At 41.8% G+C, this 132,404-nt stretch overlaps 4 protein-coding genes across 5 annotated transcripts; 3 read left to right on the plus strand and 1 right to left on the minus strand.

Moving 5' to 3' along the window:
* The first annotated feature begins 3,731 nt into the window (after window positions 1–3,731).
* On the plus strand, window positions 3,732–24,195 carry Bdh2 (3-hydroxybutyrate dehydrogenase 2). The gene is made up of 9 exons (XM_057794119.1): window positions 3,732–3,848; window positions 6,790–6,868; window positions 8,228–8,324; window positions 9,520–9,628; window positions 15,562–15,622; window positions 16,792–16,905; window positions 19,883–19,941; window positions 20,850–20,942; window positions 24,007–24,195. Exons 1-9 carry the CDS (start codon window positions 3,777–3,779, stop codon window positions 24,058–24,060), a joined length of 738 nt encoding a protein of 245 aa, XP_057650102.1. The 5' UTR covers window positions 3,732–3,776; the 3' UTR covers window positions 24,061–24,195.
* Window positions 24,196–26,232: 2,037 nt separating this feature from the next.
* Window positions 26,233–52,597, plus strand: Slc9b2 (solute carrier family 9 member B2). Of its 2 annotated transcripts, XM_057794118.1 has the most exons (13): window positions 26,233–26,352; window positions 31,363–31,497; window positions 32,402–32,582; window positions 35,603–35,773; window positions 37,875–38,017; window positions 38,698–38,825; window positions 39,944–40,119; window positions 41,722–41,828; window positions 42,738–42,887; window positions 45,352–45,460; window positions 47,343–47,479; window positions 50,654–50,874; window positions 52,382–52,597. In XM_057794118.1, exons 2-13 carry the CDS (start codon window positions 31,408–31,410, stop codon window positions 52,410–52,412), a joined length of 1,644 nt encoding a protein of 547 aa, XP_057650101.1. In that variant the 5' UTR covers window positions 26,233–26,352; window positions 31,363–31,407; the 3' UTR covers window positions 52,413–52,597. The 2 variants fall into 2 exon arrangements, with proteins under 2 accessions (XP_057650101.1, XP_057650099.1); XM_057794116.1 differs by lacking the exon at window positions 52,382–52,597 and having other exon boundaries at window positions 50,654–51,254.
* A 16,059-nt stretch (window positions 52,598–68,656) lies between these two features.
* Slc9b1 (solute carrier family 9 member B1) lies at window positions 68,657–94,278 on the plus strand. Its single transcript, XM_057793001.1, has 10 exons — window positions 68,657–68,732; window positions 72,723–72,893; window positions 73,940–74,082; window positions 75,444–75,571; window positions 78,753–78,928; window positions 84,371–84,477; window positions 85,745–85,894; window positions 87,293–87,401; window positions 88,600–88,736; window positions 94,063–94,278. The coding sequence occupies exons 1-10, from the start codon at window positions 68,657–68,659 to the stop codon at window positions 94,276–94,278; spliced, it is 1,413 nt and encodes a 470-aa protein (XP_057648984.1).
* Window positions 94,279–101,843: 7,565 nt separating this feature from the next.
* On the minus strand, window positions 101,844–118,504 carry Cisd2 (CDGSH iron sulfur domain 2). The gene is made up of 3 exons (XM_057793696.1): window positions 118,321–118,504; window positions 107,099–107,313; window positions 101,844–105,116 (listed from the first exon to the last, which is right to left on the minus strand). Exons 1-3 carry the CDS (start codon window positions 118,421–118,423, stop codon window positions 105,027–105,029), a joined length of 408 nt encoding a protein of 135 aa, XP_057649679.1. The 5' UTR covers window positions 118,424–118,504; the 3' UTR covers window positions 101,844–105,026.
* Window positions 118,505–132,404: the final 13,900 nt, after the last annotated feature.

Consider the following 132,404-nt stretch of genomic DNA (forward strand, 5'->3'; position numbering starts at 1 on the left):
CAGTTCCTCTGCTTGTCCTCTGTAAAGAGCTGACATTTTTCCAGCAGGTGCGGCAAAACACTTGGCTACTGCGCTTGCATGCCACGCCCCCTCCTCTCCACATCCTTGGTATAATTACTGGTTTCTTCTCCTTTCCCATATAAGAACACTGGCGAGTTCGCCACTTTGCAGGTTTGGTTTGCTGAACTACTGAGGGGAGACGCAGGACTTGCCGTAGTCTTTTTATTTTTAAATTGGGCTTTTTATTTTTTTCTGTTTGAGGGAGGTTGGTTCCTGTTTTGAATAAGGATCTTCTGTAGTTCAGGCTGGCATTGAAGTTACTAGGCGACCTTTGTGCTCCTCCTACATGCCTTCCTTGTGCTCAGCTCCCAGGCAGTGTGCCACCCACCACGCTGGGACTTTATGTGGTACTAGAGACCAAAGCCAGGGCCGGTTGCCAAGTGAGACAGACCAGCACTGAACAAGATACTCAGCCCTGGTTTTTGTTTTGGTTTGGTTTGGTTTGGTTTTTCGAGACAGGTTTTCTCTGTAGCTTTGGAGCCTGTCCTGGAACTAGCTCTTGTAGATCAGGCTGGCCTCGAACTCACAGAGATCCCCCTGCCCCTGCCTCCCAAGTGCTGGGATTAAAGGCGTGCGCCACCACCGCCCAGTCTTTTTGTTTGTTTCTTTTCATTATTCCTAACCATGTTGGTCCCCGGTGATATCACAAACAAATAAAAAAAAACCACAAACACGAATAAGCAATGCTGAGAAGTTTCTGCAGCCACAGAGTGCAGAGGAGTCACCCCGAGCCGGCCTTGAAGCACCAGCTCCTTGTCTTGCTCTGCTCTGTCCTGCCCATGTCCTGCCCATGTCCTGCCCGTGTCCGGCTCTCAGACCCACACTGCAGCTGCTGCTCAGAGAGAGGAGCAGAAGCCAGAACCCTCAGAAAGTGCAGCCTGCATCTCCAAGGCCAGATCTGTGTGGCTGGCCAGCCCTGGCAACAAAGGAGGAGAGGAACTTGATAGCTTTGTTTTTGTAGCCTTCACAGTGCAAGAGGCCCTGGTGAAGTGTGCCCAACATGTATCGAGTACCCCGGTTTATGTAGGACATTCACACATGACCTACATAATCACTCTGCCTAATCACACCAATCAGATTAACCCACCAGTCTCTGGCTATGCCAAGAGAGCCCACCAGACCTTGTCTTTCCCTTTCGTAGCTGTCTGTTTCAGCCAGCTTGATTCCCTGCTGTTTCACTCATTCCTTTCAAGACTTCCATTCATGCTGGGTGTTCTCTTCCATACCCAGCCAGGCCCAAGAGCCAGGATGCGGGCGTTCTGCAGCTGAAGGTGTATTTGTGCTAGACCTGACTGCACACGACAGGTTAATGCCAGAACTAGACCTTAGACACAGGTCTAGTTCTCTTTCCCTCCCTCAAAACAGTCTGGATTCAGGGTAAGGACGACTGGAAGGTCCAGGGCCTTGGGTTCCTGGCATGTTGTCCTACCGTCTTCTGCCTGCAATTTCCTGGACATTCAGGCTCTCTGGCTCAGTAAGACGGGCAAACAAAAGACAAGACTTCCTGTTTGGCATTAGTAGTTCTATGGTCTGTCCACTAGATGGCAGCATGGACACATCTAAAGTATGCCGCTGGTTGCAATGCCTCGTCTAAAAGCTCACAAAACTGGAATTCTCAAAGACCTCCAGAGGAGCCTGAACTCCACCTCCCAGCATGCATTTAACCAGCATGTGACTTCTCCTGCACAAAGATCTGAAGTCTGTCTTCTGAAGGAATCTGGAGGACCGTGTGGACCCACTATTCTAAAGTAAGATTTTTCTAATGGTTTATAACAAAACTCTGGGGGAATGACACGTGGATCTTGTGTGGCCTTGTTCTCCATATCGCTTTATAGAATGGGATAACTCTTAAAGGGGTTGGAAACCCTCCTGTATGTGTTTGTATTTGAAAATAGCTCAAGAAAGAGAACTTTTCCAGTATCTGTCCTAAGCAAACTCTGGCTCATGAAAATAATTGAAATTCCTGAAAGTGCTCTGAGCCTCTCCTAGAAATCCAAGGTGTTACTCTGAGAGCGGGCCAGTGGCTGCCTCCTTAAGCCTGGTTAAAGGGAGCGCAGCCCTGAGTCTGTTTCTTAGGACCCTTTTAAGGAGTAAAATCACGAGTACTTGCAAGGCAGGTTTACAGAAGACAACGAAACAGTAAGTACGGAATAATCTCGAAAATCCTGCAGCCATCACCATAGGGTCCCCATGTGGTCACCATAAATATTGGGAGGGTTTGGATATTTCCAAAAAACAAGTCAGGGTCATGGGTTGGGGCAGGTCAGGTTCCAGACAGAAGCTCATTCTTAATAACACAGCATAGTGGTTCCTGCCTTCAGAATGGAGACAGACACCCCATGCCCCGTACAAAAGGAAGGTATGGGCTGTGATTTGATTTTCCAGCCCTTCTAGTCAGTGAATCTTAAGGCTCACTGTGAAATCTTTTCAAGGGACAAGGATAAACCTCAAGGGTCTGCCTCTGTGACTCAGCAGAAGTTTGCAGAGGAACAGGTGACTCAAGACAATGAAAGCTTTTATTTTCTGAGCCCACCCTCTGTGAGGTAGCTGCCGAGATGGAAGAACAGAGAGGAGGTTGAAATGTTTTTCTTTGTGCCTTTGCCAGCAGTGAGCAAATAATAGGGAGATTTGTCAATACTGTCAGGTACTGGATGGATTAGCATCTCCTCTAGCAGCGTTTTGGGGGGGGGGGTGGCTATGGGAGGAAAGGCAACAGGGGAGTCTTAAAAGACAAGGGATTTTCATCCCGGAATGCTGATTACTGAGGCTCCGGGAAACTGCTGGCTGGCACTTTTCAAAGCAGTGTGAGCCAGGTTAACAGTTTTCAAAGGCGAAACTAAAAAACAGTCCCAAATAGCAAGGACAGGCAGAGACAACGACGCCTTAAAACGTGGGCCAGGCTGTGGGGACAGCGAGGGAAAGGGGAGCTCTCTGGTCTCAGCGTTAGAGGATGGGAAGGAGGCAAAAGCTGAACTCCAGCCCGGTGCCCCTCACCACTCATCTCCTCAGTGGGCTGCTCTGTGCGCTTCTGAGCTAGGGACGCATCTAGGGGAAGCCCTCCTGAGCACTGAGTGGTGGGCAGTGTGGACACAGGCCCTTCCTCCACGTTCTTAAAGGAGCAAGTCCATGTGTTCATTGCAGGTGTCACCTACCACCTGCACAGCTGATTTGCACGTGGGTCATTCAAGGCTGTGTCTTTGTTTTAAGCTGCTGGTTCCACTGAAAGATCCTCCCCCCCCTCCCGTGGAAGACTCTCACTCAAGTCTCGCGATAACACGACCCCCACAGGAACTCACGAGACACTGTCCTTCCTGCAATCACACATCACACGAGGTTTATTGACAGGACAGGAACCAGTGCACTGGGGCCGAAACTCATTTCCCAAGCAGGGGTAGAGTAGCTGGGAGAGAGGGTATTTAGGGGAAGAAACCACAACCCAAAGGGGGTAGGGAGGGCGTCATTGGAAAATTACGAAAATACCAGTGATCATTGGAAAATTCCAAAAATTACCAGTGATCATTACAAGGGGGTAACTCCCCGTTTGTCAAGATTATTCTCAAGATTGTAATCTAACTTCGTGGTCAGCTAGTTCCTGGAACAGAGTCACTGAACCGGCTAACCTAGATTTTTGGTTCTTCTCTCCCTGCTAGATTTTTTTTTTTTGGCTCTACTCTTTCTGCTAGAGGGGTCTGGATTTATCCGGGTCTTTCACCACCATGGGCCGACTGGAAGGCAAAGTCATTGTCCTGACTGCTGCTGCTCAAGGGATCGGCTGGGCCTCGGCCTTAGTAAGTTCACGCCTGCGGTGGCTTACTTTCACTGTCTGGAGGTGTGCAGACGGGCGCCAAGGTTATTTCCTTCTCGTTTACTGGTTTCTCTTCCTCTTCCCTGTCTTTCTTCTTCCCTTGCTTTGGTTTTCTCCTTATTTTTCTTTCTTTTTGCAGCTTGGAATTGAACCCAGGACCTCAAGCAGGCTAAGCTCACATGCTAAGAGCACACGCTAAGCGCGCAGGCTAAGCGCACAGGCCTGCCACTGAGCTGTGTTTGCAGCCTCTCACTGTTCTTACCTTTAGTACTCTTGTCTTTTCCTGTTTGTTGGTGTGTGTATGTGTGCTTCTATGTGTGTGATGTATGGTGTGTATGTGTGTGGTGTGTGTGGGGGTGGGTGGGGGTGGTGTATGTGTGTGGTGGGTGTGGTGTATGGTGTGTGTATGTGCAGTGTGTGTGTGTATGTGTGTGGTGGGTGTGGTGTATGGTGTGTGTATGTGCAGTGTGTGTGTGGGGGGTGTGGTGTATGTGTGTGGTGGGTGTGGTGTATGGTGTGTATGTGTATTGTGTGTGTGTGTATGTGTGTGGTGTGGGGGGTGGGGGTGGTGTATGTGTGTGGTGGGTGTGGTGTATGGTGTGTGTATGTGCAGTGTGTGTGTGTATGTGCAGTGTGTGTGTGTATGTGTGTGGTGGGTGTGGTGTATGGTGTGTGTATGTGCAGTGTGTGTGTATGTGCAGTGTGTGTGTATGTGCAGTGTGTGTGTGTGTGTGTGTAGCAGTAGTAGCACGTGCACCAGGATGCAAGTGTGGAGATCAGAAGACAACCCTGGGGGATTGGTTTTACCCTTTCTCTTTGCCATGGATTCCAGGGTTGAACTCGGGTCTCTAGGCTTGTGTGGTGAGCTGAAAAGCTCTAGCAACCCCGGGTTTGGCCAACAGGCACTGGCAGACCTTGCCTCGCCTTTCCCCCTTCCCTCTCCCTTGTAAACTGTAGATTACCTCCCTAAAGCTAGCAACCAATTAATTCCCTTATTAACCCTTGTTTGGCTACTTCCTTCTCCCGAGGCTGGCTGTCAAGGTCCAGCAATGAAAGGCCTCATTTAGTTCACCTAATTAGTGTGCCCAATCAAAACATACACCGCATCCTAGCCCAACCTGACATAGACCTCCCCTATTTTTTCTTCTTAACAATTATACCTGCGCCAGGCGGTGGTGGCGCACACCTTTAATCCCAGCACTCGGGAGGCAGATGCAGGCCGATCTCTGTGAGTTCGAGGCCAGCCTGGTCTACAGAGTTCCAGGACAGGTTCCAAGGCTACAGAGAGAAACCCTGACTTGGAAAAAAGAAAAAAAATTATACCTGCAAGGTCATTTGGTGCTGTTTTTCTACCTGAGTCAGAAAGCAGACAGTTAAACTTTTCTTCCCTGCTTAATAAAGGATCTCTCTGTGAAAACAGGTGTTTGGATGTAGTTTGTGCCTAACCAGGGTCTGTGAGGGAGCCCCCACTGGGAGCCCCCATGGTGCAGGAGTTTCTTCAAGTGTCCCTATCCACTGAGCCCTCTTGCCAGCCCACGTATCCTAAGTTCAAAAGAAAAGTCCCTGACTGAGAAGAAGGAAGGAATTCCTTGTGCTTACTTAGTGTCACGCGACCTTTGACCCTGAATCACACTCCTCTGTCCCAGTTTATCTGCACCGTGAGGAGCTGACTTGACTCTACCGGGCACGTAGCTCTCTGCAACTGCGTCACTCAGTTCAAGGTTAAGACCCGAGAGTTATAAAACTCGGCTCGTTTTTTTGTTTGTTTGTTTGTTTGTTTTTGTTTTTTGCTGAGGTACCTCGATTTCTCCCTCATCACCCTGCTACCTCACACTGCAGTAGGAATACATCGCCGTCAGTGATTGGCATTTATGAAATCACTGCTGGAGTCCTCGGAGGTAAACGTCCTGTTTTCCTCTGGACTCGTTGCTCACAAGTGGCACAAGGAGGCCATGGAGCTGGTTCCGCAGGTAAAGGCACTGTCACCTAGCCCTGAGACCTAACTTTGACTCCTGGAAAGAGGAAGGAGAAAATGATTCTTATATGTATACCGTGGCACATGCCCACACACATACAAACACATACACAATAAACAAATAAATAAAAAAAAATAAAGAAGTAAAAACATAGATAAGGTCTCATCGCAGAATAGCGGCATTATTTTACAAACAGGTATTGCAGGGTTGTTTGTTGAAACAGGGTCTCACTATGCAGTCCTACTGAGTTCTAGGTTGGCCTCAAACTCACAGAGATCCCTGTACCCATGTGCCTCCGCTTCTTAAGTGCTGGGATCAAAGGCATGTGCTAACACACCCAGCTCTGAGTTAGGGTTTGTGAGTTTTTTTAAATATTTATATTTATTTTATGTAGAGTGCCTTGCCTAGATGTATATACATGTATGCCAAGGGCACACCTGGTGTCTGCACAGGTCACAAGAGGTTATCAGATCTCTTAGAGTTGGAAACACAGACAATTGTGAGCCGCTGTATGGGTGCTGGGAACCAAACCCAGGTCCTCTGGAAGAGGAGGCAGCTTTTAACCACCGAACCATCCCTCCAGCCTTGAGTTAGAGTTGTTTTTAAAAAATACTGTATTGGTCTACAAGAGCTAGTTCCGGGACAGGCACCAAAGCTACAGAGAAACCCTGCCTCGAAAAACAAAAACAAACAAACAAAAAATACTGTATTGTTTGATAATAAAAACACAAAGTCAGTTGTAAAATACAATGTATACTGCGCTGCCCTAATGACCGCTAAAAATAATGATGGTGGGATAAGTGGAAACGAGACTAGGTAGATGAAAATTCCACCTATTTTATCGGAAACACAATTAAAAAAAAACACTGCGAAAGGAAAGATATTTTCCATTTTTGAAACAATTTATTCCAGTAAGCAAAGAACTGATTCGTATTTTGTTTCTGGCAGGCTTTTGCAAGAGAAGGAGCCAAGGTCATAGCCACAGATATCAACGAATCCAAACTCCAGGAGCTGGAAAATTACCCAGGTGAGCAACCTGCCTTTGGGGTCGGCATCAGCCGGGTATCAGAAAACAAAGACACCGAGCATTGAAAGGAAACGCTGGGAGCCGCTCCAGATTCCTGTCTCTTAGAGTCTGACTCCTTCGTAAGGAGTCTGTGTTCCGCGATCTGCAGAAAATAGTCCGCTTAGGCAGAAACGGAAGGAGGAAATCTGAAGGGACGAACTTAAGGTTTCCTGTTGCACAACCTGTTGAGGGGTCTTTGCTCCCGATTACAAAGGTCTGTGAGAACTAACAGCTGTCAGGTTAACTATTAATGACGACTTCGCAGCTGCCCCTGGCTGCTCTGGAGCAGCCTTGTGCCAAGAACATAGTATGATCGTCTCATGTTCTTGCAAAAATGTTCGTGGTCCCATTAAAAGCTAAGCGGCAGATGGGAATCCATTGGTCTTCTGTTTGTTGCCTTTAATCATTAGTTTTATATTGCTGGAAGGAAAATAGAGACATTTAGTGAAAAGTAGAACCCACTGTATAATTTTTTTACTAATTTTTAATTTTTGTTTGATGTGTGTGGATGGGGTACTGCCCTAAGTGGTTGCAGTGCCCATGGAGGCCTAAAGAGGGCGATGGAGCTTCCTTTTTTTCTTTAATTTTCTTTTTCCAATATTTATTTATTTATTATGTATACAATATTCTGTCTGTGTGTATGCCTGCAGGCCAGAAGAGGGCACCAGACCCCATTACAGATGGTTGTGAGCCACCATGTGGTTGCTGGGAATTGAACTCAGGACCTTTGGAAGAGCAGGCAATGTTCTTAACCTCTGAGCCATCTCTCCAGCCCCTCCCCCCCAATGGAGCCTCTTGAACTGGAGTCACAGAAGGTTGTTAGCAGGGGTGCTAAGAATCAAATCCAGGTGGTCTGAAAAGCTGACAGTGCTCTTAACTGCTGTGGACTCTAATGGGGATTTACTGAGGGGCGGAAGATGACCTTTTAAAGATTTGTATATCTTTAGGAGAGGTTTCTAAGGATCTACTTTATTTTTTATCTGTGTGTGAGAGCATGTGTATATGTGAGTGCCACAGAGGCCAGAAGGTGAGGTAAGATCCCCCAGAGCTGGAGTTACAGAGCTGTGACTGCTGGGATGTGAGTTCCAGTCCTCTGATAGAGCAGTAAGCGCTTTTAGCCACTAAGCCGAGTCTCTGCCTGAGATCTGCACAAGTTAATGACACTCTTGAGAGGGCTAATGCCTTTAATGGCTTTGCATCATATACCGCCTAAATGGAAAGGCTACGTTATTCACACTCCACGCCGCCAAACAGCCAAATCCTCGAGGTTACATAGTGCATGAGTTCTTTGTAAATTCTGTCTTTTACTTTATTCTTCAGGTATCCAAACTCGGGTCCTTGACGTCACCAAGAAAAAGCAAATTGATCAGTTTGCCTCCGAAGTCGAGAAAATCGATGTGCTCTTCAATGTTGCTGGGTAACTGTAAACTTTTGGTTTCTCTCTGAGAATGTTTTCTATGGGCTTATTAAATGATTGTGGATCGTATGAAAGATAGATTAATTGACAAACCACGGCATGTTCCTCGGGAAGTCAGGCTTGATGTCATACATCACTGAACGATTCAGTAAATGAGACAACTATGTCATTGGACGTGAACTTGGGGCCACAGACAAGTAAAGCTAAGGAAGGGAGTGGGCACTGATGCAAGATACGTAAATTAAGCAAAACATTGGTTTCTGATGTTTCCTTTTGTAAATGATCCACTTGTCCTTCTACAAGGCTATATCTGGAGACATCGTAATTGGGTTTTGAGCATCCATTCAGGCTTCAGCATTGCAGGAGACTGTGTATGGTTCTTGCTAGAGGAAGCTTACTGAGTGACTAACCAGAAATCCTGTAGTACATGGGAACTGCTTCCGAGTACATCTTATATTTGACTACGTAGTCACAGTCCAGAGGACCGAGTCTGTAAGGATGCCATGTTCAGGAAACTCCCTTGAGGAAGAATGGCTTGCAAGGGCGCAAGGTTGATTCAGGATCTGTCTGTTCTTCTCCTTTGTGCACTGTGCCAGATGCGAACAGCTACAATGTTGCTCTGCTGCACTGGTAAGGGGAGACACAGATTGTCTTGCCAGTTTTGATTTCCCTGTAGAACTTTAGCCTATGCCACCTGAGGGCACTGTTGCCCTGGAAACAGGAATCAGATGGAACCACTGTTCTTGTTCCCTTTCTGTTTCTAAGCACTGGAGTTTCCAAAGCCCTTGGTATAGAGATTCTTATATTTAGCAGTTCCTGCCTTGTTTTTTTCGAAAGAATGATTTCTTTTTCTTCTTTTTCTTTTTTTCTTTCTTCCTTTCTTTCTTTTTTAACATTTGTGTGTGTGTGTGTGCCCTCACATGTTTGTGAGAGCTCACGGCATGTATCTTTCAGGGGTCACTTCTCTTCTACTACACAGGTTCTGGGAATTGAACTCTTGCCTTTAGACTTGGCAGCAAGAGCCATGTCCCTAGTCTATCTTCTTTATTTAGACAAGGTCTCACCATGTAGCTCTGTCTGGCCTGGAACTTGCTCTGTAAACCAGGCTAAACTCATACTCATGAAACCTGCCTTCTCCTGCATGATTAAGTCTTTAATCATGTTTTTTTTTCCCTCTGTTTAATTGCTCGTTCAGTTTTGTCCACCATGGGACCATCCTGGACTGTGAGGAAAAAGACTGGGACTTCTCAATGAACCTCAACGTCCGCAGCATGTACCTGATGATCAAGGCATTCCTTCCAAAAGTAAGAGGACGGACAGCATCAGCAGGGCGCCATCTTTCCCACGGGGTCCTCAGACGACAGGCACATATGTAGTTGAGTGCACTCATGGCTAGCACATTGACTAATGTGGACTGAGCATTTATAGCAAGGCAGTTTATGGAGATTAATCTGTTTAACTTTCCAGTTCTTACATTCAGGGAATATTGATTAAGCATTTCAACATGCCAGACCCCATGCTACACTCAGGCGACCCTCCAAGGAACTTAACAAAGTTCTTTTTTGAAGAGAGTCCCTTTATGGAGGGGTGAGAAACTCAACTGGCGTGTGATATAAATTGGATGGTTATGGGTACCACACGGACAAAAGAGCTAGGGTAACAGTGAGGCCCTCGTTGACCTCACTGGCAAATTGGGATTCTCAGAATGAAATAAAGTGATGGACTGGCTTCTTGCAGCAGCAGCAGAATAGTCCCATGAGGTCAGTGAAGTTTATCACAGCAGCTGACTACACAGAGCGCAAACCTGAGATGAGAGGAAAGGAGCCCAGGCTCACGCAACCCTTCCGGGTCTGAGCACACACTGTCAAGGAGCTTATGCCCCAGGGCTTTTTTTTCCCACCACAAAGACTTACGTTTTTTTCTTTTTTTTTAAATTATTTTAATTTAATATTTTATGTGTGTTTTACCTGCATGTATGTCTGTGTATTCCCAGAGGCCGGAAGAAGGCATCAGATCCCCTGGGACTGGAGTTACAGGCATCAAAGCAACCAATACTCTTAATAACTGAGCCATCTCTCCAGCCCCTTTCTTTTGTCTGAGATGCAGTCTCACTATGTGACCCTGGCTGGTGACTAGGAGGCTAGCCTCGAACTCACAGAGATCTGCTTGTCTCTGTCTCCCCAGTGCTGGGATTAAAGATGCGCACCACCGTGTCCAACCTACATTTTCCTTTTCAAACAAATCGTTATGCACCTTTAGAGTGAAGAACTCTTCCGGGTGCTCTGATAGGGTGTAAATGTTGAAGGTGTGTGAGCCTGACCAGGCATGAGTCTTTAAACCAATAGGAGCAGACAGTGAATGGGCCTGACGGAAGACAGAACCCGTTCAGCTCCAAGGAAGGTATACATCCCCCCCCTCCCGCCAAAACCACTATCTTACTGCGTAGCTCTGACTGTCCAGGAACTTACTGTGTGACCAAGCTGGCCTTGAACTCACAGAAATCCGTCCACCTTTCCCTCCCAAGTGCTGGGAATAAAGGCATGCACCACCACGCCCAGCTTGAAGGTCTGCTTTGGAGTACTTAATTAGTGCTTTAAGAGGATCTTTGGTCAGTCCACATAATACTGGACTCACTGTTCCCTCAAAAGTATGTTTCCAGGCAGGAGGATGACGCAGAGGTTAAGAGCACTTTCTGCTTTTCCAGAGGACATGAGTTCGGTTCCCTGTAGTGACTGCAACCTGCAGCATTCGATATCCTCCTCTGGCCTCTGGAGCATCCACATACATGTAGTGTGCCCTCACAGAAACACGTACACTTGAATAAAAATAAAGTAAACCTGTAAAATGAGTAGACACATGTAAGTAAAACTGTTACCCTTTTAAAGTATATAGATGTTGTTTGGGACCTTAATGTATTTGTTGAAGACCAACACTTAGTATAGGATTGGGGGGAAGAACTGAAGGAGAAACCTAGGGCACAGAGAACAGCACACATATCTACTGCAGAATATTTGTTTAACTATGAAAAGAAGAGCTGCATTTGTGTAACTATATAAAGATGTATTACATTTGTTTATGTGCAGAATATTTGTTTGACTATGCAAAAATGTGTTGCTGTTTTACCTTGCCTGCCTAAGGTACCTGATTAGTCTAATAAAAAGCTGAATGACCAGTAGTGAGGAAGGAAGTATAGGCAGGACTTCCAGGCAGGGAGAGTAAGTAGGTGGAGGAATTTAGGCTCAGGAAGGAAAGATAAAGAGATGCCAACGGTCAGCCATCCAGACGCAGAAAAAGCAGGAAAGTAGGACATATGGAATGAAAGAAAGGTAAGAAGCCCCAAGGGAAAAGGTAGATGAATAGAAAAAAAATGTTAAAGTAAATTAAAAGAGCTAGTGGAAAAAGCCTAAGCTAAGGCCAAGCGTTCATAATTAATAATAAGTCTCTTTAATTGGGAGCTGGTTGGTGGGTGAAAGAAAATGGCAGCTACACATAGCCCACTCGTGTGCAACCCCAGCCTGCTGTGGGTCTGAAGCGGAGGCTAAGACAGGGGTGGGCACAAGGCACAGTGCAGGTAGAAATTAAGTTTTTAGCTTTTTAAGACATCCATGCCAGATCATGAGCTCATGATCCTAACAATGACAAAATACATTTTTGTTTTTAGAAAACAGTATCCATGACTGGAAGGTGGAATCAGAAAGACTTGGCACCACTTGTGTAGAGTGGTTTCTACACAGACCCAGAGCAAATACCTGTCATCTCAACAGTTGGGAGCTTTGAGCCCAGATGGGGGCTTCACAGCACAGCCTAGTTTTAGTGGGAAAGATGACTCTGCCCTTGACTCCTAGTCTCGGACACTAGCACTTAAGTCCCTAAACACATGCTGAGCTGCTAGGCTGTATGTCCTAGGAGGTGGCACTTGCTCCTTCTCGTTGTGTGTCTCGTTCCTCTAAGGATGAGGAGGACACACTTCACGTCACTTCCAGACCTGGTTGTCCAGGGTTTTTCTCTATCATTAACAATGACACACATTTACCAGGTTAAAAATTTCCAGAATGTAACACCCATGTAGATCTGAAAGATCATTTGGTCAAAACATAGAAATAACTATAGAAGACTTTTGTTCACAGATAAATGTGCAGCAAACCATTCCTAGCTTGCAAAACCAGTCCAAGAGGCAGAGACCAAGTTGGAAATAGTGTGAGAAGAGTAACCTGCAGAGTGCCAGGCTCTCCAGAAGAGAAGATCCATCCTCGCAAAATCGGGGGGATGTCTTTGGTCTTTGGGTCTGCATTTTATTGACTTTCCCCCTGGCTGTGCCTTCTCGGGGTTGGTCACATAGAAGGATTTAGCAAACACTGACTAAATGAATCAGATTTCTCAGTCCAGAGAGAGGCCACACGTTGGATCTAATGACTCAGATGCCAAGAAATGACAAGCTGAGCTGAGCTCTGGCAATAGGGACAGGAGGGCTGTGCCTGACTTGGACTAACTAGATTCAAACAGAGAGATCCTCCGCTTGAGTTTCCTGGAAGTCAGTTGTTCTAGGCCCATCACCTCACAGTCTTCCCCACCAGAAAAATGCGGCTTCCCAGGGAGCCAGGAGGAGCCCTGATCTGTGACAGTCTGTACTGTGGCAGCCAAGTAGCGCTGTCCCTGGGAGAGAGCCTGGAAACGGACAAGGGGCGGGTTGCAGAGCCGGGGAAGCAGTAGGCGGAACTGAGTGGGTGGTGGGAGTGCCGATTTGCAATGCTGGGGTGACCCAGGCCTGAGTTTTGCCCTGGAAACTCCTTGAATTTCAGAAGACTGGAAACAGCCTGTATCACAGCCAGTCTATATACTAAACTGAGCTGTGTATATTATCTAAGTATTATAAGTAAGTTATGTTAGATAAGAAAAAAATGATAAACGAGATAAGAAAAGAAATTATTTGAAAACTTGGGTTTGTGTTTTGTTGTTGTTGGGTTTTGGTTTGGGGTTTTGTTTTTGTTTTTGTTTTTTTGCATTATTATACATCATGACTATTCCTCATCCTTTAAGCCTATTAATCCCCACCTCACCCCCCTTTTTTTTTTGACATGGGGTCTTACATGTCCCTCACTATATTAGAACTTGCCATGTAGACCAGACTAACTTTGAACTCAGAAAGATCTGTCTTCCTCTGTCTTCTGGGTGCTAGACAGGAGGCAGAAGAGGAGGCATTCTGCCTGACTTTTTGGTCCCCTTTATCATGTACAAAGATACATTGCAGCCCAACGTGGTGGCACACACCTTTAGTCCCAGCACTAAAAGGCAGAGGATCTCTATGAGTTCTAGGCCAGCCTAGTCTACAAAGTAAATTCTGGGACAGCCAGGGCTACTCAGAGAAACAATGTCTCAAAAGAAAGATACATATAAATGAAATGTTGCTTCCGCCTGCTGTGTCCCTGCCATGGTTGGTCACCTCAGCCCCACCTGTGTGCTCTTAGCCTCTACAGCCCAGTGCCTTGCACTTTGTCCTGTACTCTTTGATCTTGGGTATAATTAGCCCAAGTATGAATATGGAGAGTAAGAAAGATACCACAAGGAAGTAGATGATCTTGGCCACCCCAGCTCTGGACCCATCAGTCACAAGACTCCTTTCCTTTCCTAAATTTCTTCTAAACCTAGTAAAGAAACTCACCCAACAGGAGAGATGTTTCTCTCTCTAAGTCCTTTCTTTACATTGCCTGTCAAGATCAGTTTCTGGAAAGAACCACAGTGAACTGATCTCCGTTACGTCACAAACACGCCAGACGTCCTGTTCTCTAGCTTGTGTTCTGTCCCCAGCAGCTGTCTGAACTCTGTGCCACGCTCCCTCTTCATTGCCTTTACTCTTTTCCTTGACCTCCATCTGACAAATGACTTTGCTGAGAAACTGGTACCCGACCCCAGAAGTTCTCTCAACTTCTTATTTCTTCTCCCAAAACATCCATAGATGGCCATACCTTCCTTTATCTGTTACCTGGAAGCATGTATCTGAGTAATGGTCAGTAACAACCAAATTAAAATTCCTAATAGCATTGCTCATTGCACATGACTTCAGGTCTGGGCCAGGGCCCTGCCATCTGCATTTGAAAGTTGTACCAAGTGAGTCACTGGAGTGTCCTTTCTAGGTACCAGAGACCCTCCTCATGATGCTGCCACCTTTTAGTGAGGGGTGGCCCTCCTACAGTGTTGGTGCTCCCTCTCAGTGTGCTGCTGATCCTCCCTGTCGGTGTGGTGACGCTCCAGGATGCTGAGCAAGCAAGCACACTCCACCTGTGTCCCGATCTATCCGCAGCTCTGCTTTTCCCACGCTCTCCCAAGCCACTGCCTCTGCCTCCCCTGCTCCGCTCCTGGCACCAGAGTAAGCTCTGTAATCCCCAAATTGAAGGTTCTACTTCTCTTCCACCTTAGATCCTTCATCGTGACTGCAGTGCCTCCAGGGGTCAAACCCAAGTTCTTCGGGGTGGCCTAGGTTCCACTCTGCACCCTTACTGCTCCCAGGCCTCCATTCCAGCCAGACCCATCCCCTCCTCCTGGTCCCTTGTGGAGACATTACACTTGTAGAACCTCCTCCTTGAAGCACCTTGGTTTTTGTATTCTCCTATGACTGACATTGTTTTAACCCTTTTTCTTCCTCCTCAGTAGCTCCTCTGCAATGCCCCAGCCCCAGAGAGGACCTTCCTACCCCATCCTCTCCTCGGCTCTCTGCAGGTCTCCCCTGTTGCTGGCTTCTTGTTACATCAGCCTCTGCAATCAGACCAGTGTCTCCTGTGGGCAGGGACTATGTCCGGTGTCTTTGAATTCACGTAAAGCGTTGTCTGCCCCCATCAGAACACACTGATGTTTGCCCCTGGCCCTTTAGCTCAGGGTTCATTCTTGGTCTTACTGATAATGTTGTACCCATAGGAGGGCTTTAGGAATGCCAGTGGGTGTTTGGATGTGCCACCGAATCTTAGCAATGCATGGGCAAAGATTATGGGTTCCTCTGTAAGACTGTTTCACGGAGCTTGAAGTTAATAACAAGATAATTAAATTGAGCCCGACCTGGTAGTACACTCCTGCCATGCCAGCCCTTGTGAGGCTGAAGTCAAGGCCAGTCTGGGCTGTAAGAAAAGCCTGTCTCCAGAAGATGAAAAACAAAGAAAGGGGTCTGGTTGTCTAGGAGTCAATACAATGTGTCAGTGAGCTCCTGCTTCTGCCTGCAGAGCAGAGATGTGTTTACTTTGTCTTGCAGATGCTTGCTCAGAAATCTGGCAACATTATCAACATGTCTTCTGTGGCCTCGAGCATCAAAGGTACTAGCGTCTTCCTTGTGGTGAGGGGCGGGGGATTGAGTTCACACACACACACACACACACACACACACACTTTCATGAGCCATGTATTTTAGAACTAAGCATACACAAATTTCCTAAAACTCACATGAGAATTCAGAACAGCTTTTAAAAAAAGTGATCGTCAAGCTTATGTCATCGGGGCTGTTGTACGGATAGATGTGCCGCTCATCAAATTGAATAAAAATATTGCTGTCTTTGCCTTTCCTTTTATTCCTTCTATATGCATGGAAGTGAAAACTGAGTTAGGAGAAGAAAAGATTCATCATTGAAGTGATCCAAAATGATACATTGAGTCCAAACTGAGCTGGTTGCCCCTTGTATCTGCCCCCCCCCCCAAATTCTCAGTATACAAGGGGACAAAGCCTGTCTTGTGCTTCTCATAGATGGCATGTCAGGAACCCTCTGGCCTTGAGTTCACTAGGTCACCGAAGCTGACTTGACCTCCCCTTGATTTTCGCACTTCCGTTTCTGCAGGGCTAGGTTACAGGTGGGCACTGCCAGATTCAGCACCAGATTCCATATTCTTCCATGGAGCCGAGGTTACACAGAGTACCCCATATGTGAGAGATCCCTGTGAGCACAAGTCTGAGACTGCAGCTCAGACAGGGAAGCTGGGCCCTGAAAGGGAAGCCAAGCCAAAGGGCTAGGACTAAATGGAGAGAATGTCACAGTGATGGATTTGAGAGTTTAAGATGAAATTTCTGTGGGGACAGCATTCTGTCCCTTATAAGTGCGTGAAATACACGTGAGCGGAATGCAAGGGAGATGGACGTTTTGTTTCTTCACGCAGAAAGATCTAGAGAGGAACGAGGGTGTCCTGCAGCGGTACTGACTGTGAGCATCAGGTGACTGCGGCAGACTAGGTGCAGCATCTTAACCCCAGAGTCCGAGTTAGGTCCCGCCTATAATGGTAGCATTTTCTGCATTCAGGAACTGTCTCTGTCGCCATTACAGGAGAAGAGAAAGCCCGAGGTCAGTCATTCTTTAAAGGGAAAGCTGATTTCAAATTTTTTTTATTATAAATAAATAATAAAAAGAGCAAATGGGAAGACTGTGAACATGGTGGGTGGGGATGGAGCTGTGTTCCTTTCTAAAGGAAGCTATGTCTCTAATCCCTTCCCATACAGGGGTGGAAAACAGATGTGTGTACAGCGCAACCAAGGCAGCTGTGATCGGTCTCACAAAGTCTGTGGCTGCAGACTTCATCCAGCAGGGCATCAGATGCAACTGTGTGTGCCCAGGTGAGCTGGGCAGGGAGGGCTGCGAACTTGGCCTTTTTTACCTTGCATTAGGCACCATAAGCAACACTTTCACCAGCTTGTTTATCATGTGTTCAATTTCTTTTCATCATTGAGGGACATTTAAATTAAAGGTTTGGCCCAGTGAAGAGAACAGTTCAGCTTTGGATGGACCAAAGTTCCCAGTCACTTGGGAAGAAACCTCAATGAGAAGGATTTAAAATCCAGCATATGAGGGACAGTTTAGACTCAAGAGGCTGAGACACAAAACTTGCCAGAATCTGTTGTTTCAAAGCAAACCATGCTGACCTTATCAGAGAAGAACACACCCATGAGACAGCAGAGAGAGAAAGGGGAGCCTCGTGGAGCACAGGGGTCTGCCAAAGTCCCAAGCAACGCCAGGATGGCTCCTTAATCAAGGATGCTATGGCCTGTTTTATACGTGAAGCTTACTGGAGACACTTCCACCTGGATAGTTCATGCATTTTTCCTGCAAAGGCCGAGTTGAGAGGTTGCAACAGATCACATGACTCTCAAAGCCAAAATATTTGCTCCCATTATGAAAAAATAGTATGGCCACCCTCCTGCAAAGAAGCAAGAACACTGCTCTGCTTTTCCTGTGTTGTTTATCTGGCTTCCTGGCTGCCGGAACTCACTGTGTGAAGCAGGCTGGTCTCTGTCTCACAGGATCAGCCTTCTTGTACCCCGTTGCTACTGGGATTGGAGGTGTGCATCACTACACCCAGCAAAACCACTTTTCTTTTTTTTTTTTAATATTTATTTATTATGTATACAATATTCTGTCTGTGTGTATGCCTACAGGCCAGAAGAGGGCACCAGACCCCATTACAGATGGTTGTGAGCCGCCATGTGGTTGCTGGGAATTGAACTCAGGATCTTTGGAAGAGCAGGCAGTGCTCTTAACCTCTGAGCCATCTCTCCAGCCCCAAAAAACCACTTTTCTTAACAACTGTGGGTGAGGCACTGTTTCTAGGTCGCTGCAGGTGCACTTCCTTCTGGTTCCACCAACCCAAAATGAACACAGGGCACCGAACAGTGCCAGCGGAAACCTAGATATCTCAGGCCACCATTCACGGGTGGTTTCTCAAAGCTTGAAATAAAAGAGATTCCCAGACTCACAGCTGGGGGAGGGGAGAGCAGTTTTGATGAATTGCACACTGACACACCATTCACTAGTGCACCGCACACTGAAAAGCACTGAATAACAAAAGATCTGTCAAAGCAGAAGCTACTGCTTCATATAACCTTGGAGAATCAAAGCCAAGGAATGACGTGGAGATCGTACCATGCAACAGAGCTCATGGAAGAGATTTATGGGGGCCAAGAGAGAACAAAGACGACAGACAGAGCAAGAGAATAGTCTGTGATGGTGGGGACATTTCCAAGGGCACAGGTGTGAAGTTGGTGACTGGTGATAATGTGGCTGCTGGCACTGCGTCACTGCAGGTGGGAGAGCCCCTGGTGTCTGACACAGATAAGGAAACAGGCAAGAAGACGAGGTTATCCAAAAATCAAAGGCAGCAGAGGTCTTTTTGCTACAACTGCCTCCTCCCATCACTGCCATAAGAAAAGTGTTAAAGCCAAGGAATTTTGTATGTCCCGGACTAAGGTTTTCAATAGTTTACAGCCAAAGCCGGGATGGTCCACCTGATGGGCATGCCAGAATGGAGAGCGTGCATTGGTGGGAGATCTGTGTGTCATTTGGGAGGTCCTAGAGGAGATTCTATTCAACTCTTGGGTTGGGAGCTACAGATGTACACAGGAGAGACTATTGAATACCCTTCATGTCTGAGCTGCGGAGATTAAGATTAAGATGGTCTGTGTCGTTTTCGGGGTGTGGAAATGCAGCCACAGAAGTGTCACAGAAAAAGGACACTCTCAACATTCATTCTTGACTACAGCTGATCTGAATGGCTACCAGGGGAAAAATGGCAAAAGATCTCAAAAATGTTTTTGTGTCCACAGCTAGAATTTTCACAGGACTTGGAAAATATGCTATTAAACTCCAGAACAGGGAACTAGCTGTGATTCACGAAGGCCGCCCCAGAAGCAAAGGAGGAGTGAGCGCACCTCGGGTAGTGCCCATGGTTGTGAGTCACCACGCTCCAGCCACACGTGCGGACATGGCATGGCAGACACCAGTGCAGTGGCATTGATCTGAGGACATGGTTTTCATCTCATGTTATCAGTGGTGGCTCCGTATAAAATATGACACCCTCTCAGCACTTACAGCTATAGGATTTTGAGGACTGTTATGGATAACGTGAGGTGAGCATTGGTTGGTAGAAGTTTGGACTTTAAGTAAGCTATTGACAAGCAAAATGAAGAAGATTTTGTAAATTGGTAAATGGAATGTCTCCTCTGCAGTAAAGTGGAGATTCACACTGTTGCGGAAGGGGTGAGTGACCCCACCGAGATGAAAGAGCTGCTGTGTGTAGCAGGATGTGACTGAGACCCTAAGGCCACGGTTCCACACAAGCATGCAGATAGGCGAGGTCTGTGGCAACCATGAAGTTGAGCCCAGGATCCCCGTGGAATGGTTTGAAATTGTTAAGGCAAACTGGCGAAACTCAGATTTGCTGTTTTCTGCTCCTCTTGAGACTCCTGTGGGCACTACCTGAGATGACATGTAAAATCATGCATCTAAAATCAGCAAGTAAATGCAACATGACGGTGTGTCGCCAAAAATGCCTGGTAACTCCTCCAGCTTCCCAGCCTAGTGTCCGAGAGAATCACCGTGTGTGTGTGTGTGTGTGTGTGTGTGTGTGTGTGTGTGTGTGTGTGTGTTTAAAAAGCGTTTTGATGTCATTACAAAAGTTATCACCCCTAGCAGCCAGGCAGGCGTCATTTAAGTGGAAGGGCAAAGATCTCACTGCTTGCTTATCACAAGTAAAAGAAGTTTAAGGTTTAATTCCGTTTTCAACTGATGTAACCACAGTGACTGTCTCCTTTGGTTTAGGAACGGTTGACACTCCATCTTTGCAAGAAAGAATACAAGCCAGAGACGACCCCAAAGAGGTATATATACATCGCGGCTAGAATGTGTTCAAACCTTTTGACCAAAATTTTTTTGAAAAACATAAAATGCCCTGTTCCTTGTCTACAGTAGATAGATCCACAGAGACAGAAAGTACAGAGGTGGCTACCACGCCTGGGAGAGGGGAACATTGCTACTTAGCAGAGGGAGCTGTTTAGTTTGCATGATGAAAAGCGAGATGGAGCCTGGTACTCGTGGCACTGTGTATGTGTGTACTTATAACCCCCGAGCTGTACACTTAAAGTGGCTGAGATGCTCAGTTTGATGTTATGTCTGCTAACGCTTTGCTGTTCTGAGATGAAGAGTCCTGTGCATCCTGGACTGGCTGTCGCTGTGTCCCTCCTTCCTCAGCGCCCCATACTGACCTTGATGGCCATTCCTAGTGGCTTTCTATTTGTGTCTGTTTTGTTGTTGTTGTTTGGGGTTTTTTCTTTTTTGTTTTACTTTTTTGAGACAAGATTTCTCTGTGTAGCCCTTGGCTGTCCTGGAACTCACTCTGTAGACTAGGCTGGCCTCAAACTCACACAGATCCATCTGTCCCTGCCTCCCAAGCAGGGATTAAAGGCATCATGCCACCACGCCCAACTCTAGTTACTTTCTTACTGATCGCAGTATCTGTAGATTCAGTGTATCGTGACTAGTTTGAGTAACATGGGTGGAAAAAGTCACAGTAACCTTAGTTGATGGCCCTTGTCCCTTTATAAATTTCTTGATGGTGTTGCACAAGCCAGCCCACCTAATGGCCCTAGTCCCTCTGTAGATTCCTTGATGGTGTTGCGCAGGCTAGCCCACCTGATGGCCCTAGTCCATCTGTAGATTCCTTGATGGTGTTACAGGGACATACGCAAGCCAGCCCACCTCTTTCATCTGGAACTGTCTCTGACCACAGGCACTGCAAGCTTTCCTAAACAGACAGAAGACGGGAAGGTTTGCGTCTGCAGATGAAGTGGCCCTGCTCTGTGTGTACTTGGCCTCGGATGAGGTAAGCGCTTCTCTTCCTATTTGTTGTTCTACCAGACTGGGTGCTGTTTGCTCATCCTCATCACAACTCCACGAGTCTGTGGTCTATGTCACATGATAGGAATAAGTTCTGATTTCTGTTGGGAGCAGTGAGACTTCAGATCCTGAATTTCTTGTAATCCCCTACAGCTGCTCTGAGCACGAGACCTTCAGGAGTTCCTGATGGCAGGAGAGTGGTTTCTGGTGGGTTTGGCTGGGGCGTGGCTATCTCTAGATAATCTGCCCCTGAACACAATAAAGGGGGCATTCTTGGGGAATTCAAGGATGACCCATGTCGCTGTCTTTCTGTCTGTGTGTGTCTGTGTATTTTAACCTCCAGCCCCCTTGCCCGAAGCTCGCAAACTGGGTGCCAGCGCAGACACGGGGGGTGGGGAGGTGGGGAGGGCAAGGGGGGGCGGTGCGTGGCAGATTTCCTTCCCACAAAGAAAAGCCACCCCTATCGGTGACAGTGGCCCTTCCTCCGTCAGCTGTACATGACTCAGTGTAATGTCATACATGAATAGGGAAAAATTTAAAGTGCATGTTTGAATTATTTGCTTTTTAAAATTACAGCTATTGGCACGCTGATTAAATATAAAAACCTCCTGGGCTAGCAAGATGACTCACGGGTAAAGACCCTCACTGCCCAGCCTGATGACATTAAGCTCAAGCCTGTCACCCACCTGGTGAATGGAGATAACAAACTCCCAAAAGTTGTTTTCTGACCTTCACTGCCATGTCATGCATTCATACACACATACACACACATAACAAATAAAATGTAATTTTATAAAACCCTCTTGCTTGTGAGAGTTGAAGGGGGGATATGAGCAGGCTCACCAGCTTAAATTGTATTTGGGGGTAGAGTTGGTATATGTCATTTTAGTTTACTAGTGACCTGATTGGGAGGGTCCATGACTTTTCCCCTTCCTGTTTGTCATTGTGTGTAGAAATGCCTGATTCTGTCTCTTCAACTTTACGGTTGTTTAATAACGAATTTCTTCCCCAGTGACTAGTGTGTATGACTGATAAAGCAAAAACTCCTACAAGGTACAGAGCCTTAAAACATCCTCTTCTGTTCTGGATGCACGAGAGACAGAATAACAATTGCACCAGTGTTTAACTTGGTGAACCAGTGCATTTTTACTGGGGTCACTAACAGAAGTGTGGGCAAGGGGCTAATATCAGGGGCAGGGATGACTATGTCACTGAAAAGCCTGCCTCCAGCAGTATCTGCCTCTAAAGCAGGAGGGCGGGGCAGAGCCATTGAGAATCCTGCCTGCTGTAACTTCCCCAGGTGTGTGAAGTTTGTGTGCCTCCTGGGTCCCCTGAGCCTCCACCCCCTCTTAGAGGGACTGCTGCATTTCTGGGGGGGTGGGTGAGCGGGGATTGCCTATTAGTTCCTCTTCACAGTAACTTAGTGCCACCCAGATGGTTGAGATGGTTTATGTACCAGTCCTCAAGACTGTTGGCAACAGTTCCTAGAAGCTGGGGAATTGCTAGGAAAATTATTACTGAAGGAAACACTTTACTGTTTTCATGTATTTAAATTTTTTTTAAAAAAATGTATTTTCTTCTGCCTCTTTCAATGATTTCAGCTTCAAATCTCTGTCAAACTAAGGAGACAAACATGATAGTTTATTATCTATTTTAAGTGAATAGATTTTTATTTTTTAATTCTTTGACAATTTCATACATCTATAGAATGTATGTTTACTCCCATTACTCTCTTTCTCCCATCTCCTTTGAGCCCTTTCTTCTCAACAGTCTCCTCTGCTTTCATGTCTTTTTTTTTAATGACCCTCTGAGCATACTTCCTCTAAAGCGTGGGTGTGGGGTTATTTACATGCGAATGGGCTACCAGTGGCTACAGTACTAAGGAAGAATGACTCCTTTCCCCCAGCAGCCGTGAATGGCCAATAGCTCTCTTTTGCTAAGAGAGGGACTTTACCAACCCCTCTCTCCCTCTTAACACGGAGTGGTAGCCTCAGCTGCTGTGGATGCCTGACTTCAAGGGTCTTGTCATGTCCATGTCCAGAAGACAAGGTGGGATTTTTGTTGTTATTGTTTTTGGTTTTCGTTTTTCAAGACAGCGTTTCTTTGTGGCTTTTGAGCCTATCCTGGAACTAGCTCTTGTAGACCAGGCTAGCCTCAAACTCACGGAGATCCACCTGTGTCTGCCTCCTGAGTGCTGGCATTAATGGCGTGCGCCACCACTGCATGGCAAGTTGGGATATTTTTAAACTTCTACTATGACTTCAGCTTTAGTTCTCTGGGAAATGGAATGTTTACAAACAGAAGCCAATAACTATTTTTTTTTTTTTTTGGTTTTTCGAGACAGAGTTTCTCTGTGGTTTTGGAGCCTGTCCTGGAACTAGCTCTGTAGACCAGGCTGGTCTCGAACTCACAGAGATCCGCCTGCCTCTGCCTCCCAAGTGCTGGGATTAAAGGCATGCGCCACCACCGCCCGGTCCAATAACTATTTTTTAAGACCCTTGAGTGTTACACATAATTGGGCATCTGAGTCTAGCATGGAGTATAATTTGACCCGTTAGTGTATTGCAATAATGATTGCCTATTGTAGATTTTAAAAATATATTTAGTGTGCATTCACGAATTTATCAATTAATAAACATTCTCTTTTCCCATTGTTAATAGGACCACTTAATGACTGGCACACATGAAAAACACTCGTTAGTGGTCGGAAAGTTACCCGACTTTGAATGGTTCTGAGCTTCAGAATAAGATGATAGAGCAAGTGCTGTTTCTGCGTGCACTTTTTACCACCTCTCCTTAAGACTGTGATTCTGAAGGCAAACAGACTGTACGTGGGATGTAACCCTCTAATCTGCTCAAGGCCATGTGCTCCAGGTCATGGGATGCTCAGCTGTTCTAAGTCATCCAAACAGTTCAGTTATGGTTTCCTGTTAGCATGAGCATCAAAGGTTTTGTTTATCCCAGTCCTAAGAAATGTTCAAAATACACCCTGGGTCCAGCGTGCCTAACTGTGTGTCCTAACTGTGTATCCCCTGTGCTTGTCCTTGCAGTCTGCCTATGTAACGGGCAACCCTGTCATCATTGATGGAGGCTGGAGCCTGTGACTGCTGGAAACTCCTGCTGACTCAATGATCACCTCTCCTCTGAATGGCGTTCGTGAAAACAGCCCCTTTTTAATGATTGTTCCCAAGAGTGGAGTCTTTCAATAGACTCTGTCTCTTCTGAAACGATGGAAAACAAGCCAAATAAAATGTATAAATCAACACTTGGGAGGCAGAGGCAGGTGGATCTCTGTGAGTTCGAGACCAGCCTGGTCTACAAGAGCTAGTTCCAGGACAGGCTCCAAAACCACAGAGAAACCCTGTCTCGAAAAACAAAACAAAACAAAAAAACAACAAAAAAAATGTATAAATCAAAAGAGTAGTTTTTAAAATCAGCAAAGGTTTGTGAGATCCCACTGGCATAGCAGGTAACTGTTACAAAAGACTATGGCTATAAAATCTGGACATTTGCAGCTTAGTGTGAAGGCCAGCGTTGGGGGGGGGCAAGGCACTTAGATGCATTGTATCTCATGGGGCTCTGATTTCTGGGATTCGGAAAAGCACATTGTTGTGTCCTCTCTTAAGAAAAGAGGAGGAAAAGAAGCCAGATCGTTTAGAAAGGCATCGGTCCTTAACTGGAGAGAACCTTTTGTTACCTAATTGCTTCCCCAAGCCGGACTTCTTACCAGCATCACATTGGGGGTTCAGGTTTTAACATAGGAATTTGGGAAGGATACCTTAGTTTATAGCAATAAGTAAGATGAAACTATGAATACAAAGAAAACACTTTTAAAAGAAAAATATTTATTTCCAGTTTCACTTTATTTTTCAGAACAGAGATGCTTTTTTAAGTTCTGCCTTGCTGTTTGTTGGTACCAGCCTGAGATTTTTACACCACTGTCAATGCATGCCACAGGTAGAAAGGAGCTGACTTTAATGACACAGGAGAGGGATTCTAATTGACAGCTACACTTTTTGTCTTGTTTTGTAAAAGAAAAGTGACCAAGTGTTTACCACATATTAGCGCTATTTTCTTAGTCTAGACATTGCTTATTAAAATCAGCAATTATACCCAATATGAGACTAAGAATATATAATTAGGGTTCAATACAGGCAATTTGAGAGGATTTTTGCAGATTAAATTCAGCAATGTTTTTCAACGATTTCCAGGTAACAAGTTAGAGGCTCATGACTCTGAAAACAGGCTCTGCATCAATATAAGTAAGGCACTAACAGGAGACAAGTGAAAGGAAAGGAAGTAAGTGAACGGAACCCTGGAGTGGAGAATAATGAAGAACTGGGTGCTGAGAGCAGGTTCACGCAGTGCTGGAAACAAATGAATTCATTTAAGCATGGTGAATACTACAGCATAGATCCCAAGAGCAGGAGATCCTCAGCCACTGCTCTCCAAGCCAAGACGTTATAAGCCATGAAAGCAGGAATGAATCTAGCCAAAAAGTTCAATTTTTCCATTCATGCCAATCAAATAAAGAGACATATCAAATGAGCATCATATGACCAATGGGGGAAGAAAGGAAAATATGTCTTGGACCTGCAGATGAGGAAGCTGATGAGAATGGAAATTTTTGCAAGTTTTAGAAATGAGATTATTTTAGGGAAAAAAAATCATTTCATTGCCTCCGAGAAAGGGTCCTGGATGGAGCCTAGGTTCATTCCAAGGATGGGCCAGAAGAGTCACCCATGATTTCTGTCTGGCGTAGAAATTTATTTGATGCACCAAGATTGAACTGAGCATTTGCTCAAGGAGTGAAACCAGGTAAGGGATGGGAACAATTCTCCTTCGAGATGGGCGTGTCTTTCTGACTAAGACCACTCCACCCCCTTAACCCTAGTGTTTAAAAATCTATCTTAAAATATAACAAATTTCAACTCTGCTTTAAAAGAAAAGGAGAAAAGTAGGAAAGGAAGACGCCAAACTGGAAATCAGAAATAAAAAATAAAGGGCCGCTGGGAGGGTTCCAGTGTAAAAACAGCCACAGCAAGAGGCTTCACCCCGCCTTTTGTAACCTGCCTCTCCACAGTCCCTGAGAAGACAGGGAGAGTCCTGGAGGTGGCGTGGGATCACAGAATTTAGGAACAGTGAGTGAGCCAGGCTGCTGGCGCCCAGCCGTGTGAGGAAGAAGGGAGCAGAGGATTCGGGCAAGCAGGCCGGGTTGTCCCTCGGGCTGAGCGCACCGAGCCAGAACCCGTGCGCCCCGCCCTGCGCCGCGCCCCTGGACCTCCCGGTTATCCGCAGCCAACGAGCCTCCCTGCCGCCTCCGCAAACCCAGGCTCGGTACCCAGGCAACAGCAGCGGCAGCTGGGTGGCCCGTGTCAGAGACTGCCGACAATGATGTGAGTAGCACACGCGTAGTGTGTGTGCCTGTGTTTGTGTGTGTGTGTGTGTGCGCGCGCGCGTGTATTTGGTGTCTTTGTGTTACTGCCATTAGGTAATTTGAGCAGGGTTTTCCCTTTTTTTTTTTAGTTTTTGACTGGGTAGTACTTCAGGGATCCAAGGATTATCAAGTCTGGACACGACCGCATTAAGCCCGCTCGAAGCACTTGCCAGGCCTTCAGATTCTTGTCTCATTCTTGCTCCAGACTCGGGTGAAACTGATTTCACCAAAACGTTAATGGCAAGAAGCTTTAGCCTCCCGGCAAGAAACCAACATCAGCGGACAGAATGGAGCTGGTGTCTGACACAGGTCTACTCCCTGTGAAATGCAACCCACCCCACCCCCGCCCAACCCCTTAGCAGTTACTGCTGCTGCCCAGGCATCTCCCTGGATTCTGACTTACTGTTGTTTCCCTCCAAGTCCTGAATGAAGAGTTTCGGTTCAGTAGACACCTACACGTCTTATCTGAGCCAAACAGGCACCGGGACAGGAAATACAACTGTGTTTCCCCCTACAGGAGTTCAGAGTATACCTAAACCAGAAGTTAGGCCCTCAGCATCCACGATACACTGGGGATGTGGGCAAAGAGTCAGTCTTCTATTGCTGTGATAAAACAGCAGGACCAAAAGCAACCTGGGGAGGAAAGGGTTTATTTCATCTCACTGGCTTACAGTCCATCACGAAGGGAGTTTAGCGTAGAAAATCAAGGCAGGGACTGAACTAGAAGCTGTGGAGGAACACTGCTTACTGACTTGTTCCTATGGCTTCCTCGGTGTGCCTTTTTATAGACCCAGGGACCCACAGTGGCCCGGGACGTCCAGTCAATCATTACTAAAGAAAATATCCCACACATTTAGCTACAGGCCAATCTGATGGGGGCTTTTCTCAATTGAGATTCTCTCTTCCCAGATAATCTTAGCTTACAGCAAGGTGACAGAAAGCTGGCCGGCCCAGTGACTAAGGTGTGTTGTGTATTTTCTGGCATAAGAAATCATTAGGGTAAAAACCCCATCTATTATATTCTCAACAACTTTGGAGTGCCCACAGAAAGCATTAAGAATGAGCCGGATGTAGAGGTACATGACAATTAACCCCAGGACTCAGGAGGCAGAGGTAGGTAGATCTCTGTGAGTTCAAGGCCAACATGCTATATTCTATATAATGAGTTTCAGGACAGCCAAAGCTATACAGGTAGGCTATGTCTCAAAAAAAAAAAAAAAAAAAGAATAAGCCAGAGGTGTTGGTGATAGCGACCCAGGCCTGGGAAGTTTATATGCGAATGTGGAAGCTGACACTCATGTGCTTCTTGCACGTATTCTTGTGCAAATGTGTTGGTGATAGTAACAGGGTTTGTTTTTTTGTCAAACTCCCTTGAAAATAACAGAATTCACTTTATCCCACAGAGCATGATGGTCCAGGGTTTATCCAGTAGCCCAGTGATCTCAGGGCTCTAGATTGCTGTCTGTGATTAGCCAAGTTTGATTTTTTTCTCCATGAGAGAAAGCTGACTGTGAAGGTTCCAAAACACATGATCAACCAAAGCTTTCCCCAAACACAAATGAACACTTAAAGACAAAAAGTTAAATTTTTCCTCATTTTTTCCCTAAGGAGAAATATATTAATCTATTGGCATGAATCCTTCATAGAGCTAGACCAACATCTGAAAAAGAGTAATGTTAGAGACTGATTTAGACAAGCCCTGATTCTAACCCTAGGGCCATACAAATAACCCACTGTCTGTAAGCAGACTGCTCTTTCATTTCCCAGCTGCCCAGACCCAAATAATCACACAGAAAATGCATAAATTACAACACTGCTTGGCCAATTAGCTCAGGTTTCTTATTAACTAACTCTTACATCTTAAATTAATCCATTCCTATTAACCATGACGAGGCTGTGGCCTATCAGTAAAGTTCCAGTGTCTGTCTTCTTTGGCAGCTACATGGCGTCTCTCTGACCCTGCCTTCTTTCTCTCTATATCTTTTCCAGCCTCTGGCTATATTCTGCCTGTCATTGGCTGAAGCAACTTCTTTATTAACCAATGGTAATAACACATATTCAGAGCATACAAAGGGGAATACGACATCAACTGTCAAATCTGAACGAGTGGCTTTTAGATATGAAGTAAGCCGTATTTATAACACACAAACCACCCAAATCTAAAAATAAGATGTTAAATTTGCAATTAAAAAATTTTCCCCACAGAGAAACCCTGTCTCGAAAAACCAAAAAAAAAAAAAAAAATTTCCCATTTGAAGGAAGATAGATTAATGAGAAGCAAGAATTGGGTCTCTCCTTATTTTGGTATCATTTTCTTACATTTTCTTACATTTGGTATCATTATAATCTTCCTATTACATCTGAAGAGCCAACAAAATCACTAAGGTAAGAAACCAAATAGGGTAAGCGATGCTTTTTTTTTTTTGTTGTTGTTGGCTTGGCCTCATGTGGTCGACACACCTAGCTCTCTCAGAGAAGGTCATTCTTGCAAAGGTAAACATTCTTAGTCATTTCAGGAATTCTCAAGGAAAGTTTTAACCTCCTCTGTGTCCTGGCCTGGATTCCTCACTGCTGAGTAGGGGACCTTTTGATATGTGAACCTTACATTAAAGTTGATAAGCAGAACCCAGAACTAGAATATTCGTTCTACATAGAAACTTCCTATGGGAGCCTGGAATGATGGCACCCTGTGGAGGGTCAGGCACGTGGTTGCTGAATGCAGTGCTAGCCGGCTTGAACGACAGAAGGGAGAGCTTCCTCAAAATAAACAAGGAAAAACAAACAAAAGATATTATATGAATCTGAGAACCTACTGGTTCAACACTTGAATGGGTGAACACCAAATGTCGGAGACTGTTAATACTGCGATCTTTGTAGAATACTTAATGAACAGCCGTGGTAATGAACTCTAAATGTATACAACACAGAGTATTCCAACAGCCAGTCCCTTCATGCTGCTATAACAAAATGCTACAAGCTGGTTCATGTATTATGTAATAGAAGATACTCATTCCTCACAGTTTTAGAGGCAGGAAGTTCCAAGGTTGTGATTCTTAGGGATTTGGTGTCTGGTAAGAGCTTGTTCTCGGTTTACAAGCCAGTACCTTCTTGCTGCATCCTCATCCTCACTTGGAGGGATAGAGGAGCAATGCCGCCTGACATTGCAGAATGCGAAGAACTGCTCCTTCAGCCTCCTTTTACACACACACACACACACACACACACGAACGCACGCAGGCACGCACGCACGCACACACCTGAGACAGGTCTATATGCCCCTGGATGTCCTGGAACTCTCTATGTAGACTAGGCTGGTATTGAACTCACAGAGCTTTGCTGGGATTAAAGATGTGTTCTAACAGGATGTGGTGGCTCACACCTTTTCTCCCAGTACTGGAGGCAGAGGCAGGAGGACTTCTGAATTCGAAACCAGCCTGGACTACAGAGTGAGTTCTAGGACAGCCATGGCTACACAGAGAAACCCCCTCTGAAAACAAACAAACAAAATAGGTAAATGCCACTATCCCTGGTCCTTCAGCCTCTTTTTAAAGAGCAGTATTCCATTCAAGAGAGTGGATCACTTTGTAAAAGTGACTCAGTCCCTTTCTAGGCATCTACACCATTTACTGATATCCCTTTTGGTTTAAGTTCCAAAATATGAACTTTGGAGAAGTAGATGCATTACAAATGGTATCAATCAATGTATGTAAATTCTCAATAAAATTCCCCATTAAACATTAGTCTAACCATATCACAGGCAGGAAATGCAATGCCTAATCTTGGTTGTCAACCATTGGATTGATAATTACCTAGGAGAGTAGACAATGGGGGTCTAACTGAATGAGCTGATCAATCACTTGATGGGTCATAAAATTACTGCATTATTAGTAGGTAGTTAAAATATGAGATAAAATAAAGTATCTCATATTTAAGGATGTAGATCTTTGGGATGGATCCTTACTGGCTATATCTTACTTTGGCCAATTCCTGTTCTCTCTCTCTCTCTCTCTCTCTCTCTCTCTCTCTCTCTCTCTTTCTCTCTCTCTCTTTCTCTCTCACTTTCTTTCCCTCATGCGCGTGCATGCACACACATGTTTGTGCGTGTGTGTGTGTGTGTGTGTGTGCTGTACTGAAGAATGGAAGGAAGTCTTCTTTAGCAAACACCTGACGTTATGGGAAGGTAAATTTATAGAGACTTTCAGAGTCTGCTTCCCTTGCCTTAGAGAAGGACAAGGATATGGCAGGTCCCCTGTCACCTGCCCCATTTGTTGGATTTAAGGGTTTTCTTTCATTTGAGGTCATATTTCTGTCTCAGAAAGTTCGAAAACTGCTGGAAAAGATCCCTAAGCACTTCCTCACCTGCTCTGAAAACCACGAAAACAGAAAATGATCTCAAATTACAGCGAATAGAATTAAGTTACCCCCCAAAATCTCAGAATATATACATGGAAACTATTGTGACCAAGGCAAACTGTGTAATTGTCTCTTCTCTGAAGCTTTAAAATTGCACAGATTCTCTTCCAAGTGTACTCAAAGCTTCACATGGGGAAATCTCACTGCGCCAGTCATAACAATCCAGACACACAGACAAAGCAGGAATAAGAGACTCTTGTCTCTCAGGAGATGGTGGGATGGGGACTCTTTCCTGCAGCCCACCCTGGAAAGTTACCTGAGCACTCCTGATTGTGGAGTCAGCCCATGGGCTAGGGCAACCTGTGTGTTTCAAAACACAAGCCTCAAGAGATGTTGGGAAAGGAATTAAGATGTGATAGATCAACAACAAAAACTTGATAAGAATGCAGATAAATATGTTGGACTCAAAGAAAGGGCCAACCATAAAGGTGAGAGCATTCTGACTTTGCATGGGTCCACTCTCCGAGTTCCAAGGCAAGAGAGAAGGGAATTTGGTCATCTCCTTCCAATGGTCTTCAATTACTGCTGTGTCCATGCTGTGTCTCCTTCAATCCAGACCTTGTTCCTCATCCCTGAATCATCGTCTTTGAAATTATAAGACATGGAGGATGAAGATAAGACAGTTGGATGTCAGGACTCAAAGCCATGCACTGGGACCAGTCACACAGCTTCTGAGCATCAAGGACCACAGGTAAGATGACCAAGCAAAGGCAGAAACCCCAGCTGTTCCCCTAAGCACACTACTAAGCTGAGAGAGTGGTTTCTCCTCACTCTTTACCAGTCAACAATTTTCCCAGAAGGGCCAGGTGACACACTCCTAGAAAGCCAGCATTCGGAAGAGTTATGCAGAAATACTATGAGTATGCAGTCGCCTGAGTTACCTAGTGAGACCCTGTCTTGAAAGAAAGAAGGTGGGGGAGGGAGGAAGAACGAAAGGGAGAGAGAGAAAGAAAATAGGAAAGAAAGAGAGAGGGAGGGAGGGAGGAGGAAGAGAGAGAAAGGGGGAAGAGAGAGGAAGGAAGGAAGGAAGGAAGGAAGGAAGGAAGGAAGGAAGGAAGGAAGGAAGGAAGGAAAATCTTCCTCATGCTTAATTCCCATGATCACATAGACCAGGGTATATAATGTCTATCAGTTTTCCACCTAAGGTCATTGGTAGCTGTCCCTACCTGAGGTTGACAAAATAGCCTTGTGTGTTCCTGGCCTAAGCCCTAGAAGGATTTTGTGTGCTTGCCTTCCTTGCTCTTCTCCACTCTTCCTCCCTTCCTCCCTCCTCTCCTTTCTTGAATCTCTTTGGGATATTCGCCTGCTATCATCTTGAATTATGTCTTAACTATACCAATTTGGGGGCCTAGTATTGTACAATGTAACTTTATGTTTATGTGACTCAAGCATTTAAAACTCTAAAAATAGGGACGGACCCATTCTTCAGTGGTTCCTGTTCTAAGCACTAGCTGACTTATTGGCAAAAAAGTTGTGTGTTTCTTTGTAAGGTATTAGCCTAGATTTTAATAAGGGCAATTTTATTTGAAATGCGATAAGCTAATAGCTAAAAGATGGATGAAAACACAGCTTTAAAAATTCTGTTTTAAATACAGGAAGAGAGAGTCATGAACCTCAAAGGGGTAGATGGGAATGAGCCAACAGAAGACAGTAACCTGCTGAACAGTGGTGAGAAAAAGCCCCCGGAACTGGCAACAGAATCCGGTCACTTGCAGAATCTGAGAGGAATACTGGCTTGCCCTCCACATGGCTCGCTGGGCAAAGTGATAACAAACGGTGCGTATACGGCAGGGATGAGCTCAGAACATCAAAGATAAAGTCAGAGTGAGAGCTTCCAAAACCACGTGGTTCAAAGGACAAGAAGAAACGTCCTTCTTCCTTAGTTAAAGCTACTGGATGAGACAGCTAATAATGGTTACGACTCCGCTCCACACAGGCACTGGGGGTGGGGGTGGGAAAAACTCCATCATCTCAAAGTGTGGTTTCAAAGGTGACTGTGGGCACTACAGAGTCAAAAGAGCAGGGATTAGAGAACATTTTCTATATCGGCATAATTCACACAATCACGGTAAGGCTCCAAACGTCTGAGTACCAGGGGAAGCATTATGTAACTGTTGATGCCATTACAGCAATAGCGGTGTGACTAATGTTGAACAAACAGTGATCATTTTATGCTTCTAATCAAATCCTGTCATTTTTCAAGTAAGAATCTTGGTTTGCAATTGAACCAGTTCTTTGCAGACTTTGAGGAGTTTGCGGGGAGGAGAAGGATTTATCCAGATTGTTTTGGACATTGTTTCAGTTGAGATATATTGGTCTTTTAGTTTATGAAGGTAACCTGAAATATGTTAGAAATTTGATGAGTGTATACATGTTCATAATCACTGGTACAATTTTTTTTGTTCACAAAGGAAGAAAGAGAGGGAAAGAGTCTGTGTGCATGTACATGCATGCACTTCCACGGTGTGTGTGAACTGTGCAATAATACAAGAAAGAAGGGGTTGAAATTTTCTTTAAAAGCAAATATTAAAACAAATTTGAAAACTGTTGAGAAATGAAAACATGATTTCAGTACATTGTTTCCTGAACACCAAGGCTCGATTCTCAATTTCTAGTTCCCTTGACCTTGTTGTGTGTGTGTGTATGTGTGTGTGTGTATGTGTGTGTGTGTTGCTTTATTTCAACAAATGTTATGTGTATAGCTCAGGACTCATGATCCTCTTGCCTCAGTCATTCCAGTGCTGAGATTGAAGGCCTGCACCACCCACCCAACCTGAGCTAAGATTTTGGAACTGTACTTTAGAAGGGAGCTCTCACAGAGATTTTTATTCTTTTCATGCAGGACAATAGAAACAAATATAATATGTTATGCTTTAGGCGGTGTATGTTTTTACTGGAAAAGTAATATTCTGAACCACTGTGGGAAAACTAGGTCTCAAAATATAACTAGATGAAGATACCTCTTCTCTCTTTTATATGATTTTTTAAACTTTTGGCACTGAAAATATGACAATATCTAGTTTAAAAAATTATAATAAAAACAGATACTATTTGCCTGAGGGATATGTAAAAATGAACAACATGATTTGAGAACTCATTTTTATTTCTATCCTTTTTAGCATTTTGTGACACTATATGCTTCCATATGAGCATGTATATTCCCGTGTGTGGGTGCAAGTGTCTGTGTGTATGCACTTGGTGCATGTGTGTGGAGGCCGGAGGTTGACACTAGGCCTTCCTTCCTCCCTCTCCATTTTACATTGTGAGACTGGTACCTCACTCTTTGTGTGACTTGGCTCCTGGGACCCTGACTAGGGATTGACCTAACTGGGGTGGCAAGGAAATGAAAAGACAGATGCACAGAAAAGCTGGCATCAGGTGGGCTGGGGTCTCTGATGGAGAAGCTGCTGCCACACCTGGGAGGCTCAGCATGTTTATTAAGTCCAGCAAAACACAGAAGAGGGCTTACTGTACACAGATATGCAAGGAGTCGGGGTTATTACGTATAGCTGAACAAGGAGACAGGTTTGGCTAACCTCCGTGGGAGAAGACTGAAGGGGCTTGCTTGGGCCCAGAGCTCACTGATCTCCCTAGTCTAGCTAGGTTGTCATAGCGACATCAGCACTTACCTGCTAGGAATCCGAATGCTCCTCACACTTATGGCGAGCACTTTACTCACTGAGCTCTCTCTCCAGCCTGAGAACTCTTTTTTAAATTTAGAATTGTTCCAGAACCATTCCTGGAAAGTGAGAGTTCCTGGGAGATAAGCGTGTGCAAACTGTTTTCCTGTGTTTCTGCTTCTGAGGTTGATGGCTCTGTTCCGTCTTTGCTCCTGCATCATTTAACACACATAAATTCTTCTTGGGAAGTGATTATTACATCAAAGCTATGTTTTCCCCAAATCATAAATGACAAATAAATTATTAACGGTCTAAGCCTGATTTAGAGATACCTTATAAATATACACATAAGTAACATTTACAAGTGTTTTCTCAGGAACTGGGAATAACAGGAGAGTTAGAAAACAATCTTAGCATGGAGAAATGAAAACTCCTAACTCTGTGAAATTACTGAAAAGTTCAGCTTATTCCTTAGCAAAGTCAGACTTAACATCTGGCAAATCATTCCACCTGTAACATTTTCTGGAATTGTTAGCTTGTATACTCTATTGAAAAATACTGAAAGTACCTTAGATATTTCATGAAATAGTAGCCTACATCTCTGGAAAAAAAAAATTGATGTTTTAGAGAAAGAGGCGTTTGTTTGGTCACTGGGTTAATTTTCTTTTTCGTTTTGTGATAGCATAGCAATGGGCCGTGTTCTTTACTTTTGTAAGTGCGATAATTCTGAGCAAACGTTGACAGTAAAAGAAATAATGGTTAATATTTAATTCCAGGCAGAAGTAAACACTGGAGTATAACTGGAGTGCAAATATTCTCAAGTTCCTACCAAGAGGGCAAAGAGAGTCATTGTTCTCTTTAATATTGGTTGTTCCTGTGTTGCAAGGCGGTGGTTCATTCTGGCATTGTGGAGGAAAGCAGGGCTGAGAACGAATGGGTGTACTGACAGGCGCTGCCAAGCCCCTGGTCCTTAAGCTGGATGGTGATTACCTAGTTGTTTGCATCACCACGTCCTTTATAACTCATGGTTATAAACATTTGCATATGGAGTCAATGTTTATTCAAAAATAACTTCAGAATACAACAAAGTTTGCATCTAACAATTAGTTTTCCTGATGTTTTGGGTTTATTTTTGTGTGTGTGTGTGTGTGTTTTTTAAATTATGTTTTTCTTTAGGTACCATGGTTGTTCTTCTATGGGCTGTGGTTTGGTCAGTTACCGGCCCTGAGTGTCTTCCTGGAGGAAATCTGTTTGGAATCCTAATCCTGTTCTATTGTGCTGTAGCCGGAGGTAAAGTTTTTGGACTCATTAGGTTACCGACATTGCCTCCTCTGCCTCCTCTTCTTGGTGAGTGTGAAATGCTTCCTGATTTCCTCAAAGCAAATGATAGCGTTAAAAACACTCTGGGAGGTTTGGGGAAATAAAAGGATGAAATATTTCAGTATTTGCTGTCCTGGAGACAGCAAATTTTAATTTAAAAAATTGTGTGTGTGTGTGTGTGTGTGTGTGTGTGTAATAGTCCTTTCATCTTTATGTGGGTTCTGGGGACCACACTCATGTCTCCAGTCTTTCGAGGCAGACACATTACTAGACTTCATCTCTCTGGCTCCAATCACTAAAGAAGTTTTTTGGGCCAGTTGTTCAATGTGATGATTTTTTTAACTAATTAATATGAATTTACAATTAAATAGTTCACATGTAAAAAGAAGAGGGATGAATACTCCAAATGCATCTCTTCCTAGCTATTTTTTACTATATTTCCTCTTATCTAAGCTCTTGAGGTTGTGGCTGTGCCATTTAATGGTGTGCCTCTGCACGTTTTCTCAGAACTCCATAAACGGTAACTTCAGGTGCACACACTAAAATCAGCTATGCTAGGCGTGTCTGTGATGCAGAAACCAATAAATGCCGCAAGGCGGGGCTTGTTAAATTTGTTTTGTTTTGTTTTTGGTTTTTTTTGAGACAGGATTTCTCCGTGTAGTGCTGGCTGTCCTGGAACTCAGAGATCTGCCTGCCTCTGCCTCCCAAGTGCTGGGATTTAAGGGATGTGCCACCATGCCTGATTACAAGCATGAATGACCTTTCATTCCTCAGCGATGCATTAGTTTTAGCTTCACATGTGTGTGTGACCTCCTCACATTACCCCTTCTATAAATAGGGTGGCCTAAATAGTTCTGGGTGTGAGCAACACAGGTTGGACTCGGTGGGGATAAAAATAAACATAAATAAACTTAATAACCATAAATAAACAGGTACTAAAGGCCTCTCCATGGTGTTTTTGATAGACCAGGGCAACAAAATTCAGAACTCAGGTTTGTTTGTTTTTTCTCGACTGAATGTCAGTGGTGAGAAATGACAGTTACATGTTAAGCAGTGTCTGTGGCACCTCACAGTTTGTCTCTGTTTCTATACAGTGTCCTTCCTTTAGTAAACGTGTATATCAGTGTGAAGTGTGGCTCTTATGCGAACACAGTGAAGAGGTACAGCAGAGCAGGTGTACCTCAGAGACCTCAAGGTCTTTGATAGAGGGATCTTTCCTTTCATATGTACTTGGGGCCTAAATGTGGGCAGAACTCCCTTACGCGGACTTACAGTTCCCTTACGGAATTCCCTTACAAGGTTCAGTTACACTTAGCTACCCACAGCTCCTGGAATATGAAACTTCTTATGCCTTCGAAATATCCATTCTCTGTCCCATGTGCCAGACCCTTCACCGTCCCCCAACCCCTGCCCTGGGCCTCCTTATTCCCCTGTCTTTTCTCAGTCTCCTATAGTTGGGGTTGTTCTTGTTCCTCTGAGGGCAGAAAGCTTGTTGCTATGTTGAGTTCCTAGCATTCATCTGTAGAAACAGAACTCATAATCATCTACAGCTGGTTCCGTGTTCATCATCTTGTTTGAAATAATGAAGGCACCCAGGAAATGGTAAACAGTAGATAAAGGAGGAGGGACTGTCTGGCACGGCAGGGTGGCGTCCGGTTGCCATAATTGTTTTCCAAACCTTTACAAAGAGTGTCACGTCTCTCTGACAGACTGTCTCCTGTGAAGGAGAAGTAGAATCCGTGTGAGTAGTTATTGATAGCTCAGGTAACCTGACATTGCCAATAATTTTAGGAGCTGTTTGCCCTCAGGGATGACCGAACTGACATTGGATTAAAGCATCTTATTTGGGATTTGATCATTATTCCTTCGAAGTGCTACACTTTGTGCGTCCCTTCTGTACCCAATTATTCTGACAATATTAATTATTCTAATCATCTTTACATATGAAGTACTTCTTTGACCCTTTTATTTATTATATTTTTTAAAATTATGAGTTTAACTTCATTTCATTCAAAGACTAGGCATAGGGAAAACTGGACTGTAGTCCCTGCCGTGTGTAGAGTGGTGATGGAAAAAAGAACTCCTTGTCTGAAAACTTAACTAGCTCTGTTTGACTGATCCATTCAAGGGATGATGCTTGCTGGGTTTCTCTTGAGAAATGTCCCAGTCATCAGTGAAAATGTCCGGATCCAGCACAAGTGGTCCTCTTCTTTGAGAAGCATGGCCCTTTCTGTCATTTTGGTTCGTGCTGGCCTTGGTCTGGACCCAAAGGTATGGAGTGTGAATTTCTAATTATTGAATAGTAAATATGTCCTGCTGACATTCTTTTGCAAGTATTTATAATATTAAAGCTCTGGGAAATGAGTGGATAGTGCACATGACAGTCTCAGAAGAGGCAGGAGCTTTCTCAAGGGAGGGCCATTGTACTCCCACGCTGGCCTCATAGGAGTCCAGATGTTCCAGGACTATGTTGTGAAGGAACTGGTGTTACTGTGGAGGGGAAGACACAGATATAAGTCATAGGAGAGGTAATGATCACGGGGAGACAGTGTGTCATGTCCAGTACATTGCGTAGGGCTAGTTACATTGACTCAAGGAGCTTTCTTGCAAATGGAATGAGTCTTAAGCATGCTTTGACCTTTGAATGTGCAAAGTCAAATGGATAGTCAGATAGTATATGGATTGTAAACACAGACCGTGAAGTCATTTGCGTGACTGTAAACTTGTGCCCTCCTAAAGGATGACATCTATAAAGAGGACCAGCAGTTGCCTATCGCAGGATATCTGTGAGGACTGGGTACCCCGTCTCCCAAACCTGCAGAATGTAGAAATACCTGCTGGATAAAGCGAGCTGGAAAGACGCGATGGCCAACCCTGGCTGAGCAAGCGTTGGCGATGATACTGTCCACATGGTGCAGGAACACATTAGTGTGTCCACTCTTATTTTACAGGCGCTGAAGAAACTGAAGGGGGTGTGCGTGCGCCTGGCCATGGGTCCCTGCATCGTGGAGGCGTGCACTTCTGCCCTTCTTGCATACTTCCTGATGGGTTTGCCTTGGCAGTGGGGCTTCATACTGGGGTAATGATTTTTTTTTCTTTTTCTATGAAAATATTGAGGGGCATTTGGAACTTCCTGGTTCCATTTAAGAGTTTGTAAAATAACATCTCCTGAAGAGAAGCATAACATACATCGTCGACACTCCAGCATAGCACAGTCTGGACAGTCTAGCTGTAAGATAGAGTTTGTGTCACTGTAGTAACGAGCTTGGCAGTGACTGCAGTCAGATGAGCTACTGAAGAAGTTGTTATGGGTTTTGTTTTTGTTTCTCACTATGCCCAATTCCAAGTCTGGGAGTTAGCTGCTGGATCCCACCTCAGAGCCTCCATAAATGGTTTGAAACACTAAGTGTTTTTTCTGCCACCAGACATGGCGACTTGATGGCTTCTCTACACATTCTTTCTAGTGTCCTGTTTTCACATTCAGTGGGTGACAGCCACGAGACGTGTACAAGTGAAGAGGATATAGCGGCAATTTGGTGTTTACATATGGGCAAGAGGAAATTCCTACCTGTCAGAAGTAGGCCTCGGGGGCTATTGCCTAGATTCCAGCCCCAGCTCTGTGATTTCCAGTTAGCCAGTCTCTCTGTGCTTCAATGGCCTTGCGTGTATCTGTTTCTTACTGTTACAGTGAAGAAATAAGTTCATACGTGTGAGGTCCTCACAGTGGCTGTCCAGAGTGTAAAACACTTCCCAGCCTTACACCTGCCCCATCCTCATACCTCATAGCCCCCACCTTCAAATCTGTTGTCTTATTTCACATTTCAAGATCTAACTGAAACCCTGTTGAGATATATATATATATATATATATATATATATATATATATATATATATATATTTAAAGCACCTACTATGGCCTAACTCCATTACTGACTCAATATTTCTCATGATGCATACATTTTAGGCAACCTAGATCATTGTAAACAGATTGCCCATGGATATACATCAAAGAGCAGTGTTTTATAGAGCTTTCTGTGTACCTGTTTCTGGTTTGGTGTTTCTGAACTGTTTGAGAGACTGCAGTCTTCCGAAGTCTAACCTTTAAAGACATAGAAGAAGGAGGCATTGTTACGAATCCTGAGGTTGTCGTCGCGAGCAGTTTCCTTCGGCCATAGCATCTGATGCCTGGCTGCTCAGTTTTGTCGTAGGTGCTGTGTCTCCAGCCGTCGTGGTGCCTTCCATGCTCCTTTTGCAAGAAGGAGGCTACGGGGTTGAAAAAGGCATCCCGACTTTGCTCATGGCCGCTGGCAGCTTTGATGACATTTTGGCCATCACTGGCTTCAACACATGTCTGGGTGTGGCCTTTTCCACAGGTAATCTCACCTGTTAGGAGCAAGGCTGCTCTCCTTCTCTGCAAAGATGGAGTTAAAGTGTTTAAACCAGGGTGTGATTACTTAAGGCAATGCCTGAGAGGTAGGTGCTCGGTCCTTGGCCAGAGCCATCACTAACGGGAAGCTCCCTGTCTTCCCCCTGCTAGATAGAGAGGCACATAACAAGGCTGACAGAGGAGCTGTTTCTTCAAGGAGAGGTCTAGGAAAGTTTAGGTGTAGAAACCACAAAAACATGAGGAGGTTTTGCCATAGGCACACATAAGAGACAGCAGTCTGGGTGGAGCTGGGAGGAACAGTGAGCTTTAAATAGGAGCATTTCCTGTCCTCCTCCTGCCTTCAGCCTTTGTCAGTCCCTTGTAAGTTAGTTTCCATAGGCTTTACAATGTTACCATCTGTTCTGTAACTAATGAATGCTCCCTGCTTCCAGTGGGAAGAATAGCTCATAGGTAATTGTCTTTAGTTTACTATACAAATCAGGCAAACTTAAATTCCCACAATTTCCCTTGTGTGAACCTTTGAAACAGTTCTCAGCCTTAGCTTTGTGGCAGCTTTACCCAGGGAGCTTTCATTTTATTTCCTTCTGTTAACATAGACATTACCTTAGGCCAATTAAAACAGTCACCCTTGGGAATGGAAGACTGTAGCCATGACTAGGAACCATGGCTTCAAGGCAACAGTGTTGCCTTGGGGTCACAGAAGAGGCAAGAAGAATGAACAGGGGACAGCAATCCTTAGAGGAGCTTGCTTTGAGCTTTCCATAGCTTAAGAATCTTCTCTGCTGACTGTGTTGTGTCACCTCCGTTGGCCCCAAGGTCTGCTCACAGCAGTTTTGAATTTGAACCTAGATTTCCTGATAGTATTTTTGGTACCAGCCCAAGAATTTTTTTTTTTTTTGAAACAGTGTTTTACCATATAGGAAACTGAAAGTATTGGTTACATTCTAGATTCTAGAGTACATTCTTTCTTCCTTTTATTTTTGTTTGTTTGTTTGTTTGTTTGTTTGTTTTGAGACAGGGTTTTACTGTGTAGCCCTGGTTGTCCTGAAACTTGCTCTGTAGACCAGGCTGGCCTCGAACTCAGAGATCTGCCTGCTCCTGCCTCCCGAGTGCCGAGGTTAACAGCATGCACCACCACCGCCCAGCAGACAGTACAGTCTTTCTTGAAACAGCTGGAGCATGATACATTTTAAAAGATATAAAAAATCATCTCTATTGAAAATGTGGAGAGTATAGGGCTGGAGAAATGGCTCAACAGTTAAGAGCACTGGCTGCTCTTCTAGAAGACCCAATTTTGATTCCCCCAGCACCACATGGCAGCTCACAACTATCTGAAACTCCAGTGCCAGGAGATATAAGGTCTTCTGGCCTCTTTGGGCTCTGCATGCATGTGATGCACAGATATACATCCTGGCAAAACAGCTGTGCACATAAAATAATAATTTTTAAAAATGTGGAGCCTAGGAACTGTCTGTAAAAACTCCCTTCTGCTTGGTTATGGGATCTCGCTTGACGACGTTAGACTGAAGTTTGTGGATTTGTGGATTTGGAGTCCTGGCTAAACTTTTTCTTTCCATGTGTTTTTCAGGGTCTACAGTTTTTAACATCTTCAGGGGCATTTTGGAGGTCATAATTGGCGTAGCTACTGGATCTTTTCTTGGGTTTTTTATACAATTCTTTCCAAGCAGTGACCAGGTAAAAGAAGCAAACTGAGAGAACCGTGCTGCAAATTATCAATGGAAGAAACTTCTAGAACACACTCCTCAAAACTAGATGTGCAGGACATCGCTGAAAAAAGGGCCCCTTTTTTTCATTGCTGATTGCTCTGTTGGTGCTATGCATGAGGCTGAGGACTACACACATGAGGTCTAATGCTGCTCTGGAACTTCCTATATATAACTATGTATATTTAATAATTAATATAAATATATAGTATATGTGTATATATGATACATAATTTATATTATGTGCATTTCAAATTTCATTGTAAAACAATATTAGTTACAAAATAATAGGATATGTACATTGTCAGTAGGTGTATAGTATTCAACTAAATCAAGATTTATAGTGGATTTTTGTAGCCGGTTAAGTATCAAAATACTTTAAATTCTAATGCTATCAAACAGAAAAAGACATTATACTATGGTAAAACATCTCTCTTCAAGGTCAACTTTCTTAATGAGAAAACTTGCTTCCTTCAGATGTTAAACAAGCATACGAAAATGCTATCTTTATAAAATTTACGTTATTTTAGCCGGGCGGTGGTGGCGCACGCCTTTAATCCCAGCACTCGGGAGGCAGAGGCAGGCGGATCTCTGTGAGTTCGAGGCCAGCCTGGTCTACAAGAGCTAGTTCCAGGACAGGCTCCAAAACCACAGAGAAACCCTGTCTCGAAAAACCAAAAAAAAAAAAAGAAAAAAGAAAAAAAAAATTTACGTTATTTTGAAATTTCAGAACATCCATAGTGGCATTGGAAATTTGACTAAAGCAAGTGTTGTATGTAGAACATTCTTTAGTTTCCATACAAATTCTAGGTATAGAATAATCCATCATTAAAAATTAGTTATTTGAAATAATCAATCTGACCAACTGTTTTTCCTCCAGGACAACCTTGTGTGGAAGCGAGCCTTCTTGGTCCTGGGCTTTGCTGTGTTAGCTGTGTTCAGCAGTGTGTATTTTGGCTTCCCAGGGTCAGGAGGACTATGTACATTGGTCATGGCTTTCCTTGCAGGCATGAGATGGAGTGACAAGAAGGTAAGCTTTATTATAATTCCATTCACTTATGACCCTTTTTTGATAATAATCTTTCTTTTCAGCTCTTTCTTAATGCTATATTAACAAACCTTCTCATCATAAGAGCCATTTTCTATATATACACCAAATGTATACCCACTGTGCATATGCCTTTTGTCCATACATACCTATCAATATTTGACTTAATGTCTTTGCTTAAAGTATACTACAGTCATGATCATGATCCATCCCTATTCCTATATCGATGCAGGGCATTGTACAGACGCTGGACCACATTTAATGTGATCAGTTTCTTTGTTTTCCCTCCCTCCTTCCCTCTCTCCCTCCCTCCCTCCCTCCTCCATTTCTTCTTTCCTTTTTTGGTTTTTCAAGATAGGGTTTCCCTCTGCATTGCCCTGGCTGTCCTGGAACTCACTCTATAGACCAGGCTGGCCTTGAACTCAGAGATCTGCCTGCCTCTGCCTCCCAAGTGCTGGGATTAAAGGCGTGCACCACCACACAGTATGACCATCTTCTTACCAGTACATGCTATATTACTGTATGTCTATGTCACAATTGTCATTACTTCAATAAATGAACCCTTACACATACCATATTTCTTAGGTGCTTAGACGTTATCAATTCTAAAAGTCACTCTTGGATGCAACTAAGAAAAAAGTTGGCAAACTACGATATAAAATCTAAACTTGAAAAGTGTTTTTAAAAATATCTTCAACAGAATACTGTGTGATTTTTAGGATAAATCCCTAAGAATAGGATTGCTCTAGGAAAAGCATGCCTGCATATACGTCATATCAAGTTGCACATGTATGCATTTGGTGGTATCGGCTTGCCCTTTCAGTAAGCTGAGCCAGTTTTCATTTCTAGGAATCTCTTGTGAGAGGATTGGTTTCTGTCTTGGGGTGTTTTACTAACCTGATGGCTGAGATATCTGTCCTGTTCTGATCTAATTTGTTTCTCCATGCATGAATTGGTCACCGTTTCATATGACAACAAGGCAGTACAGAACAGCCTTTTCACACTTAGTGTGTGTGTGTGACACTTTAAGAACCAACTTTCCAGAATACTGACAGTGTTGTGTGTGTGTGCGTGCGTGTGTGTGTGTGTGTGTGTGTGTAAGTGCCCATCCATGGGTGTGGAGGCCAGAGGTTCTCTCATTTGTCTTCCTCTGTCCCTCTCCACCTTGTTTTTGTTTATTTGTTTGGTTGGTTGTTTTTTTGGTTTTTCTAGGCAGGGTTTCTCTGTGTTACAGGCCTAGCTGTCCTGGAACTCGCTCTTGTAGACCAGGCTGGCCTTGAACTCACAGAGCTCCAACTGCCTCTGCCTCTGGGATTGGGTGGCATGTGTTATCACAGCCCAACTCCCCCTTGTTTTTGAGTAGGGTCTTTCACTGACGTTGGAACTCTCTGCTTTAGGAAGACAGTCTGGCCAGAGAGCTCCAGCCGTCTGCCTGTCTCTACTCCCACTTCCTGCACGGAGGTTAGGGATGGCGGCCCTGGCTTTCCCATGGGACACTGGGAACCTGAACTCAGACCTTCATGCTTGCACAGAAGCACTTTACCTGCCGAGCCATCCCCTTAATGTAAACGGTTTAAGGTTTTGACGCATTATCAGACTTGGGTCTGGGATTGTATCCCTTCCTTGTCCTGCAGTGTAATATAGTCTATATAAAATAGAGATATAGATCTCCCGCTCTAATCTCAGCTCCACGCGTTACTAGGTGTGTGACCTTGTGATAGTCAGCTCCTTCCTCTCACCACATGAGTCCCAGGCTGCAAACTCAGGCCTTCAAGCTGGGTGACAAGTGTCCTTACTCTCTGAGCTGTCTCGCCAGTTCTGGCTTTTATCTTAGACAGTTTAAAGATCACAAAATAGGGCCTAGAGAGGTCATTCAACTGTTAGGAGCACTCGTGCCTCTTACAGAGGGCCCGGGTTTCATTCCCAGCTCACAACTCTGAATCTCCAGCTCCAAGGGATCTGACCCCGTTCTGATCTCTACAGGTGCACGTACATATGCAGGCCAAACACTCACACACATAAGACACTAAACCTCAAATTTAATAGAAATAATACCACAGAGAAAACTCATGACCTCTTCCTCTGTCAGCAGTACTATTTGTGTAAATTATATTTGCATACTCTCTTTAACTATGTAACATTGAACAACCTAAAATTACCAGTCTTGATTTTTTTTTTTTTGACACAGAGTAGCATATCACATCCTGGTCACAAATTCACTGTGTAATTAAGGCTAATCTTGAACTCCCGATCTTCCTATCTCACAGAACTTGGAGTTCATCCATTTAACTTGATTTGCTACACTTGCCTAGGTTGGCTGCATGACCACAGAGCTCCAGGGATCTACCGATGCCTCTGATTTCTTACTGATAGATCTCAAATCCCAAATAATCAAATAATTCAATTTTTGGCCTACATAATAACATTTTCTTTGCTTCTCTTTTAGTCAGAGGTAGAAAAGATCATTGCAGTCACCTGGGACATTTTCCAGCCCCTTCTGTTCGGCCTGATTGGAGCCGAGGTATCTATTGCCTCTCTCAGACCAGAAACTGTTGGTAAGACGTTTTCAATGGTTCTTGTGCTAAGTCTTTAAATCCCAGCTTGGGATACCTTCAGTAGGTGTTGTTTACCATGATCACAATTGTAGAAAGAATTAGCTATGATCTTTAGAGAAGTTGAGTAGAGAATAATACCTGTTACTCTGAGTGAAAAATCAGGCCTACTCCTCCCCAATATAACTGGTCTATCTATCCCAGTGACAGCCTTCGAGCCATCCTTGCCTGCTCCATCCTCTTTCTTGGTACTGTCCATAGAGCTTCTACTCCACCACACAGCCAATGGTGCTCATCACGATTACCGAGCTAAACCCAGTCTTGGGTCACCTCTAAACAGTCCAAATCAGCTCGTTTGTATCTTGCACTTCAGGCTGCAGAGGCTTGTGAAAGCCTACTACTAATCAGGGAACTGCTGTCCAACAGTGGGCTGTGCTCCTTCCATCAAGACCCAAACTGCAAGTTTGCAGCACAGCCTCTTATGTGTACACACCCTAATCTTGAGAAAGAACTCTCTCCTTCCTGAGCTGCAGTCTTAGCAGTCTGCTTGGATCCTTCCTCCCATACTAGTTGATAGATATCTTGACTAATATGTCTAGTCTTATATTCCATGGAGAAGTCACAGCTACTTTAATGAAAAGATTGGACTATTTTTCACTCATCTATAGTCGCTTACTGGCTTGTGTGCACTTGGCTTAACCATACCACACGAACAAAGCGGTTTTTGTTTCTGACTTCTTCAAGCTTTGAGGCTGATCAGTCTATACAGACGAGATGGGGCACGTTCAGGATGGTGTGGCCGTAGACAGATCAGTCTATACAGTATTTATTCTGTCTACCCACCACCTTGTTTAAAGCTTGACATGCACTCTATCATCGATTTTTTTTTACATTGTTTTATCTTGTGTGTTTTGCCTACATGGATCCATGTGCTCCACATGTGTGCCTGGGATCCGAAGAGCTCAGAAGGAAGCACTGAATACCCTGAAATTGGAGTTGCAGATAGTTGTGAGCCAACATGTGTGTGCTGGGAACCAAACCTGGGGCTCTGCAAGAGCAGCAGCTGTTCTTAACCACTAAGCTATCTCTCCTACCTCACCTTATATCATTTAATACAGTCATATTAAAGCAGTGGTTCTCAATCTTCCTAATGCTGTGACCCTTTAATTCAGTTCCTCATGCCTTGATGACCCCAACCATAAAATTATTTCCATTGCTACTTCATAATTGTAATTTTGCTACTGTTATGAATTATAATGTAAATATGTGATATGCAGGATATCTAATATTCGACCACTGTGAAAGGGTCATTCAACCCCCAAAGGAGTGGTGACAATCATGTTGACGACCACTGTGTTAAATAAACATGGGGAAGAAAATGTGGCTCTTTCTATAAAGATATTGTGTCCACCCCAGTATTTAATGTACTGACATTAGCTTTATGAATCTCAAAACATGAGGAAGGCAGAAACATCAACATCTAATTTAAATTTCCTTTGTAAGAATTCAAATAGTTGATTAAATCCTGGTTTTGTAAAGAAAAGATTTTAAACAATTATATGATTGATCTTTTTTTTTTTTTTTTTTTTTTTTTTTTTTTTTTTTTTTTTTTTTTTTTTTTTTTTGGTTTTTCGAGACAGGGTTTCTCTGTGGTTTTGGAGCCTGTCCTGGAACTAGCTCTTGTAGACCAGGCTGGTCTTGAACTCACATCAATCCGCCTGCCTCTGCCTCCCGAGTGCTGGGATTAAAGGCGTGCGCCACCACCGCCCGGCTCATATGCAACTATTTTTGTATTTAATATTTTAACATTATTCCTATTAATGGTATTTTGAAAGGTAGTTTTCCCCAACATCTCATTTTTTTCTAAAACTTGAATATCTTTCAGGTCTTTGTGTTGCAACCCTCGGCATTGCCGTATTGATACGAATTTTGACTACATTCCTGATGGTGTGTTTTGCTGGTTTTAACATAAAGGAAAAGATCTTTATTTCTTTTGCATGGCTTCCAAAGGCCACAGTCCAGGTAGGTAATGATTTTAGAAAGGCATATCATTTTAACTGTTACTTCTATATGACACCTTAAAATACTGAATAAGAAGACTTACCTTAGTTGGTGGAAGTAAACAGTTGATAAATGATAAAGATAAGTGAGTGACTGCCTGGTTGAAAAGTTGGGTTTATGAAGATTTTATACTAATCTAGTCTAAAAGTTTCATTTGTGATAGTTCATTTAAATTTCTTTGGGTCACCAGGATGAAGGTTCAAAATCTGGGTCACCAAGGTGAAGGTTAAGAATCCAAAAACTTCATTTAGACTAGAAAGCAGCCTTGGCCAGAGAGGAGGATTTGAGCTTTTATCATTTTAAACCCAGGTCACCTGAAAAGAGCCATTTTAACTCATCTTAACTCAAATCTCCCAAGAAGAAAGAAGAAAGGCAGGGAGGGAGGCAGGCGTAGAAAGGAGGAGGCAAGCATGGCCCATCTTAATGTTTGGAAATCTCTCAATAGCCATAGGATTGATGATAAATTACGTTTGTCCTGATCTTTATACATAATGAAAGAAAGAGTTATTAAAAAGGATTAAGATTTCTTGTTTTGTTTTGTTTTTCTGAGACAGGGTTTCTTTGTGTAGCCCTGGCTGTCCTGGAACTCTCCCTATAGACCAGGCTGGCCTCGAACTCAGAGATCTGTCTGTTTCTGCCTCCCAAGAACTATCCACATTTTCATTGATCTACTGGGGACCTTGTAAATATCACTCTTGCTTAGGGGGAGACTCTCATATTGATTTCCTAAATGAGTAGTTGATGTTAACTATTTTATTCACAGCTAGCTGAGCCTCAGTAGCTCAGTCACTTAAACCAAAATCTGTCCATTCAGATACGCAAGTGATAAAGAGAGCACATACAGGTAATCGTTTAACATTGTTGAGCATTCCTTTATCAGGATATCTGGAAATGCTAATTAAATTAGAGTTGTAGAGACTATAATTTCTTGCAAATATTAAAGCTCTATGATTGCATTCTCTATTATCAAACTAATTGCATTATATAACTCAAGCATCCTATAGACTATTTTGTAGTTACTGGAGTAGCAGACTTTTAATTACTTTTTTTTCATGCAATGAAAGTCAGATATGACTTAGGGGGCTTGTGAGGATGCATACCTGCTATATTTACATTCTAGGCTTTGTATGGCTGTGTAGCCCTGGCTGTCCTGGAACTCCCTTTGGAAAGCAGGTTGGCCTCAGACACACAGAGATCCACTTGCCTCTGCCTCCCAAGTCCTGGGATTAAAGGCGTGTGCCATCACCACTGGACCATGTGTCACCACCACCCAGCCAACAATTTTTAAAATAAAGATAAATTACATATATAGAATGTGCTGGTCACTGTAATTTATCCTCAATATCCTCTGGAAATGAGTTTGGAGACCCTCTATGGATACCAGATCTGCAGACACTCAAGGTATTATAAAAGCTTATTGTCTGCATATAACTTAAGCATATCTTCTACACTCTTTCAATCATCTCTTAATTACTTGTCATAGCTAATACGATATGAGTAGTTTTTGTATATTTTAGACAGTAATGATGAGGAAACATCTGCGCTTGTTCGTACAGATGCAGAGTTCTATGGTATTTCTGAACTGCAGTTAGCTGAATTCACAAAGAAAGAACGTCTATAGAATAAATGTTTTAGCAAGTATGGAATTTTAGTTTTTCTTCTGTTATCATTACATCAAAAACAAGGAGGTTTATATATTATATGTATACAAATATATTTATATACAAATATTTATAAAGTTATTAATAATTTGGCCTATGATCTGTCATAAGAAGTACATTTTATAAGAAGTATATATTTTTAAAATATCATGCATTTTAAGTCACAGTTTAGCATGCACACATACCCTAAAACACACACACACACACACCTATAACAGAACTGGAAGAAAAATGTATATTGCAATGCAACAAGTGATGTTTCTGCCCAAAATTCATAAAATGTTCAACTACTTATTAAACAGGATAAGCCATAATAACAAAGAGCCTAACAAATAACAAAGGAACTTAATGAGCTAGACTTTATTTTCTTTCTTTCCAGTAGCCAAGTATGGACAGGCCAGAGGTGACAGGGTGGCTTTCACTCTCAACATGTACTTCTTACCTGCAGGTTCAACCCGTGCTAATATTTTCTTCCAGTGGGGAGGGGTGGCTACATGTGTTCATTCTGTTTTGGGTAGCAGTCCATGTCCGTGTCTCATCTCCACTCAATGGTCAGAACATAGGATCTGTTTTGTCAGCAATGTGACCCACTGAAACCCAGGCCGTTCCGGGATAGCAGAATGAAGAGCATTCGGGTACCTATGGGCACTTGATTCTGTCCTTGAGTCACTGATGCAGGGCCTCTCTCTTGTTCCGTTATCTTAGATGAAAACATTGCTCTGCTCTTTGGTATAAGGAGTTAGCCAGATGGGTTGGTGCACCTTTTCCTGTGTGAACTAATAATATTGTGTTTTGCCTCTAAGAAACAATGAGAATTTTCATAATAGATTCCAATAGATATATATTAAATAAAATACTTTGCCAACTCCTGGGGCGAAGAATGCACCAAATAACTGATAAATTTAGCATCCTTCCGAAGGATGCCATGTTTCATACAGTTTGAGAATTTGCATCTGCTTCAGAGAAAACATACTGATTTAAAATTTCACCCACCTCTATAAATATAACTACCCCTTTAAGCTTTTTATTTATTAAGGTGATAAGAACAGGTACCTGACTTGATCTTAGCCAAAAGTCTGAGACATGATAAATGTTTTCTTTACTAATACAAATTCTTCAAGTTAAAATATAAAACAAACAGTAACTCCCATTTTTTGTAAGAGAAATTGATCGTGTACAATGAATGGTATTTCTTTAATACTGCAGATCTATTTTCCCCTAATATTTTGATCTGTACAGACCTGATAGTACATGACCCATGTGTACCGACCGCATAAGGAAGTGTTACTCTCCATGGAAGGGCAGGGAGACTTTGTAGATAAATCAAACCAACTTTAGTACACTTTGAACGAAGACTAATTTGAATTAGTAGAGCAAAAGGAAGAGCCACTTGCTTTCTTAAAGGATCAAATGTGTCACTTTTAAAAACGTGTGCTTGGCTTACATTTCTAAGCTTGTGCTAAAACTTTCATAGGCTGCCATTGGGTCTGTGGCCCTGGACACGGCGCGAGTCCATGGAGAGAAGCAGTTAGAAGCCTATGGAATGGATGTGTTGACGGTGGCCTTCTTGGCCATCCTCATCACAGCACCAATTGGAAGCCTACTGATTGGTTTGCTGGGCCCCAGACTTCTTCAGAAGTTTGAACACCAAAATGAAGAGGAAGTTCCAGGAGAGACTTCTGCACACGTTCAGAGGCAAGGAAAGGAAACGGTTGTGTGCAGTGGCTAGAGTAGTTTCCAGAAGCTAACTCTATCAGGATGGAAACCGAAATGCATGATGTTGAGGTTCTAAATGCATTAGGACCAAACACAATTTGCAGTGAAGAAACAAAGGAAAGACCAAGATCCACCTCCCTATTGTTCCCCAGAGCTCGCTCTCAGTTATGTTAGCTATCAGTTCATGACTGGTGCTTACAAGTCTTTCATGCCATGAATCAATGTTGGTTCTTCTTCCTCTCTTACTTCTCTTACACCAAAATGCAACCTTTCAACAGTTTCTGTCCTCACTCCCCTGCCGTTCTGTCCTGTTCCCAGTGTGTTTGCCTTGCTGTCTTTCTATGAAGTGTTGAAACCAATTGGTCCTCCTGACATTTTAAAATAAATGCAAACCTTCATTGAAAATTGACTCTTACCCTTTCAGATTTCAAAAGACAAGATGGACAGATGAGAGGGTTGGGACGGGGGTGGGAGGAAGGAAAGGAGGGAGAATGGAAGGGTGGGGAGGGAGGCCATGTATAATAGCTTGTATCTGTAACCCCAGCACTCTAGAAACTGATTCAGGAAGATTTCTGTGAGTTCAAGACCGACAGGCCAGTCTAGGGATATTCTCAAAAACACAAACACAAAGCAGAAATCTTCATCACCTGGCTGCCTTTCCAGCTATCAATGGCTCGATTTAGTCTTCCTTCCTCTATAAAGCTGTCTTGAGGCAATTCCTTTTGTTTGTTTCTTGTGACTGATGTCTCCTGGCTCTTCTAGGCCACCAGTAGACATCACTTTCAACTCTTTGCCAGCCCCATAATTGTGATAGTAATTGAGGCCAGTGTGGTGGTTTGAAGGAAAATGGTACCCAAAGGAAGTGGCACCATTAGGAGACGTGGCTTCGTTGGAGTAGGTGTGACCTTGTTGGAGGAAGTGTGTCGCTATGTGGGTGGGCTTTGAGGTCTCCTTTGCTCAAGCTTCCCTCAGTTTTACACATAGTTGCTTCTGCTGCCTGAAGATCAAGATGTAGCCAGCCTCTCAGCTCCAACCCCAGCACCATGTCTGCTACCTGCCATGACGGTAATAGACTAAATGGCTAAACTATAAGCCAACCCTAAATAAATGTTTTCCTTTATGAGAGTTGTCATAGTAATGGTGTCTCTGCACAGCAATAGAAACTCTAACTAGCCCAGCAGGTAGGTCAGGAGGTAAAAGTGCTTGCTCTTGAGCTTGGCAACCTGAGTTTGATCCTGGATTCAGTATGGTAGAAGACAAGAACCAATTCCATCAAGTTGTCCTCTGAATTCCAAATACCACATTATGGCATGCAGACGTATGAGCTCATGCACACATAATAAATACACAGATAGATAAGTAAGTGAACTAGAATACAATATTCAGGTGTAAGAGCTGCTTTGTGCCAGCTGAAAGATAAGAAATGCAGTTGCCCATCTAAATAGTTTGCTCTTTTTCCAATAATAGTTCTATTCATCTATTTTAGGAAGCCTGGGGACTCCATTACAGAAGCATGATGGACCACGTTTACCATCCCAACCCAATGGTTTCACCTTCAACCTGGACAACTAGAGTTCCATTTGCTTCAGATGAAAAGTTCTCCATGAGATTTCATAAGCAAAAAATTAAAAACTTTTATACTGTTAACTTAGGTATTTGCTTCCTAAGAGAGAGGGGAGCATGGGCTACTTTAGCAAATGAGAGAAAGTAATCTTAAAAAGGTGAAACAAATTATGATATTGTTAAAACTCTTGATATATTTTTTCTTATAAAATTATAAAGTTTTCATATCACAAACAATGAGTTGTTTTTTAAATTGGAACTCTGTTGTACGTTTATAAACATCCAATGCAGAGATTGTTTTTTTAAGTCTATATAGGATGAAAGTAAAAGTAACACTGTCTAAGGGAACAAGGGGGACCAATGGGAGACGGAGGGGCGAGAGAAGGAGGATAATGGATGTGGAAACAAGGGGGACCAATGGGAGACGGAGGGGCGAGAGAAGGAGGATAATGGATGTGGAAACAAGGGGGACCAATGGGAGACAGGGGGGCGAGAGAAGGAGGATAATGGGTGTAGGAACACAAGGGGGACTGATGGGAAGGGGGGCAAGAGGAGGGAGAATAACCTGTGTGGGGCAGATGCCATTTCTATACATATGTAACAAAAACAGAGAACATGAAAAGAAGAACATGAAAAGAAAATTAGGAGATAGTGGGATTTAAATAAGAGACACACTGTTTCTTAGATGAGAACAGAACATGACTACGGAAATTTTCCCAATTTAAATTTTCAACTTTGTGTAATTCAAATCAGAAGGTAAGGAATATTTCCCCCCCTCTGGTAGAACAAGAACAGTTAATAGAATCTGTCTAAATTGCAGGTGATAAGCAATTCTTACCATATTTCCCAAGGTTTCTCAATTTGTTCTAACTATTTGAAGGCTAGCACTATTTCTTTGCCCAGGTGTGATGTGTCTGGTCCACGGCGTTCTCATTCTACTTCATTCTAAATCAGTTTCTTCCACTACCGATTTCTCTGCAACAGGACGTATTTAGACAGAATATTCATGACTTTTTCTTTCATTACATCATGGTCAAAAATACTTGCACTTTTTTTTTAACTTTTAGAACATATTGAAGTTTTCTTTTTGATATCAGAAGTGGATTAAAGATTTGTTTACATTTTTAAAACATATAGACAACTAGATCAATGGGAAGGAGAAAATAGCCTATCGATGGGCACACTCAAGGGCAGCCTTGTGATGTTTGAGAAAAGGTACTTCGGTGGAGAGAAGATCCATCAACTACGGATGCTCGACACCTGAACACCCACGAAGTGTTTCCTACGTCAGGAGCGACAACACACAGGTGTGGTCCCGGTTGTTGAGAGCTGAGGTGGGAGGATGGCATGCTTTCACTATCCCTGCAAGACCCACATAGCAGGAGTCCATCTTTAAAGACAAAATAAATCATGGATATACACGTAAAACAAATAATGAAGCTAACACAGGAGAAAACACATGTCGCCTTAGGTTAGGCAATGGCTCTTTACATACAAACCAAAGCACAGTTCATAGGATGAAACACAAATAGATCAGACTCTGTTACTGTCCAGAAGTTCTTCTCTCCAAAGACTCTGGTTTATGCTGAATGTGGCTCAGCAGTTACAGAGGACACTGGTTCAATTCCGCTCTTACAGAGACCCTAGTTTAATTCTCAGCACCCACATGGTGTCTCGCAATCATCTGTAACTCCAGTCCCAGGGGACCTAGCATCTTCTTCTCACTGCTATAGGTACCAGGCACATATGTGGAGCACATACAGCAGTGGTTCGCGACCTTCCTAATGGTGTGACCCTTCAACACAGTTCCTCGTGTTGTGGTGACCCAACCATATATTTTCCATATAAGGTCTCTGGTAGGTTTGCCATTTTGTAGGTCTTGCTTACTCAGCTACATGTGATATACCATAGCTGTTTTTAAAAACTGTTCTGGTGGTTGGTTCCTACTGTTTTGCGCAAGGGTTTCATGAAACTCAAGTTGACCTTGAAGTTGCTAAATAGCCAGGGATAAGCTTGCATTTGTGGTCATCCTTCATGTATTTATGTTGGGATTACAGACGTGTACCACCATGTGGGACTTTATGGGGTGTTAGAGACTGAAGCCAGGGCCTGGGGCATGTAAGAAAAACATTCAGGCAACTAAACAACATACCTAGACTGGTGTTTCTTCCTCCTCCTCCTCCTCCTCCTCCTCCTCCTCCTCCTCCTCCTCCTCCTCCTCCTTCTTCCTCTTCCTCTTCCTCTTCCTCCTCTTCTTCTTCCTCCTCCTTTCTCCCTCCCCCTCCTGCTGCTCTTCCTCTCCTTTCTCCTCTGCCACTGCTCTTCTTCCTCCTATTCTTCCTTGTGTCCCCATCCTCTTTCTTCATCCCTAACCAGTATGAGTGTCAAGAATCACTCAGCTCAAGGTAATACCAGCAGCAAACAAACACAAACACGGAGAAGCAATGTCTAGAAGTTTCTGCAGCCACAGGGTGCAGAGGAGTCACCCCGAGCCGGCCTTGAAGGACCAGATCCTTGCCTGGCTTTGCTCTGTCCTGCCCATGTGCATCCCACTCTCAAACCCACATCGCAGCTGCTGCTCAGAGAGAGGAGCAGAAGCCAGAACCTTTTGAGAGACATCACCTCTCCTTCAAGAAAGGAACCCTCAGAAAGTGCATCCTGCATCTCCAAGGCCAGATCTGTGCGGCTGGCCAGCCCTGGCAACAAAGGAGGAGAGGAACTTGATAGCTTTGTTTTTGTAGCCTTCACAGTGCAAGAGGCCATGGCAAAGTGTGCCCAACATGTATCGAGTACCCCGGTTTATGTAGGACATTCACACATGACCTACATAATCACTCTTCCAACCAAGCTGGGTGCTCTCTACCATACCCAGGCCCAGGAGCCAGGATGCGGGCGTTCTGCAGCTGAAGGTGTATTTGTGCTAGACCTGACTGCACACGGCAGGTTAATGTCAGAGCTAGACCTTAGCCACAGGGATGTTCTCTTTCCCTCCCTCAAAACAGTCTGGATTCAGGGTAAGGACGACTGGAAGGTCCAGTGCCTTGGGTTCCTGGCATGTTGTCCTACCATCTTCTGCCTGCAGTTTCCTGGACATTCAACCTCACTAAGTGTCACATGCAAACAAAAGACAGGGGTGTAGATAAACTAAAAAAAAATGATTTCATCATCTTAGTTGAGCTATGAGGAGCGTATATGAAAAGTTCTCCTAAGTCAGTTTTCCCCCAGTTTTGTTTCTCTGAGACAAGATTTAAACTATGTTTAAACACTTTCTTTCATTACATTATGGTCAAAGGTACTATACATGGTGAGAGATAGGATCTATCTTCTTCCATTTGCGAATATCCAGTTTTCCCAGCACCGTTTGTTGAAGAAGTTGTCTTTTTTTGCGGTGTGTATTTTTAGATTCACTGTCAAAAATAAGGAGGCAGTAACTAGATGGGTATTATATTCTATTGGATATTTCTGTTAGTGCCGGCACTATGCTGTTTTTCTTACCGAGGCTGTCTAGTGAAACTTGAAATCATGTATGGTCATATCTCTATCATTGTTCTCTTTGATCAGGTTGCTTTAGCTCTCCACGGCCTCTTATGATTGAATTTTGCATTATTTTCTCCTTCTCTGAAGAATAGCTTTGGGCTATTAATGGGACTGCATTGAGTCTGTAATTTTGCTTTTGGTAATGTAGACATTTTCACAAGGCGAATTCTTCTAATTCATGAACATGGGAGAGCTTTCCACCTCCTTGTATCTTCAATTTGTTTCTTGATTTTTTTTAAAAAAAGAGTCTTTATTGGTTAAGTTTATTCTAAGGGTTTTTTTTTCCACTGAGCAATTATAAATGAGATTTCTTTCTTGTTCCTCAGTATTATATTTATTTGTTAATCTGAAGGTTACTGATCTTTATATGTTAATGTTGCAGTCTGCCTCTGCTGAAAGTATCATATCTAAGAGTTTCTGGTGGAGTCTTCGGGATCTTTTTTGTACACAATAATATTATCTATAAACAAGGATAACTGAACTACTTTGTTTACTGTTTATAACCCCCGTATCTTTAGACTTTTCTTATTGATTCTTTGTGGATTTCACAACATGCATCCTGTGTGTCCTGACCCCATTCATCTCCCTGACCTTTCCTATTTGCCCTCTGCCCTTGCAACCTCCCCCCAATGTAAAATAACACTTAAAAGAAACACATACACACACACACGTCTCAGTGTGACACAGAGTCACCCAGTAGTCCCTTGAGTCCCTACATCACTACTTGTAAGTGTTCAGTACAATGAGCATTGGTCTGTTTTGAGTCCTCTGGCTTCTGCTACATCCTTGATAATGGGCTCTTACAGGGACTCCTTGGATATCCTGCAGTTGCCTTATATCATTGAGATCCTGAAGCTTTGGATTTGCAGGTCCAGTCCCTCCACGTGCTCCAGTGGTTCATAGATGGGGTGGATGTTGGTGTGAGCCAACAGAGAGCCCTGGTTCTGAGCCTGGGTGGTAGGTAGTTTGGTCAGCCTACCTGTTTTCCCACATCCCTTGGACTGACATGCCTAGTCTCTGGGCATCCACAGAGCCCTCCGTGGTAACAGGAGCCATGAACATCAACACAGACCACTACAGCTGCATCAGGGTCACAGACCCAGACATGGCCCATGGCAGTAGTGCAGCCCTGAACATCACCATGGCCCTGGGTGGCATGAAGACCACTCATGTCCCCCTGATTCCTCACTCCCCTTGTGCAGTATCCGTGTCCGGGTGACAACATCAGCCAGGTCCTGCCCAGCTTATTCATCCATGCTTGGAGGGAAGCATGAGGATTAAGAAATGGCAGATAGAAAAAACAGAGATACAAAGAAATAGAGACATAGGATAGAGTAGGGAGGGCAACTCAGTGAATACTGAATCTGCCCATGGTTATATTCCATTTGTTCTATATACCCCAATCCAAAAAGGGGGGGAGGAGGAAAGAAGGCAAAAGGCTTTACCTTGATATAAAGAACAAATAGAGCAATTATCTCTTCAATTATGGAACATAGTATTAAGCATTTATTTGGCTTAAATTGGCTTTTTAAAATGGAGCCTTATTGACTTACCTAACAGAAAAATAATTTACTTCCAGAGGTTCCAATAATGTGGTTATCAAATTGTAGCTGAAACATTATCTTTCTATATTGAGATCCTCCTTTCCTTTTTGGCTATTAATTCTTCTTTGGGTTTTTTTCTTGGGGGGGGGAGATTCACAAGGATTGTCAACGTCCAGGTTTAGCAGCCCCACAGAAAGAGATCTCTTTCACAGAGGTTTCCATAAACACTACACCCTAACTGTCTCCTGCGTGAAACCTTTTCTTGAGAGGGGAAGAGGCTGTCTTGGCTGGCCTTTATCATCACACTCTCTTCGCCCAATTTTTTTAAAGATAGGATTCATAGTGTAGCCCTGGCTATCCCAGAATTCACTCTGTAGACCAAGCTGGCCTCACAGAGATCTGCCTACCTCTGCCTCCCGAGTGCTGGCCTGGACATTAAAGGAGCGTGTTACTACTGCTGGCTCCAAATTTCAATTTATAAATCTCTTCGGAGAATTTGCAAAACAGGTGATCAAGGCCATTCAAATTATTTCCAGAGGAGAGATAATGGATCCTGAGTAGAGTCTTAAGAACATCGCTATGAGAAAGAATTATGGAATCTGATATTCTGTTTTATGGACGCTAAACGTCATTTTTGCACTTTAAATCTTTTCTTTGCAAATCTGCCTTCATACTAGGAATGTATTAATGTAAATCCAAAACCCAGCGAGCATGAACAGGAGGCAACATGAACATGGTTGGTAGTCTCATAAATTTAAGTGTTTTTTTGTTGTTGTTGTTTACAAGATAGACATTTCATTTTACCTTTCTGTTTACAGTACCTTTCTAACTTCAAATATACACTTTGACATCCATGATCATGGGAAAATAGGGATTTAAAAAAAACTCTGTAAATTCTTACATACAACATATATTGTATAGCATGTTTAGTTTTTGTTTTTGTTTTTTTTTTTTTGGTTTTTCGAGACAGGGTTTCTCTGTGGCTCATGTTTAGTTTTGATTGTCATGTTTGGAGCAATCACAGTAACACGAAGTTCTCAAATGTTTCGTTTTAACCATGTTACATCTGTTCTTCAGGGATGGCCAAGGGGGTGATTTTTTTTTTTTTTTTTTTTTTTTTTTTTTGCCCTTCCTGAGAATTCCTATGTAATTCGACTAACAAGAAAGGTAAAGAAACGAAAACAGTTCCGGTTATATCACGGGATGTAGAGTTGGGTTTGAAGCCAGTGAACCTAGTGAAGCCGCTTATAACCCCAGCCCTTGGGAGACTGAAGCAGGATGCCAGTGAGACCCGTTCCAAAAGAAAAAAAAATCAAAGAACAAAACAAAATGAAAAAGAAATATTAAAACAAAATCCATGTGATTTAAGGATTTCAGAGCAACGTTCTTGACCAGGAAGTCCCTTAAGGACCCCGCCCCCGGGCCCCGCCCTACTGCTTCCGGGAAATCCCAGCCCAGTTTCCGTCCTGGAGGTTGGGTCCCTGGCTGTCCTGACGCCCTGCCCTGCGCGAGGCTTCTGGACGACGGTTGCTGGGTCCCTGGGCCGGTGAGACTTGCTAAAGGGATTGTAGGTTCGCCCAGTTTTCTCCATCCTTCTGCTCCAGGCCCCCGGTACCGCTCCTGCTGTTGCCTCCCGTTCGTTAGCTAAGGAAGGCCTCGTCCTTCTCTTCCCTTCCCTTCCCTTCGCGTCCCTCCTCGCATGGCTCCATCACACTGGAAGCCCTCTTCCGTCTTCTTCCTGACTCATTTCTTTCCTCTCTCAACGCGTGTCTCTGATTTTTCTTTCTCTCAACAGCCCTTGCAAGTAAGAAAGAAGAGATCTTTCCATCAAGACTGACAGCAAAATTAATCCACTGGGCAGCCGCTGTTTATACAAAATGGCGAATCTGGGGCGATAAAGCGTCACGCGCACCTCTAGTTGCAGATGTGTCTCAGGATTGGCTTCTGATTTCCAGAAGGCTTTCGTTCCTTTCCCACTCCCCTGACCAGGATTTCTCTTGGACTTCATCACAGCCGGCGAGCAATTAACATCAATGCTTTTGAAGGATTAAGGACTGTCGTTGCATGTGCAGGTGGTGGCGCTGTTCTTGGAATATCACCCTGTTAAGATGCCTTAAAAGCTTATTACCTAGGTTGTAAGATTCTCTGCAGGAACACAAGGTATCTTAAGATTGCAAACAAACTCCTGAAAGATCAGGTAGGTTGAGCAATTTTGATATCATCAAAAGAATGCTTAGTGGTTGCCTTTAAGGTTTTTTTTTTTTTTTTGCATATTTGATAGTTAGAAACAGAGTCCAGTCATATGCATACCTTTCCACACAGTACTGAAACCCCATGAATGATCAAATTAGTTGATGGAGAGATGCAGTTGGCACCTACAGAGGCCATCTTTCATACTTCTGGTTTTCTGCGGGGATAAATTGAATTCAATGAATCAAATAATTGTGGAATAATACCAAAAAAAAAAGTCCGTACTATTGCATGTGGGTATTCATTCTCCATGTTCATTATCATGCCTATAAAAGGTACATACAGAAGCTGGGGAGATAGCTTAGTCTTAAAAATGCCTGTTGTGCAAACAAAAGAACCAGGATTTGGATCCATATCCCCTACAGATGCCAGTGTGCATCTATAACCCTAGCTGGAGGGGTAAAGACAGATGGCCAGCCAGTCTAGCCAGTGGGTAAGCCCCAGGTTCAGTGAGAGACCATGGCTCAAAAAACTAAAAGGTTGCAGCTGGGGAGATGCCTCGGTGAGTAAGAACATTTTCAGTGTAAGCATTATGACGTGAGGTCAAATCCCTGGATCTCAAAAAACGTTCTTCATCCCTAGTAGTTATGGGGAAAGGTCCTAAGGCATCATGTCTACCTACCTACCTACCTACCTACCTACCTACCTACCTACCTACCTACCTACCTGTCTATCTAAAATTACATTTAGTATATATATAAGTATATATACACTTATACATTTAGAGTTTAAATGAAAATTTCCCATCTGGGATGACAATGTTTATAGACTAACAAAACCCCCAACACCAGGCATGAGGAGCTGCCCCCCATTAAGTTGTTGGTCAGGGTTGTCCCGGAGACTTTCAAAACATTTGGAAGTCTATTGCTCTTGCCCTTGGTTGCATCCCAGAGGTGGAAGTTAAATCCCCATTGCTGAAGACACTTTAGGCAAAGATCCTTGATGACCTGACCTGGATCTGACCTGAAAACTCCCTGCCTGAGGAGGAGCTAAGAAATAATCTCAAGAAATGTTCACCATACCTAGTAATTAGGGAAATAAAAAGCAAAACAACTGAGATTTCGTCATGCCCCAATCAGAATGGCAAAGATCAGCAAAACAACAATAAATGCTGGAGAAGATGTGGGGAGTGGGAACCTTCATTCACTTTCTTTTTCTTTTGACAACTCTCTGTTCAGATCCTAAACCCATTTTTGAATGAGTCATTTTTTTCTTTGTTTCCTAAATTCTTTATATATTCAGGATATTAACCCTCTGTCAGATATATAGGTACATCTCCCACTTCATAGGCTTCCTCTTCATGAAATTGTTTCTTTGACCATGCAGAAGCTTTTTAGTTTTATGAGGTCCCGCTGGTCAGTTGTTGACTTTAGTTCCTGGACCTCTGGGACCCTGTTCAGAAAGTCCTTTCCCACACCCGTATCCTGTAGGGAATTGCCCGTGCTTGCTTCTGACAGTTTCCTTGCTAGGTTCTTGGTTCAGTTAGTTCCTTTTTGTGCAGGATGATATATGCGGGTCAAATTTCATTCTTCTTCTATATGTGGCCATCTGGTTTTCTCAGCACCATTTGTTGTAGATACTGTCATCTCTCCAGTGTGTGCTTTTGGCACGTAGGTCATGGATGTCAGAAAGCTCATGAGCACCTATGATGCCAGCTCTAGGGGACTCTTCACGTCCCTGGTCTCTGCTGCCACATGCACACACATGCACACACCCACGTGACGATATAAATACATATAACATAACTTAATATAATAAGAATAAATCTTAAAAGAAGAAAACTCCTCTTGTTGCTTTCTAGATTTAGGCCTTTGTCTTTGGAGAAGGCATATGCTGTGGTTTCTACATTTTTAACTTGTTGAGGCTTGTTTTATGGCCTGGCTTATCCTTGGGAATATTCCATGATGAGAATAATGAATATTCTTCATCCATTGGATGAAAGGTTCTAAAAATGTCTGTCAGATCCATATTTGTTTAATTTTGAAGTTTCTTAATTGAGGTTTGTTTTGATGTGAGTGGAACACTGAGCTCCCAGCTTTTACTGGAAGTATTATATAATTGGTATTGGAGGCTTATACATATATATTTACAATAATAACATCATCTTCTTTTTAATGATTGCTCTTAATCATTACATGGTTACACCTCTGTGTCTCATTGCAATTTCTGTCTTAAAGCCTATAATGTGGTATTAGCTTTTCCACTTGTTTTTTTTTTAAATATTTATTATGTATACAATATTCTGTCTGTGTGTATGCCTACAGGCCAGAAGAGGGCACCAGACCCCATTACAGATGGTTGTGAGCCACCATGTGGTTGCTGGGAAATGAACTCAGGACCTTTGGAAGAGCAGGCAGTGCTCTTAACCTCTGAGCCATCTCTCCAGCCCCCTTCCACTTGGTTTTTGACTTGAATAAAATATTTTCTTCCATCCCTTCACTTCCAGTCCTGGTTGGTGTCTTCACTAATGATTTGAGTTTCTTGTGAGCAGCATGTTTTGGGGCCATTGGCTGTGTATGTGTGTGTGTATTTAGTGAGCACAAAACTTTTAACCTAGAAGTTTAATCTATTTAATTATTATCAATAGGTAAAGACTTGCTTCTATTATTAATTTTTTTCTCTGATTGTTTTATATATCCTTTATCTTTATCCTCTGTTGTCTATCTTTGGTTGTATTCTGTTTTGATAAGATTTGGTAATTTTCTCTTTTGTGTATCTGCTTTACTAGTGCATTTTATACTTTTATGTGTTTTAATTGTGGTATGTTATTGTTTATTTCTGTATGTAGGATCCCTTAAGCTCTTGGGATATAGGGAGTGTAAGTAATCCCTGTCTTGTGATAATGCGTAAATGGAGACTGCTTTTTTTGTTTCCCGGCCACCCAGACCCGAATAATCAAACAAAAACTATATTAATTACAATACTGTTGGGCTGATGGCTCATGCATATTTCTAGCTAGTTCTCACATCTAATAGAAATTAACTCATTTCTATTAGTCTGTGTTTTGCCACAAGGCTGTGGCTTACTGGTAAGTTTAGAATATCTTTCTTCTTCAGCAGCTATATGTCATCTGCCTGACTCTACCTTCTTTCTCCCTGCATTCGGTTTAGTTTTTTCGCCTAGCTATATTCTGCCCTGTCATAGGCCGAAATAGTTCTTTATTAACCAATGGTAATAAAACATATTCACAGCATACAGAGGGGAATCCCACATCAGTAATGAATTTCCTGAGTTTTTGCTTGTCGTAGAAATACTTAACTTCTGGAGGTCTGACTGATTATAATTATTCTTAGTTGGCAGTATTTGCTCATTTTGAAACAAGGTCTTGTTATACAGGCTTCTCGTCAAACATGTGACCCTCCTGCCTCAACCTTCTAAGTGCTGGAACAGCAGATGTCCATCACACCCATCTTGGCACTTTTTTCTTTTAGCAATGTGAATATGTCACCTTATTTTCTTGGCCTGTAAATTTCTATTGAGAAATCTGCTTTGTGTCTAAGGGATTCCCTTATATATGTAGATGCTAGTTTCTGTCCCATCCAGTCCCGCAGCCATTTAGTTCCAGAGAAACACAGAGACTTATATTAATTATAAACTTGTTTGTCCTATTAGCTCAGGCTTATTTTAACTAGCTCTTATAACTTAAATTAACCCATAATTCTTGCCTATGTTTAGCCACATGGCTTAATCCTTTTCTTGGTACAGCATTCTCATCTTTCTTCCTTTGGCAGTAACTGACTCTCTGCCTTTCCTCTTCCTGGAATTCTCTTAATCTGGTCTCCCTGACTATACTTCCTGCCTGGCAACAAGCCTGTCAGCATTTTATTAAACTAATATAAGTAGCAAATCCTTACATTGTACAAGAGCATTGTCCCACAACATATGTGTGCTACTTATTTTCTATTTTTAGAATGGTTTCTTGGTCCTTGGTCTGTCTGTCTGTCTGTCTGTCTGTCTTTCTCTTTCTTTCTTTCTTTCTTTCTTTCTTTCTTTCTTTCTTTCTTTCTTTCTTTCTTTCTTTTTTCTTTTGATTTATCCCAAAAAGGACCTTTTTGATCAAATCTCTTTGGAATTCTTTGAAATTCTTTGGTCCAAGCACTCATAATATCTTTCTCAAGTTTTGTTTCTGTATCTCATTTTATACTTTTTCTGTGCCTTCCCTCTTCTTCTGAAACATCCATAAATTAAGTATACAAATATTTGTTTGGTGATGGTGCTGACTTCATTGTTAACTTTGTTTTTTTGTCTTGTTTTGTTTTTCTGTGAAAGGGTTTCTCTGTGTAGCTCTAGATGTTCTGAAACTTGCTCTGTAGTCTAGGCTGGCCTCGAACAAAGAGATCTACCGGCCTCTGCCTCCCAATTGCTGGAATTAGAGATGTGTCCCACCATGCCCTGATTTTTTTTTTAATTTAATTAATCTCACAAGAGTCGCATCAGGTTCATAAATCCTTTCTACTACTTGACACCTAATCTGTTATTGTGAATCTTTTTTAAAAAATAAAATCTTTTTATTGTAATGAACTCAGAAGTGAAAGTCTCACACAGCCATATTAAGGTAGCCACTCAAATACATGCCTAGTCTCAAACTCTGTACATTTTATTCAACTCGTAAACAGTTACTACAGCCATTCTGAAGCCATGGAGTTTTTTGGACGTTTTACACTTTTACTATCAATGACATTTTTCTTCATGTATCTACTACAAAGGGGGAGGGACGTTTTGACATAATTGAAACTAGAAAAACAATTAGCTTATGCCCTCTCTCACGATTTATGTTTTCTTTTCCATATTCCATTGCTCATGACTCACATGCTTCTTTTCCCATATTCCGTCCTTCTTGCTTTCCTTTCTAAATGTTATGCTACATTCATGCTGACAGATGTTTGCATATATATATATATTAAAGGCTAGAATCTGCATAGGGAGACCATGTGGCTCTTCTTTCTGCATTTGGGTGACCTTGTTTAATATTATAATTTCCAAGACCATTCATTTTCCAGTAGATTTCATTTGTTTTGGACCCAAAGGGTCTTCTTTTTTGTCTGTGTATCACAATTCACTGTCGATTTGTCTGTACTGTAATGGCTAATGAGGGCTCCTCTTTATATCCTCTCCAAATTTTGTCATCAGATTTCTTGATGCTAGTCATTCTGACTGGGGTGGATTGGTATCTCAAAGTCATTTTAATTTACACTTCCTGATTGCTAGGGATGTTGAACACTTTTTTAAATTATTTTTGACCCTTTGTGTTTCTTCTTTGGAAAACTACATTAATTTCTTAACTGCATTCTTTTTATTTCATGTATTGAGTATTTCAGATCCAAGATTAATTACTTGGTACTTTTTGTGGTCCCTCTTTACTGAATTTCTTTTCCATGTGATAAATTGTTTTCTCTTTTTTTTAGGATTGACACTATGTATTCTTTTGTGTATTGAATTTTCCTGGAATTGTTTTGAAGTCTTTTGACACTCTCTCATCTTCCTTTACTTTGGCCTTTTTACTACCTTTGGAGATGTGTGCTGCCCTAGTTTTTCATGATTTATATGTCTATATGCTGATTTTTGCATATATGATTAATCTGCTACTTCTCACAGTTTACTAAAGTGACTTTCGAAATGAGAGACTTTCCCCCTGAAGACTGTTTATGTGTATAGGTGACACTGGCTTTGATCCCAGTGGATGCAGTAGTGATGCAATAGTGGAGCTTTGTTGGAGGTTCCTAAGTTGTCAAGAATCCTATGGCAGCAAGTTTGCTAATGACTCTGTGTGGCTCGTGCAGCCCTCAAAGCAGAGTTCCCAGCAATTTCCCTAGGCTGTGTGGCTACAAAAGTTAGTCTGGCCTTACAACCAAAAGTTACAAGGTCCCCCCCCCCTTTTATGTTCTGGGGTTGCAAGCAGGATAAGAGAATTCATTTTTAGGGTTGAGACATTTTCATTGCCACTGCCTGGGAAGGTGCCAAGCACCGTGTCCCCGACTATGTGTTACCATGGTAAATGACTCTGCTCTTATCCCTTATCAAAAGGAATGCACTTTGACTGTGAGGTGTAGCCTTTTGTCTTCTTGCCTCAAGCCTCATGAAAAAAACATATATTTAAGGTAGGTGAACAAAGACGCAAGGGAGAATTGAAGCTGAGGATTAGAGGACAGAAGAATAGACAGAACAATAAAGAGCATGACCAGAACAGCACATGTGTGTGGGTTTATTCCACACCCCTCAGATCAAAACCCTTAAGCTCAGTTTCACTATGCTGTGGAGCTTTTCTTTGAACCGTGGGAGTCGCCTTGAGAGCTGGACTTTGAAGGCTACCAATATTTTAATTTCCTTGAAGTCTCACAGAGGTGTGAAACAGACTAGTTAGTGATTGAAATAAAGAACTGATTATCTCCCACATGCTTTTAATATATTGCCCATTATTATGAAATTGGTGAAAAATAATAAATTTCTCCATGTCAACTTGGGCACTTTGGGCCAATGAAATGGGTTAGCAAGTAGAGGCATTTTTCATCAAACAGAATGACCTGAGCCCATCCCCTGGGATCCACACAGAAGAAAACTGACTTCAGCAAATGATCCTCTGATCTCCACACACACATGAATAAATAAACATAATAAAAAATTTAAGCTTAAGTTTGTGGCTTTGATTAATAACTTTAAGAGGATATTTAAAGTTGAGAGAGAGAGAGAGAGCGCACACATAGGAAGTAACTTGTGGAAATCAGTTCTTTCCTTCTACCATGCGATTCCTAGGAATTGAACTCAGGTCGTCAGACTTGGCAGCTGAGACATCTCACTGGCCTTATGTGAGTATTTAATTTTTTTTTTCTGTAAAGATGTCTGACTAGACTATGATAAAATTTTAGTATTTAAGTATTAATGTTCCTTAACCAAATTTTTTTTCATATCGATTTATAGATCTGCCTTTTCTCTCAAATTATTTTTTTTAAATATTAGCATGAGCAACACAGCATCAGAAATAAAGGATGATGATTCCCAACCAGAAGTGTCTCAGTCCCAACCAGAAGTGTCTCAGTCCCAACCAGAAGTGTCTCATTCCCAACCAGAAGTTTCTCAGTCCCCACCAGAAGTTTCTCAGTCCCAACCAGAAGTTTCTCAGTTCCAACCAGAAGTTTCTCAGTTCCAACCAGAAGTGTCTCATTCCCAACCAGAAGTTTCTCAGTCAGCTACAGTTACTCAGTCAGCTACAATTACTCAGGTGAAAACTTAAATCTCTATTGTAATATAGGATGTCCAAATCCATGTAGAGTTCTGGGGAGATGGCTCACTGGAAGAGCATGAGGATCTGAGCCCCACATGAAAAGTCAAGCATGGTGCATGTACTTATAATCCCAGCACCAGGGAGCAGACAACTGAAGCCTGGAAACCCATCTGCCAGACCACTGCCCTTGCTGAAACAGAGTCTTCTGTTCACTGAGAAATCCCAGGCTATGGAGCAAAACACTGTTTGGTTCTTTTATATAGATTTCTCTTAGATATGTTTATAAAATCTGAAAACAATTTAATTTTGAAGTAGCTTAAATTTTAATGGGTTCTAAAAATGAGCAGAAAGGACGAGACAGGTGAAAGGAATTACTGAAGTGTTTTTTTAGACCTAGATTGGGTAGGTTTTAGGAATAAGGCAAATATGGCTTATTTCCTTCAGTGTGGCAGAAAATTTCAGCAATTGAAATCGACAAAGGTTGTGTATTTTGAAGAAACCAGAGGCTAGGGGTTGTCTTCTAAGCATATAGCGTAAGCCATTAAGTCATTTGTTAGTCTAGTTTTACTAAATAATTGTTTATATTTAGAATTATAAATTGCTATTTTTTTAATAGAGATTCCAACAATTCTTAAGCCAGAAAGTACAGTGTTATTTTATAAACATCCCACCTTGCTTCTCATTACTTTATCTGTCCATTTATTTTACACTCTGAAATGTAGGGTGCTTTGATTTACTGTGTGTGACTTGTGACTTTCCATAACCCTAATAAAAACCAACTGCTGTGTTTTCAGCGTTCCTTATAGTGATGTAGACTCCAGAAAACACTTCTATCCTCAAATACAACAGATTGGTCATTAGATCTGAGAACTTTGTCTCAAAGAACTGAATGTGTACTTAGCAGCCAGGTGCACCGTTGGCTCCATCATGGCTGTTCATTCTAACCCTCTGGGCTTCGGTTATGTATGCAGCCTAGCTTTATACACTTCTGCAGAAGTGCACTCAGTGTGAGCAGCACACTCGGGTGGCTGGCTTGTACACCCACTCGCCACTTGTCCGTCATGACAGTGATACCGTAGACACAGAGGTCACTATTCCAAGGTTAACTCTGGGCTTGTGGTGGGAACTGTTTGTTTATATCATGAGACGCTTATAATTTATGGTATATGCCATAAATCATCACAATATGTTATGTATAAATATTAGTGGCAGCAAGCTTCAATTTCTGATGATGTGGCCTCTGATTTTTCTCATTTTTAAAATTATTTTATTTTTCATATTTAACTTTGCAATTTAGTTATATTTTCATTTCAGGAAAGTTGTGGGGATTAATCTGTGGGAGATAAAGAAAGGGTGGACAGGTTCAGTTGTTGAGCCTGCACTAGAGACTCGTTTAGTATATAGATAGTGATACTGACGGTGGAGAGGCAACCGTATTAGCATAGGAGTCATGGTTTCTTTCAAAATAGTCTGCTGTTACATCCCCTATTTCTGAAGAGTGTGATATGTGTTCCCCATGAATTTAGTTTTGAAATGTAGGGATTGCTTACATTCATAAAATTATGGAGAGTATAGTTGTTAAAGAGTTGTTGTTTTACTTCAGATTCTCAGCGATCCTTCTGATATTTCACGTGAGGAAATGAAGGAAATGAAACAACAGGTGAACAGAAGTACAAATAGTTTTTGTCCTCCACAAGGAATATTCAATAAAGTAATTACAGATGGTATGTGAATTAAATGTACATGGGGAGAAAATGAGAAATACATGTGCCTATTAAAATGCAGATCATGCCGGGCGGTGGTGGCGCACGCCTTTAATCCCAGCACTTGGGAGGCAGAGGTAGGCGGATCTCTGTGAGTTCGAGACCAGCCTGGTCTACAAGAGCTAGTTCCAGGACAGGCTCCAAAGCCACAGAGAAACCCTGTCTCGAAAAATCAAAAAAAAAAAAAAAATGCAGATCATAAGGCCACTGTGTAAGATGTATATCTCAGATCACAAGCTCAGTTCTGATCCGTATGTAGACAGAACAAATATTTCCTTATCCTTTTAAAACCAAAGTATTACTTGATTTCTAGTTTATTCTTTTCCATAAATTCTAATGTTAAATTTGGAGGTTAGAAGCTGTATTAATTGAAGATTCTTGTTGGAGACTCCTTTTGATGGTTTTAGTTAGCTAGAAGTAATATTATCCTTGGCCATACTAAGGTTCTTAACATTAGGCCCCAGATTTTAAAATAACTGTGATCTTATATAAAATTTGCATCTTATTGTTGCCAAATATTCATGAAGAGTTTTTTCCTGTTTCTTTTTAAAATTTTATTCATTTTTAGTGCATTGGTGTCTTGCCTGCATGTATGTCTGTATGATGGTATCAGATCCCCTAGAATTGGAGTTACAGACAGCTGTGGGTCACCATGTGGGTACTGGGAATTGAACCTGAGTCCTTTGGAGGAGCAGGCAGTGCTCTCAAGTGTTGAGCCATCTCTCCAACCCCCTGTTTTTTTAATTTCTTTATGAATATTCTACACAATTAAACTCAGGTTTTACTTGATGTTGGACAGAATATCAAATAGATTTATTAAAAAGAAGTACTTATTATTTAGAGGATATGAAATTAATAAGATTTTGTGAAATATGATTAAATATTGGAAAATACGTGGGCATATATTATAGCCTTGCTAGAAGGAACATGGTAAGAGCCAGGAGTACCTAAGACCTCTCTTTTTCAGTCTACCTCTTCTTGAATGGTGAGATCCTTCTATCCCATGGCTCCTAGTATCTAATGTCTTCTGTGAGTGTCTTCTGTCACTGTTGTTTGTTTTCTCATGGGTTCACTGTGTATGTGCTTGTTGTAAAACTTAGTAGACTTCTAGCAGTTTGGAGGGGCATTTTATTCAGGTGAGGGCACACTTTGAGGTGAGTTCATTTTCTCCTCCTGCCTTGTTTTTGAGAAAATATGTCTTCTTATTTCAGATCTCCAACTTCTTTCAGTTTTGTTGACTATAGCACACTTCTCCCTCTTGGGCTGGTTCTGCTCCCCGTTAGCAGCTTTCTGTGGCAGGTATTCCATGGCCCTGGCATCTCTAGTACCTTGGGGTCTCCAAGACAATCCAGACTTCACCTTCACAGCTTCACACAATGGCCTCCATAGGCCTCCATGCAGGGACACATGCCTGGCCTCAGCAGCTTTCTTTAGTCATAGAGGGTGATTCCATTACCCTTTTCTTCTATCCTTGACTCTAATGTCAAAATCACATGGCTGAAGCTGCCAAGTTCTACTGCTGGCTAGGGCTGGAACATAATCCCTTCATTCAGTTACATCTTCAATCAGCTCTCAGTTGTCCATGATTTCCTTCATTGCCTAAACTTGGCTGTCCTGGCCTTGAACTCATAGATCTGCCTGTCTCTGTTTCCTCAATGCTGGGACTAAAGGTGTGGGCCTCCATGCTTGGACCTAAGCTGTTCTTTAATTACTTTTCACAAGTTGGAAGCTTAGCTGGGTGGGGTCTTGTCTGAGGTCACCACTCCCTTTATTCCTTTTAATATCAGGCTTTTCTTGAATCTTTTTATCTCCTCGAACACAGGACTTAGCCCATTCCACTTCCTGGTACCCATTTTCTCTCAAATTGTACATTATGTAACTTTCTCTGCTCAGCTAGTTTCTTTTCTTTTTTTCTTTTTTCTTTTGGTTTGGTTGGTTTTGGTTTTTGTTTGGTTTGGGGTTTTGGTTTTTTTTTTTTGAGACAGGGTTTCCCTGTAGCTTTGGAGCCTGGTCTGGAACTCCCTCTGTAGACCAGGCTGGCCTCAAACTCACAGAGATCTGCCTGTCTCTGCCTCCTGAGTGCTGGGATTAAAGGCATGATTTGTATAAGAGTGACCACTAATAACCATGCAACAGAGTCGATGCTAGGCTGTTTTGAGATTTCCAGTACCATTGGAATTAATTCAAAACTCTTCACGTTAACCTTAGTCAGACTTTTCAGACAAGGACAAAAAGTAACCACATTCTATGCCAAATCATCACATGTTAATGTTCTCCTTTGAAACCTCCTTAGCTGTGCCCCCACAGTTGAAATCACCCCCAGCACTACTGCCTTCCATGTTCCTACTAGGATGACCCATTCATGCTTAGAACATTCCACTGCTTTCCTAACCCAAAATCTCAAAGTCTGTATTCCTCCAAACATAAGCGTAGGCGGGACTGTTGCAGTAATACCCAGTCCTGGCACCAACTTCTGTATTAGAATTTCTGTTGCTGTGAAGAGACACCATGACCACAGCACCTTTTATAAAGGAAAACATATGATTGGGGCTAGCTTACAGTCTCAGAGGTTTAGTCCATTATCATCATGGTGGGACATAGAGGTGTACAGGCAGACATGGTGCTAGAGAAGGAGCTGAGAGTACTACATCTTGATCCACAAGCAGGAGAAGGACACTGTCATACCAGGCATAGCTTGAACATATGAGACCTCAAAGTCCACTCCCAAAGTGACATACTTCCTGCAGCAAGGTCAGACTTCCTAATAGTGCCACTCCCTATGGGTCAAGCATTCAAACACATCAGTTATTGGGGGCCATTCGTATTCAAACCACCACACCATGGAAGTGCTAGTGTTGGGATTAGTTGTGAGCCACAGCAGGAAACTTTTCCTTGGCTGCTAAAGATCAGGGCTAGGTTATCAGAGTTGTGTAGTAAATGCTCTTACCTACTGAGCCATCTTATTAGCTCAGTACCACCTTTGTTTACTCACCCAGTCCACCAATGCTTCCTACATACAAGGTACCTTGTAACTATTCCCACAATGTCCAGGTTCATTTTCCCTCAGGCTTTGCCCCTTCTAAGACTTATAAAAATAGTACCTGAGTAATTTTCTAATACTCGTTGTTTAAACATTTGCTCTGCCATTATGATCATGAATTAAGTTGGGGTTTGCAGCCAGTCAGGCTTGTATTCCTCCTGGAAAAGCTGTTTTCAACCTCAGGAAAGTCTCATCATTGTCATGGCATATTTTTCATAATGCGGCGTTACGCTGTGGGCCGTAGTCTAGCTATTAGGGGTAGAGGCAAGAGGACACTTGGAAGCCAGGCTAGGTGACAAACCAGATCCTACCTTAAAACAAGAAAGAAAAGAAAAATACTAAGATATTACAAGAAACCTTCGTGCCTTACAAAATCCCGGGATATCAGTGGTAGAGTACTTGACTCGCATGTGGAGACCCTAGGTTGAATTCCCAGTGGTACAAAGGAAAACAATTCACAGAGCTTGAAATTTTCTCTCTCTCTCTCTCTCTCTCTCTCTCTCTCTCTCTCTCTCTCTCTCTCTCTCTCTCTCTGTGTGTGTGTGTGCATGTATGTGTGTAATGAGAAGACAGGGGTGCCATGGCACATGTATTGAGTCAGGGAACAGTCTTGTGGGGAAGGTTCTGATTGTCCCCTTCAGTCAATCCAGGGAATGACCTCAGAGTATTGGATTTTATGGCAAGCACTTTTACCTGGCCCCCTTAAAATGCTTTTTAAAAAAAATCATTTGCTTAAGACTTGTCCTATAAACTGATAGGGACTCTGAAATGTATCTTAATAACTATAACAGTATGCAATATTAATCTACACTGTGCACAGCTATATAAGTCTGCATACTAATATATTTGATAAAATTCATTTTGGTCACATGTATTTATGTCTATATAGATGTAAATTTTTTATATTTCAGGAGTTATGCTCATTATATTATGGATTCTACTCTGGTCCCTTATGGGTCAAGACGTTCTCCCTGGTGGAAATTTATTTGGACTATTAGTTATTTTTTACAGTGCCTTTCTTGGGGGGAAAATCTTAGAAGTCATTAGAATACCTATAGTGCCCCCCCTTCCACCTCTTATTGGTAAGTATATAATCAGCTGTATTCTCTGTTGACTGTTTGTAAACTTTGAACATTTTCTACTTGGACTAGATACATTGTTTTATTTTATAATGTATATATAGCCTCTAATTATATGTATTTACTGTATGTGTTTATGTAACTTTTTCATATAGGTTTATTCTCCACACACAGATTTTTTATAGTCTATTTTTGAAAATAATTTGAAAGTCCTCTATATGATTTGTGTTGTTTTATTATTTAGTAAGTTTTAAGCTTAGTTTAAAATGCATTCTAGAAGAAAGAAAACTTTGAAAAGGCTAAAGTTTTGTACATGTCATGTAGCTAATGCGTTGCACATGTTATGGCAATTATGATGAATGGAGCACTAATATCCTCTGATAGTTGAATATGCCGTGTGGGCATCTGCATTGTGTCTACCCATCTGCCACTCCTGTGTTATCTATTGTTTCTTTATCCTTTTGTTCTGTGACTCTCCAGGTGGACAGAAAAATTAGTGGAAAATTTTTTTGTGAGGTCAGATGTCTTCTAAGTAACCAATACATCTAAATAGTCAAAGTGCCATCTGCAGAGATTATCTCAGTATCATTTAACATGTATGATACCCTTGTACCCAAACCTCTCTTAATACTCACTGAGTCTTTACCCCCTCCTCCACAACTTCATCTTGGGCTGTTCCTACTTCTCTATGAACAATGACATGTCCTTCTTACTGGTCCCTGTGGCCTGTTTTATCACAAATTCACCAAGACCAACACATAAAAACTACAAGATTCTTACATCAATTTCTCTATGAAAGCTTCCCATAGCCCCTGACTCTGTCAAAGAGAAGACTCCTCCCATAAACTGGCTTCTGCCTATTGCCTGCCCTTGCATCCTTGCTGCCTTATGTCCCAGCATCACTGAATTGTTTACTGTGCTTCACATTCCTGTACCCATCCCACTTCCTCTACTTGGATGCAACCTACCCCTGTGGATCTCTCTTGGAAGCATTAACTTAATCAGATATACTTTGTTTTCTACTTTCTTTTTCTCCCCTCCCCTCTTAGGGATGTTACTGGCTGGTTTCACCATCAGGAATGTCCCGTTTCTTTATGAGTTTGTCCATATTCCTACCACATGGTCTTCAGTTTTAAGAAATACTGCCCTTACTATTATCCTAATACGAGCTGGGCTTGGACTGGACCCACAAGTAAGTTTCCTGTTCAATTTTGAGTAAAATTCTTTTACATATTAGAAAATAACAGAAGGGGCTGGAGAGATGGCTCAGTGGTTAAGAGCACTGGCTGTTCTTCCAGAGGACCTGGGTTTAATTCCCAGCACCCACATGGCAGCTTACAATTGCCTGTAACTCTACCTCCAGGGATCTAACTCCCTTGGACGGCATACATACGGACAAAATACTAATGCACATAAAGTAAAAATAAATAAATCATAAAATAATAACCATTTTTTTAAAAAAAAATAACAGAGATAAAAAGAACTAGAATTTTTGTTATAGCTGTCTGAGTTTGCATGTAAACCCAAGGTAATAATCAAAGACTTAACCAAAATACTGGTTTCATAATTTCTATTTCCAGCCATCATTATTTATATGAAGAGAAAAATCCCTATGATATAAGATCTCTATTAGTGATGAAACTCAGTAACATGCTTGGAAATAGATGCACCTTAGGCAGGACCACTATTCACTGAGAAACTTTTCCGTGCAGTTAAGAAAGGACAAGGTAATCCTGTAAAAGCTTCCTTGTCTCTCTGTTTTAAAAGAGAGAGTAAAATTTCAATATAATTTGTCTTATCACTTACTAGAAATACGTTCCTGATTAACTTTGCATTATTGGAAAAGCTGTCTTAAAATATTTTTTGAAACAGTATAACCTCGAGATCAAAAATCCGTTTGAATTATTGAAAGGGGACTAGTCATGGATATGATAGCTACAGAACCAAGTGTGGAAAGCATGTATAGATTTAATGAAATTGGTACCAAGAGAGTAAATAATTATCACCTGTGACATCATTGAAACATTAACAACATATGAAAGTATTTCTTTTTCAAACAAATAGATTATTTTTTTTACTGTGACATGTTAGTATTTTTTATTATTACTATTAAATTAAATAGTTCACCACTGGGGCTGGAGAGATGGCTCAGAGGTTAAGAGCATTGCGTGCTCTCCCAAAGGTCCTGAGTTCAATTCCCAGCAACCACATGGTGGCTCACAACCATCTGTAATGGGGTCTGGTGGCCTCTTCTGGCCTGCAGGCATACACACAGACAGAATATTGTATACATAATAAATAAATATTAAAAAAAAAGTTCACCACTAACAGGTGGGGGACTTCAATGGGGTAATATCACTGTAGTGTGCAGTGGGAATACTAAAGAAGGTGGAACTAATCAGGGAGAAGTCAGTCTTGGAAGTCTCTGTAAGCACATTAGCAAGTGTGAAGTTGCTGGCCTTCAAAGAAATGCTGTGTTACAATGTTCGCTTAGTTGTTTATTTTCTTGTTGGCCTTTGTAAATTTGTCTAAATGCAACCTTTTCTATTCCAGGCTTTGAAGCATCTGAAGGCAGTTTGTTTGAGGTTGTCATTTGGTCCGTGTCTCGTAGAAGCGTGTTCAGCTGCTCTTTTCTCCCACTTCCTTATGGAGTTTCCTTGGCAATGGGGGTTCCTATTAGGGTAATATTTTTCTCCCTTCCTTCGTAACATGAAATTACACAGTTAAGTGTGTTTTGTTGACGCTTTGGATACTCTGAATATTGTATAGCCAAGTTCTCTATTAAAATCATTTTACCAGGGGTGGACTAGGATCCTTGAAAATCAATTGATGGAGGATAGAGTCATGTTCCACTTCTACCAAATCCAGCTGGGCATAGTAGCACACTCCTGGAATCCCACTAGGGAGGCTGAGGCAGCTTCATAGTTAGATGAAGGCCAGTCAGAGGTTCATAGCAAGATCCAAACTCTGAGAAAGATTTTGCTATCAGTTTCACAAACAGTAATGTTCCTCAGTGTTGAGTGACACATAGTCCAGTCCCTCAGCTTATCCCCTCTCTTGTGTTGTGTGTCTGTGACTTTCAGTATGTCAAATGACTGCTTTTCCATACAGTATTGTATTGCATATATATGAGAGATTTTATTAATGGACAAATAAATAAAATTACTTCTATTCTCAAAGTGATAAAAACACAAAACTTTTTCTCTTCATGTAGGGCCACATTTCTCTTCTCTGTTATCTATTCCCTCATGTCAAAATTCCTCAAGACTGGAGTTACTGTCTGTAGTTCCTGACTTTTCATTAACTCTTGCTCTACTTACACATTCTAGTCCTATCCTCACTGTCAAATAGAAATACCCCAATACATATGTACATACATACACACACACAAGCTCACATATATCTCTGTTGGAAATCAAACCCACTGTCTCAGGTATATGAGGCAAATATTCAGTCACTAAGCTACACCCCAGTCTTATTTTTGTTCTCTCATATCCATGTAAAATGCCTTCTGATTATACCTTTGGTCTCTACACTGACATTGCTTACTTGCATACAACATTTTCTAGAGACTGGAAGTGGTCCTCTGCCTTGAACTTCTATTTCTTTGATAACCACTGGCACTGAGCATTGTTTTATACACTGGAACTATTCATATAGCTTCTTCGGTAAAATGCCAGTTCAAATCTTTTGACAGTTTTAAAAATTAAGTTCCTTGATTTCTTACTGAATTTTAAATTATGTATAATCTTTTCTGTGTGAGTAGATCTTCTGTCTGCATGTATCTGGGCCTTACAAACCTGCCATAACCACATGAGATGAAGGTGTCTGATCCTCTGGAACTGGAAGTACAGATGATTGTGAGCTGCCATGTTGGTTCTAGGAATCAAACCCAGAACCTCTGGAAAAGCAGCCAGTGCTCTTAACCACTGAGCCATCTCTCCAGCCCCTTACATTTATATTCCAGACCAAAGTCTTTTATCTAGTATATACATTATGAACCTTTCCTCCTAACATGTGACTTGCCTTCTAATTCCATTATTAACTAGTTAAATAATTAGTGACTAAAACAGCAGGTGTTAATTTTTAAAGTTCTGAAGGTTAGAAGGCCAAGAAGAAAATGTTGGCAGTTTTGATTTCTCTTGAGGCCTCTACCTGGCTTGCAGATTATCACCTCCTTCCTGAATCTCTGTATGACCTGGTGTCTCTTCATAGGCATCCTTGGGATCCCTTTCTGTTCTTAAGAGACACTGGTCCTTACTGATTTGGCTCCACCCTTATGACCACATTTAACTTTAAATAGGTTTTTAAAAGCTTTGTCTCTGAATCCAGCTTCATTGACGGTTAATTTCACATGTGAATTTATGTGGATGGAGAAAGAGTTCAGTTCATAAGAGTTGCTAACTTGCAAACTTTTCTTCCTGTTTTGCCCTAGCAGATATCTTTTCCTTCCAGCATTTAAATAAAGGAATTATGTAGGACCAGTATTAGTTCTCTTTTTTCTTATTCTCATTCTTCTGTCTAATGATTTCAAATTCTATCTATAAGCTATTGACTTCCAAATACATAATTCAAGTCTAATTCCTTTAAGCACAGGAGACACATAACGGTTTCACCAAGTGATATTGTCATATCAAAAGAAGTGACTGTGATTTAACCTATATATTTAATTGAATCTTACTTTTCTTTCTTTTTTTTTTGTTTTTTTTTTTTGAGACAGTGTTTCTCTGTAGCTTTGGAGTCTGTCCTAGAACTCACTTTGTAGACCAGGCTGGCCTTGAACTCAGAGTGCTGCCTCCCGAGTGCTGAGATCAAAGGCATGCACCACCACTGCCCAACTGAGTCTTACTTAATTTTTCAATCAATGTTTTATACTTTTCAGATGTTTATTATAGATACTATACATGCTTTTAAAGTTGATTCCTAAGTATTTTGTTTTAAAACTCCTGTAAAATTTTTTATTTTAACTTCTAGCTACTTATTGCTGTTCTACAGAAAATGAAATATATATATGTATAATTTGTGCATTTCAAGAGGATTTTGTTTGTTTTAAAGATGTATGTGTGTAAAAGGCATTTATCCATAGAAAATATACAAACGGCCAACAAACATCTGAAAATCTTGTCATCTATAAGTATTAAAAAACGGAAGTAAGCCGGGCGGTGGTGGCGCACGCCTTTAATCCCAGCACTCAGGAGGCAGAGGCAGACGGATCTCTGTGAGTTCGAGACCAGCCTGGTCTACAAGAGCTAGTTCCAGGACAGGCTCCAAAACCACAGAGAAACCCTGTCTCGAAAAACCGAAAAAAAAAAAAAAAAAAAGGAAGTAAAAAATATTATCATTGTGCATACATTAGGCTAACCAGTATATGTGTGTGATATTGACAAGAATGTGGAGAGTCTGGGTCTGTTTTGTTCTGCCAGTGGGATTATGAAATAGTGCAGCTGCTATGGAAAAGTTTAGAGTATCTACTATGTGTGGTTAGGATGCCTTTAAAAGTGTATAGTATCCTCTGCAACAATGCTGGACCATCAGGCTTGTGTTTTCTTTCTGAAATCCTCATCTGCCTCTGGCTAGAATACTCCTGGTTTCTTACCCATTGGGGATTCTCCTGTTGTCTGCTACGTGCATTATGAATTTTCTTTTTGTATTGATATATTCATTTTAAATGATGTACAGATAGAGGGGAGACCTGCATTTGTGCTCAGTTCAGTTTCTTAAGACACATCTCTATGAACTTTTATTCAGTGCTAAACGACATGCACAGTGCCTTACTCAAAAGTGGAATGATGCCACGTGAAAACTGACGGCAAAACATTAATTGCTTAAAAGAATGGATGGTTTTCAAAGTCTGCCTCTCAGCTTTGTTCTAGGCGCTGTCTCTCCTGCTGTTGTCGTTCCCTCCATGCTGTTGTTGCAAGAAAATGGCTATGGTATTGATAAAGGCATTCCAACCTTGCTGGTGGCTGCTAGCAGTATGGATGACATTGCGGCCATTACTGGATTCAACACGTTCCTGAGCATAGTCTTTTCCTCGGGTAAAGAAATAAGTGTTTCACTAACATCCTTTTTTGTAGTTCTATAAGCTGGGTTTCTGGCATTCCCCTATATTTATTAACCAAGACTTTAATATCTCTTTATTCTACATAGGAAGCTCATCTTGACCAGGTAAGATGCTTCAGTGGATTTAAAATTTAATTCTAAAATTTAAAAATAAAACAAATTCTCCAGTGCCCCTAAATAGTACTTAACAAAGTGACTTCATTTTAATACTGAACTTTTTCAATTAATTTGATTATCTGCATTCTTGCCATTTATCTGTTTTTGGTGGTTTGGGATTTTGTCAGTATACAGTGTTACTAATACACTAAGTGTTTTTGAAATATACATTTCATGCTATCCTAACAACAGGTTGCTTGATATTAAAACAGTTCAAATATACAAATTTGGGACAACAAGCCGGGCGGTGGTGGCGCACACCTTTAATCCCAGCACTTGGGAGGCAGAGGCAGGCGGATCTCTGAGTTCGAGGCCAGCCTGGTCTACAAGAGCTAGTTCCGGGACAGGCACCAAAGCTACAGAGAAACCCTGCCTCGAAAAACCAAAAAAAAAAAAAAAAAAAAAAAATTTGGGACAACAATATGCCTTTTTTGGTAGTGTTAAGACAAAATCTTATTACACCAGTTCAGATTTGCAAGGTGACATTTGGTCTTGGCAGCACTACAGACAGTCTGAAAGTAGGAGCTGGCCTCACAAAGAGCCCTGGCCTCGGTGACGTGGGAACAGCCTCCTATCACTGGAGTCCATGCTGTCCTTGGTACTAGGAGAGCCCATGCTATACCACTGCTGAGAAGAGCCAGAGCCACCAGGGGAACCTGGATATAGTAAGTGTTGGAGCCACAGACCAGGAGAGTGTGGCCAATTGTGTCAAGTTCAGAAAGAATACGCTGGAATTGACAGTTGATTATAGGCCCTGGAGAGGCAGTACACTCAAAACATTCCTGAGGAGACAGATGGGAACCCAGCTGGCACCTAGCATTCAGCTTTGCCAGTACAAGCAATATGCAAAGGAGGTTGGCATCTTCCCCACTGCCTCTGGATAGATGAAATGGCAGATGAGTCTTTGTATGAACTAAATGCTCCATTTTCCAGGGTTGGGTCAGCAGACATTAACAGTTTTCTTTTTTGGAAAAGACAGCCAGGGAAGCTCATGATGGTTGCCCGCAAATGCAGTTGATAGGTACCATGAAGCCAGTCTATCTATCACAGCGGAAGCCCCTCCACCCCACCTTCTGCTTCCTACAGTGTACCACTGTCTGAGGTCAGCATGTGCTGCTCATCTCAGACTATCAGAAGCTCCTTCCTGACATTCCCAGAGGGCACTCTACAACTTGAAGAGGCATAGTAATGTCTGGGCCTGTGGTCACGATTTTGGAACATCACGTTACTCTAGACAAGACCTGGCAAAAGGGTGACCACTCAGTTTTCTTGGAGCTTGGGGAAACGGCAAAACGTGGGGTCAGGTGGAGAAAGCTCTGGGTCTCCAGCTCCACAGCTGCTGCCCGGTGAGCAAAATGACCTGCAGTGAGAGACTGGGAAGGTCCATAGTGGCAAAGTGAAAAGGCCAGAAGGCACCATTCTAACACTGGCTGTGCTCACTGTGAAGGTATGTGAGCACAGCAGCTGCCCTCCCGAAGACGTCTATGGAGTTGTGGGGAATGACGAAGATGACACAGCCACAGGAGAACTGGGTAGAAAACACATAGCAAGAAAATCAGGTCTCAAAAGGGCTACTTGGAATTCGTAGTTTTTTTTTTGAAAAAAGTTTTTGAAAGCATTTCCACAGTTAGTGATGATCTGGTTATCTGCAATATTTAAAATTCAGTTGTCTCCATCTGGGAAGCACTGAGGTTGTCCCAACTGTGAATGCTAAGGACAACTTTCCGCCCTGGAAGATTAGTGCGTCCCAGCCATTGAGCCATAATGAGAAATCCAGTTTCTCGCCTTTCCACCTTGAGTCCTGAGATTGAACTCAGATGGTCACCTTTGCATGTGTATATTTATGTTTTGTGTACATGTATGTTTGTGCACCATGTGTGTTCAGTGCTCACAGAGGCCAGAATATGGTGTTGGACCATCTGAACTAGAGTTACAGATGGTTGTGAGACTCCGTGTGGGTGCTGGCAACTGAACCCAGATCCTCTGCAAGAGCAGCAAGTACTCTTACGTACTGAACCATCTCTCCATCACTGTTGACAGCCACAGTTTGTGCCTGTCATCTCTACACATAATCTAAATTAGTTTGCTGTTAACTTTTATTATCACAAACACTGCATAGCCCAGGCTAGCTTTGTACTTGCTGCAATTCTCCTGTCTCAGGTTCCCCAGTGCTAGAATAAAAGTGTGAACCACAACTCCTGGATTCTTAATGGAGAAAGGAAAGTTTCTTCTGCAAACAGTGATGGAGAAACTAGGTGTCCATATTCAAAAGAATAAAATTCAGGAAAAGTGTTATGACCCTGAACTTGGCAATATTTTCTTTGATGTAATGCTAACCATCACAAGCTATAAAAGCAAATACTGGTAAAATATGGATATCAAACTTAAAGATACATGTGCCACACCAACTGACTGGAAACATGGCACTTAGAAATTGGAGAATGCCATCATAGGAAGGTTGATAATGTGAAGATTATATGGAAGAACTATAACCCAAGAAGAAGGAAATGCCTCGGGCTAAAATGAACGAAGCCCTTTGCTGCGGTCTGAAAGTTATGTATCTCCAGAATTCAGATTCTGGAACCTATCACCCAGTGAGATGTCTGTGCTTTGGCCTAGAGGGCATGATGAGGGTTAGGGCAGCCCTCGTGGATGCTGTTCAGGCTCCCATGAAAGGCATGACTGGAGCTCTCCCACCACAGGAGGCCACAGGGAAGGTGGCTGTGAGAAAAAGACCTTTGCCACCAGAGCTGTTGGTGTCTTGATACTGACTTCTTGCTCTCCAGAATTGAGAGAGGTAAATTAGGGTGTTTGCAGATGACTAATGCTAAAAGAGCAGAGATCAGACCTGAAAGAAGATACACACATGACTTAACAATCATCTGAAATTTGTTCAACATATGGAATATGCAGAATTCAAGTCAAAAGTAGAATATTGGCAGCTCTTTTTAGAAGTTTCCATACCCACACACATTTGGGTTCTACTTTAGAAGACCACACCCATGCTCTTGGGTGTGGCTTAGTCTCCTCTGGGTGCCTTCTTTCTCTTAACCCTTGTGCTTAAGCCTTAAACTAAGTTCCAACCGTGCTTCATAAAAAGAACAAAATGTCAAATTGCACATGCATTAAGATCACTAGTATGTGGTTCTTCACTGTCCCTCAACATTTTATATAAATTTTAGGGTTATCTTTTCAATTTCTAACAAACTATCCATTAGAATTTTTGATAGGAATCCCATAGAATAAAGAGGTTTCTTCAACTAGTATGGTCACATAAACATCATAACTAGATTGAATCTTCTAATCGTGTACAAATATATCTTCCACTTAGAGGTCTATAACTTGCCTCAGCAATGTTTTCAATTTTCAGCCTTTCACCTCCTTACTCACACTTTATTCTTTGTTTCTTTTCATGCTATTTAAAATGAGTCCCACAATTTTCTTTCCTAAGTTTTCATTGTTAACGTGTGAAGTAGCTGCTGCCTTAGTGTTGATTTTTCAGCAGTCAACTTTACTAGTTTTGATGATGAATTCTGACAGGTTGTGGGTTTGGGGGGTAAATGTTAGGGTTCTCTCTGTGTGTCATTGTGTTGAGGGGGAGGCGTGTGGAAAAGCATGCCAGGGTGTGCACCGCTTTGCACTCTAGGATTAGATCCAGCTTGATTATGATGTATAATCCAATCACTGTGCTGTTGAATTCAGTTCATTTGTATTGTATTGAAGATTTTTGCATAGTTATCAGGAATATTGGTCTGTAGGTTTCTTTTTTGTAAAGTTAACTTTTTTATTGATTCTTGGGGAGTTTGACATCATACACTCCAATTCTGCTCATCTCCTCGGTCCCCCTTCATCCTCCCCTCACCCTTGCAGCACCCCCCCAAAAGAAAACACAGCAGAGCAAGCAAGCAAACAAGCAAAAGCATGAACAGAACAAAGCATAAGGAGAAAAGACTCTGCCTTCTTTCCCGTCTTTTCAACACCTCTTCATTCGTCCTGGTGGCATTGGTGTGTCACATAGCACACCCTTTTGTCCTTTCGACTTTACTAGCAAATACTCATTGCCGTGAGTCTCTGGTCTGGGTCAAGGTCTCTGGTTTCTGGTACCCCCTCATCACTGGATAGTTTTCTCACTGTAGGTTTGGCTTTGGCATCAGGGTCCTAATGGCCTTATAAAATGAATTTGGAGATTCTTCTCCTCTTCAGCATATATTTTCTTTGTGTTTTTCCTTTGTATGCTTGGCACAATTTCAAAAGCTCTCTTTTCCAGGAGTCTATCTCTGACCTCTCCTTTGTTCTTGGCAGTACTTGGGTATCAGGTTAGAGACAAAGGTAATGTTTTAGGCCTTCTCCAAACTGCCCCTGTCTTCTCTCTTCCTTTCAATGGAGAAGTAGTAAGTGGGATACCTCCCCACCCACCAGCCCCGTGCCAGCTTGGGGAAGGGCTGCTGGTAGCTCAGCACTCCAGTGTTTCTACTTGTTTCTATGCCACCATTCTTCTTTCCCCTTGTAGGGATCGCCACATCTTCTTAATCGGCATATGGAGCTCCATCAAGGCTCTTAGGCTATTGTTATTGTTCAGTTGTCTGTGGGGGTTCAGGCATCTTAACTAATAACACTCCATTCTTTTGAGTGGAAAATATATCTAACACTTATATATGTTTAGCTAATTCAATGCTTAGAGTAAAGGTAAACAATTTTTTAAATTGGGGATTAAGGGTTTTTGTCTACTTTTTAAAATATATAATGACTTAATATAAAATATTTATTCATATTAAAACATTGAAAACCTAATTGACTTATCTATATCTAGGATTAACTGGGGCATACAAATGTTTTATGTGTTTGTTATTGGTAAGTTGTCCTTTCAACATTTAAGTGACTTATTTAGTTTGCACACAAAATATCAAATTGTCAGCATGGCCTAACCAGCCCAATGCAATGCTCCTGTCACTTGCTCTGCAGTTTTCTCCCTTACTTGGTCTGATAGGTTAAGTGTAAGGAGAGCACATGATTTCTTGATTTTCTGACCCATTTCTACAATGGATATTTCTAGTTGTGTGCTTATATTAAATTAGTAGAAATAGATGTTTAACTTCTGATAGCTCTGAATACTTTTTCACACATGCCACTATTAAAGGTCCAGTTTTGTAATTTGTTGAAATAAAATGTACTCGTAAACCACGTAGGTCTTATTCTCTAACGTATAGCGTCTATGAAAGTATTTCTCAGTGAAAAGTTTCTTTTATTTTGTGCCCTTACAGGTAGTATAATTAGCAATGTCCTATCGTCCTTGAGGAATGTATTTATTGGTGTGCTGGTAGGAATTGTTATGGGATTTTTTATTCAGTATTTTCCAAGTGAAGATCAGGTAAATTAAAAATAAAAATCTGGTTTGTAGAGCTTTAGTATGTTAATCAGCCTCCTACTACGGTACTGAACCACCTGGGAAACTCTTACTCTTTGTAACAAAGGTTTAGTTAGCCTGCAGTTGTGGAGGTTGCGATCTTTATCGACCTGCCTCATCACCCTGGCAGTGTACCACTGCCAGAGCGGGTATCAGCGCAAAGCCAGCTATGTCATGAACCCTGGGACAAAGGAAAAGGAGGAAGGGAGTGGAACTTAACGACTTGCTTAGAAGCATGCTTCCCTGATTTCCAGAGATCCCACCATGCCCCTTACCACCACCCAGTATCAAACTTCTAATATAAGGACTTTGGGAGACGGTCCAGCATGGGTGTAGCATAAAACTCTCTGAGACAACTTTAGACAGAACTGTGAAACATAAAATTCCCCCAAAGTTGCCTCTGATGCCTACAGTATGCTTAAAACTGAGCCTAATAGTGGTTGATTCCAAGTAGTCTTAGTTAATGTCACTGTGTCTTGATCTGGTAAATTGAAATACTGAAAACAACGTACGTGACCCCCTCTTCCTTCCACTCCACCCCCATTTCCACTAAAACAGCAGTGGATACTTGACAATTTTCTTAATCCTTTTCCCTAAAACTTTCTCCTGAACATTTTTGAAACAGAGATAAGTTCCACTTTATCTGCCCATATTTTCTGCTTTAAATTTGCCTCCATTCCCTTTGACAAGGGTTTTAGACCTGGTTGTTGTTGTTGTTGTTGTTGTTGTTGGTGGTGGTGGTGGTGGTGGTGGTGGTGGTGGTGGTGGTGCTGATGTTGCTGCTGCTGCTGGTGGCAGTGGCAATTTTGAGGCAAAGTCTCACTATGTAGCTGAGGCTAGTTTTGAACTCAATGGTTGCCTTTGTCCTGCCTCAATTTGTAATTTGGTTTCTTGCATCAAAGTTATTAATCTTTTAAATAAATAAATCTTCAAAACATTTATTTTTAACAAGTGATGTTAGAGGCACTGCCTCCCTCCCTTTTCAGGCAGAGTCTGGTAAGCATTTTCCTGTTAGCATCACTGTATGGAGAGTGAAAGCCTCTCTCATATTTGATGAATTATTACTTAGTTCTGAATCTACCGAAAGTTTTGATGCAAAATCAAACCAACATTTTGGAGAATATTATTTAATACAAATTTTATAAATATTTTAGCAAAAGGTAAAAAAAAGATAGATAATGCCACATCTTGTATGTTTAATGTAAAACAACTTCTAAATGTGTATTTCTAGGTGAAAGTTACACAGAGGCGAGCCTTCCTTGTTCTGAGTATGTGTATTTCTGCTGTCTTAGGCTGTCAGTACTTTGACTTACATGGATCTGGAGGACTGGTCACACTAGTGTTGTCGTTCATGGCAGCAAAAAAGTGGGCTAAAGAGAAAGTGAGTATCACTAACGTTTTTAAAGATAAGATAGCTGAATTTTGAAATATATAACGGGCATTTAGAAACCGCCTCCGTGAAGTTGGAAGATGTAGTGGAAGCACATGGAGTGAGTAGTTAGTATTAGAGAAAACCACATTGACCCATAGTGAAATGCCATTAGAAGCTGTGTTCTTATGTCGGGATTTTCTCTGAGAGTTATATGATTTGATTATATGCCTCTTGTTTACTATTTTTTAAATGCTTAATTCCATAATTTATCCATGAAAACATGTTCTAAAATTTAGAATATCTTTGTCCCAATAAAACTTTTGTTTTATTTTGTTTTTATTATTATTATTTTACATTTTTTTATGGGGAGGGGCATGGAGGTCAGAGGAAAGCTTATTGAAGTAATTTGCTTTTTTCCACTGTGTGGGTCCTGGTACTCAAACTCAAATTGTCAAATTTTGTGTCAGGCACCTTTATCCACTGAGACATTTTACCTGCCCAACTTACACTTTTTTCACTGATGACAAAAAATGTACAAAAAAAAGAATATGTTTATAAAAATCAAAACATACTAAATGCAGAAGATTCCTATATTCCTTACTCTCCTTAAATAGTCTGCTTATTCTCCAAAATTAATCATTTTGAAAAATACTATATTTATAGATAGGTATATATATTCTCTTTTTAAAATAAAAATGTTACTAACATAAACAGATTTCTTCATGTAGCCTTTTCATATATACAAGTATCCTGTAGGAATGGATTCATAGAAGTGGGATTTCTGGGTTTAAAAAAAGTCCTTATTTTGATAATACTGCTAAATTATCACTTGGAAAGCTTTTCGATGCTTATACTCCGCCAACACAACAGGAGACTTACTGAAAACAACTTTGAAGTCGTCGATACAAGTGCTAGGAAGCAGACCTCACAAACCACCAGAATATTTTCTTCCTGCTTGTTTACAACCTGTCTGAACTCATTTCATGGACTGGGTTCCAAAACTGTTATTAGGCAGGCTTCCCCACTCCCTTCCGATGGGCCAGCGTGAGCTGTGTATGTTCCTGTCTCACATGCTGTGTTTCTAGCCCTACTTCTGAATATTACAAGGACTCCCAAACTTTTTTCCTTTTTTGGAACACAATGGTGAGATGATACTGTTTATTGTATAGATTTGTATATTTCCTTAACCAAATTCTGTTTGGATAAATGACATTACTCAATTGTCATAAGTTAAGTTTTAACTTTTTCCCTAAAAATAAAGTATCATCAGTTAATTAAATTTTTAAAAGGCTTTAAATTTCTGAAATGCAGTCAAATGTATGTGCACATCAACCAAAAGTCTAAAATTCTGAAGTGCAGTTACGTTTGCATGCCATAAGAACTGAAATGTATTTCTCTCTCCTATAGGTTGGAGTCCAAAAAATTGTCGCAAACACATGGAATATTTTTCAGCCACTTCTCTTTGGCTTAGTTGGAACAGAAGTATCTGTTGAGGCTCTTGAATCGAGAACTATTGGTAAGAGCACACAGAGCACAGGAGATGGACAACACAGGTTTTTATTTTGTGTATACCATATCTCCGAGTGTCCTTAAAGAGCTTCGAAATCACACTGATCACATCTACTCTTTTCCTCTACCTGTATACATTTCTTTGTTTTCAGTCAAAGACAACCCAAGTGATCCAGAGAAATAGATTACAGGAAACATTAGATATCATTAGATGCTTCTATCCTCATCCCTGGAAACATGTCCCCAAAAAGGCAATTCACAGTTAAATGAATTCCATTCAAACTGTATTACATCAAATGAACTGAATGCCACGTCATGAGCCTTTCTTTCCATGGTGCTCCCACCGTCACATAATTTAGTACTGTAGAAGAACTTCCGTAAAGGCAGGGGAGATGGCTTGGGGGGTAGATTGCTAGTCATGTAATCCTTAGGACCTATATTTGATCTCAGGCACCCATGTAAAAAGCAGTCTCAGCAGCACTGGGAGGCAGAGACACCAGGATTTCTGAAGCTTGTCAGCATAGTCAGTAAGCTCCAGGTCACTCACAGACCTTGTGCCACAAAGAAGCCATTGAGGGCTGGAGAGATGGCTCAGCCACTGAAAGCCCTGGCTGCTCTTCCAGAGAACTCAGGTTCAATTTCCAGCACCCACATGGGCATCTAACAACTGACTCTAATTCCAAGATCTGACACTCTCACATAGACATACATGCAGGCAAATGAAATAAAAGTAAATTATTTTGTTTCATAAAAAGAAGAAGCCATTGAGGAAGACAGCAAACAAACCCCTCACCTGTTTAAGTGTGCATGCACACCCAACACACCCCTATATGCATATATACATACAACACTTCATTTTTACTTTGTACTTTTTTTTTTTCTTTCTTTTTTTTTTTTTTTTTTGGTTTTTCGAGACAGGGTTTCTCTGTAGTTTTTGGAGCCTGTCCTGGAACTAGCTCTTGTAGACCAGGCTGGTCTCGAACTCCCAGAGATCCGCCTGCCTCTGCCTTCCGAGTGCTGGGATTAAAGGCGTGCGCCACCACCACCCGGCTTTACTTTGTACTTTTTATGATTACTATTTTTACTTAAATAGATATAATGAAGCAACAGGCGCAAAATATTTTCAGAAATTTTAGAATTCATCTCTCTAAACAAAAATACCTCCCAAGTGCTTTGTTTTTTACATTTGTTTATATGTGTTATAGGTATGTGTATTGCTACCTTGGGTTTGGCATTATCTGCTCGAATTTTAGCCACTTTTACACTCATGTCTTTTGCTGACTTTCGTTTTAAGGAGAAAATATTTATTGCTTTATCATGGATCCCCAAAGCTACAGTCCAGGTAAGAACATACTAAGCAATTAATAATCATTTTAGTTTTGACAAGTTTTAAAAGCCCTAAATGGGGGGCTAGAGAGATGGCTCAGTGGTTAAGAGCATTGGCTGCTTTTCCAGAGGACCTGGGTTCAATTCCCAGCACCACATAGCAGCTCACGGATGTCTGTAGTTTCAGTCTCAGGGGATTTGGCACCTCCACACAGAGTATATACAGGCAAAACACCAGTGCACATCAAATAAAGAAAGAAGCACAAAAAATAAAAATAAAAAGGAGGTGTTCCTCCCCAAAAGAAGTTCTAAATGAAAACTACAAATTATATCTAATGTACTTTCCTTTTGCCATGTTTGATTGATAATTACTTCTCAAACCCTAGAGCTGGGGAGGATGCTCCAGGGGAAGAGTGTTTGCTATCCAAGTGTGGAACAGGAGTCTGGATCCCTACGGCCACACAGAACAGGCTTGGCTTCAGTGCCTGTAAACCTAGGGCTGGGTGGGGGAGGGTGGGGCAGACATGTGGGAGGCCTACTGAGGCTTGCCAGCCACCGGTCCATTGGTGATGGAATAAGTAAGGCAGAGAGTGATGAAGAGGACGGTGACATCTGGCCTCCCCGAATGCACAAACAGGTATGCATTCATGTGTAATGTGCATACTCGTGCAGCACACACACACACACACACACACACACACAATGCAACATTTAAAAGATTTGCTTTTAAAGCAATTTATCTGAAATTTAGAAGAGTACTTTGGCAAATAATTTCTAAATTTTATGAAAGTGTTTTTTTATTTTCCTGTTTCCCTTAAGTATGAAAATAAGCCCAGGCATGGTGACACATACCTTTTTCCAGCACCTAGGAGGCAGAGACAGGCAGATCTCTGTGAGTTCATGGCCAGCCTGGTCTATGTAGAGATTTCTAAGAGGCTACATTGATAGACCCTGACTCAAAAAAAGTATAAAATAAAATAAGAACATTTCATAATATGGAAATATTTTTATTTGGCTGAATGCTGTAGAGGTAAATATTATATTGTTAGAGATCCCTTGGTTTTTATAACTGTGGCTTTCCTCACCCTGTCACTCACTCCAACACAAATACATACATGTATTTTAATTAGGTATCTTTTTATGATATGTGACTATACAGGAAGGACACAGAGAGCATCTTTTGGGGGCATTTTGTTTGTTTCTTTTTCCATCTTTTCCCCTACTATTTGACACAATACCCGGCAGGAAGAAAGTTGTCTTCATTAAAATTCCTGTTGCTGTGATAAACACCATGACCAACAGCAGCTGAGGGAAGAAGGGTTCATTTCATCCTCTACTTCAGCACAGTCCATCATCAAGGGAAGTCAGCACAGGACCCCAAGGAAGGAACCTGGCAGCAGGAACTGAAGCAATAGTCATGGAGAACCTTGTTTTCCATAACTTGCTCAGTTGTTTCTTATACCATTCAAGACCATGGGCCGAAGGGTAGCACCTCCCACAGTGGGCTGGGCCCTCCCACACCATGATGAATAAAGGAAATGCTGTACACACTTGTCTACAGGCATCTGATGGAGACACTTTCTCAATTGAGGTTCCTTTCCCAGACAACTCTAACTTGTGTCAGATTGACAAAATACAAAACAAGCAGAAATACTAGCCAGGACAGGTAAACGTGTCCTGCATAGCTACACAAATAAATGGTTGAATTAATGAAGACCTTGTAGTTTTATCCTCTTACTTTATAATAATTTCCTCCTTTTAAAAAGTGTTGCTACTTACTGACAACTGCTAACATCGATGGCAGCATAAAAACGTTGCTTTCCTGGGATTTTTCCCTCCATTTTGCTGTTACACAATAGAAGCCTATACATTTCTATGAAACAGAATTCTGTTTTAGGGTTAGAACCACAAGCCTTTAAGGTCAGATTGTTGCTCTTGAATACTGTGTTGCTTGCCTAGGCCTTTAGGGAGTTGCTTCTTTGTCTCTTGGCTCATTGAATTCCTCCAGGATCTATGAGCATGTCTACTAAATGGTGGTGGTGTGAGGTTGGCTGAACTAATCCCTGTAAAGCTCTCAGCACAGTTTCTGGTATACAGTGGCGCTCCATGAACAATATTAGAGCTATTTTATCTTACCTTCAAGCCATATAATAACCTGTCTTTTTTGGAGGGGTAGTAGATCTATAAAAAGAATGTCTGTCACCTCTCCTTACTTGTGTTTTGATTTATTATTTATCATTTCCTAAAACAGAGTGAAAACAAAGCAGGTATGAAGAAAGCGCCTACTACCCAAGCTGCTTTGCTCTACTTCTTTGTCCCCTTTCCCTGGCATCCAAGCAAAGGTGTATTCTGTACAAACATCAAGAACTGAAAGACATACAGAAACTTTTTTTTCTCAAACTCAAGATCTTGCACATGGTAGGCTAGTGCTCTACCACTTAACTATACCACTAGCCAACATCTTTTATGCAAGTAGAACCACGTGTTCCACATACGAGTTAGAACGAAAATTTTAAATTTAACGTTTCTCCTCATTCTTTGCCTTTTTGAGGCTACAATAGTGTCTGTGACCCCTGAGCATCATAGTCAGCTGGTGTATCATCTTGACACAAACCTAGAGTCATCTAGGAAGAGGGAATCTCAACTTAAGACTTGCCTTGGCCAGATTGACTTGTCTATGAGGCCATATCTATGAGGCATTTTCTTAATTGCTAATTGATGTAGGACTGCCTAGCCCACTATGGGTGGTACCATCCTGGGCAGGTGGGCCTGGGCCGTATAAGAAAGGACATGAGCCAGAGAACAAGGCAATAAGCAGCACCCTTCCATGGATTCAGCATCAGCTCCTGCCTCCAGGTTCCCACCATGGCTTCTGTCAATGATGGGCATGACCTGTAAGATGAGATGGTCCTTTTCTTCCCAAGTTGCTTCTGGTCCTGATGTTTGTTCCAGCAACAGGAAGAACATGATGGCAGGAGTTGGTACCGGAAGTGTGAGATGTGGTAGTGTTTGGAACTTTGGGTTAGAAAATCCATTGAGCACTTGGAAGACAAGAATGCTGAAAGAAATTTAGACAGTGAAGGCCCAGACTGTAAAGTTGCAGAGGGAATTATGAGAGTCCTTCAAAGACTGTGACAGAACTGTTCATATGCTGTATTGGAATTAAGAATTTGTGGAAGTGAAACTTTTTGTGCTTTATTGGGACAAAGGATGCTGGTCAGCTGGCACGGACAATCAGCCTGATTAATGAGGGACTGTTATTATGGAGTGGAATTCTTGGAAGGAGCTCTTCAGAGTCAGCATGGATACAGTGGTGCAGAGCTGCAGCTCAGGTTGGCAGCCAGCTTTGGTACAGTTTACGAGTCTACCAATAATACTGGGTTTTATTGTTGTTTGGTTGGTTGGTTTTTGATTTTTTTAGACAGGGTTTCTCTGTAGCTTTTTGGAGTCTGTCCTGGAACTAGCTCTGTAGACCAGGCTGGCCTCAAACTCACAGAGATCTGCCTGCCTCTGTCTTCTGAGTGCTGGGATTAAAGGCGTGCATCACCATTTCCTGGCTGTGAAATTGGTTTTTGCACCATGAAAGATGCAGGATTGGAGAGGTCATGGAGAGAAAGTGAGGTGTGGCATCATGTGACAGGTTCTGCGTCCCCAAAGAGACCAGGAGAGGCCATTAGTCAAAGTGTAGCCTTAGTTGCAGAAGAGACCCCAGGATGTTTGAGGTGCTGGGACTGGGAGACTGGGGGACTGGGGGACATCATCCAAGACAGTGGCAGTTGTGGGGTGGAGAGCTCTGGAGTGCAGCTAGCCTGAGCCTACTAGGCAAGCTGTATGTACTGTAGAGGTGAGGCCACCCAAGCCCTTTAGATCCAAAAGATCAAGAGTGAGTCTATGGTGTTGGAACAGAACGTGGATTTATACCAATGGACTTTGGTTTTGCTTTGATCTCATTGTAACTGTAGCTTGGTTCTTACCTTTTGGAATAAACAAGTATATAACATTTTTAGATTTATTTTAATTTTATGTGTGTTGGGTGTTTGCATTTATGTATGTGCATCGCATGCATGGCTGGTATCTGCAGAGACCAGAAGAGCGTGTTGAATCCCCTGGAATTGAAGTTAATGAGACACTAGACATTGGAAGTGTTGAATTTTTTAAAAGGCTGTGAGACTTTTAAAATTATATTTTACTGTTGTCTCGGGGTTTCTGTCCTGCCTCATTTCCATCCTCCCACCAGGTCCCACAGCCGTTTAGCCCCCAAAGAAATCACACAGATAAACTGATTGGCCCATTAGCTTAGGCTTCTTATTAACTCTTATAACTTATATTAACCCATTATTCTTATCTATGTTAGTCACATGGCTCAGTACCTTTTTCAGTGGGGCAATCACATCTTCCTTCTTCTGTGGTTGGGACAGGACTAGGGAGGAATGGGCTTCCTCCTTCCCAGAATTCTCCTGTTCTCCTTGACCCACCTCTGCTTCCTGCCTGGCTGCTGGCCAATCAGTGTTTATTTAAAATATAATTGACAGAATATAGACAATAATGTTAATATGAGATGTTGGGGACAAACAAGAAGGGAACATTGTGGATTAAAGTGATGTGTTTGTGTGTAAAAACTGACAGTGTGAAATGTCAACCTCAGCTGACAGCTGACAGGAACCAAGAATCCCCTGGGAAAAAGGCACTCCAGAATTGCCTTAACTGGATTGACTTGTGGCCATGTTTGTGGGGCATTTTCTTGATTGCTAACTGGTGTGGGAAGGCTTAACTGACCATGAGCCGTACCCTCTCTAGGCAGGTTGGCCAGTTTCGTAAGAAAGGAGGCTGACTGTGAGCCAGAAAGGACATCAGCACGCCAAGTTCTCCCTGGTCTCTACTCCAGCTCCTGCTCCAGGCTCCTGACTGAGTTCCTGCCCTGACTTATATTTCTACCATTTTGCCTTTACTTTACAGTTCCATTGTTAATGTGTATGTGCATTTAATTCCTGAAAATTTTAAGGCAATCTCTTGCCTATATTTGTATATGTAAATCATAAGGAAAAATAAAGACAATAATTTAAAAAAAAATTATATACACACACACACACACACACACATTGTGGCTACAGCCACAGTAGCTCATGCCTGTAATTCTAGTACTCAGGAGGTAGACATGGCCTGTATAGTGTGATCTTGTCTCAAAAACAAAAGAAAATAAGTAAATGGGGCACCTTTCTAACTCAGTAGGAATTTAAAGAATGTACGTCCTCAGGGGAAAGAAGAGCGAGCAGCAGCCATGTTTATTATATGTTAACTCTGAATAACATTTTTCTTTTGCCCTGTGTCCTCCCTAACTGCAGGCCGTCTTAGGTCCTTTGGCTCTAGAAACAGCGAGAAGAGTCGAGGCTCCCCACCTCGAAGCATACTCAAAAGATGTGATGACGGTAGCCTTCCTAGCCATCCTGATCACAGCTCCAAATGGAGCTCTCCTCATCGGCATACTGGGACCCAAAATACTTGACCGTGGTGATGTGACAGTCCCTTTAAAAGTAGATATATCAAATTTTGAACCTTAAAAAGCTTGCCTTCGCCCGCCTGCTTCATCTAATGAATAATCTCACCGACAGAAAAGAACATTACTGTGCAGAATTTTGAAGATCATTCATAGAACCCTGAAGTCAGTAAATGCACAATTTCTATACAGGGTTTTCCTCTGATTTTTGCATCCAAAGTAAATTTAATAAAAATAGTATTAAATGCAATGTTTTTTTAGTTTAATATTTGCATATTTCAAGAATAAAATTAGTCAGCAAATATTATAGGAAAATGCAGGCCAGGCGGTGGTGGCGCACGCCTTTAATCCCAGCACTTGGGAGGCAGAGAAAGGTGGATCTCTGTGAGTTCGAGACCAGCCTGGTCTACAAGAGCTAGTTCCAGGACAGGCTCCAAAACCATAGAGAAATCCTGTCTCCAAAAACCAAAAAAAAAAAAAAAAAAAAAAAAAAGGAAAATGCAAAGTAATCCTTAAGGCTGAATTTTATGCCGTAGTGCAAAATAAGTGTAATAAAAACTAAATGAACCTAAAGAGAGAGAAAAAATGCTTTGAGTGCTGAGTTTGGCAAGATGAGAGACTAAATTTCAAATGAGTGGAACTCCCATCACTTCAGTTAAAAAAAAAAATCAGTCAGAGGCCAGGCATGGTGGCACACACTTTACTTCCCAGCACTGGAGGGACAGAAGCAGACATGTGTCTATGAGTTTGAGACAAACTTGGTGTGCACATCGAGTTCCAGGCCAGTCGGGGCTGCATAGAGAGTCCTACTAACTAGTCAGAAAAAAAAAGAAAGCTTGGCAGGAATGTAACACTCAAACTGCCTACAGGTCATCTGAAGTAGATTTAAGTCTTGGTTTAGTGCTATCTGGGTAAACAGGTGATAGACATAAGCAACACTGTTCTTATATCACTTCTATGATAACCTTGCCAGCTTTCAATGAGACACTACCTGTAGGCTTTACTTGGAGAAATGAAATCACAAATGGCAGGCGTTAAAAGCAGTCTACAGAAAGGAAGGTTAGTGGTTGCAACCTCCATTCAAGCTGCTTGTCATTAGCAGCAGTATCTTTTTATTAATAGGAATCAGCCTTGCCAATCAAACATTGTTGCAAGCACAGTGCAACTCCAGTTGATTTCAGGATTCTTTAGGAAGAGTGGAGTAACATCTTCTCAAAAGAGGCAGCTAGACAGCTCGGTGTTTAGCAAGGGTGTTTGAATACAACCCTGAGGATGGAGTTTGGTCCCCCCATATAAAGGAGAAGGCTGACACCAAGTTTCTCATACCTTATTGTAAGGTCCCTTAAAAATTGTGCAGACTTAACAAAATCCCAGTGCAGAGATTAACATGAATGCAGTTCCTCTTCTCTTTGACACAGCAACAACGTGTTGAAGCGGCACAGAATGTAGAAAGACACAAAGTGCAAGGGTCGCAGCGAAAATGGAAAGCAATCAATAGTGTTACTCCTACTAAGACCAAAGTGTTTTGAGAAATGTATAGCCAGACTTAACAAAAATTTAAATTCAGATTGCTCTGGGCAAGGTAGTAGCTACAGTTGTCTCATATTTTTTTAATGCAATTTTATGGCACAACATAGGTGATCAAAGATTTCTTTATCATTTATTAACAAGCAAAATCCACGCACAAGTACTAAAGGACAAATAGGGGACCTGAATCGAGTCACAAGCCACCGCTTACATTTGCCATCTCGGTCGCTCACACCCTCTTGCTCCTCGCTGGAAAGGGGGACCACCTCTTCCTGGGTCGGGGCCAGCCCCAGGGAAAACCCTGTCTCTTAGACCAAAGTGCTCCTCTTAATTAGCTAGTGCACGGTGACAAAATTCCCAGAACACACAGGCTTCTTGATTTTCAGCAGCTGGCAAGCTCCATGCCAGCCACGATTCTTTCCAGGCCAGAAAGAGCCTGTCCCACACCTAAATTCCAGTACTTAAAACGCTGAAGCAGAAGTGGTGAAGATCAAACCCAGCCTGCCCTAGGAGTGTCAGGAGTACCCAATAAGATGCTCTCCTCAAGCCATTCAACTTTCTATTTTAAATTACATTTACTGTTATTATTATGTGGCCTGCAATTTATTACATAGACTAAGCTGACCTCAAACTAAGACATAATTCAGGCAAAACATCCATACGCATAAAAATAATAAGTGTTAAAAATCTAATTTTTACCTGCAAGGGGGGAGGGATAATAAGTGTTCAAAAAATTATGAAACCAGGAGTGGTGGTAGATTTCTATAATCCCAGCAGTCAGGAAGATCACATAAAGGGCCAGCCTGGGCTACATAGTGAGTTCAAGGGAAGTGTTGGCAGGGAGCTCCAGGAACATAGCTCAGTTGGTAAAATGTTTGTCTAGTGGAGTCCAGGAGTCAATCCCAGTATCACATAAACCTGGAATAATCAAAGATGCTTCTAACCCTAACACTCAGGAGGTGGAGGCAGGAGGATTCAAAGTCCAAAGTCATTCTCAGCCATGTGGAGAATTCAAAACCAGCCTGAGCTAGGATTTTATCACTAAACATAATTTATCTTTAAAAGTACTTTTACTGGAACTGGAGAGATGGCTCAGCAGTTACGAACCCTTCTTGTGGCAGGCCCAGGCAGACAGGTGCCACTATGATGAACAGGTACGTGGTGGAGAAACAGGAGGAAAGAGAAGCTGAGCAGTTTGCACTCTGTGGAGAGAGCCCTTGTCCTGCATGGGTTTTCTCTTGTGGTGTGGGCCTCAGATTAGACCATTATTAGGAGTCCTTTTTATGATTAGGGTCACCCTCGTAGAATCCTGAGAGTTTCTACTCCATTAGGTTTCCATATTGTCTTTTTTAAAATGTTTTTCTTACTGATTTTTATTGAACTCTACATTTTTCTCTGCTCTCCTCCCTGTCTCTCCCCTTTCCTTCAACCCTCTCCCAAGGTCCCCATGATCCCAATTTACTCATATCTTGTCTTTTTCTACTTCTCATGTAGATTAGATCCATGTATGTCTCTCTTAGGGTCCTCATTCTTGTCCAGGTTCTCTGGGATTGTGATTTGTGGGCTGGTTTTCTTTGCTTTATGTATAAAAACCACTTATGTGTGAGTACATGGTGATAATTGTTTTTCTGGGTCTGGGTTACCTCACTCAAAATAATGTTTTTCTAGCTCCATCCATTTGCCTGCATATTTCAAGATGTTATTTTTTTCTGCTGTGTAGTACTCCATTGTGTAAATGTATGTTTTCCTTGTCCATTCTTCGATCAAGGGGCATTTAGGTTGTTTCCAAGTTCTGGCTATGACAAACAATGCTGCTATGAACATAGTTGAGCACATGTCCTTATGGCATGGTTGAGCATCCTTTGGATATATACCCCAAAGAGGTATTGCTGGGTCCTGAGGAAGGTTGTTTGCTAATTTTCTGAGAAATCACCACACTGATATCCAAAGGGGCTGTACCAGCTAGCACTCCCACCAGCAATGCAAGAATGTTCCCTTTGTTATTGGTGGATTGGATCGCTATGAATTCAAGGGCAGCCTGGTCTATAAATCAAGTACCAGAACAGCCACAGCTACAGAGAGAAACTGTCTCAAAAACTAGAAAATAAACTAAAAACCTAGGCACTTAAATCATGCATCTCTGTATCAGTACAGAACTGTTGTTATTATTATTATTATTATTATTATTATTATTATTTACTATTTCAATATGTTTCACCTAATATTAAAAAGTAAGGCTGAGAAGGTTGCTCAAGTGGGTAGACATTGCTTGCAAAAACAGGCCTGCTGGGCTGCGTTCAACACTATGACTTTGTCTTCTATATGAATTCCAAGACTACTTAATGAACTTTAGATGAGCTTATGAGTCTAATGTGAACACAATTGAATTTATACATAATTTTTTTTGTTTTGTTTTTCGAGACAGGGTTTCTCTGTGGTTTTGGAGCCTGTCCTGAAACTAGCTCTTGTAGACCAGGCTGGTCTCGAACTCACAGAGATCCGCCTGCCTCTGCCTCCCGAGTGCTGGGATTAAAGGCGTGCGCCACCATGGCCTGACTATACATAATTTTATACTCTTAAAGTATTGTGGTTTTGTGTGCTTAAGTCTCAGTTGGTTTTGGTGTTTTGAAACAGGTCTTTAAACTTTTTGTGAGTCAATTGCTTTACCATTACAGCCTTGTGGTGCTTAGTAGTAATACATTTGGTATAACCATGGTTTCCAGTCACTAACCAAATTCCTCTCACATCTTAATCACTGATTTTTTAGACATGTAATCATATTGAAGTTTCTATTTCCCCATATTTGTAATGACTAGTTGATTTCAACATCTTGTTACATATTCAAGAAAGTCTTCAGAATTAAAAATGGTAGTAGGCATTCATGGCCGTTCCTGACATTACCTAAGTGTTTTGGGACAGAAATGGATACTACAGAATTTTAATAAACATTCAACAATTCCCATTGAGAATCTTCATTAGGAATGGCAGCTGGCTCTTCTCAGGACCCATCTCAGCATCGACTGCTGTGGCTGTATCTTCGGTTCTTCAATTAACTTACATGATTGTTAATACATTAGCTGATAGTGAAACATTTTAAAACACAAGCTCTTTACCAAAACATTATCCCTTCCAATACTGTTTTACTTTCCCACTCATATTCATAAATAATATTGCTTTACTTCTGTTGGGTGTTTGCTTCCATTTCTTTTGCAGGTTTTCGTGTTAATTCTGTATGAGCTTTATGAAGTAAATAGTGGGGTGTTCCTTTAAATTGGTAATTAGCCAGATGTGGTGGCGCCACCTGTAATACCGACACGGGAGCCTGAGGCAGAAGGGTCATAAAGTCAAAGTCAGACCTTCTCTGGAAATTGAAGATACGGAAGGTTGATGTGACAAAGCTCGTGCCTGGTGGAGCCGGGCGAGTGCTTGAGTTGTAGCCCCACATCCCTGACTTGTGGATTTTAAAAACACACATTCCATTTTCTGCTTGGTAATTGGTCAAATGACGTTAATTTCCTTGCTGGGATCAGTAATCTAAAGTCAGACGTTTTCTTGTAGATTTCCCAGGGCTTTGCTACCTACTTTAGAAGGAGCTAACCTGGCCTCATTTCCTGGGAGAACGTTCTTCAGAGTCCTGTATTTCTAATCATTATTCTTAAATCTGGTCAATGAATGTGAGTGATATGCTCCTCTAGTCTTGTGTGTTCATGCAGGAGAATGTACTGTATGTGCCACGGATGGAAATTTTACTCAATCGTTCTTCCGGTTTTCTTACTAGTGTAAAAAGTTCATCTGTGCACTTATGCAATTTACCAACTTCCCCCCTTTCATAGTTTTTGGGAATTTTAACATTGTAATGCTGAAGCATGGTTATCACGGCTGATCCATTTGACCAGTGTTCCAAGAAAAAGTCACAGATATGCTTTCGCGACTGTGTAAAGCATGTTTGGCGGTTTTGTTTTAGAAAGCAATGAATTTGAGCATTTAAGCCCCTGTAAAGGTAGAGTGATGCCATCCTTAATTGAAAACCCTATTATTGCCTTTCTGCATGTATTTTCAATGTCCTTACCAAACAGTAGAGGAATGTGTGCTTACTCATAAGATGCACTTCCCAGTGTATGAATTGTATTTAATGGCTGCCTCATGGCTTCACTAGACTTCTGCAAGAGATAAACTAGTTGACTTGGTGACTATTAAATGAGCTTCCAGTCAAAGCCCATTATGAGGAACTAAAGCATGGGGTCAGATGGAGCAGCTACAGGTGCTAGCCCAAGCTGCACGAGACACTCACAGGACAGCTGTGCATGTGGCTTTGAAGCAGGACTTTGGATAGTCCCTGGAGTGGGCAAATTCTCTAGCACCATTTATGTGATTTAAATCCCACCTGCCAGATTTAGCTCTTGCCATGTTTTAGGAAATTAAATTATGTGAACTAGTAATTACATTTGAAAATGTTTCAACTCAATAGGCTTCCTGAAACAAAGCCCCCACATATCAAGGACATCCTGGATACACTTTACACTTGATACAGCATGTTAGGCACTAAACTTTTAACTCAAAGTGGGCACTAGTATCAGTGAATGTAACATCCTGCCTCTCGACTGCCACACACTACTCCATTCAAATTTATCACGAAACACTACTTGTGTAATTTGGTCACAGAGATGTCCTCAGGGGCAGAGAAATACATGGTTCTCAGTTAAATCTCACATTATTGGCCTTTCGTTTTCAATTTTTTTTTTGTCATCTTTCCTACTGGCAGTCATAGGCATATTTTATTGTTTACCAGAAGGATAGAAACTTCTTGATACTGGTGATTTGTTTAGGAACAGAAAGCAGATAACCAAACTTACTGGGATTTGCTCTGAAGAAAAAAATGAGATTGAAGATGGAAGAGGACTCAGGCACTGACTGGCTTTGGAACACTGTGAGCACACCTTTGGGCTTTTTCCTCCTATTGGTGATGCAATCCCTGATGAATCTAAATCTAAATGACTGAAATGCAATTAGTTAAACATGTTGGGTAGGTATCAAATAAAACTGTGCCGTTTTTGTTTTGTTTTTTAGAGTGGAGCTTTAAAAATGTTTGTTTAGGGATACAGACTAAAATACACTTCTAATCAAAGACTGAGAAAAATTACACAGATCAGCAGCTAGCTTAATTGGCTTCCTATAAACTTATTAATAAATGAGGTTACAAAATACAAAAGCAGTCCAGTGAATCATGAGGTAGCAAACAGAGCTGAGCTGTAACACGCTTTCCGCAACACAATGTGCTTAACTATGCACAGTGAGTCACTTCCCTCAAGCCTGATAACGCTCTTGGCTACCTGGCATTCTGTGAGGGTGGTGCTTATCTGCTGAGCAAGGGTGAGTAGTTCTCTAGGTCAGCAGGCTAGGTGGCCCTCACAGCAGTCATAACAACAAAGCTGTCTCTCGAAGGTTCTAGAATGCTCGGGACATACTTTAAGAACTAAGAGGATCATCATGTGTTTGATTGTTCAGTGCCTATGTAAGGTGCACGAGAGAATTCTGTGAACATACTGATGACAGCAACTCTACTGCTCACGGCAAAGTTTATTAGAACACCAGCCTGCTGCCAGATGTGGATTCTGGGCACAGCAACAACTTAATATGTTCAAAAGTGGAAAACAGCCGGGCGGTGGTGGCGCACGCCTTTAATCCCAGCACTTGGGAGGCAGAGGCAGGCGGATCTCTGTGAGTTCGAGACCAGCCTGGTCTACAAGAGCTAGTTCCAGGACAGGCTCCAAAACCACAGAGAAACCCTGTCTCGAAAAACCAAAAAAAAAAAAAAAAAAAAAAAACAAAAGTGGAAAACATAGGAGGGGAAAACCGTTTTACTCTCAGGGCACTAAAATTATCTTCGGGAAAAAGATTTCACTTTTCTCACTACTCTATTTGACAAAATTAAAAGTTGATCATTTAATTTTAGACTACCAACTTCCAATAAATTTGTCTCCCGTGGAACAGTAAGTATGGCAACTGAAACACTTTCAGAAGAATGTCGCTGGGAGCCTCATGATTTCAGACAGAAAAGCAGAATGAACACAGACAAGGGATCCAAAGTTTTGGTGAGGACTTTATTCCAGAGTCTTATCACCAACTGTGGAAGAATAACTGGTTAATCTGACAGTGAAGGCACTAGGGGCAAATGTTCTCAGAAAACAAACGAGAAGGCACAGCCACCGAAGATGAACGCTCTACTGGTCCCAGTGGCAGGTAGGAAGAGGAGGTAAGGGTTGGGCACAGACCTTGTAAAGCTCCCCCAGCAAAGGTATTTTTCAAGTCTAGCTTTAGGATCTCACTGTTGGTCCTGAGGAAGGTAATAGCACACTGTGGAACTCACTGCCAACACATGAGATACATTTACGATCCCAGTACATGCTTAATGTAATGTTTACTATACTCAGTAATTCTTAGCTTCATTACCACAAAGATGGAATGTCTGTGGAAAAAGACAAGGGGCTCAGGCAATGGCTTAGTTAGTAAGATGCTCGCCACATAAGTACGAGAACCTGAGTTCTGGTCCCCAGTGTTTACTGCAGTGCACGACTGTAACCTGGGTGCTGGGGAGATGGGGACGGGGCAGCTCCGAGGCTCACTAGGCTGGCCAGCCCAGTCCAATCCGTGAGCTCCAGATTCAGGGAGAGAATCACTGAGGAAGATAACCCACACTGACCTCTGGCCTCTACACTCACAGGTAAACACATCTGCAAACAGAGGTACACACACAGACAACAGACAACTAAAAATAACTGAGTGGACTGTATCTTTAATAGTTTATGGGTAGCCATTACATGAGAACTGTAATGTAAAATAAAACTAAAGAGATGCCCGACAGCTGGCTAAAATGACAAATAATTCAAAATTTCCAGTAAACCTATGTTGAAAATTTTCTTGCATTTTGTTTCAATGGTTTCTACTGTTAAAAACACAAGAGGGAGAGCCGGGCAGTGGTGGCGCACGCCTTTAATCCCAGCACTTGGGAGGCAGAGGCAGGCGGATCTCTGTGAGTTCGAGACCAGCCTGGTCTACAAGAGCTAGTTCCAGGACAGGCTCCAAAACCACAGAGAAACCCTGTCTCGAAAAACCAATAAAAAAAAAAAACACACACACACACACACGAGGGATCTCAGTGCAAAGAGCTCTTGCCAGCGCGGGTGAAGCCCTGGGTCAGTCACATCCCTAGTACCATAAAAGTGACTGCGTGAACATAAAACGAATTTCTGCCGCTCTTGACTTTCATAATACTATGACCCCTTTCCAGTTCTTGGTTTCTGGTTTCAAACTATCACTGCCTCTTCATTTAAGTGTGTTTATTCATTTTATTAAAAATTTCGCAGGGCTATAGCAATGGCTCAGTTGTTAATAGCACTGGGTGCTATTGGCAGAGGACCCGGGTTCAGTTCCCAGCACCCACATGGTGGCTCACAATCATCTGTTAGTTCCAGTTCCAGGGGACTCAACATTCTCTTCTGCCTTCCTTGGGCACCAGGTATGTGCACGGTGCACAGACATAGACACATGCAAACAAGCATCATACACATAAAAGAATAAAAATTCTTTCTAAAACATGTCCTAAATAGACAAATGTTTTAGTGATAAAACAAATGTTTTCACATTCACACTTCACAAACATTAAGACTATAAAATGTGTCAATGTCATTTAATTGCGTGATAAACTGATTTATGACTATTTTCCTTTCAGCATGGAGACTTGGCTTGTCATCCCTAGTCTTTCTCAAACAGCTAGATATAATCGCTAATGAAAGAGAACAGAATGTGTTATATATGTGGCACCAGGCTCACTATATGCTCATTAAATAAATAAGAAACCCTAGAGATGACCCATCTAACCCAGCAGACCTGACAAATGAGTGTCCCCAAATATAACTGTTCTGCTTTTCCCCTGCTCCTAGAGGTCACATGTTTTATGGCAGAACTCAAGCACTAAACTAAACTTCACCTTTGTTATATATCCTTATTTTACCCTTAACAGTGTATCATTTCAGTTATGAAATGGGCGGTTCTGCTGTGGTGCTGTTGTCTGCAGTATCCGCCAGTAACACCTGCCCAGCTGACTTCCCTGAACAGCTAGTGTCTAGTCCATCTGCATTAGGATCCCGCAATGCTGCCTCCATCCTACCTCTCTTTAGACAATTCTAGAAAGCTTCATTGTGTTTTGACAATTTTATTCAAAGTCTTGATTTTAAAAACAATTTAAAGTATATAAATGTTTGTGTGGGGGATCAAGAGAGGAATGGAAAGTAAAAGTAGTAAGCCTTGCTTTCTGAGTCATCCTCCTTAGCAGCAGGCAGATCACGCTGTACCGTATGTCCTCGCAGGCGCTCTTCTGCCATTACGCACACAAACATTTTGTCTGTGCTTTGTGAAGTTAATGCAATAAAGGAGCTATCACTTCTTTTAAAAAGACCAAAACTTTTTCTCTCAGTATGTGCTCATTCAACCCCTTAAATTACAAGTTCCTCTGTAACTGACTACAAAAATGAGAAAACACAATTGAGCAATGAACTATGTGTAATTTTAAGGCAAATTCAGATACTTTACATCTACTTGACCTTCAGACTGTAGCTCATAAGTAGTAAGTGCTCTTACTGCCCAGCTGGCACCAAGTTAAACAGCCCACACATGCGCGCACGTGCACACACAAACGCACACACGCACACTGGGCAAGCCTTTTGTATGGCGAATCAATTTTTTATGATGTAAGTAACTGTTTCTCGCTGGAACATTTGTATATCTGATTTACTTTACAAATTGGGATAATCATAGTAATGAGACAAGAATATCTATAAAACAAGGGGTTTTATTGCCCCAAAGAAATTCTTGATGGCAATATTTTCATACTTCATCTAAAAACAGCAGAGCTCCACAAAGGCCAAAGGACGACAAACTACTTCAAATGAGCAAAACAAAATAGTACAAAAATACATTTAACAGAACAGGGGAGAACTTTTTTAAAAAATATATACATTCTGTTGAAATACTGATATGCAAAGAAATAACTTTTGGCCCTTGGTCAAACTTTAAATTCCCAATTAACTATAATCTGAAGTACTGACTTTATTAACTCTTGATTTCAGGACTGATTATATAAAGTATCAAATATAAACAGTAGTGTAGCAAGAAAATAATTGGCAGAAAGAATTATTCAACTAGTACTGACAGTTAAAACCTCCAAGGACTTTCTATGCACAACAAACGAGGAAAGAGTACAAGAGTTTCAATCCTAAATGGCTACTGTTATACTTCTTTCTTCTTCAGTATGAGCGGACCCACGTTATCGCCCGTCAATTCATTATGCTTATTATGGGACCCATCGCAGGCAGGAAACTAAAAGGGAAAAAGAATTGCAAATGTTATTTTACAATGGGATTCATGAAGTAGAGACATCCATGAGATGCTCGTGCAGCCAGTGTGTCACGACCGAAGCTGACTCGTCAGTGAGCGTCCTGACAGCACACGCCCACCATCCCAGCCACCACACTCCATGCAGGCAGGCAACGTAGACTGAAAAGAAGAATCTTTCCCAGCACTCGGGAGGCAGAGGCAGGTGGATCTCTGAGTTTGAGGCCAGCCTGGTCTATGGAGTAAGTTCTAGAACAGTCAGGGCTACACAGAGAAATCCTGTCTTGAAAAACAAAGCAACCAAACCAAAATAAAACAAAATCTTTGCTGATCCATCTCAGTGAGTATAAAAGTTCAAAAAAGGGATTGAAATAAGCTCTTGTTCTCTATGAAGCTCTACGTTTGAGCTAATTTCTTATTTGAATTAAAAAAAATAAATGTATAAAGTAAATACATGTTTTCTTATAAAACCCATTCTGCAAATTTGTGAAAAATATTAAAGGTGTAATTAATATTTTATTATAGGTTTTCCTCTGAATTTAAAATTTAAAAGGAAAATTATGATCCCACTGTATTATGTTTTTCTTCTGTTAAGGCAGGACCTCGTGTCATATGTTTGGGGGCCTGTGCATCAGATGTACGTGCTTGCCCATGGGGACACAAGTAGAGGTCAGAGACTGACATAATGATGTCCTCTTCAATTGCTTATTCACCTGAATTTTTGAGACAGGGCCTCTTGTTGAACCTGTGACTTCACTCCTGGTTGGCCAGAGAGCCTGTTGTCTCTGTCCGTCCTCCCCCAACCCCTACCCCAGTGCTGGGGTAACAAAAGTCCAGGAGTTGAACTGAGAGGTCCTTATGCCTTTGCAGCAAAAATTTAATCCACAGAACCATCTTGCCATTAACTATTTCTTTAAAACATGGTTTGTGTTGACCTCCCAATATCCCATCATCAGTTGTGACTTCCTATACTTTGACTGTTGCCTATTATATTGCTTCTAAAACTTTGCTGTTAAAAAGAATAAAACAGAAACATTTAAAGTTTCAAATAACATTCACCAAATACAAAACAGATTTTATCAATTAGAATACTTATCACCCGAAATCCATTTTCTTCATTAAAAGTCACGTTATTATGGCTAGCATACCTACACTATGTGAGCTATTTTACATGTATCATTCCACTAAATCTTCAAAAATATCTGCAAGACCTATAGAGAAGATTGAAAAAAACAAAACAAAACAAACAACAAAAGCAAAACAACTCTACAAACCAGAGATTAAAAGTTAATTAAGTCAGGGTAGGTATATTAGCCTTTCATCCCAGCACTCAGGAATCAAAAGCAGCAGTGTCTGTGTGAGTTCTAGGTGAATACCACCAATTTTAGGCCATCTAGTGCTACATAGTGAAACCCTGTTGAAAGAGACAGATAGACAGAGACACAGAGAAACTGACCCAAACCAAACCAAGCTAGCAAATTTGCTTAACCTGCCCAAATGACAGATTGGCATCTAATATTAGTAATTACTTATTCTGACATCAAAGTTTAAGCTCCTTGCCATTAAATCTTAAATACTCTCTCTTGCAAAAAACAAATGAACAACAAACAAACAAGAGGAAGGAGAAAAAGACAAGATCTCCTGAGTAAATTGGGGAGGGTTGAAGAGGGGAGGGGAGAGGCAGGGAGGAGAGCAGAGAAAAATGTAGAGCTCAATAAAAATCAAAAATAGAAAAGAAAAATTTTAAAAAAAATAAAATATACTGCTCTAGACAAATGCTGAGCCGCGTGAGAGCATCAGAGTTCACTGCTCTCTTCTAATTCTATCAAGCAAAAAACGTCAAACTTCAACTTGGAAATATCAGTTTCAAATACTGAACAATATGGGGAAATCCCTAAACTCTGGAGATTGAGACAATCCTAACGAACACCAAACAACGTTATCGTATGTGTAAATGGACATCTTACCGTCTTGGAACGCCAACACCTACAGTACGCTGCTTTAGTAAGACTCAGATCTTCAATGTTTATTTCGTTCACTACTTTAGGATTTTCTTTTTGTATTTTAAGATTAATCAAGCTATCCTTCTGTTGTTTCTTCTTCGGGAAGAATGGACGCACGGCAAGGTAGCCGAGAAGTGCAAGTACACCAAGGAAGGGCAGCAGGCGGAGCCATTCTGAAACTGAACACACGCACAGCTGTCAGCGTCTGCAGAGCTCCGTCAGGAACAGACTGTGAGTTCACGGCTGCACAAACACAGCAGACCCAGCCCTACTAGGATTATCTTCTTTTATTTGTAGGTTAACTGAAATTTTTGGAAGAGGTACTATTTTAAATATCCTATCTTATACCTGCTAGGTATATTTGCTTATATTTACTTTTATCTGGACTTATAATGAACATAATTATGAACAAAGATGTTCTTATTAAGTTTAGGAAACATGTTCACTCTTTTCTCCTTAATACCATGTCTAAAACCATACAATGGAAATTCCACGAAAAATTTACTACTAACTTATAATTTCAGGCAGAACACAGCCTCAAATGTGTCAACTTACTTTTTAAGTAAAAAAAAAAAATCCTTTAAAAAGCCAGGCTAATGAATTGAAACCTTTATATATTGGATAGTCTCATTAAAATACTTATTCAATACCTTTTACAGTATCTAGAAGGTCTGTAGAACACGAGAGATACAGACAAGGCAGACGAAATGGCTCTCAGAGGCCTGAGAATGCTCCCAGGCACCTCTGGGTGTCCTTGCTGACCAATCCCAACCCTGCTAGGCACTGCAGCCTAGCTTAGGAAAGATTATGTGCCAAAGCATGCTAACAAAATCAATGATAAGTGATAGGCCGCGCTCCAGAGGCAACTGAACCAACTCATTTAACACGCTGTTGGCTTTGACAACGACATCATTTTAATATTACTCTCTTGTCACTTGTAGATAAAATGTAGTGCTGACAGGATTAGTTCATCAGCCTAAATCCAAGCCTATTCTAAGTCACCATGAATCAAGGTCCACAGATCTAAAATTAAATGTTTTTCTCTTGGAAGAACTACTCTGAAGACACTACAATTTAACCACTAACAAACATTAGGTTAGTAATTACTCCCACAACACGGAGACGCTGGGGATGGAGCTCAGGGGTAGAGTGCTGGCCTACCAAAAAGAAAAGAAAGTTTTGATTCAACACAAAGTTATATAAATAACTTATTTATATACGCAAATAATTGCTGAATGTAGAAAAATATTAAGTATTATTAAATGTAGTATTTTCAAATCACTAAACACGAAGCACCGGCTGTTCCTGTGGTATCCACAAACACAGGAGAGATGGGTATTTTCTTCTGTATCTCTGACTCACCACCTTAAGAGGGTTTCCTGTTGAGTCAGAAACTTGCCTTTTTCTAGGCTGACTGCCTGGCAAGCCCTCAGGATCTGCCTCCTCTGGCCCCGAACACTAAGGCTTCTAGGGTGCTGGGACTCACCCTCGGGTTCTCACGCTACCTCCCTGGACCCTAGGCTATTAAATATGTATGATTTGATTTTATTCTTGTTATTATGTCACATAGGAACCTTATCAGGGATGAGTGGCTCCACCTCCAGCTGACAAGCCCGACGCATGCAGCACTAGACTCTGCTCTTCGAGCTCTGCCAACTGAGCAACACCGCCAGTCTTTCAGAACCTGCCCGTGTGGACAATTAATTCCTTGGTAATCCATTACGCTAAAATAATATAATACAAATTTGATGTGAGGTATTGTTACCTCCTATAACAAAGCAATAACATAAAAACACTGAATAGTCTATTTTTGAAGTTGTTTTAAGTCAAAAGTTTTATAACGTAAAAACAACAAGCATATAAAGCATAATTTAACTGCTTTATATATATTTAATAAGACTCTTTTTCTTTTTTTAATTCTCAAAATTTTTTTGAGACAGGATTTCTTTGTGCTTCTCTCCTGGCTGTCCTAGATCTCACTCTGTAGACCAGGCTGGCCTCTCACTCGGAGATCCACCTGCCTCTGCTGGGATTAAGGAGTGCACCACCATGCCTGGCTAAGATGATTTTACTTAAATATAAAGTACAAAAGACTCAAACAAAAATCCTGTAAGATAAGCTACTTGCTTTAACAATTTTACTCTGGGGAGGGAGGAATCACTAATTATAAACAGTACAGAAAATAATTTGAAGGAATGTACTCCTTATAATGCATTTTAAAACAACTTATTTATTTTTACCTTATGTGCATTGGTGTTTGCCTGTATGTATGTCTGTGTGAGGATTCTAGGTCCCCCCAGAACTGGAGTTACAGACAGTTGTGAGATGCCATGTGGGTACTAGGAATTGAACCAGGGTTCTCTGGAAGAGCAGCCAGTGCTCTTAACCACTGACTCATCTCTCCAACCCCTATAATGCATATTTTAAATTTTATTGTCTTAGAATTATAAAACATGCATAGTATAAAAATTTAATTTAGAAAAGGATAAAAATAAATTTATTCAAAATCATGCTAGCAAGAACTGATAACACTTTAGTATATTTCTACTTTTATTATCTACAGAGTCCATAACCTACACTTTAATATATAGAATTATTTTATCATTTTTCCAACTCCATTATGACATTTGGAAAAACTTTAAAAAAATTGTGTGTATGGTTGTTCTGTCTACACGTACATTTGTGTACCATTTGCATGTCTAGTGCCTATGGAAGGCAGAAGATTCCAGATCTCCAAGGACTGGAGCTAATGATGGATGTGAGCCCCACTGTGAGTGCTGGCAATCAAACCTGGGTCCTCTGTAAGAGGACATGAGTTTTAATGACCTCTTTTACCTCCCACATGTGCCACCCACAACAGAGGTCTCTAAGAGCATGGGCCTTATTTGTCTGGGTCACCATAGTATCCTCAGTACCTAGATAGTGCCTGGCTCATATACTCATTGCTTTTTTTTATTAAGACATAAATAACTCATACTTCAGTTTCTTTAGCTTTAAGGTTCAGAATAATGAGTTGAAATTACACGGATCTGAACACATCACCTAAACTAAGGTATGTTCTTTCTATCTACAGGTAACTTCTACTAATCTAGAACATTTGCTCTTAAACCTTACAAACCTCCCTTTCTGATTTATTATTACTAGTAGTGTGTATGAGGTTTGGGAGTTTGCTACAGGGCATGTATAGAGTAAGGGAACAAACTTTTGGACTTAGTCCTCCTTCTAATGTGGAATAAGCAGATCTAATTCAGGGCATCAGGTTTTTACCCCACAAGCCATGGCAGACAGTTTAGGGGATGGCTCAGTCTGTTAAAGTGCTTGTCTTATAAGCACGAAGCCCTGAGTCCAATCCCCAGAACCCAGGTGTGGTGATAAGTGCTTGTAATCCTAGTGTTAGGCAGAGACAAGAAGACCCCTAAGGCTCAATGGCCAGTCAATCTAGTCTAATTGGTGAGTTCCACACCAATGAGACATTGTGTCTCAGCGTAGGCAGAGAGCATTCTGGGCATGACACTCAAGGTTATCTATCGTCTGACTTCCACACACAAGTGCATACATGTGCATCAACACACATATGAGTATGCACACATGCACATAAAAAATGTAAGTGCATAATAAATACTTTCTGAATACAATCTCATCAATTTCCTCTTATAAATCAATTTTCAAGTTTTACTGTGTAAGTATTAAGTAGCCACTTTGTGGAGACACTAGCAGTGCAAACACAGCACGGCTCACTGTTTCCCTGCATGCGGTGTCTGGGAAAGAGCAGGAATGCAGCAAACAACTCGATTACTGTTTATCTTTAGTCTAAGTCCAGGCTCCGTTGGTCTGTAAAACAGGAATAACAATCGTCTGTTCACTTCAAGGGCAATGTTTACTAAGTTTATTCCGGTTACTGCATTAGGAATGGGGATGCTTGTTAAGAGATAATGAGAGGAGGGACAGGCGGTAAGGAAGCAAAACACAGGTAATACAGTCACAGGCTGGACTAAGAGCCATGAAGAAAACAAACAAGGTGACATAAAATCAACAAAACAAGCCAACCGACCAACCAACCAACCTGGTGGCACAGCAGTGAGGTGACTGCAGCCTCAGGTCAGGGAGTCAGGAAAGGCTTCTGGAAAAAAAGAAACCAGGCAGAGACCTGAAAAGTAGGAAGCCAAAGGCTCACAGACTCAAGGATCTTCAAGACAGAGAACTGTGAAACATTGCAGACAATCTTCACTCAGCGAAAACTGCACAGCTATCTGAAAGGAAGCTAGCGACACATTCCCCCACGAAGCTGCAGTCCACAGACGTCTCCTCTCCAAGAGACCCCAGGTCCCGCTCGCTCTCTACCAGACTTGCGTACACCAACACCAAACTGGCATACAGATCATTCCTATCGTGTTTGTTTACCTTTCTCTATGGCTTACAAAATTAAGATAGAGAAAGGCTTTAAGGTTTTTAAGCAAAAAGCTTATCGTGCCTCTGAAACTAGCAGAACCCTCATTCACACACTACGTGAAGGGCTGGGTTTCGAAGACACCAGTATAATAAATGAAGCACTTTCCATCTGTATGGAATACAGAGGTATAAAAAAGGATTACAATACTGCAAAATATGAGCAATTACATATCAGTCACGCAGAAGAGAGGTGATAATTCATTGCTGAGATGAACAAAATAATTTGGCTTTTGATCCTGTATGGGTCTTCCTGAATGCTGAGTAAGAGGGAGGAGCTGCACACACAGCTGAAGAAGCTGCAGGCCAGGCGCAGACACTCACCAAAGCCCAGGGACACTCAGGGCCATGCTATCTTTGGAATACAATGGGAGAAGAGAAGGATTAAAGGCCTGAGCAAGTGTCACATGATGAGAAGTTCTGATATGCAATCGGTAGGTAGGAATCTACTGATGTATGTGAATGTACTTAGAAAATTACCTACTTAGGAAGTCAAGGTAGACTCTGCTGGAAGACCGACAGGAGGAAGGCAGTGAGCAAGAGCACACACAGGATGAGAATCCTACTGAAAGCTCATAGTCCCAGCACTTGGAGGTAGGATCACACCAACCTAGGCTACGGACCATATCTCAAAAAACAAACAAAACACCCACAAAGGCAGGATCCAGAAGAAACTAATCCCACCTGGACCTAAAAGAGAGCAAGGGTGAGTTGTGAAACCTAATGTGTGCTGAGGTTTTGTAAAACTTGATACACGGTGTGTGTGCATTTCTGAGGAATGTCCACAAACTCAAGAGTAGGTCTGTTGGGCTGGAGAGATGGCTCAGAGGTTAAGAGCATTGCCTGCTCTTCCAAAGGTCCTGAGTTCAATTCCCAGCAACCACATGGTGGCTCACAACCATCTGTAATGGGGTCTGGTGCCTTCTTCTGGCCTGCAGGCATACACGCAGACAGAATATTGTATACATAATAAATAAATATTAAAAAAAAAAAAGAGTAGGTCTGTGAAACTCCCAGTGTCTTTTAGAAAGAAAAAACTGTGACCTGACTGGGGAACTCACTGTGAAAGCCAGGCCAGGCTGAAACTTGCTTCATAGTCCAGGCTGGCATCGAAGCTCACCCCAAGTGGCTTTGGCAGTGCACATGCCACACCTGACTCACTAGTGAAATCAACACTCAGCACTGTTACTAAGCAGGGTCCTAAGTTATGGGACTGCCATTACCAACAATTATGATAACTAGTAAAATTAAGAAGGCAGAAGCCCTGGCATCACCAGGGAAACAAAGTAGAAAATAAAACAACATGAAGAGTAAGCAATACTAAAAAAAGGAAAAAAAAAAAAGTCAAAGTAGCTCCGTCCAGTGCTGGGTTTGAACTCTACAGCCCACATGGAGGGAACACACACTGTACCACTGAGTTACACTCCCAACCGTAACCAATCACTGTAAAAACACTTCGAGCATACACAGAAACACACGATCTCAGTAAAGGAATATATATGACTGTGTGTGTGAGTGTATGCATGTGTGTATGGGGGAACAGGACACTCTATATTCCAGGCTGGCCTTGCTTCTGAATGCTGAGATCACGGCATCTACCAGCTGAGGTACATCCCCAGCCCCAGAAAGACTACTGTAAGAAAGTAGGACAGGCCTCTCTCAGAGAAAGAGGCCCCAGCTGAAGGGCCCTTCACACCCTTCTCACCCTCCCCACTGACATAATGTTCCACTCCAGTTCCCGCCTGCCCACTGACATCATGCTCCAGTGCCTGGATTTACTTTGGGCAACACAGTTGGAATGCATCTGGCTCAGAACTATGACGTGTTAAACCTGGCTAAAAACAAAACAAAACAAAAAACAAAAATAAAAAACAAACAAAAAACTAAGAGATTAAAAGAGACTTGACAGTGTGAAAGAAACCTCCCAGCTTCTGACACCCACCACGGCACTGATTCCCTCCTGAGAGGCCCGCTTCCTTTAGAGCCACATCCCAAAGCTTCTGTGCTGCCCTTTAGTCTAAACAATGTGGGCCAGAGACGTCACATCATACACTCCCAGCAGCCTCTCCTCTCCCCATAGCTTCTGTTCAGCAACCTGGGAGGTTCTGACTGAAATTATGGTGTTAGACTGGCAAACACAGTCTGCTGTCAGTACTTGCTCACCTGTCCTTTGGGAGTTCTATACCTGTTGTCCAAAGACAAATTAATGAGCTCTGGATAGCCAATCAGACACGAGCAGCAGCGATTTCACTGTCTCGCAGTTAAAATGGGAGCTTGGCAGAGTTTGTTATTAAATTTTGTTACCAGAGGGTTGGAGAGATGGCTCAGTGGTTAAGAGCATTGCCTGCTCTTCCAAAGGTCATGAGTTCAATTCCCAGCAACTACATGGTGGCTCACAACCATCTGTAAAGAGGTTTGGTGCCCTCTTTTGGCCTGCAGATACATACACAGACAGAATATTGTATACATAATAAATAAATTTAAAAAAAAATTTGTTACCAGAGTAATCAAAATTAGTACTTCCAAGCCAGTTTCTGGTGAATTATCCACTTATTTTATATTGCTATCAAGAAGTTCATCACTAATATTTTTATTAATAAATCATGTCATTATTAAAAAGAAAAAAACAGGTCACTTTTTTCCTTTTCAAATTTAAAAAGGTTACATATAATGCCATAAAAAGCTTCATTGCTGTTTTCTTTACAAATTTTTAAATGCATCATTATAGCTAAGGGACAAAATTATTCCGATATCTCAAACACAGAAAACATTTTGCTGCTGGGCATGGCGGGCCATGACTAGAGGCAAGAGGACTGTTAAGAGCATTGAGGCAGCCTGGGCCATCGGTTCTGAGCCAGTCTAAGCTACAGTGACCATAGCAAGAAGAGGGCTTGAGAGCCAGCTCAGAGGTTTTGAGTACTTACTGCTCCTCCAGGAGATCTGAATTTACTTCCCAGCACCGACATGATGGTCACGATTATTTGTAATTCAGGTTTCAGGGGCTCCAATGCCCTTTTCTGTCCTCCAGACACATACCAGGCACAAATATGTGGTTTACAGATAGATATGTAGGCAAAACACCTACACAAATAAATAATTTTTGAAGGGGAGGAGAAGAAAAGAAAGGAGGGAGAGGGAAAAGACTGCAGTATGGGGTATAGCATAGGTCCCTATTCCCTAGACTTGGAACTCAGGTAAGTAATGCAGTCTAGATTCAAACTGCCAATCCTGTTTCTTGATTTCTCTAGTGCTGGGGGAAAGTTATGAATATCACTGAATAGCTTTTATTATTATCACCTAAAGCTTAATATTAACTATCTCAAGATCAAAGGGCCAATAAACTTAATCAATTGTAAAGTTTTCCCCCATTCTATTATGAGCACAGCAGTATGCTAGTACCTAGGAAGCTGCACGGCCTATCACAAGTACTCAATGATCTGTGAGAACCTGAGGAAACTTAGACTTTGAAAGAGCTATATGGCAGATAACGTTTGAGCCCCACACTGTTCTCCACAGAGGCTAAGTTCATTCTTAATTATACTGCTTTTAAGAATAGTTGAACTAGGAGAATAGAAAACTTACAATCTAAAAATATCTGTATAAGTATTTCCCCAAAAGATTCCAAAGATTTAGATTTTTCAAAAGATATCTAAAATCAAATTGTCTTTCAGAAGTTATGTTAATAAGAACAACTTTTGTTGTTACTTATGTTCTCCTATTGAGAAAACTCACCACGGTCCCACATTTTAAAAACTGAGGTATAATTTGGAGTAAAATAAACATACTAAGCAGTTAGTTCTGTCTGTGACCAGTAACTGTACCCCTGCATCCACCAGTAAATTTTTCTGTAAATATCTGTTTACCTGAGAAAGTCATTTCCTGAATCTGTCTAGGATTTCTGTAACTAAATACTCTTTTATCCAACATAAAGTTGTCAATGGGTGATGTGGCGCACTCCTTTAATCCCAGCACTCAGGAGGCAGAGGCAGGTGGGTCTCTGCGTTTGAGGCCAGGCTGGTTTACAGAGTGAGTTCTAAGACTGCACAGTAAAAACCTTTCTTGAAAAACAGAAGAAAAAAAACCAAAAAAGATGTTGATATTCAATTAGTGGATTAGAAACTCATTCCTTTTCACTGCTGACCACTGCACTACACTACTTTATGACTATGACCTATTTTCCTATTGGCAGGTATCTGGGTTGCTTCCAATATGGAAGGCCATTCTAAACGAGGGTGGTACAAATACACATGAAGAAGATCTTAGGTGGATGTGTGTTTTCAATCTTATCCTGCTTCTAAATTACAGGTTTAAAACTTGTCCCTTGGACAATAATAGGAATGAACTTATTACAGGCTGGTATTCTTCTGTTACTTTGAAAAACTCATTTTGTTTTGTTTTTTTTTCAAGACAGTGTTTCTCTGTGTAGCCCTGGCTATCCTAGAACTCTCTCTCTGTGGCCTCAAACTCAGTAGGAAAACATGAGTAACGACAAAAGGTTGTTTTTTTTATTAAAGCTGTCTTCTAAGTTTTTATTTCAATGAAAATCTGTACTTTAGATCCAAGTCGCTCACTCAAGAGAATGAAATGTCATAACTATTACAATCTCCTTTGCAGGGGAGACAGCTTGAGGATTTCACCAAGCCTCCAGGATAGGGCCTCGCGCTGCCGCTGCGGCCACACTCAAAACAGAAAGAACGCTGTATTATCAGTAGGCCAATGATTATCCCAACAAGTTACTAACACAAGTTATGATAACTAGACTTGTAGGTGCTGAACTGGGGCTTACACAGCTATTACTGAAGTGCCAACTTAACCAGGCCTGTCAGAGGGGAAAGGCAGAAGGCTCAGCAGTTCAAGACTATCCTCAGCTACAGACGGAAGCCAGCCTGCATTACAGGAGACCCGGACTGAAAACAAAACCAAACAGACTGGGAGTTGTGTTACTGTTGAGAAACAGTCCTACATTAAATATTTTAAAGCAAGAGTCATCACACACTATTGATTTAGGAGGGAAAGTTAGGGCTGAAGTTCCTTAATGTCTTTAATAAGGATTAAGTATTTATTGACAGGAGGGACCTGTAAGAAATCATGCTTATAAAGTATTCCTTCCACTAAACTCTTGTGTCATATCATCTATAAAAAACTGAAACTAATATGTCATAACCAACATATACAAAGCAAGTTGCCCTACGCTGGTGTGAGAGAAAACTGTTCCCCTTTTTGACTGTCAGAAATCTAATTAATGTGTATTATTAGAATGAACTGTTTTCTTTTTTTAATAAATAAATAGAAGAATTGGCAAAGTAGATCAACGCCACAAAATGACTACACCCCTTCGGCTTTGCACTGCCAATTTAGTGAATACATTTAAGGGTATAATTCAAACGGGAAAACCAACCATTTAATTAACATTAAACTACTACAGCTAATTTTTTAAAAAAATTCTAAATTTCAGGCCATAAGGAGGCGTGATCACAAAGCACGAGATTAGTAACTGTTAAATTGCAGAAGGATCACACTTAAAACGGTGCGTAAGTAGAGAGACGACAAAAGGGGGAAAGTTCATTCTTTACATGTTGCATTTTTAAAAAAAAAAGTCTCTTAAAACAAGGGATTTTGATCTTTATGGAGAACTGAAGATTTGGACTATCTTTTGTTATTTTCAGGTCACTTCGGGTGTCGACATGTTTCTTTACTATTTATTAGTCAGCTGTCATGCTTTCTCATCGATTTTATGCACTCTACTGGATTTCTTAATGGTGAAGTGTTAAAAACTCCACCTACTCAGTTAGCAGAGCAGCTGTCGCTGGCAATAAAAATCCCTAAGTTTGTTAAAGTCTGTGTGATAGAGTTTATCCATCTAAATCTATGACAAGTCTTTTCTGTTGTCACCCGTCATCCCTGAGAGGGAACTCGTTTTGAGGGAAGTACTCAAGTAAAAATAGTGAGCAAAATAATTTCCTTGAAATGAAGCTGACACCCGTCTCCAAATATCCTTACCAATTTGGCATTAATTCCATCTTCTGGTTCACGGATTCAATTTTATTTTTCTTTTTTCAGGCTTCCAATGACTGTATTTTAAGTCAGCTATTTCTAAAAGGCTGCAGGATAATCAGGCCTACTTACTTACCTTAATTCATTTTTGCAACCCCAGATTCTCGGGGCTTGTCACCACCCTATACAGTCTGGAGATAGCGGACTTTGAGTCAAGACGTGAAGGACTGCATTATGGGAACTTTTTCACACAGGCAGGACCTCGACCCACTTAATTTCATGTTCTGAAATCATACCAGTCTTGGGACTACTTTCTGGCTACTTTTTCTCCACCTGCACTTGCTCCAGGAGCTGTAGTTATGGAGGTGACCTCAAACCTCCACATACCACGGAGAACAGAGGTCACTTCGGATCTCGTTTATGGAAGCATCACACACCGCGCTTCTTCCCAGCGCGCCTCCTAAGGAGGACACAAAGTGCTTCACAAAATGCACGCGGCAGTGGGCACAGGAAGGAGACCCGCCGCCCCCAACTCAGCACCTCCTCCTCTGCATCCGCCTGCGGGGGCGCCTGGGAAAGGTACCCTTCCCCACGACCCGGCTGCCCGGCGCCGCACACGCGCACACGGGCCCCGGGTCACGTGCAAGGCCTGGCGCCCCGCCCCGCTCCGCGCCAGGCTGTCTCTCGAATACCCCCACCCCCGCCCACGGGGCGGCGCGCACGGTGCACGGCTGCGGGAGGGGTACCTGTGAGGCGGGCGAAGCCGGTAATGCTGTCGGGGACCGGCAGCTGCTTGAGGTAGGCGGGCAGCTGCACCTTCACGATGCGGGCCACGCTGTCCAGGACCATCCTGCCGCCGGCGTCCGCTGCCCGGCTGCTGCGCTTGCGTGAGACGGAAGCGGCCGGCGGGCTCGCGGGCTCGGGCGGGAGGTGGCCAGGCGGGCAGCGATTGGCGCGCGGCGAGTGACGTGCGCGCTGCGGAGCGCGTGCGGAGCCCGGCCTGCCACGCACCCGCGCGCCGGGCAGAGGCGAGGGACGGTGCTCTCTCCCCGGAAGCCGCCTTTCCAGAGTGAGTGTCTCCCGGCCCCTCTGCTTTGCGCGTCTCTGGCCGCACGGGCCCCCCAGCTGGCTGCGGGCCCCGGCCTCGGCCTTGCAAGCTCCAAGAGCACCCCAACCCTGCGCAGTGCCCAAGCCCGGCTTTGGAGGCTCAGGGAGAGCACCCCAATCTGTGCAGTGCCCGGCCCGACCTTACAAGCTCTAAAAGCACCCCAACTTGCGCAGTGCCCCAGCCAGGCCTTGCGAGCTGTAAGAGCACCCAAACCCTGTGCAATGCCCAGACCCCGGCTTCACCTGCCTTGTAAGCCGGGGTTCGAAAGACACACAAAGCAGATTACCTAGTGACTTTTCCTCCGTAACTTTGGTCAGTCCTGCTCAAGTAGCCTAAGGCTTTTTTTTCCTTCCGGCCACTCTGACAAATTCTAATAGTCCGTGGTTAGATTTCGTTTTTTCAGTTCCCTCTGAGGGTGAGTTGACTAAAACGCTTCGGGGGAAGTGTTTTGTTTTGTTTAAAAGGGGGGGGGGGTGAGAGTTTATCTTTTGTTTTTGAGGCTGTCCTGTCACCCTGGCTGTCTTCAAGGTCAGGAAGCTGGTTTAGCTAGAGCTTCCGACCCTCCTATCTTCATCTTCCAAATGCTGGTCTACCACGCCTGTCTTGTTTCTTTGCTACAAGGGCTTGCTTCTTCTAAAACTTAAAATGTATTTGTAAAGTTTTACTCTTTGGGCTGAAGTCAGACTAGCCAGAGTCATGCACTCGTTGTGGGGTTAAGGGCCCCTTTGGATCTGCTGTTGGGTAAGTTAGATCAGCAAGCTTGAAGGCCGCTGAAGATGGACCCCTCTTTCAGTCAGCCCCTTACAATACTAGAAACTGGAACTGCAGCTCTGATTGCTGGTCACAAAGAAGGGGAATCTAGATTCCATCTGGCCCTGGTGGGAAGCTGGCATTCTGACTGACTCGAAGATCTTAAGTTTGCCATCTGATGCTGAGGAGGGGGCTTTCTCCTAAGAACAAAGACATAACCATTGTTCCCTTAAGACTTCATCCAAAAAAAAAAAAAAAAAAAAAGAATAAGTAGCTAGTTCCAGGATCGGGCACCCTGTCTCGAAAAACCAAAAAAAAAAAAAAAAAAAAAAAAGACTTAGGAAAATAACCCTCAAGAGAATTGTCTGTTCAAGAAACTTAAGAGACTCAAATTGTACAATGCCAACTTCTAAAACATGTCACAGCACCATAATTTCCTAGCTGTTGTTCACTGTCGCCTCTTGAAACTGTTCATCTCTGCAGCTCACCCTTTGGTCGCTGCCCACTTTGACCCTTTGTGAGTGCACTACAATACCATTCAATAAAATTTGCCTTTCCACTATCCTGTGTCTTGGCTAATTTTTTTTTAACAGATCACAAGGACTAGGAAGCTGAGGGGAGACTAGAGAAAGTACCTGGTAAATATATCAGAACTTAAGAGTTCTATAGCATACAGTATTTTGTATGCTAATGTGATGTCAAGTAGCTTTATTTTTTATTGGTATTTTAAAGTGGAAACTTTTTTGAAATGCTTAAATCTAATCTCTGATCATCTTTCACTAAAACACTAAAAAGTAAAGTAGCAGGTAATGAAAACCTTGAAAAAATTACTGTCTTATCATTTTTCACCAGGTCAGGTTGTCAGGTATAATGGAAATTGCAGGTATTGGGATATAGAAAATAAATGTTCATGAGCTATGGTACAGCAATATAAATAATACACCAAAAAGTGATGATTTAAAAGGTCAGTGTTTATATTAGAATTTCATTCCTTTTGGCAGCTTGTTTTTCTTTTTTCTTTGTTAAAGCATTCTTGCCCTCTGGACTGTCTGTTATAACCTCTGCTGATCAGGTATATGTGCCATCCTTGTGGAAGTGATTGAGCCAGTGGGGTAAGTGGAAAGTAGAGTAAGGCGAAGAACATTTTAGAAAGGACATTGGCTATTTATTTCTTTTAACTCATTTTGACAAGAGCAAAGTATGCTTTGTTGAATGACATTCTTAAGACCTCTACAGTTTTTCATTTAGGATAAAAAGGATATCCCTCTCTTTGAAGTACAATAAGATGTTCAAGTGCTAGGTTACAGTTGAGTGTACTCAGTACCCTTGTCAACATACACGATATGCCTAACAGCCAGAGAGACTCTCTATTCTTGATAACCACACTTTCAATACTACCAACTGCAGTTGTGTTGTTTTGTATATTTTTGAATTTCATATAAAACCGAATTACACTGTTTTTTTGTTTGGGGTATGTGGGAGATTAGCTTCCCCTTAGCAGTATTTGTAGATACTAGTTTGATATTTTTTGATGGAAGCTTATATGGCTAAAACTTTTTTTGCCTTGAAATTTAGAAAAATATGGATCATATACTAGCTACTTCTGCTTCATAGCAAGAGCTACACTAAAAGATAGTCCTGGGTCTGGAAAGATGGCTCAATAGTTAAGAGCACTTGCCAGGTTCAGTTTCTAACTGCCACGTGATAGCTTACAGCCATCCTTAACTTCAGTCACAGGTGATGAGATCCTCTTCTTACCTCTAAGTGCCAGTGATGTACACAGTACACAGACATAAATGCAGCAAAACACTCACACACTTGAATATTGTTTTTATAAAAGTTATAAAGATGTTCTTGATCCTACTAACTATAAGATTCTTACTGGGGATGTTTTCTTAGATTCCCTTCAAAATTTTTATCTTGTTTTATTTTCTTTTTGAATATATTTTTAGTGTGTGGGTGTTTTGCCTGAATGTATGTCTGTGCACCACCTGCATGCTTGATAACAATGAAGACCAGAAGATGCCTTGGGACTGGAACCACAGACTGTTGTGAACCACCATGTAGGTTCTGGGAATTAAACTCAGGTTCTCTGTAGAGCAGCTAGTGCTCTTAACCACTGAGCATCTCTCCAGCCCCTTTTATTTCTTTTTTCTAAATAGTCTCAGGTAGTCCAATATAACCTTGCATACACCACTACAACTGGAACATTCCAATATTTTGTTTGTCACTTCAGCAATCCTGCTGTCTTGGGTGTGGTGGCTATTTCTTGGTTGTCAATTGGATTATATCTAAAATTAACCATAACTCTGCTGGGTACACCTATGATGGATTTTTTTTTCTTGAATTATTTGAAATGGGAAAACTCAGTTTTAATCCAGATCTTTCAAGATGGGAAGATCCACCTCCAATCTGGGCAGCTTATATAAAGGATATGGAAAAAGGAAGCTTAACTCTCTTGGCTTGCTTGCTCTCGCTCTCTTTGGCAGGTCCATTCCTTCTTTGGCATTAGCGCCTACTTTGGAATTTCAGTGTACACTGAATTCCAGCTGAGACATCCAGCTTTGTGGACTGAACAGCTACTGGATTCTTGGACCTTCTAATAATAGACAGCCAGTGTTGGATTAGCTAGACCACAGCCTGTCATTCATTCTGAGAAGTCACCTATAGATTGATAGGTGACTGATTAGAGAGATAGATACAGATATTTAGATAGAAAGATGAGAGGTAGGTAAGTAGATAGGTGGCAGGTTCATCCAAGCCTGCTCCTCTAGAGAACTCTAATACATTGGGTATTCATAGGCAACCACTGAAACCACATTCGAGAGAGAAGTAACATGTTTCTCTGACTACCTTATGACATCGTTCTCAACCAGTTCTGGTTTTTTTTGACACTAAGATGTCATCTTCAAAAAAACTCCAAGAAACTACCTGAGACAGAGTCTTAATGTCGCTCAAGCCAACTTCAAAATCACACTCCTTCCTTTGCTTCTCAAGTGCTAGGATTATATGTACATACCAGCTTTACTTTTGATTTTTACATGATCTATTACTACCTGAGCATTGTAATCCTTAATATGTCAATACTTGATATGTCTATTAAACACGTATTTAAGATTTTGGTAAGTATAAAATGCTTACAGGATCCATATGCAGATAAGAAATATTTGTATCTACAATTTCCCCATTCCCTATGAATTTATTTTAAGTAAACTTTTACTGTAAGCATGGCATACATACAGAAAAATAGCCAAATTGCTCTGCACCAATAGCATCATTAAAAAGGTAACTATATAACACTATGTATACAACTATATTGCTGTCTCTTAATTAATTACATGTCTGTCACCCAGTGTTAACATATTCTGAGTTTTAAAACAAAATATTGTATTTACTAATACTTAACATTTATGTAAATTAAATTATACATGGTATATTTTGTGCTTGGCTTTATTTAACATTGTGAGATTCATCCATCCACTGTTATGTATTATCCCTATCAGTATACCACAGTTTATCCGTTTTGCTGTTAATGGGTATTGAATATGTTTCCACTGTTTGGTTGAAGGCATGCTTTCAGAAATATTGTACATATTTTTTTAGTGTGCTCCTATGTGCATTTTGGTGGTGATTCTCTTTGACCTAACTCACTGGTAGAATTTTTAGGTTCCTGTGACTTTGGAGGTCACTATGAAAGTAGGTCAAATATGAAAGGGAGGAACGCTTCCCAGGAAGCATGGTTTCAATGAATGAGACAGATATTATTTGTTGGCAGCTTTGGGTTCCGTGTGTGTGCTATGTAAACATGTCCCTATGTCTCTCTCTCTCTCTCTCTCTCTCTCTCTCTCTCTCTCTCTCTCTCTCTCTCTCTCTCTCTCTCTGTCTCTCTCTGTGTGTGTGTGTGTGTGTGTGTATGTGTGTGTATTACATGTAGAACTTTGGCTATGGCTATCTCCCCTGATCCTCTTCATTTTATTTTTGAGAGAGTCTCTCACTGAACCTGGGGCTCATGGATTTGGATAGGCTGACTGAGCAATGAGCTTTAAAAACCTGTCTCACTCTCAGCAGTGGGGTTACAGACACATACCACAATAGGCTTTTTACATGGGTCTTTGTACTTGGGTGGCATTTTATCTGTTGAATCATCTCTCCAGCCCCAAGTTGGGACTTTTTACAACATAAAGCCTAAAGGTAGAGAAGGGGCACTCTTCTGGTAGGAGTAAGGGATCCAGTTAAGAGAAGGAATTTGGATTGCCGCTGCTCGAGGGAATACATTGGATTTGGAACAGATTTTTCATAAGATTTCTCTATCCTCTGGCCCTGGCCTACTGGTCCACTAATATATAGAGTGGGAAGTGGAGTTATCGCCTACGGGCCTCGACTAGGACTCAGATCTTCCAGCAGCCTGTGTTTCATCACCCTGCCTCAGGAAAGAATTTCATCCAACTTAGTTGTTGGCAGAGTGGGAGAATACTAGCACTCAGTAAACAAAAGCAACTGTGTCTGAGAATCCAGACAATAGGATCAGCTGAAAAGTGGGATCTAGAAAACATATTATTTTTCTTCTCCACTATGTGTGAAGCAAGACTAAGACCATTAGTACTCTAAGCCCACCAGAATTTAGCTGGGTCCTAAAATGATTCAGGCATTACAAATTCTGATCTGTATATCATCATGTGGGTTCTTAGACTACGTATGTTAACTGAAAGCTTGAAGTTTACAGACTCTGAATTTCACACACACACCACTTTCTACTCGGTCCTGTGAAGTTATGGCAAGCTCTGCTCTGTTTTCCAGTTGCTTGTGGAAGAGACATGGTTTTCTGGAAAAAGCCCCAATTACTGGGCCATAGTTCCGATTCTTTGTATTACTTCAGTGAACTCTTGCAGTCTTCACTAATTTGGCAGCTTCCTGATGCCTTTAAAAACAGGTATGCTTGCTTTATTTTGATTTAGCTTTTCTTATTTGCAACAAAAGTATGTGCAAAACTTAGTTCTTCACTATCAGAAGTACAACCTAAAGAATCCTGTCTTTCCTGTCTCTGTCTCTTATACACACACTCACTCACTCACTCTGGGTAACTCAGGTTGGTCTCAAACTGCAGTACTGCCTCTGGAGTGCTGGAAGTACTGACATTACACACCATGCTGGCCTCTGATTATCTTCTATATAATAACACAACATTGATAACTTCATTGTGCAATACTGTAATGAAAGCCATACTTTATATGGTTGCTATATGCAAAAGTAGACTTGAGAAAGAAGAGTAGAAATAGAAATCCAAGAGGTAATCCACAGTAATGGATCAAATATGAGTTGATGAGAGTCACCATAGAGAATGCAAAGAATGCTGAAGTTAGAGTCACAAGACTGGTAATTACTCTGATTCTGTCACCTCTGGTAGGTCATTTAATCTGTCTGATGCTGCTTCCTTATTTACAACCAGTCACCTCATAGGCCCTAAAATATTTGGATGAAATATTATCCACTTCTGTTTAACCTATAGAATTGTCATTAGTGATGAAAAATATGCTATACAACTTTAAATGCAGTGTGCACTGGAGATTGATGAAGGAAAAGTAATGAAAGACAGATTAATATATTGAGTCTTAGTGACTAGAGAAAGATACTCAGCCTAAACAGGTCAGTCAGGATAGAAAATGATTTTTTTTTTTTTTTTTTGGTTTTTTGGTTTTTTGAGACAGGGTTTCTCTGTGGTTTTGGAGCCTGTCCTGGAACTAGCTCTTATAGACCAGGCTGGTCTCGAACTCACAGAGATCCACCTGCCTCTGCCTCCCGAGTGCTGGGATTAAAGACATGCGCCACCACTGCCCGGCAGAAAATGATTTTTTATAACCAAGGCTAGGATTAAAGAATATAAAATGGTTTAATTTTAATTATAGAAATGTCCAGCAGGTAGTTAGCTAGTAGCTTATTAATATATTCTTAGATATTTTCAATGTGAGATTATTTAATTTTCAGGTTCTTAAAAAGATGTTACCTCCAAGAGGATCTATATTCTCTTACAAAACAACAAAAATTCACACACTTTACTTACTCAGGTCCGTTTTGTAAGATTCGCTGAACATCTGCTAGGAAAGGACCTCGAAGGTGAGAAGGGGAAGTGTTGGGAGTGGTCTGGGGAGGTATGTGTATCAGCCTGTATACATGTACGAGTTATTGAGAAAAGAATGTTCTAGGTTCTTCCCTAGCTGCTGTTCTTCATGTGTGTCATGTTAATTGTCACCACTAGTACCTTAGGTGCTTGTATCTCAGATTGGGTCTGGATTTAGGTAGGGCTCACATGTTTAAGGCTCTCCAGTGGTACTCAGTGATAGCCTAGGCTTGAGACCCCAAGATGGTGTCATTCGCTTGTCCGGTATGTCAGAAGAATAGTCTCTCCAGCATGGTGACACTCCCCTGGCATCCCTGCCTTCTGTGCTTGGAGGATCTCCTGAGAGCCAGACACTGCTGACCTGCATGTACCTTCCTTATTTCCTATGCCTACATGTTAGAATATGTCCTCCAAAGTTCTTATGTTGAAAACAATTCCCGGATCAGCAGTCATTGAAAGACAAGGTCTAATAAGGTGATTAGGCCATGAGGTCTTTGCCTTCAGTGATGGATTAATAGCATCGAGGGTGGTGGCATACGCCTTTAATCCCAGCACTTGGGAGGCAGAGGCAGGTGGATCTCTGTGAGTTCGAGGCCAGCCTGGTCTAGAAGAGCTAGTTCCAGGACAGGAACCAAAAGCTAAGGAGAAACCCTGTCTCGAAAATCAAAAAAAAAAAAAAAAAAAAAAAAAAAGAATTTGTAGTCTGCTTGTCCTCCTTAGGCCTTGTCTCCTGGTCTTACATGTGCTTTCTGATCTTTCCACCATGTTATGAAAAGGAAGAAGGTCTTTACCCAGATGTCTCCAACTGATCTTGGATTTCCTAGCTTTGGGAAATATATAATTTAAAAAGTCACATGCATGATGTGTTTCTTAAGTCTGTGTCTTTCATTTAGACACAAAATGTACAATAGTTTCTGTTCCTCCTTAAAAAGTTAGTTTCTCTTGGTGTTTTCAAAAATTATAATGAACGAGCAACCTCAGCACTAGGTCTCTGTGAGTGTGTCCTGGCTGCCATAGCGTCTCACCAACTGGCCAGTGCTAAGTGGGTAGCAGCATTTTATCCATTACGAAGCAGGCTTGGAGTTTGAACACATTCTCCTTGTGTGCCTTTTGCCATGTTAGTTTGAAGATCTCCTGGAGTCCAGGCTAGCTTCAACTATGTGCCAAAACTGGCTTTGAATTCCTGATCCTCTTTCCTCTGCCTCTCGAGTGCTGGGATACAGTTGTGCATTACCAAGCCTGGCTTTGCCCTTGCGACTTTATTCTAACTTCCCTTAAATGAAGAGAGTTTTGGATGTACAGAATGCTGGCTATACAGAGAAATTTTATTTGCCTAATTTGTTTTCACCCAGCCCAAGTTTATGAATAACACCTTCCTAGTTCTACATTAAAGAAAAGTCTTATGTTTTTACTTGAGTTCCTAGAAATGAGTTAGCATTTCCTCTTACTTAATAGTAAGACCCGAGTTTCTCAGCCTTAGGGAACCTTGAATTGAGAAGCAGAAGTCAACATGGGAAACTATTCTGTGGCAAAAAGCTTTATGAAGTTGAAATCTCCAGTAATTGCAGCTTTAGTTGTACCTTATAGACACTAAGTCAGTAAAGTTTGGAGGGCTCTGTCATAGGTAAATCTCAAAACTATATTATGTGGCCGGGCGGTGGTGGTGGCGCATGCCTTTAATCCCAGCACTTGGGAGGCAGAGGCAGGCGGATCTCTGTGAGTTCGAGACCAGCCTGGTCTACATGAGCTAGTTCCAGGACAGGCTCCAAAACCACAAAGAAACCCTGTCTCGAAAAACCAAAAAAAAAAAAAAAACAAAAAAAGCAAAAAACTATATTATGTGAAAAAAGAAAAGGTATACTGTATCTCAAAATTCTAAAAAAAAATGCAAAGTAGAGTTGACAAGATGACTCAGCAGGTAAAAGTGATTTCCACCAAGTCTGACAATCTAAACTCAATCTTCAGGGCCTGCAATGGTAAAAAGAGAGCTAACTCCCAAAAATTGTCCTCTGACAATGGCACATATGCTCACACAGACACAAAATAAATATTAAAGAAAATACAAACTAATTCACACACACACACAAAACAGGCCAGTGGTTTCCTTTGAAAATGGAGATGAGAAATAATTTATACATACATACATATATATATATATATATATATATATATAAAACACAAAGTTACACGTCAATGCACACTTTATTTGGTGGTACTACTCTGGTATATAAAAATGTAAGTTACTAAGTTCTGTGCCTTAAGCATATAATGATTTGTACGTGTCAGTTACGTTTCTATAAAGCTGTTAAAGTATAATAATCTAGCTGAGGCATATATGGGGCGATAAGGGAAAGGCAATTCCTTTATTCTGAAGTACATTTTTTTTTTCAAAAATTTCCCCCTTACTAGAACCTTTCAAAGTTTCATTTCTGTTGCTTTAATGAATACCTTGACAAAAAGCAAGACAGTGTTTAGTTAAAGTGTTAAAGAAAAAAGTGTTTATTTGGCTTACAAATACGAGCTATATTTAACCCTGTAAACATAAGGGTTAAAAGAAAGTACTCCTGCTGGGCAGTGGTACTTTAATCCCAGCACTCCAGAGGCAGAGGCAGGCAGGTGGACGTGTGAATTCGAGGCCAGCCTGGTCTATAAAGTAAGTTCCAGGACAGCCAGGACTGTTACACAGAGCCCTTGACTCGAAAAAAACAAAACAACCCCCCCAAACAAACTAAAAAAAACACAAAAACATGAAAGCATGACATGAAACATGAGTGTTGGCTTCTCAAAGACTCCACCACACTTTGAAATACCCTCCACGTGGCTAGCATAGATATTCTTTTCTTTCTGAATGAAATCCAATTAAGCCTTTTTATGTTAAAAAAAAAAATTATTCCAGCCGGGCGGTGGTGGCGCACGCCTTTAATCCCAGCACTTGGGAGGCAGAGGCAGGTGAATCTCTGTGAGTTCGAGACCAGCCTGGTCTACAAGAGCTAGTTCCAGGACAGGCTCCAAAGCCACAGAGAAACCCTGTCTCAAAAAACCAAAAAAAAAAAAAAAATTATTCCATTCCATCGACTTCAGAATAAAAGGATCTCAAGACTTAGTCACATATTTCAGTCTTGTCTCAGTGGTGCACGACAAGGGCACATACGCAGTCACAGTACTTCTTGCTTCCCAAACTTACTAGGTTATCTTGAGACTTTCAATGTTGTTTCTACTGCCCACGAGCTTTCCTTTTTCCAGCTCTGCCTCACTTTCTCATTTACACTGCCCTGGTTAGAAAACAAATTATTCTATCAACAATCTGTATTATGTTAAAATTTGGTCTAAACTAGTTATGATGACGTACCCTGCAATCTCAGCACTCCAGAATCTAACACAGAAGAATCAAACTTAGGCCAGCATGGCTACATGAGTTTGAGGTCAGTCTTGAATTATAAATGGATTCGTGTTTTGTTTTGTTTTGAATGTATGGGTATTTTCCCTACACGTGTATCTGTGTACTGCATGTACTCTGGTGCCTGTGGTGGCCAGAAGAGGACATCTGACCACCTGGGTTACATCTGGAATTACAGGTGGTTGTGAGCCACAGTGTGAGTGCTGGGATAGAAACCAGACCCTCTGGAAGAGTCCAGTGCTCTTTCACTGCTGAGCCATCTCTCAAGCTCCTGAGATTGTTTTTAAAAACTGTAAGTTACTTTCGTTGAAAGACAGAATGCCTTTGAAACATAAGAACATTACAGTGACTTTATTTCAAGATAACACACAAGCTGGGCGGTGGTGGCGCACGCCTTTAATCCCAGCACTCAGAAGGCAGAGGTAGGTGGATCTCTGGGAGTTTGAGGCCAGCCTGGTCTACAAGAGCTAGTTCCGGGACAGGCACCAAAGCTACAGAGAAACCCTGTCTCGAAAAAACAAAAAAACAAACAAACAAACAAAAAAAAGATAACACACAAAAGAGCTAATTAAGTTTTGTGAAACTAAGTGACAATAATAGTGTTAAACTGAATTCTGTGTTCTAAAGTAAGAGCAAAGAGGAATGCATTAATTACAGTTTTCCAAAGAAACACTGAAATTGGCTCTGACACTATCACGAAGGCCACTAAGTCTCAAAACGTTACTTTTATATAATGGTGAACAAGTAAATCAGTCCAAGTCTGAGGGTCTGGAGGGTAGAGTGGAGGAAGCTATAAAAGCTTCATTGTGAATCCAGAGGTCAGAAAACCACAAGTACTGATGTCCATCTGGAGCTGGAGAAGATGCATGTAAGAAAAAAGAAGCAGGTTTCCTTTCCTCTGCAATTAAATTTTATTCAAAATCTCAATGAATTGAAAAACTCTTGTTTGCATTGAGGGCAGTCTTCTTAGGTGGAAGTCCACTGATTCAAAGGGTACTCTCTCCCAAGAACACTCTAAGGATTTACCAGGAATAGTGTTTTACCAACCATCTGGGCATCCGTCTACCCAGTCAAGTTGACACATAACGTGTCAAAGTTAGCCATCACAAGTACTTTTCATATAGCTGGGATGCTGTCCCTTCCCTAGAAGAGGTTTTTGAAAAGTGTTTACTTTTAACTTAAATATTATGATATAAAATTAACAAGATTTAAAATACTGATAAGGTATTAATCCATATTGTATAATGTGATAGAATAAGTAATTGCTGAATATTTGTAAATATATAAAAAAGTATGTATGTCCACACACATGAATTCATTAAAAAAAAATTCATGCCAAGCAAGAGAAAAAGGTTTCCTGCTTACTTTTCGCTTGCAGGGATTATTTCAAGGATAGTTTAAGTTGGCTTGTACCATTTTCCTTCCTACTTGTTTCTGCAGATCTCATTTTAGCCTGGCCTAGAACTCTGCAATAGCCCAGGCTGACCTTAATTCATGATCCTCCTGCTTTGCTTCTTAGGTGCTGGGATTACAGACGTGTGCCGCCAGATTTCAGTATTCTGTTGTCTAGTGCAATTCTGTTCCATAGATACATTACCCAAATCAACTGCTAAGAATCTGGGTTGCTTGTTTTTGAATAGCATGACTAATAGCTACTATGAACATTTGTGTATATGTTTTTTGTAGGAAAAAAAATACACTAATTTTTTCTAATCTCAAAGATTTGTACATAGCTCATTACAGTCCAAACCCTACCAATTTAAGGTTGAAATGATGTTTTCAACATGAAAGCACAGCTTTTGTTTTGAAACCCTGTTATTATGTAACCCAGGTTGACCTCCAACCAGAGCGCTCCTTCCTCTAGCTCCAGTGCTGGGATTACAGGAGTGTGACACCATGCCCAGCCAAAATACAATTTTCTCAAACAGTATTAATTTAACTTTGTAAGAATATTTTATTAAAAAGAAAGGGATGATTTTTTTTTTTTTTTTTTTTTTTTGGTTTTTTCGAGACAGGGTTTCTCTGTAGCTTTGGAACCTGTCCTGGAACTCCCTTTGTAGACCAGGCTGGCCTCGAACTCACAGAGATCCACCTGCCTCTGCCTCCCCAGTGCTGGGATTAAAGGCATGTGCCACCACCATCTAGCTCTTGCTTTCTCTTAAAAATGATAACTGTAGCCGGGCGATGGTGGCGCACGCCTTTAATCCCAGCACTCGGGAGGCAGAGGCAGGCGGATCTCTGTGAGTTCGAGACCAGCCTGGTCTACAGAGCTAGTTCCAGGACAGGCTCCAAAGCCACAGAGAAACCCTGTCTCGAAAAACCCAAAAAAAAAAAAAAAAAAAAAAAAAATGATAACTGTACTTCAAAGTCGTTATAGTATGAATTTTAATATACATATCTATAAATATGTGTGTGTTTATATATGAAACATTATTTTGAGACAGGTCAACAGCTTTAATGAACTGCCCACATAAACACAAGAACTCTGACCTCAAATTTGTCCCACTGTGCTGTGCTTTGTTGCGCAGCAGTGAAGTTTCGGTATACTTTTACATTGAAGCTTGTTAGATTAGGGCAATGGGAACTGGTTTCTTTGAATCTTCTTCATTGTCCTCCTGATTGGTAGGTTCCAGTGTTTCCCACTAATCACTGCACCCTGGCTTCTGAAAGTACAAAACAAATGGAAAAAGAAGTCAAATTAGATTCAGCTGTAAATTTAAAACACAACTATAAAAGTCCATTTAGTAAATCTGAAGTTAAATACCTGCATTCAACTTAATAGGTCTGTCCCCTTTTTATGACAACCTGTGCCCTAGTTTCTTTTTTTTTTTTTTTTTTTTTGGTTTTTCAAGACAGGGTTTCTCTGTGGTTTTGGAGCCTGTCCTGGAACTAGCTCTTGTAGACCAGGCTGGTCTCGAACTCACAGAGATCCGCCTGCCTCTGCCTCCCGAGTGCTGGGATTAAAGGCGTGCGCCACCACCGCCCGGCCCCTAGTTTCTTCATTTGTAAGAAAGAGCTTATTTGTAGAAATAAGAACAGTGCCTGGTACATAATTTTCATAAATATAATCTCTACATATTATTACTTCAATATATTGTGTATTCACCATCATGTATTCCATCCAGTTAAGTGTCTGAGCTGTGGTTGATAACTTAGTAAGGAGCAGCAGTGTATGAAGGGGGTAATGAGGACACAGTATGACGTATGTATACAACACTGTCAGAGGGAAACCCATTACTTGTATGACATCATAAAAAGGTAAGCATTGATGTAACCTGCCCAGCCTGCAGTGCCAGCGTCGTTCACATTGTGACATTTACAGCACAGCAGCTGAGAAAGGGCAGGCGTCATCTACCTAGTAGTGAAGGAAAGCTCTAAGATGTGGAACCAGACCAGTGCCATAAATAGAAAAGAGCAGTAAGGCCTCCCATCTGGGTTTCTCCCAACACCCCAATGCTTA

Source organism: Chionomys nivalis, chromosome 18 (assembly GCF_950005125.1).
Source record: "Chionomys nivalis chromosome 18, mChiNiv1.1, whole genome shotgun sequence".
Lineage (NCBI taxonomy): Eukaryota > Metazoa > Chordata > Mammalia > Rodentia > Cricetidae > Chionomys > Chionomys nivalis.

Coding starts and splice junctions, on each gene's coding strand:
- Bdh2 (XM_057794119.1), top strand. CDS start 3,777: ATGGGCCGACTGGAAGGCAAAGTCATTGTCCTGACTGCTGCTGCTCAA. Junction 6,869..8,227: donor GGAGCTGGAAAATTACCCAG/GTGAGCAACCTG, acceptor TTTATTCTTCAG/GTATCCAAACTCGGGTCCTT. Junction 9,629..15,561: donor TCAAGGCATTCCTTCCAAAA/GTAAGAGGACGG, acceptor TTTGTCTTGCAG/ATGCTTGCTCAGAAATCTGG.
- Slc9b2 (XM_057794116.1), top strand. CDS start 31,408: ATGGAGGATGAAGATAAGACAGTTGGATGTCAGGACTCAAAGCCATGC. Junction 38,826..39,943: donor CAGTGGGGCTTCATACTGGG/GTAATGATTTTT, acceptor CTGGCTGCTCAG/TTTTGTCGTAGGTGCTGTGT. Junction 42,888..45,351: donor TGAGATGGAGTGACAAGAAG/GTAAGCTTTATT, acceptor CTTCTCTTTTAG/TCAGAGGTAGAAAAGATCAT.
- Slc9b1 (XM_057793001.1), top strand. CDS start 68,657: ATGAAACAACAGGTGAACAGAAGTACAAATAGTTTTTGTCCTCCACAA. Junction 87,402..88,599: donor TCTTGAATCGAGAACTATTG/GTAAGAGCACAC, acceptor TATGTGTTATAG/GTATGTGTATTGCTACCTTG. Junction 88,737..94,062: donor TCCCCAAAGCTACAGTCCAG/GTAAGAACATAC, acceptor CCCTAACTGCAG/GCCGTCTTAGGTCCTTTGGC.
- Cisd2 (XM_057793696.1), bottom strand. CDS start 118,423: ATGGTCCTGGACAGCGTGGCCCGCATCGTGAAGGTGCAGCTGCCCGCC. Junction 107,314..118,320: donor CGGCTTCGCCCGCCTCACAG/GTACCCCTCCCG, acceptor GCGTGTGTTCAG/TTTCAGAATGGCTCCGCCTG. Junction 105,117..107,098: donor GGTGTTGGCGTTCCAAGACG/GTAAGATGTCCA, acceptor TTTCCCTTTTAG/TTTCCTGCCTGCGATGGGTC.